Below are 144179 nucleotides of genomic sequence, written 5' to 3' on the forward strand. Positions count from 1 at the left end.
CACAAGTATTTCTGTGGAATATTCTAACAGAGAATGAATAACAGTAACATTAAGTATTGTATTATTATTCCGCAGGATGGCAGCACAGGATAGCTTATATCACCTTTCCCTAGTGTAGTAATATACTAGTTTCTTTAACATTCGACAGATGGCAGAACTATGAAATCCTAAATCCAAGTAATAGGCAATCGTCTATTTTTATAATAAAAACAAATCCATTTTCCTTGCCAATTGAATAATACATTGTATGGATCCTTCTTTGGCAATCCTCACAAGTACTAATTTAGGATATTCTAACAGAAAATGAATAACAGTAACATAAGTATTGTATTATTATTCCGCAAGATGGCAGCACAGGATAGCTTATATCACCTTTCCGTAGTGTAGTAATATACTAGTTCCTTTAACATTCGACAGATGGCAGAACTATGAAATCCTAAATCCAAGTAATAGGCAATCGTCTATTTTTATAATAAAAACAAATCCATTTTCCTTGCCAATTGAATAATACATTGTATGGATCCTTCTTGATCAATCCTCACAAGTATTTCTGTGGAATATTCTATCAGAGAATGAATAATAGTAACATTAAGTATTGTATTATTATTCCGCAAGATGGCAGCACAGGACAGCTTATATCACCTTTCCCTAGTGTAGTAATATACTAATTTCTTTAACATTCGACAGATGGCAGAACTATGAAATCCTAAATCCAAGTAATAGGCAATCGTCTATTTTTATAATAAAAACAAATCCATTTTCCTTGCCAATTGAATAATACATTGTATGGATCCTTTTTGATCAATCCTCACAAGTATTTCTGTGGAATATTCTAACAGAGAATGAATAACAGTGACATTAAGTATTGTATTATTCTTCCGCAAGATGGCAGCACAGGACAGCTTATATGACCTTTTCCTAGTGTAGTAATATACTAGTTCGTTTAAACTTCGAGAGATGGCGCAGCTATGAAATCTTAAATCCAAGTAAATTGTCAATCGTCTATTTTTATAATAAAAACAAATCCATTTTCCTTGCCAATTGAATAATACATTTTATGGATCCTTCTTCATCAATCCTCACAAGTATTTCTGTGGAATATTCTAACACAGAATGAATAATAGTAACAATAAGTATTGTATTATTATTCCGCAAGATGGCAGCACAGGATAGCTTAAATCACCTTTCCCTAGTGTAGTAATATACTAGTTCGTTTAAACTTCGACAGGTGGCAGAGCTTGAAATCCTAAATCCAAGTAAATTTTATAATAAGAACCAGTCCATTTTCTTTATTAATCGAGTATCTATCATTCTTTGTCATTCCTCACAAGTATTTATTTGAAATATGATAGCAGCTCTAATGAATGAAAGTACAATCATATTATATTCAAATATAATAATATACTAATATATTCATATTATATTTATTAATTTACAAGATGATACACAGAATAGCTTATATCATATTTACTATATGTAATAGAGGGTTCTTACTATAATCTATGTTCTTACTGTAAACTATGATCATCGCCTATTACTTGGATTTAGGATTTCATAGTTCTGCCATCTGTCGAATGTTAAAGGAACTAGTATATTACTACACTACGGAAAGGTGATATAAGCTCTCCTGTGCTGCCATCTTGCGGAATAATAATACAATACTTATTGTTACTATTATTCATTCTCTGTTAGAATATTCCACAGAAATACTTGTGCGGATTGATCAAGAAGGATCCATACAATGTATTATTCAATTGGCAAGGAAAATGGATTTGTTTTTATTATAAAAATAAACGATTGCCTATTACTTGGATTTAGGATTTCATAGTTCTGCCATCTGTCAAATGTTAAAGGAACTAGTATATTACTACACTAGGGAAAGGTGATATAAGCTGTCCTGTGCTGCCATCTTGCGCAATAATAATACAATACTTAATGTTACTGTTATTCATTCTCTGTTAGAATATTCTACATAAATACTTGTGAGGATTGATTAAGAAGGATCCATACAATGTATTATTCAATTGGTAAGGAAAATGGATTTGTTTATATTATAAAAATAGACGATTGACAATTTACTTGGATTCAAGATTTCATAGCTGCGCCATCTCTCGAAGTTTAAACGAACTAGTATATTACTACACTAGGAAAAGGTGATATAAGCTGTCCTGTGCTGCCCTCTTGCGGAATAATAATACAATACTTAATGTTACTGTTATTCATTCTCTGTTAGAATATTCTACATAAATACTCGTGAGGATTGCCAAAGAAGGATTGTTGCAATGTATTATTTAATTAATAAGGAAAACAGATTAGTTCTTAATACAAAATAAGACGTTTCTCTATTTTCTTCGATTTAGAATTTCATGACCGCTCTATCTTATGAATTTTAATCGAACTAGCACAGTACTACATAGGATAAACTTGATATTAGCTTCCCTGTATTGTCAACTTGGGAAATAATAATGTAATACTGATTCTACCTTTCTTCATTTTCAGTTATAATATTGTAAATAAATACTTTTAAGGATGTACAAAGAAGAATCGATACAATGTATTATTAAACTGATATGGATAATGGGTTGGTTCTTACTATAAAATATGTCGATCGACTATTTTCTTCCATTTTCTTAAACGTTGGCAGCCTTGTATATGACTTATAACGAACACGTTTGAATTTGTGTTTATGGTTTTATGTGTGTTTTTAATTTGAAAGAATATATCATTTTTCTTTGATATAATTTTACCACAACATTTTGCCTTTATTATATAAATTGGAGCATGGCAAGTGAATTAAATTTAAATAATAAGAATACAGCGTTTTTTTCCATATCATGCTTTTATTTCAGTGAATTCGCTTCATTGTTTTATAATGTTGACCTTTTTCGAGATTAAATAAATTTTTTAATACATAAAAACCATCTGTAAATACATACTCAAAGAAATATGTTTACGTAATTATAATATAGAAATAAAAACACGTGTAGTAGACAAAGTAATAAGAAAAATATGAGTGATTTTATTGAAGACTCTTTTTCACTTTCTGTTGATAAACAGAAATATAGAAAAGGTATGTAAAATGAAATTATATTATGTATTGTAAGTCATAGTGATTATTTTATATATCCCAGGTTATCAGATTTTACCTAAAGTATCTAATAGAATTGATAAAACTACTAAAGATATTTTAAAAGTGCCAATCATTGGATCCCAAGACTTTTCTTTAAAACTTTCTGATGATTCTGTCATAGAAGATACTCAAGATATTCTTCCTGATAATAGTGAAGTAAATACAAACAAAGATGATATTATTGTCATTAGCGATTCAAGCATTGATTGCAGTTTAGATTATTTTAATAAAAAAAAGATTACAACCCCTATAATACCAAAAAACACTTATAAAAGTGTGATAAGATCAAAAAATTATGCTTTAGAAATATCGGATGATTCAAGTGAAGACGAAAATTTTTATGAAAAATGGAAAAATGTATCAATGAGAAATAAACATTATGATAAATTTTCTAATTGTATTGATAAAGTTACTTCACAAGATAAGAATTCATTTTATACTTCAGATGATAGTTCTAAGAACAGTAATACATCAAGTTCTGAACACAATAAAAATACTGATGTATCTAAAAATAGATATATTAGTTCAACATTAATAAATGTACAACATAATAATGAAAAATCGAACAGACAAATACAAGATACATCGGAAAAGGAAGAAAATATACATACTCCTGTTTCGAATTTAAATTTATTAAATAAATTGACTAATTATAATATTAATAGTAGTAATAGTAATACTAATAATTCTAAAAAATCAAAAACATGTATACAATTGACAAAAGGTGATCTAAATAAAATCTTAACAAATATACAGTCGACAAAAGCTATTTATGAATCTCCAAAACTACAAAAAGTCAATAATGTTGTAATTGATGAAACTTTAGATGATGAAATACATCCAGCTTTATTAAGTAATGATAATTTAATAAAAAAAGTTGATAAGCCACCTGCTACGATCATAGATGAAATCCCTCCAAATTCTGATATTATTAAGAATCAATGTACTGAAATAAATATAGTAACTTCATCTAAAATATATGACCAGTCTGTTGACACACCTATAGATAATCAAATAAAAGGCCTATCTGAAAGAAAAAAAAAAGAAATTTCAGATTGGCTTATGTTGAGTTCACCACGATCTTGTAGTGATAGTTCATTCAGCAATGTACCTGCAAGCAGTAAAAATGATATAAGTTCTGGAAACAGTAGTTTAGAAAGATTGGAGATGGATTATGAAACTCCAAATAATAGAGGAAAAATGAGATTTAAAACCAATGAAAACAATGTTATTATATCAGACACAAAAAGAACTAATCCTACGGTATCAAAGCCAAAAACACCACATAAATTTTTACACAAACCTAATGACAATATTCCTAAATCTTCAAACATTCTACAAAAAAAGAAACCTACTGATCAATGTAAAAATGTAGATACAAAGCAATCTAATAATATGAATGTTATGGAATGTACAGATATATTAGATAAGTTATATGGTAATGTATGGAGAGATAAAGCAGGTGCATTGCTTTCAACTCCAATAGAAAAACAACAAATTCTTATGAAGAAAGATAGAGCTGTACAAACAGAAAGGTAAGTTTTTTAATAAAACAAGAAATAACTGATAATATTAAGAAACATCATTTTTATTGTTACAGAAAAGCTACAAGAAATGAACATTATTTAATAAAAGCAGAAGATAAACAGAATAAATTTAATACAGATAAGAAAGTAAGATTAATAAATAAAAAACAAACTAAATATACTACGCAAAAAGATAGTTTCATTAATGATACTTCCTCTGAGAATGAATCAGAAAGTTTGTATTATACTGCTCTAACAAATCCACATGCATCAAATATTGTATCTGATAAACTTAATACTGTATCATCTTCTATTCAAAGGTATAATATGTTTTTATATACTTTTTATGAATTTCATGCAACAATATGAAGTACAATTTCCAAATTTTTTTTATAGAGCTATTCAAATATGTGATTCTGATGAAGAAGATGAATATAATACTAATTGTCAACCTGCAGTACAGAAAGTATTAGATAGGAAAAGATTATCATTTAGCAATGAAGAAAATAGTTCTGATACAAGTGAATTTGATCCAGGTGATGATATTACTCAAAAACGTGTATATAAAAAAGGTATTAAAATGACATATTTGTAAACATGATATTGTAAAAGCATTTAACAAATTTTTCAATGGTTTTAAAGTCTCCTAATTTTTAATTAAACATAAAATAAATTTTCAGATAAATATAGAACAAAAAAGAATTCAAGAACAACAACAACAACAACAACAAATAGAAACCTTCTTTCATCCATAGAAAGCAAGAGAAAGGAAACATATAAAAGTTTCTTAGCTTCTTTATCTGATTCAATACCTCTAATTAGTGCTCATCCAAATGCAAAAAAATATAGGCTCTCATATAAAAATAATAAAGAAGAGCTTTGCAAATATTTATACAAATTATATAATGAAAATATTTTTGATAAAAAGTTACCAGAGGATATGACAATAGAATGGAATATTCGTATGAGAGGAACAGCTGGATATTGTTATAATAAAAAATCTGTGAAACCTCTTGGAGGCATTCTCAGATCTTCAAGAATAGTACTATCAACTAAAGTATGCTTTAAATATATTGTAACTTCACATGCATAAACATTTTTCATTAATTCTAGTAAGTAATTCATTCGAATTTTATACAGGTTTTAGATACACCTGATAGATTAAGAGATACCTTAATTCATGAAATGTGCCATGCTGCTGCTTGGCTAATAAATGACGTGTCAGATGGTCATGGACCTTTCTGGACAGCATGGTAAGCATTAGAATAAATTGTTTTCTATACATGTTATTTATTTTATTATAATTTATATAGGGCTAATAAGGCCTTGAGAGCATTTCCTGAACTTCCTCCCATTCGTCGTTGCCATGATTATAAAATTAAAACAAAATTCACATATAGATGTATCGAATGTGGATACAGGTAAAAATATTAATAATATTGTTGCATGATTTATTGTTTACCTCTTTTTCTATTAATTATTAATTAGTTATTAATAAGTAATCTGATTAATTATTATGCTATTACAATTAATTTTAGTATTGGACGACATTCAAAGTCTTTAGATATTGAAAAGAAACGATGTGGCCATTGTTATGGTAAATTTGAGTTACTTATCAACAGAACAACGAAATCTGGTAGAGTTCAAATGCAAACGCCAAAAAGAGAACCATCTGCATTTGCACTTTATGTAAAAGAAAATTATAATTCTGTGAAAAAGGACAAGAACTTAAAACATGCAGAGGTGATGAAACTTTTAGGGCAACAGTTTTCAGCAATTAAAATAGCAAAGAAAGATGATAATAATGTTGATAATAACAAAGATTCATCCGATTGAATGTATATTCTTTCTGTAGAAAATCTTATGTGAAATTATGTATATCATAATCACGTATCTAATCTTACTATTGCAGGCACGACAATGTGAGATATGTTAAGTTATATATACAAAAATGAACTAGATCATAGTACATAAAGACACATGTTTTTTACATAAGAATTAAAACGCAATCATTGTTTATAAACTTATAAGAAAATATCATAATAAAGAATACGTAAGATTGTTATATTATAAAAAGAAAATATATATTAAGGTCCTTTATTGCAAATTTTATTTATCTAAACATTTAAGATATATTTTATCACCAATGACGATATAAAGCAAATGTTTCATTTGAACCAATCAAAAATTTATAAAATCTTACGATTCATGCATATCCGCATTAAAATGCATTAAAGTACTTGCAAGCATAATGGACCAATTATTTTCGTTATCAAATCGTTGTCAAGTAAAATTATTTATAATTAATCTTTTATAATTAATTATTTTATTATATCGTTGATATATTACTTATTAAAAAAGTATAGGGAAAAAACGATATAAATAAAGCGAAAAAAAAGAATAAGGATATTTAAAATAAGTGGGGGTGGCGCCATGGTCGCATTAATATGGTAATGCGCGCGCATACGATAGTGGCGGCGACGGCGGCAATAATAGGAGCAGCGGCGTCAGCAGCGCACTCTAAAAACAGTCGTGCCGAAGATGGCGACGTGCGAGTGGCGGTGTCGGTGTAGTGTTTAAGAAGAGAAAGGGACCATGTTGTCGCCGCGGCCAACGCAGTGTTTCCCGTGATTCGCAATCGAGCTCGGTGCAAATGTAGGAATGTCAGAGGTTAAACGGGTACCCCTGCAAACCCTGGAGTTTCCGGAGTCCCTGGGCCACGCCGCGAAGAAGGAGAAAAAGGGTGAGAAGGGCAAACAGCTTGCGCCCTCCTTCCGTTTTACGCTCACTCTGCCAGAGTCGAACGAGAAGGCATGCCCCGAGTTCAACTACGCGCAGCTTCTCAAAGCAGCCGAGGTCAGTCCATCTTCCTTTTCTCTTTATCTTTTTTCGTAAAACGTCTAACGAGGAAAAACAGAGACCGAGATCCAAATAAGAGAAATGTTCTCGACCGCGTGCCTCGATAAGGGCACGACTTACCGGCCGCACTTCTCTGTCTCTTTCTCTGTCTCTCTTTACGACTTTGAGAAGAAAGTGCAAAAATACTAATGGTTTCGCGTCGTCGAGGGCGACGCACGACGATGCCAGATGCATATCGACATGCAACGCTCTCGAAACACGACTGTCACGCGTCCTTGTTGCCTCGTGAGATCTCTACCGTACACCGTTCTCTCTCTCTCGATTCCTCGTGACGTTTCCTCCTTTGGTCAGTATCCTGTCTCTCAACTACGAGAAAAGAGAGAACTGATCGATTCTCCTCCGACATTTCGTAGGAACTTTTCTAGATTTTACTGTGACCTATTCTAGCGATTGTTTATCGAAGAAAAAGAAAATAACGGTTAGATCTTAAACATCAACCGTACATTTAACATTATTTCTAACGCAAACAGAAATCAGAATATACGATTCTTCCTTAACTCGACATCACTACGAAATCATCCATTTTAGTTACTAACTTAGGAGGCAAGGCGAATACATCGTTTCGAGCCGACATTGCAATTCCTTTTTATAATACTTTCTATCGACACGACCATTAGAAAATATCGCGTACGCCACGTATTTATCTCTAATGTTACATACATGTAACATTTCTCGATAAACGCCATGCTTCTCGTTATCTACTATGAAAATCGCCTTTCTTTTTCGAATTATATCGCATAATACTCCTAGACAACCGTGTCCCCCTCCTCTTTGCCCATGTATTTCTCTCTCTCTCTCTCTCTCTCTCTCTCTCTCTCTCTCTCTCACATACACACAACATATATACACATGTCGAATCACAGACATATTCATACACACACACAACACTCTCTCTTTCTTTTTCTACTGCGCTGCGCTGGAAACTCGTGATCGTCGACACGTATCGAGAGCGCACGTATAGGAACATGGCTTGACCTCTCCAGACATATGTCATGCTTTCGTGCATAGCTTTTCGGCTTTCGCAACCCCTTCTCTAATCTTTCTATTCATTTTTTTCTATCGCCCTTCACCCCTTCACATCGAATTCTTCGTAGACGTATACGTGTACGCTGTCGCGGGTGGACGCGCGCGTGCTCACCCGTCCGCTCGCGCGCACACACACGCACACCAACCAACCAATTTCTCGTCTCGAAAAGACGACAAATTCTTTCTTCCTCGAAATATTGCCACGAATGAGTATTGTCGTTTCCGTTATGAATTTACACGAGAATGTGCGCACGAGATTGACGTATAAATACATATGTTTTACGATAATTTGTTTCTCTCTCCCTACCTCTCTTTTTCTCTCTCTCTCTCTCTCTCTCTCTCTCTCTCTCTCTCTCTCTCTCTCTCTTTTTTCTCTCTTCCTCTCTCTTTTCCCTTTCTTCTTTCTCTTTCTCTTTTCATACGTGTCGTCGTTGCACGAGACAATATATGTGGCAGCTCCTCCTGTCATGCATGTATATGTTTGATCGAACGATGCTCTCTGTGTTCTTCGCGACGTTTTCTTTTTTCTTTTTTCTTTTTTTTTTTTTTAAGAGTTTTTAAAAAGCTAATAAAGACTTCGTGTGTTCTCCATTATACGCCGAATAGGCAGGTTTATCTTCCTCTCTATATATATATGTGTGTGTGTATATATATATATATATATATCTTTCTCTCTTCCATCCTTTCATTTTATTTGCAACAACAATCAAATAAGCTTTAGTAACGGTATCTAATGATTCATGCATGTTACGGTCATAATTCCATAAGAAAATGAAGACCGTGAGTCTTACCAAGCTACTATCACGATATACCATAGATTTTTTCTTTCTTTCTTTTTTTTTTTTCAAATACAAGGCTAATCGCGATGGTGGGGATGAATTACATTCCCCGCTTTTACCTCTCTTTCCCGCCACGTCGGTCGATCATTCTTTCAACGTTGCATCTGTATACCATAGTGTATAAAAGTCCCACAGCGTATACTTATAATCGAGAGGAGAGGAGAGGAGAAAGAGAAAGAGAGAGAGTAGTCTTTTGTCGTTGATAGTTATCGATTCACCACCGCATAGTGGTTAGTATCCTTTCGCAAGCTGCCCTACGGATCTTGCTCGTCTTCTCTCTTTCTCTCTCTTTCTCTTTCTCCCTTTTCTCTTCTCTCCTCTATTTTTTGCTTTCGCGCCTTCTTCACCAAGCTCTTCACCACGCAACATGGATTTTTGAAATTCCTGATGTTCCTATAGGCCATTTACCCTATCTTTTCTTGAGCAACCAATAATATTGTATTTCGCGAAAGAAAAGTGAAATACTTTCCTTTTTTTTCTTTTTCTTTTTCTTTTTGTTCGTTGTTTTTTTCTTCCATACGCACTCTTCGTAATTCTTGGAAAATCTGCATAGAGAGAAAAGCATTGTATTATTTCGAAATACACGATGCGTTTTTAATACGGATTTTTAATACCAGCGATAAAGTGCAACAGAAGCAAAAAATCTAAAAAGGGAAAGGATAAAGTAGTATGCATTGTCTCTTCTCTTTTTTTTATTTTTTTTTTATTGTTACTCCATATATATTTTCCACCATGTTATTGTTAAATTTGTCTATTCTTTTCTTTTGTTACTGTCACGTTGGGTTTTTAACCTGTTGATAATAATATTATCGCTGAAACGGTCACTCGATGTAGCGTCCCCGTATTAGGAGAGCAGAATGAAAAAGGAGGTGGCACGTTTCGCATAGAGCAGAGAACCACTGTATCGTAGCTCGCGTTTCACCTGTAACGTGTTCTCCTGGTATTGCAGAACGTTTCTCGCATCGTTTCAAAGTTTTATCTTATCGTTTTCTTCCTTCCTTCCTTTCTTTCTTCCTTCCTTGACCGTGTGAAATATTTTTGAAGACGGTGTTGTCTAATGCGTATAACATAAGTTTCGTCCTTTTATCTTATCGCTTTTGCCGATAATAATCCTGCGATATGAATTATTGTTTTAATTATTATATTTTGTGTTAGGAATTAATATTGGATTAATATTTGAAGTACTACGGATATATATGTTTATACATGGATACATACATGAATATATGTATGTATGTATGTATGTATGATTTATGCATGTATATATGTGTATATATAGATGCTATCGTGTCCTACTTGCTCACAGTGCTGTGATAATTTTAATGAGAAATATTTAACGTGAAATATCGATCGATTTTTATTTATGTTCACACAGAAAAAGCGCAGAAAAGAACAAAAAAGAGGAGATGAGAATGCGACGAATGGGCTGGATCCCTTCGACGAGGATGACGAAGATAAACTTAAAGATATGGCGAGGAGATTCGAGGCTAAATATGTATGTATATAAAGAAGTTCGCTAGAGAGATTGTGTGAATGAAAAAAATTAACGATTAAAATATTGAATTATGTTAATATTTCATGTTGTTTTAGGGTACGGCTACTTTGGGGAAAAAAAGACATAAATATGATGATTATGTGGATTTGGGCGCGGGATACGATGAGAACGATTCCTTCATTGACAATACGGATGCTGTGAGTGATATATTTTGTATCATTTATTTTTCATTCGAAATTTGCTTATTTAATTTGTTTTTTTTTTATTTTATTTTTTTTTTGTTTTTGTCTTCCATTCTATTCATCGTTAATCGTTTTCCAGTACGATGAGATTGTGCCAGAAGAGATGACCACAGCTCATGGGGGTTTCTACATAAATTGTGGAGCCCTTGAATTTAAAGCTGCTGAAAGGCATTCCTTAGTTCACAATAACAACAATAATAAAAGTAACAATGATGAAGATGAAAGTAGCGATAGCAGCGAAGAAGAAACAGAAGACGTGGATAGTCCAAAGAGGGCAGATAAAAGAAATCTTAGTTCGTCGGAAGATGATGAAGTGGAAGACATGTCAGATCAACCGAGAAAAGTAATTTAAATATTTGATGTGCTGTATATTTCTTATTCATTGAATTTTTTTTATTACGATTATTTTCATCCATGAAGAAGCAGAAAGTCGATGAAAATGGAGATAAAAAATCCAACCACGAAAATGTAATTAAGAAGAAGAAAAAGAAGCCGCAAAATCATCAGTCTCAAGATCAACGTTCGAATTGTCAACAGGATGCGGAAAGGCGGAAAGAAAAAGGAGAAACGACAGATGCTGAGGGTGGTACAGGTATTAAATAGACGCGTGTTAAATACATATTTATTCTGTTTTATAACATATGTTAGAATTTAAATTTGAATCGCGTTTTCCCTTTCGTTAAAGCGTCGGAAGATCAAGAGGAAAAGAAAAAGCCTGAAAAAGACTTGCAAAAGAATAGAACTACGACTGAGAAAAAATTTGATATTAAAAAATTTGAAAAGAAATCATCCACCAGTAGTAATGGCTGTGATGCAAAGAAAATAGATTTAAAGAAACTTTCTGGTAAAGACAGTAATATCGACGATGCTATAGAAAGCGTTGTTAATGCAGCTAGAGTCGAAGACGAGTCGAGCCGAGACACTACAGATTCTGGAAAATCTCGAGGTGCTCTTGGTACAGAATCGGAATGCGATGATATCGATAAAGAAGAAGCACCATTACCGGATGGCCTTCCTGAAGATATCAAGGAAATTGTTAACAAATTGAAGGTACACGCAGAAAATAGTAAAGAGGGTAAAAGCAAATTTTTCAATCCATCGGTCAACGCTGCTTTATTTAGGTAACTTTCTTTTATAACGTGGATTTATGATATTATAAAATTTTAACGTTGTTTCGAGAAAAGGAAGAATATTTTATTATATTTCAATCTTTTATTTCATATAGTTTAGAGAAAAAATTAAGGACATTGAATTCTGCGAGTGCAAGACCTCAGACGTATGGACATCTCGCACGATTTCTACCTTGTAGTAAAATAACTCTTCTTAATAGAGCTAAGAAACTCTATTTACAAGACGCTGAATATAGGGTTAAGGAACCAATGCAAAGGTAAAATGTTTGTTTTATTATGATAGAAAAAATGAACAAGTAATATATATGTATATATATTTGATTTTGTATCGTTTATAAATTTGTAAACTTCAATTGCTGGCAAAGTTTGGTGGTGTTTCAGGTTAAAAGCTATCATTGATAATATAATGCCATCGGTTATGGATGCATACATCAAGGAAAGTCAGAAGGTTGCGGATGAAAAGTAAGTATCTTATCAAATTAAATCCTTGATTTTTTGTACAAAATTGTTTAAGTTTGTAGCTGTACAGAAGACACATTTCGAAAATAAAGTAGAGTTAATACTTTAGGTTGTATAGGATATTAAATTGGAACTCATTGTACTTTTCTATTTCTCAGTCCTCAATTATACTGGGAGATATATCGGTACTGTTGGTAAGGTGCCCCTCGTAAGAGGAAACCCTTTCTATTCTTGCCTGTCCAATTTCTCTTTCTCTTTGTCGTCCCCCTCATTTCTTCTGCCTTCATCTTTTTCCCTTAATCTTATCATGCTTATATACATCTGCTATCTCAATTACAATGAAAGCTTTCAAACCTGACATTCGATGTGTACATTTCCTATACATGTTCTATACAAAGATTACTTATTTTTGAGATAGCAGAAGACAATTCGGGGCTTTTTATCATCAGTATCAATATTTAGTTTTTCACTGGCATCATTTTTTATGTCAAATAACGCGTTTAACATTAAACAAATACGTTTCATTATTCTTTATCATCGCAATACCAAAATCCTTTTTCTCAGTCGTTTTCCTTAACTATAATTTGTGATTGGTTTCCAGGGGATTTGAAGGTTCGCCTGCTGCTGCTGAAAGTTCTGATGAAGAGGAGGGTTCATGTAAAAGCGCAGACAAATCTAAAATTCCGAAAAAACGGTTTCCTTGGACGGATGAGACGAAGTATGTAACTCCTGTTTTCATTATTGAATATTTTGGATATATGTAATATATCCAAATATACAATATATATATATATATATATATATATATATATATATTTCTTTTAATATAATTAAAAATACGTGTCGACTCTTTACAGGAAATTAGTATATGAAATTGCGAATGCGAGAAGACAATACTTTAAAATTTTAAGACCTAGAAAAGAAAGTATGGAATCCTTTGTAGCGACATTTATGGATACAAAAGTGTTACCATTATGGCCACCTGGATACGTACGCTTACAAACTTTGTTGAAGTATTCAAATCCTGTCGAACCTACGTAAGTATAATTACGTGATACATGCGACGTCATTTCCCTTACTCCTACTTTAATCTTATAAGGGATTTTATTTTCCACGCTTCGCTTTAAGCATGGGTTGATTCTGTTCAGCTTTTCTACTTTCTCCAAGGTGAAAGAAATATTTCTGCATGTCTCATAATCAAGATTATTGACTCTACGTCAAGATCAGTTTAACTCATTTTTTTGCAAATCGCGGTCAGCAGATCCACGCCTGAAACGCCAGTCTACATCTATCATCAGGTAGTTAGATGGTAGTTCTATTTTCTGGTCATTGTATGTTTTAGGGAGGTGATTATGTTGGATTAGAATTACGATTTCTACTTCTCGGATAAAACTCAATATTGGAGCTCTAGTAAAAATGAAAGCTTGACAATCACAAGTTTAATATTTCTAATACATTTGTAGACAAATAATTGTAGAATGATATAATAATGGGCCTTAATTTGTCATTTTCTGCTCATTTTTTTTTTGTACATATTGATTTGGAATGTTCGTTTTTCTTTTTGTATTCTTTGTGTGATTTTGCATTGTTTTACTATTTATCATTAAACTTCTCACTTTATTTATTTAATATTTTTATCTCAATTGAATCAAACCTACCTCCTTTCTGTTTTACCTACTATAACATCGATTTTTGCATAGTCTGTATATATTATAACTATTGTATGTACATTAATACTGCTATATATTTAAGGATCTCGGCAGATATATGTATAGATATATATATAACATCATTATTTTATATTTCTGATTTTAGAATTAAGAGGAAAGCGAAAAAGTTGAAAGATGTTGTCAGTGCAAATAATCTTTCTTCTTCCGCAAATACAATTTGCAATTCTACTGGGAGGCTTGATGCGACAAGCAGTAATAATGCTCCAACTCAAGAACGGGAGAAAACTCCTACGAGTGTCGCTAAGATTCTAAACGTTTCTGAAAATTCCATAAACGTCACAAATGTGGGGGCATTAAAGTCAAACGATAATAATGCTGAAAAGAAGCAACAAAGTTCTAAGCAAAAAGAAAAGAACAAAGACAATGGTAATGCAAGTCAGCAGTATGAAGCTTCATCGAATATCATTTCCAATTCTACCGTCGGAAAAATATCTGTTGTACCAACGGCACAATTAATGGCACAAAAACCGGTAAAAAGTCACATGGAAAAGTTTAATCTCATGGATTTAGCGAATAGTTCTCTTTCCATTACGCCTGTCAATGACTATCATAAAATACCTGGGAAGACGAACGAAGTTAAAAAGGATGTAGTCTCTATTACGGCCTATCCAGAACCTTCCAATATATTGTCTAATACCAACGAAGTCCCACAAAGTGGTCACGGATCTGCACACAGACAAGAGACTTCGTATCCAACTACACAACATTCAAACTATTCATTAACAACAAGTCAAACTTCGCCACACTCGAAACCCGTTTCTTTAAAGCATAGAATACTACAAGATAACACGGAGATTAAAAATGATAAAAGATTAGAAGATAAAGATCTAGAACTGACGAATAAAACAGAGAAGAGAGATAAGAGACGTGAAAGGTGTATGGAAAATAAGCACAAGTCACAAGACACGAAGAAACGGAGAAAAGATCAGAAAATAATGGAACCACAACAAATAGGACCTATACATTCGGAAATAGTCTCGCTTCCACAGCAAACTTCTCTTTCGAAGGAAGAACAGGAACAAAGACAAATCGAGGAGACCGTTGCCGCCACGAACTTCTTAAGTCAAATAATCAACGATGATGCTTCTACGAGGGCGATTACAGATAAAAGAAAAGATAGCGGACATGTTATAGATGAGTCCATAGGAAGTATGGTACCAACGGAGCAGGAAAAGGACGTTCAAATGGTAATGAGGTCGTTAAAAGAATTACAAGAATTGCAAGAAATGAATTGTTCGCCTAGCCATTCGCCGGTTAACGCGTGTGGCATTCAGAAACCCAACAAGTCAAGTGTACAGTATGTCACTTACCAAGAAGAGTATCAACGGTTGTACCTTAAAAAGGAAGATAAATTGCGACCGAAGGAAGAAGCACAGTGGTAAAGACAGACATTATTAACGCTGGTAGAGCGGTATTTTAGATGATGATTATAATGGATAGGGTGATAATAACCGGAAACAAAGAAGAATGGACTCGTGAAAGGGCATTTGTCGAGGAAAATGAAAATGGTCAAATGTGATTCTTCGAAACTTCTTCCATTATTGCTAGCGTCGTTTATCGTCGACGGTCGAAAAAGTAGAATGAGAGTTTTTACGGCTGATATCTCATTGTATTGCATCATATACAAATTTTTAAGCATTTGAGGAAAGCCGAAAAATTGTGTAAATACATTGATTCGTTAAGAATAACGTCAGACATACCTGTACAGAATAAGTATAAATTATGAATTTATTATAATCTATTAAGTATGTGTAAATAAGTTAGCGTCCAATCGTCGCCGTGAATGGGGTGGCTAAGAATACCATATTCCCTTTTAATAATATTTTATTTCGTCACTTCAATGTAGTATTGTATGATTCTCAAGTGAGTCCCTAAAAGTCGGTATTGGAAACCGCGATTTTATAATATACGTCATTTAATTGTCGTTGTGAAATGAAACGTGAGATTTTTGTTTTTATAACTGCCGTGTTGCGGGAGGGGTAGGGTATCAGAATTAGGACTATCAATGCTTTCTATAATAATACGAATCCTCTGGCCACCCTAAGTCACAAAGCGAAAAGAAAAGTTTCGAATGTTGTTCCTTTTTGCACACGAGCTGTCATCATTACCATCGCATCGCAATGCAGTGTGCTGAAAAAAAGGAATCGGTTAGATTTATATATTTTTTATATATACTCTCTGCCTAAATTCATGTTGCCTTCTGAATCATTTAAAATACAGATTACGAGAGTTCAAACGTCAGAGTGAGTAACGTGATCGTTATCGGCTTGTGAATAAAGTCTAATGCAAGAATTTGGAAACGCTTCCCTGATAGATAAACGGTGCAGCTTCGTGTGCAGTTAGATCGAATGATAGATTTAATAGCGAGCAATGTATGCGAGGAACCAATGTGTGAGTTTAGTATTTAGGACAGAGGAGGAGGATAAGAAAGAGAGAATGAGTATGAAAGAGCGAACGAGTTAGAGTATTTTTGGAACACGTAAAAATGATAATTAGTAAATGTATCTTACGTGATACATCCTCCCCTCCCCTCCCATTTTAACAATATGATACTTACAGTACGTTTAAGCGTCTTGTACAATTCTGCATTGAGAATTTTTACTAAGACGACTTCAAATATAAGTTTTGAATATTTTTTACAACATCTATATACGACTCTCTGCCCTCTCCTTTATCTATACGATTCGCATGAATTAACTTCTCTGCAGGCACTTTATTTATGCTACTTTTAGATAAAAAGAAGATAATGGTAAGGTATTTTAGAAAATTCGAAACGTCGAGACGTTTCATCGTCGATGACAAATTTTAATTCGGCGTAGATCCTCCGGATCGACTTAATTGATTCGTAACGAATTACGACGAAGAATTTTAGCGAATGCCAAAGGACAATTTAATCCATTGAATTTTTTCTAACATTCCTTGATCTATTTGCAGGATATATTTCGTTTCGTCGGTTGGCCAAGGTCGTCGATTCGCGTACAAAAGTCGATTCACGAAACGTACGAAAGTCAGTCTTAGCCAGTTAAACGATTAGAACTTTCAGAATTTAACAAATTCAATCGAAAAATGATATTCGTACGGAATGTTCTGTTGTTAATCTTCGTTCGGTATTGCGTTTGCTTTTATTATGAGCCAGGTGGTATAAGTGATTCATTATTATCCGGTTCTAGTTTAGAAAAGGGCAAATTGGAGCGCGTTAATTTTAATAAAGAACGATATGGTAATCAGGATAGATCTTTATACGATAAAGACTTGTCGACGAATCACCAACGAAAAGAGAACGCGGCTCGTTATGATGAGCAGGATAATGCACGAGAAGGATTCGACAAGGATCGACATTCTTCGGGTCATACTGAAATTTCGAACGAGTCCGACAATTCTTATCATAGACACGGTACTGGCTATTACAAAAAGGGCTATCATAATACTGGTTTCAGTAATAATTATCGTAAAGACGAGTCCGGTAATAAGACGAGTTTTTACGAGGATAGCGACGACGAGAAAGGACATAGGGCTTTTGACAAAAACGGTGGTTCCTATGGGAACAATTTGCAGGATAGTTTCAGGGATGGAGCACATGATGCTTCTTTTAGGGAAAGAAACAAAGCAGAACATGGGAATTATGATAATGGTCAGAGGTATGCTGCTTTTTTTTTGTTTTATTTTTTTTCTTTTTTCCCTTTTAAATTACTGAAATGTTAATATCGGAACAATTATTATAGAGGGATATACTTTTTCTTATAGATATGTTGATTCCCGCGCACGTTATGATCAGTTTCAAAATAATCAGCAATACGACGATGGACGGAAATATCTGCACGATGACGTAGGAAGACATTACGATAAAAATCGTGATCATTTTGGAGATTACGGTTATCACTATTATCCATACGTGTACGATGATGGATATGTGTCTTCACATTCTTATCAGAATTATCACGTTGATGCAAAGCCTAGGCACTACTCCGAGGATCCATATCTTATCGAATACTTAAGAAATCATCGGTAATTTTAATTCTTGGTTTTTATGCACGTTCGATGTTATTTCGACTTGTTCAAATATTTTCATTTTTCTTTCACTGCAGTTACATTCCAAATTATCGTAATCGAAGGACCTATTATCCAGATGATGTGTATTACGATAATGCCTATCGCAATCGTTATTACAATATTAATTACAAAAATAATAGATTTGGGAATAGATACTTGCCTTACGATGGTCGTTATTAAAATTAGAATATAGAATTCTAATTTTGTGATTGCAAATAGATTTAATGGTAGATGATTGCAAGTAGACTTAATAAAGAATAAGTTTATGAAAACCATGTATCCGTTTTTTAATCCATTAAAATAATTTTGCAAGAAATGATCCTTTACTGTACTACCATATAAATCAAAAAATCCAGTAAAGCTAATAAAACGGGATACGATAAAGCTTCTAAAAAGAAAATTATTTGTTTTTTTATTATACGCATTGAAATAAATCAATACTTCTTTCAACTATAATAAGTAAATAACTTACGTAAATGATCCACTTGCATATCTAATGCATTGTCGTAAATGATGATTTGATACATCGTTATATATACGTTGAGGGCATTTGAACAGGTTCGAAAAATCCAATTAAATTCCGGATCTACTTTAATTGGACTTGTAATTCCATCCATGAAGCATTAATTTATTTAAAGAACAAATTCTAAAATGGGAAAAGGTTGGATAAAAAGAGAATGCAAAAAAATTGAGAATTTATGGTTAGTTTTATTATACATAAAATTTGTTATACATACATTGAACTTTGATGCGTATAAGATTTTCTTCGATATAGGATGTCAACAATATGAGATTGATGTTACATATCTATATTTTAATTCCAGTAATTTAAAGTATCTAAATTTTTTACAATCAAGGTTATTTATGCATATAACGAATAGAGAAAGACACAAATGGTCAACAGTCAGGTTATTTATCTTGATATATGTAGTATATCATGTATGTAGTACTGAGTGTATAATAAATATAAGAAAAAATTAAAAGTGACATAGATTAAAAAAATAATATTAAAATAACATTAAAGAAATCGATATTCATAAAGTAATACATTATTTGTATGTTATTATACATTTCATGATAAACATATTGAATATCACGTGATCAACACGTAAGGTGAACGTAAGACAAACAACCAATCAGATCACAGTTAATAGAATACTCACCTCATTCGCGCGGTATCCAGCAACCATTACACTTGTGCTCTTCGATCAGTCCGTAATTTCTCAAATTTTCTTTTTTCAATCATTCAGTTTCTACGTTTCACATACGAATTTGGTGCAGAAACGTGTAAGTAATCTTATTTATTGAAATATTGTATTCTCTTGTACAAGAATTAAAGTAATTACGTCGGATTATCGTACTGACAAAAAAATACATAGTACTAATATTATTCGAAATAGTTCTAAAATTTGTACTACATTCTATATTACATTATGTTCATTTATCTTTAAATATTATATGTACATTGTAAAATTAATGAATTTTATAATACATAGTAGTTGTAATATAATTTATAAAGTCTATATCTGTTTTGATTGTAGGTTGTGCGGGGATCGCCGAGTGTCCTTGACATAACCAAACAATCGTTTCGAGACAAAGATTTTATCATTTCACTTTAAGACTTAGACGCATTAACATCTCCGATCTACACAATAATATTCGATCATTTAAATCATTACTTTTTATTTGAGAGAAATAAAGAGAGAGCGAAAGAGAGAGGAAGAGAGCGAAAAAGAGAGACGAAGAGCGAAAGAGAGAGAGACGAAGAAACAAAGAGACAAAGAGAGAAAGGGAGAGGGAGGGAGGGACATAGCTGTTATTAACATTATGATACATTAAATAGTTAAGTAATATCTAGTATTCTTATAATTTTTACAAATATATGTTACAAAATTATAAATTTAGTAATATATTGTTATAATATAGCTTTAAAATTATCTTGTTTTAGTTAATAGATATGTGTATATGTATATATGTATATAATGTTGTATTATGCTCTTTACAAGTTCGAGCGTGTGTAAACAAAACTAACTCGCATTTGGCCTTCAGCGGAGGTCAACACCGTCTCATTCAAGTTTAGTACACACACGAAAGTATATGTAAATAGTTGTCTAGGAATTCACGTTCAATTTTTTTTTGCGAAATGGCTATCATTCATAATTAAATAAAATATTCATTTAGATAAAGCAAAGCCGATCTTTTTAGCTCGTTAACTATTTACAATCGAATAGAATTATTTTTATACATTGGTCCGCATAACTCTATGTAACTTTTATAGGAAACATTTGTTCGAAATTCGTATTATAAATTTTTTTATAAATCCTGTATATTTTTATTAATTTATAATAGCAAGTTGCGATGCAATTATACATCATATGATGTAACGCGAGTACTATCAAGCTAATGGCTGTATTTTGGATTTTTCGTTAGATTCTAGAATTGCCTTTAATTGTCTTTAATTCTTCTATAAATTTTTAAAATATTAAATACTAAATTGTATATCAGTAATCATTCTAATGCCATAATTTAATTTTTAGCTATCTCAAGAGTCCCGAGAAAATATGATATCGATACTTCATCTGATGAAATCTAGATAATCAATATTACTTGCGTGCTTTAAATTAGGATCAAAAGGTATAATTAAAATATATTAAACGTTTTACTTTTATGTTTCAGACCGATCCTTTTACATTTGTGTTAATTCTTAAAGTTTCTACGTAAATAATGTGTACGAACATAATTTAAAAAAAAACAAAAGAAAGATACGTGACATTCTTAGTTCTACTTCGATACAATGTTAGCGCCACCATCTGCTTCTCACGTCGTTGATAATGTCGAGCACGAAGAAATTTTGCAATTACGGCGCGCGCGTCGCGTCAGTCGGTTTTCGTGACGTAATGCGCGATGTTCTCGAGCCAACATTGCGAGTTAGAAGCCTGGGGGGCTTGCGGTGACCTTGTAGTGTTTGTAAACAGACACACGTTGGTACACGTTGTCGTCGGACGAGACATTAAAAAAATAAACGACAAAGGTGATCGGTAGATTGTCGAGACGAATATCTCGTCGAGGAAAGTGCAATATCACGTTTGGGAAAAAGATCGAAAGTGAAGAGAAGAAAGAGAGTCGAGCGAGGAAGGGAGAGATATTCGTCCAAGGAACATGGAAGTGGAGCCGATGTGTATAGTCGAAAACGAAACGGTGAGTCGACGATAGATAAAGAACAATAATATATGACAGTATGTCACGGTGATGTAATCTGGTATAGGAAAAAGTAAGAGGACAAAAATGAATGTCCTTTGATAAGCGTCACGGAATATTACACCATGTTGTGCAAGGAGGGCGCGCGGGAAAGCGATAAAATGTTTCGGCGGGTTCGTGTCCTTGATCAGGACGAGGGGCGTTGTTTCGATCGTTCGTTTACGTCAGGATATCTAGGACCAGGCCTCTCAAAGGGGTTGTTAGATGAGGGGTAGGTGGAAGGAGAGGCGCCTGTTTATTCGCGCGATGTTTTCGTGGCGTTGGTATCGTTCTCTCGAGTCTTTCTCTGTGTGTCAGACGATGCTCACGTGTGTTACTTAGTTCTGCATTCTTCCCAGAAGATAGCGCCATTCTCGCATCATCTTCGTACTCTTACCAACAGTTGGCGTTCGTATACAACGTATTTATCTTTATCGATATATACGTCGTATCTTCGTATCCTGCGAACGTGTCTCGTATCTTTCAGTGAATAGTACGTCACATTTTCGTCAATAGGTGTCCCGTTTGGAGATTCTACGCAACGTATCATAGGAGTCGAATAGTACGTTCGAAGTTTAACTTCCAAGCTATTAGGTATGATTCGAAAACATGAAATTTTTACGACGAATTTATTTTAACGATAACGATATATATATATATACATATATAATTTTTTTTTTGCTTAAAAACTGTATACGTAGAACTTTGATTTTAACTTCGATATGTTCGACATTTATCGTTCATTATTCTTCTTGTTACGAGAATATCGGATCAGCGTTATTGTTTGGAAAGAATCCCTTTTAATATCTAGTCATAGAGATATTCACTCGTGCGATCAAATTCGATATTATCTTTCGTAGCAATAAATGCAAGGATGTGGAAACTAATTTTGCGTCGAGTTTAAACGTTGACGGTTAGAAAAGATTTACGTAGTCGCTTATGGCATTAATACGATGGTGTGTGTGTGAGTGAGTGTCGTGTGCTTTGATACGTCATTACGAAGTTTATTCTACTTCGTTGCACGAAGATAAGCGTTATTAATAGCGTTCAAAGTGTGTCGTGTTTCATCGTTTTTTTTTTTTCTTTTCGTCCTTTCTATATTTTTTTATTCTTTTCTTTTCTCTCTCACTTTTTTTTTTCGTTGGATGAAAACATCCATATTCATCGTTGCACCTTCGAGAGTCCGTTGTCGAAAACGTCGATGCGTCATTCGGTGGATCATCCGGTGAAAATTTCTCAGGGAGAAATACGAAGAGAAAATAAAATTCGAGATTGACGCGTCTCCTTGTCTCGTGTCGTCGTTCGTTAGGTTATGTTACGAAGGGAAAGCGATTCGCTCGATGGTCGGACGCGCGAATGTCGTGAGCTTCGATGAAAAATCCTGTAGGTGGTAGTACGATCGGATCGCCGGTCACGGGTGCCGGTACCGGCCTTAGACGTCCCTGAAAGGCAAGCTGCCTCTTAACCCGTGAACTGCGCAGTTGTCGGAGCTCGCGCGACGCGTAGCACCGGTAAGTTTTCTCTATTAATATATTTTTCTACTTGCATTATTATCGGCAAGCTTTACTCGGTTCGTCTCCTACGTAACGCCGGCACATGGCCGTCGATCTTTCGACTTTTCGTTTATTTGACACGATTTTTCTTCGTTTTGAATGATCACCTCTATTTGTGTTATATACATGTGCGCGCGTGGTGTATGTATATATGCATGCATATATATACGTGTGCGTGATGCGATGTGTGTATGTGTATGATATATATGCGTATATATCTGTATTTGGTATCCCTTTTTCGTTTCGATACTATTTCTTTTTTCGATAATTTTCTAATACTTATTTTTGGCTTTTCCATAACCTTTTTCTTTTCTCTTTTATTTATTTCCTTTGGAGAAAATACTATATCAATCGGTGGGACCACGTTATCCTTTTGTTCCGTTCCGTTTTTACAATTTCAGAACGCACTCGTTTCCGGTATGATGTCAATGCTCTACACGTATACTTCGCGTCGTGCCCCGCGAAACATTTACAATGCGCAATTCTGTTATGTCGTCGTATTCTATAGCCGGTGTTCTGATAATACAGAAAAAAGGGTGATTTCGTCCAATCACAGCAACTCGTTCGCTCGGAATCGAGTTTGTTCGACGAATTGCGTTTTAGAATACGGGTATCTTTTTTCTTTTTTTTTCCTTTTTTATTTTATTTCTCTCTCTCTCTTTTTCTCTATCTCTCTTTTACACACACATGTGTACAGACGCGCACAAAGGACGCGTATGCATCTTGTTCGAAACGCATCCGTGCGTTTCACCTCGACACGCTGTTTTATGGGTTTCGATACGCGCAGAAAAGAGGAAGCTGCTACGGGAATCGTCGTTAATGTTCCGCTTCTACACACTGTAAATCGATTTATTCGAAGGATAAAAAGAGGAGAAAAAAGGGAAAATCGTTATATGCACGTATACGCACGTACACGCATACATATATATATATACGATGAAAATACAGCTGGTGGAGATGAAAGGAATTTATCCAGTTGGATAGGGTTGGGTTAGGTACGATCTCTCCCGTATAACATTTACTTCCATGGTGGCCATCGAAGGAGAACGCAATATGTAACGGAACAATCGGAGGATTTCTTGTACTCGTTTCGTTTTATTCATCGTGTTAGTGTTTTCTTTTCTTTTTTTTTCCAACGATACGTCCGATGATATTTATCCAATGAATGTCGATCGAGTTCATGTTTTAATCCCCCTTCCTTTTTTCTTTCCTTGTTCTTTTTTATCTAGAAAAATGTCCTTACTTCTTTATCAGCGATTCTTTCTCACGTTTTTCTTTTCTTTTTTTTCCTTTTTTTTCTTTTTCTCATAACGCAATTCATTATGACGGTCGTACGATTTATTTTAAGATTATAAGCTTGCGATATCAATGTCGATATATGTCAGAATTACGTGCATATATAGATATGTAGGTATGTACTAAGCTAACTACGTCTAATCATAACCTTAAACGTAATTCTCCTTTGTACGCGATTACACGTTGAGAGTCCTTGGTACTCTCTCGGTGTATCGTTCCTGCAATGATTAATTAACTCCCTCGAAGGTTGTTACGTCGGTACACGATGCTTTAACGGGAAACATTTTTCTATAGAACGACCGATCGAAATATCTTCCATTTTTTTTCTTCTTTCGTTTTTTTCCTTTTATTACCCTTTCTTTTTCTCTTTTTCTTCTCTTTATCTTCTCCTTTTTCTTCCTTCTTTTCTTCTTCTTTCTATTTCCGTTTACTTTAGTCTTCCTTTCGCGACGATAACGAACGGCTTGCTTCAAGGTTGACTCTAGTCTCGATGTTCTTAAATAAATTATCGTTCGAAGGAAGGAATTTCTAGAACTTGACTCGCGAATGCAAAGAACAATCGATACTTTACGGTTTCCTCGATTCCAAAGAATAATGCTCGAGTTGCTGTGTAATGACTTTCGAGGGTTCATTTTATTTCTTTGTCCTATCTTCCTTGGTTCACATTTTTCATTGGCTTACATTCCTTTGAACTCGTGTATACTGGTTTCTGTAATCTTTCGTAATCTATCTTTCTTTTTATTTTCGCTAGACAATCGGTCATAATCTTTGTTCACAATTGTTAAAAACTTATTAAGCGATTCGTTCATAGGTAATTTTAGATTTTAATCGAATTTATTTTATCTTCAACTTTCTTTTGATCATCAAAAGAATTATTTCCTTATCTGATGCAAAAACTTCTTTCGAAATTATTAAAACTTTTCTGTAGTTGGCGAAGTAGCTTATCTTTATTCGTATTTACGATTTTTAAATCGCGATAATTAATTGAAATCACAATCTTTATTAATTAAATTTCAGATTCATTGGTGTAGAAGAAAAGGAAATCAAAAGATGAAATTAGAATACAATGGAGAATCCTTTGAACAGTATTTACAATTTTATTACTAAAGGAACTATTGTTATTTTATTAACGAAACGAATTCTATTCGATTGTTATTACAAATAATCATAAAAATAATCGTAAAATAGAAAGAAGAGAAGAACGTTTTATGGAGTTGCACGTCTATGCGATTCCTTTTGTAAAGTTCTTTTTCAAGTTCGGACGGTCGTATTTTAAGCGTTATCGTCGTCGTTATCGTTACCATTTCCTCTAGTGTAGCCCTCAGGTGCTGGTTTACCCATGAGTGGCCCCTTCTTTAACAGGAACGAAACGTAAGTTGACAAGCACCCTTGCTACCTACGTTGTCACCGACAACTCGTCATCTCCTTCGAGATCTGGGTCATCACGAGGGTTTTCGAAAAAAGTCTCTGTCATCTCGCTTAATAAGAGAAACATTTTTGAGAGATAAATAGAGAGAAACGATGAGTGAAAGAAAGAGATGGGAGAGACAAACAACCTAGTAAGATCGCAGATTTACGCTTTATCGATTTTATCGTTGTTGATTTTCGAAATTTCTTTTCAGTATTAGCCTCTTCGAGAAAAATTTCTCTCATGTTCCGTCGAAAGGGAAAAATTGTTGCGAGAAAAAGGAAAATGAGAAGGTCTCGTAGATTTACTCTTCATCCACTTGATCATTGTCGAATTTCGTCGGTCTTACTTCTCATTGTTAAGATTTTACAACACAAAAATTGTCATTGTCGTCAAGTTAACTAAGAATGTATTTTTTTTTCTTTTTATTTATTCATATATTGAATAATTGAAAAAGGAGAAAAAGATCGAAGATATACATTTTACCGTCGTATAGTTTATCGTCGATTCCGAAAATGTCGTATAATGATAAGAATTTTTCGGAAAACTTTTTGTCATTTCGCGTAAAGAAAAAAAAGGAGTATTAGCGAGATAACGAGGGAAACAGATCATTGGAGATTTACATATTATCGATTCCGTTTATATCGTCAGCATTCGAAACGTTAAGAGTAAAACGGGAAAAACGATTAGGGTTTTCCAATAAAAATTTTTCCATTCTAGCGCGGTAAACCGGTCGGTGTATAAATAATCCTCATATTCTCTCTTTCTCTCTTTCTCTCTCTCTTTATGTCTTTGTCTCTTTTTTTCTCTCTTTATATCCGTGGCTCGTCGCGTCTCGCGTTTCGTTTCCGCGAACGAGTCGGCGGCCAAGCCACGCGGTTTTCGTGCCGCGTACGATGATTTTGCTCGCTCGAGCCATTGTGTTCGCGAAGCCACCCTTTTTCATTGTTACGCGCCGCTGCCGAGAGAGTGACGAGACGGTGCTCGGAAAATTACGGTGCTACCCTTTTCCTATCTTTCTCTCTCTCCCTTTCTCTCTTTTTCTCTCCTTCTTTCCTTTTCTTTTTTCCTCTTCTCTTTCTCTCTTCCACAATTCTTCTGTTTCCTTCTCTTCTTTCGTTTCCTACGTCTTCGTTCCGCTTGCTTGCTCGTTCGCCTCATTCACCTTCCTCTTTCTTTCCGTTCGTATTCGCCAGGAACGAACAATAACGTGAAAAACCCGTAAGGAAGTTTTACCTCGCTTATACCTCCCCACGGTTATCTGCCGAAGCACGAGAAAAGTCGCACGAACGTGCTTCTACCGAGAGCCCTTGGATTTTTCCTTTCGTAAACTCTTTGAATCCCGTTAAGATTCATCGACGACGAGATAGACGCTTTTTGTCTTTCTTTTATTATTATTCTTTATTGTCTATTTATTTTATTTTTTTTAACTTAATTTTATTTTTATTTCTTTTTTTTTTAAATAAATATGTGAGCAAAACTTCGCCCTGTTCTTCTTTCTTCTTTTTCATTTTCTTTTTTCGTGTCATGGTTTTGTTCTTATTTAGATAAAGAAGTAACATTAACGTTTCACTCGTCCTTTGTCGACTTAGAATCGACAATAGATTCGTTTGAAAGAATGTTTTTTTTTTTTTTTAGAAAGAAGAAAGAAAAAGTAGAACCTAGTCGCGCAACTTTTTGAAAGAGACTCTTTTCCTTTCGTAGCTTTTTAAAACGTTGATGCGGATATCTTTCCTACAAAAAAAAAGGAAATCAAAATGAAAATTAACAGATCTCTCAAAGGACTTAACGAAGGCGTTCGAGTTTGAAGATATTTCAGTGAAAGAGAATTTTATATAAGGGAGTTTAAATTCGATCGCTGGTTTTCGTTTCGTGGTTACGTTTCCTACAAGCAAAAGCTCCTCAAGACGTAATCTCGTTAATATATTGTGTAGAAATTAATTGCAAAGATGAGTTTCTTTCCTTGAATTTCGAAAATGTCCCGCGGGCGATAGAGAGAAAAAGAGAAGGGAAAGGGAGGGGATGAGGGTGACAGCATGTAAGCTTCTCTGGAAACATTTCATAGCTACGTAATTAAAAGGTTTCAGCTTGAAAGATGATCGCCTAAAAGTCGTTTAGCGAAGTAGGGGATAGAAAGAGGAGAATTAGAATACATAGAACGCGTTTGTAGAGACGACGTCGTTTCATTTTCAGCGGTGGATGGTTCTTTTTCTTTTTCCATTTGTTCTTTTCTTATTTTAATTTTAATCTATGGAAATTGTATTCACGAGGAAAAGATTTTATAATAAATACGTCGTGTTGCCAAACATGATTAAAAAATAAATAAATAAAAGAAAAGAAAGGAAAAGAGGAAGGAAAAAATCAAGCTGCTTTCTCCGGATGCAGCTCCTTTGTAGGGATTTATTTGGCAATGCACGATGTATGCATAAAATAACGTACCATTGAAATATTCGGTGGTTTCAAAAGCGTGCTTTTGATAAAAATATACTTAAATAAAAGCTGCTTTTCTCTAGGAAAATCAGCCGAGTGATATATTTTTCGCAATTCCAGCTGTTTTCATCGTTATTTCGTCGTTGTCTCGTCTCTTCGCATAACTTTAATAAACTTTAAGAGCATTATCATCCGTTTTAATTGACGACGGCGTACCTTGGTTGTCGGTACTCCTATTTTCATGCTTTTATTAATGCGTTGGTTATCGAAGTTTTTATCAGTTCTCTCTTCCTCTCTCTCTCTCTTTTTTTTTTTTTTTAATGGAATTACATATTACAAAAGGTTAAGAAGAATCATCAGCTGTTATTTCGCGACAATGAGTATACGTATTATCATTTTTAAAAATTACAACGAACTTTAAAATCTCGAAGAAAATGACATCAAGAAATTGTTTCGCATCATAATAATCGCGATCATAATGTGCCCCTTTGAAGTAAACAATTATTTCGAAGATATTGATTCTCAAAAAAGTTACTTAGACACCTTGTATGTGAATCGTATTAGTATAGCTTTTGTACGTAACGCATAAATATTCAATACATGTGTGCATATGCATATGCGTATACATCAGAAATAACGGACATATGTTTGTCAGTAATTACGTAAGAATTCTAAGATAACAATAAAAACAAACTTAGCTTACCATTTTTTCTGTTACATCGATTTGCGTTATAGGATATCTAAAAAGGAAAAGTATATGACATTAGATCACTTTTTTAATTATTTTTTTATATATTTAAACAATCTCTTATTATATATACTTATCATTATATATACGTAACATCGTAATATTTTAATGTTCATGTTTAATGTTTCGGTTTATTTTACATTATAAGAAAAAGAAAAAAAAGTAATCGTGGAATGATTCGCATTAAGAAATAAGACATCGCGTAACGCAGTTACCCGGTGTGTCGTGTTAACGTTCTCAAAGTTAGTCGAGACGGTCGCGTGCTTCGTCACGATTCTGTTAAGGCATCACGTATTCTGTCGCATCGTAAAATACAAGCGTGTGAGAGCCGTGTAATACGTGTGTGAATGGCAAATGTGTGTACCTATATTACATGAACATATACAGAGTATCCAATTTAAATTTGACCACGTAAAATATCTTCGTTATTTTCGGTGATAAAGAAAAAATATTTGAAAATAAAAAAAAAACAATATAAGATAACGAAGAAGTGTGCGATATGATTTTATGAAATCATTCATAAAATGAATTCAAGTGAAATACTTTTAATGGAGTATCGTTTAATGATAACATTGTAATAATTTAATTCTCAAATAATTTAGATATTCTATTAATAGGAATATAGCGAAGTTTTGATTTAGAAATAAGTAGAGATCGATGACCTCGATATCTCGTGAAAGATTATCTGACATCATTATATTCATTTTTTTGATATCCTCGTCATTACGTTCCGTAAGATTTTTCTCCATTATGGAAAATATATATTCAAGGTTGTCAAGTTAAACGGAACACTCTGTATATGATATTACACACCTATGCAGTTACGTGTTTAGATTTTGTCGCATAGTCGTAGCACATAGTGTTCTATAATAGACACTACGATGCACTATATATCCGCTTTATGTGCGTGCAACGTTACATTTGTTTATAAAGTGTTGCACGTACGCATGCACGTTTGCGGAACTGCGAGTTAATGTCGGCAGATTAAATTGAGCTTCGCGAGGGCCCTTTCTAAGCGTCGCGTCGTGAAGAGAAGAGAAGAGAACGGTGTACGCGTATGCGCGTAAACGAACTCTCTTGAACGTGAGAAGCAACCATAAGATCGAAATCGTTCGAAGCTATTCGAGAAATTACGTAGCAAGTTTCCCATCACGGCATTGGTTGCTTCAATTTCTGTAAAACGCATTGATAAGAACGAATCATAATGTCAGTTAAGTTCTTTCTCTTTTTTTTTTCTTTTTTCTTTTTATTTTGTCGGAATATCGTCATTCGTTTTATGCTCACATGAAGTAAATCTCACATGAAACAAGATATACGTGCGATCAATCGTCGATAAAAAAAAGATGACAAAAATAAAATACAGTGTGTGTGTGTGTGTATTAAATCGATCGATCGAATCGAATGTTCAGTGTTCTACACCAATTATAAGATAATTTGTCTGCTTAATAATTCGATAGTCTTCTAAATGCTTTTATAGAGTAACTCGCACGTAAAATGTTCACGCAGGAACGATCAGCTCGTAATGAGCAAGTTTATTAATCGACTTGCGTATTCGTTATCTGCACGTTTGGATGGTTAACGAGAGGGATACTCATTCGTTTGGAAAAAAATGAAAAGAAAAAAATAAAGAAAAAGCAAGACAAATATGATTCTTTTATTCTCTTTTTCTGTTTCTTTCTCATTTTATTTTTCTTCTTCGTTTTGCGTCAAACTTGTAACCACTGCGGGAAGGATTGTGAAACTGTCAGAAACAGAGTAAGAGAGAGTCATCTTGGGCATCTGAGTGTATAAGAGAGAGATAGATAGATAGATCTGAGAGAGAGAGAGGAAGGGAAAAAGAGAAAAAGTCGAAGAGTATGTGTCGTGACAGACTCTTAGAGACGGAAACGTCAATGCCAGCGAACGTTTGACAGATCCACGTATTCCGTAGACGGAACTGTCTCGATCATCGGAACATCCCAATATCGTTCACCACGACTTCGTGAAAAACATGGATGCAATCCTCTCTCTCTCTCTCTTTCTCTTTCTTTTTCTTGTTTTTTTCCTTTCTGGGTTGAGAGAATCTTCTTTTTGTCGCAATAAACACCCGTTCGTTGATATTTTTTCTCGTATTGCTGCATAGTCCTGGGTATTATTTCGCAAAAGAAATAAATTTTATATTCTCTCTACTGTTATATGCATATATGTATTTTATAATATATGCGTGTATATATATTTATTACATACGTATATTACATTTATAATGAAGCACGTAACTTGATTAATTGAAAATTACTTGGATATATTCCTGTCGATAGATTCAGTGCAGTTTATTTTTCTTCTGCTTATATTTAGGTATACAGCATTGATTGTACTTTAATTAGGCGAATTTCTTTTTCTTCTATTTTTCTTTTTATAATATTTTTTATAATTTATAATATAATATAATATGATCATATAAATTCCATTATTATTAATGTATGAATATTCGTAAAGATGAAGGATATATAGAAGCGAAGATAAAAAAAAGTGGATATAAGCCTGTTGGTTAGAGAAGGGCGAGTATTAGGTAGCAAGGGTCGGGGATGGTTGCTCGTATGCGAGATTTAACAGCAAAGAAGGCGGAAGTGGTCGAGAGTGAGGAAGAAAGGAAGCTTCGAGGAGATTTAATATCAGATAAGATTGAGATGAGAAAGAGAGGGAGAGAGAGAGAGAAGGAGAAAGAGAAGGTCGGAAGTAAACAGAGGGTTTAAAAGAGAGAGGAATTTGTATTTTGTCACCCCTGAACGTATGCATAGCTAAAGCCGCCATGATGGTAGGTACGTATATCCAGTAACGCAACGACGACGACGAAGATGACGATGCCTTAGGGACGGCTAAATTTTAACAGGCCGCGTCGTTGCGTTCGTTCTCGTTGTGGTGTCCTTTGTGTTGTCGTTCTTCTTGGGATACCTAAGAGCAGATACGCACTTCCTTTCAAGTTACGTAACTTTACATTTTCTAGTTCCTATTTTTCTTCTTCTACCACTTGTTTTTCCTCTTTTTGTTCTTCTTGTTCGACTTCAATTTTTTTGTTTTTCATTTTTCTCGATTTCTTCTCAACCATAAAATCGCCTTAAATTCAACGTTAGGTTTCGTCTTATCGAAAGTAAACTCTGCATGTGTCATCGAAGGGCTAGTAGAGAATATCTACATAGTAGAAAAGCGAAGAGTTTATCTTTTGGATTTATTTTTCGCTTATCTTTCCTTACAGGAGGGATCTCGCGGTGATCGGAAAGAGGGGGGCAAGAGGGGACGCAAGCCCGGAAGGAAGGCGTCCGACAAGGTGGACATGAAAGCCAAGCTCGGTAAGATGAGTATAATACTTTCGTAGTAGATATATTTACATATAACTAACGACACATTTTCTTTGACAAATTTTCATACCTAAGCAGATAGATACCCATACATTGTCTTAAATATTTTAACTTCTTTCTTACGATCCAAATGCATTATTCGCCATGTTTTGATCTGTTAAGAGTCGTAACTTTGAACGAGAATTAATGTAAATGATCTTAGGATCGTGAATGAAAAAGGAAAGAAAAGAAAAAAGAAAAACAGAAAAAAAATGAAATGCTGAGAACGTCGTAGTTCGTAGTAGGAGTTTCAGCGATTCTTAAGACGCTCAAGGGAAACCGATTGCTGGTACGGGAAGGAATAGTTTTGTAGCCAGGAGACAGCTAGGAATATTTATCTCGTTTGGTAATGAATATTTATACCGGATCAGGGTCCACTGTTGCAGCAGGCTGAGGTAAAGTAGTAATGTCGTCATCCCTCGATGGCAGCAACACCGAGTGGTACTCTTTAGATTGGTGGTGGTATTGGTAAGCATGCTGCAGTTGCTGCTGCTGCTGCTGCTGCTGGTGTTACTCGTCTCTGAGTAAAAGGATGTATTTTGCAATTTCACCATTTTGCCAGGACGGTTAGGTCAGGATAAAGGCGTCTACGAAGAAGTAGAACGAAGGAAAAGACCAACGTTGTTCTGGTATTAGCGTCGTCGTTGTAGTGTGTCGTTCTTTGGTATTAGTATGTCTATGTGTGAGAGAGAGAAAGAGCAAGAAAGAGAGAGAAGGGAGTATCCCGTGGACCGTGGCACCGAGTAATTTCCCAAGATTATTTCTGCTACGCGTGCTTCTCTTATTTCCGGAGGAAACTTTATAATCACGCTCCACTCTCTTCTTTCGTTCTCTCTTCGTCCTCGTTTTCCTTTCCTCTATTAGCATTGCTCCTTTTTTCCGCGTTATCGCACTCTCTTTTTGCGGCTTCCTTCTCTCTCTTTCTTTCTCGCTTTTCCTATTATAGCCTTCTTGGTGGTTGATCTCTCGACAACGAACGTCCACGTATAGTAAAAGAAATTGCGTGTTTTTAATGTTTTTCTTATCGTAGATTTCATGTTTCCGTCACTTTTATAGAGCTCGTATTCGTTTTCTACTCTTTTTATTATATTTCTTATGTTAGTCTATTCTTATTTCTCTCTCTCTCTCTCTCTCTCTCTCTCTCGTTCCATCTTCCTTCCTCTTTAAGTTTCCTCATGAAGTTGGGCGGGAAAAGGACGCAAGAATTGGTTGCGAACTTTAAGCTCGGTTTACGACTTCTGTATTCGTGCCACGTAATCGTTTGCTTCGTTGTCTTCTTTTAGAAAATGTATAAAAAGTATTTAGATACGTATTCGAAAGGCTTTTTTCGCCTTTTTATACGACTTTACGAAAGACATTCGCAAGATTTCCGATATTTTCCTATAAGCTGGTGAAACTGTAATATTTTTTTGTCTTGTTTCAGAAACGTAGATAAGCACTGTATACCTTGAAAGTTGAGAAAGAGTGGAAAACTAATAACTACTTGTTGAAAAACTAAGGCATAGTTTACGTTATAAGAGTAATTACTTGATCGAAGATTTACTTAAAAATACACTGTACGTGTACCTGTTAATTTTTCATTCACTAGAAATAATAGAGATAAAATAGAGTTAGTAGTAGCGTGAAAAGAAAAACTCGAATATTCTTTCTTTTTTCTTTGTTTTAATTCGTTTAAATAATACAAATGTTCTTATATAAATCTTTTTAGAAGGAGAAAGAGAAAGAAAGTGTAGTACGGCGAATCAAACGTTTACAGTGTTATAAAAAGTTAGGCTGCGACGTTAATATCTGTTCGTTCTCGATCATAAAGCATTTTATTGTTATGGCACTGAGGTGAAAAAGGAATTTGCAATTTCCACTGAACGGCCGTAGCCGTACGTTCGTATCGTTGAATCTCTCTATTATCTTGAAAGAGAGCGAATGAGTTCTCGACTGGTGCCAAATGACATCGATGTCGTTATTTAGAAGATTTACAAAATTACAAAATTTTTTCTTTCCTTTTTTCTTTCTTTCTTTCTTTCTTTTTTCTTTCTTCCTCCTTATCTTCTTTCATTCTTTCTTTTTGTATACGTATATAACGCGAACCGTAATTTCAAACGGTATCGTACTTTCATTTTCGATAAAAAATTTTAGCAGATCGTGTGTTACCGGGAGAAAAGGGGAGCTAGGTCGAGTGCCAAGTAAACATCGTATTTAATGCACGATTATGCAACTCCGTGAACTATCCGATATTTTCTGCCGTTTTAAGGTTCCAAATGTTTCATCCATTTGTATTTTCTTTTAGTTTCTTTTTTAGTTACGACCGAAACACAAAAGTAATATATTTTCTAATATATTTACTCATGGTTGTTTTATATTTTCGCGTTAAAAAATTTGTACTCGATGCATTTCTAAATTTTTTCAATCGATTAGAAATAACGTTCTTTAAACTATTATTTCATCGAACATTTATTCTTTCGTTTATTCGTTAACGATAAAGTTTCAATCAATGACGATTCGTAAGAATATATTTATTTGTAATTTATATACGTACAATATCGTGTTTTATCCTTCCTTATCCTGTTCTAACTTTTGTTTGTTACTTTTTTTGTTTGTTTGCAGAGCGAAGTCGACAGAGTGCGAGGGAGTGCCGTGCTCGAAAAAAGTTGAGATATCAGTACCTGGAAGAGCTTGTGGCTGACAGAGAAAAGGCTGTGTTAGCTCTAAGAAAGGAGCTAGAGATGGTGCGTTTTTTCCTTTTTTTTTTTTCTTTTTACTTCCTCCTGTTTTTTTCTTACAATTCTTCCTTCCATCCTTAATGTTGTTTCTCACACAGGATGATTAAGATAATTCTTTGTCGTTCCGAGCATCGTACGAGTATCTCTTTCTCTCTCTTTCTCCTTACTTTTCTCTTAAAAAAAAAGGGGAAAAAATGTTAATTTATATTCATTATCGTTCAACTTGGTAGATGGGTTAAAATTTATTAAATCTCCCGAGAGAAGGATGCTTTTTAATTACACGGAAATTCGATCTATCTTTCGACCATATTTCTCTTATTTTCTTTTGTCAAAGAAGCCTCGAGATGAAGTAAAAGTCTAGCGTAAAGTCTTTGTATCGCGTCATAAATCTTTTCCTCCCTTGGTGAGATTTTTCGGGGGGGGATAAAAAAATAAATAAAAGAAAAAAAAAGAAAACAAAAACAAAAAAAGAAAAAGGGGGAAGGAAAAAGGACAGAAAAAAGTGAGGAGGGAAAAGAAAAAGAAGAAAAAAATTACACCCGAAACTTTCTCCGAGATTAGTTTTCGTTTATAGAATACGTTAGAGAGGAAGGCGAATTCTCCACGGAAATGCCATAACCTCATAACTTTCTTTCCCATCATCTTTCCCTTACCACCATCGCCACCATCGCTTCGTCCATCTTTTTCGAGTAAGAAAGTAAGTCGTAGGAGAAGTGCAAACTTTTTATACAATACCAGACCCCGTTCTCTGCCTGTTATGCTGCTCGGAAGTTATCGCTGCAAAATATTGCTTCTGCTCGCGATGTGATGCCGGAAGCATGAACGTTTTCGATGCTTTGACGATACATTCCAATTTCGTACATAAGTATTTCTATATACATATACGAAGTATATGCATACAGGTAGAGCATACATACAAGTGCACAGCTTGGAATGGTTTCGTTTGGAATATCATAAATATGATTTTCTCTCTCTCTCTCTCTCTCTCTCTCTCTCTCTCTCTCTCTCTCTCTCTCTCTTTCCCTGGTGAAATAACGTCAACGTTAATTCGATGTGTTTTAACAAGATAACGGTATTTCATTTTACGCTCAGACCCAACCAACTCGGGATCCCTTTGGAATTGAACCGACGCTAGAACGAGCCGTGTAACTGCGAATCGCTTTCCACTTTCTTGCGTGCCTGTTTAATTTTGACCACCGGTTATATTATATTTATTACAGTGTAAGTAGGGTTGATGTTAGAAATACGTGCTATAAATGAAATATATATGTATATATATATATATATATATATATATATATATATATATATATATAGAGAGAGAGAGAGAGAGAGAGAGAGAGAGACGGAGAGAGAAAGAGAGATAAACAGATGAGGAAAATACATAGAAAGAGAAAGGGAAGTAGATAGAGAACTACTATGAAGCTCGAGGAAACACCCAAGTCCAACGATAGTCCATTTCGAAGTCCAATCCAATCCCGATGAAGATCCTTTAGGTAAAATAGACACAAAGAGCCAGTGATGCACGTAACGAAGCAAACCTTCTAATCGTTTTGCCGTTGTTTACCTTTCAGTATCGTCAATGGGGACACGAATTGGATCGCGGACGTATTCCCGAAGGGCTACATACGGTTTTGGAGGAATTGGGAAGCCTGAAACGGGAGAAGAGCAACAGCTAAAGCAGGAAATAAGAAATTTGGAGGAATGTTCAGCGAACGTGTCGCGTTCCATCCACTTTTTTTCGCTCCACCGATTGTAGCAGCCGAGTTTCTTTCTTTTTTATACTTATTATTTTTCATTCGACGGATCTTCGAGGCCAAAGATGCAGCGTGATTTTAACTACCGTGCATTTGCATCTAAGTCTGTGTGCGTGTCTATCATCGGATTTTAAATTCGATTATTTGACGTTTAGACGATCACGCCCTCTTTTACATATTTTATTCACTCGATCTTTTTCTCTTTTTCTTTTTCGTTTTTAACGCGAACGATTCTTCTTCTTCTTTTTCCCTCTCCCTCGCTCTCTCTTTCCATCGAATCGTTCGAGAAGTACGACTCCAATTCTTTTCTATCTTCTTCTATTTTATTTCTTCTTTTGCTCGGTTACTCCGTTCGTAATCCCGCGAGAAAAAAACTTGTTCTTTTCTGCTCCCGTCCCCCTGATCGTTTCTTTTTTCTCGTTTTGTCGTATGAAGAAAGAGATGTCATGTTGGTTGCAGTACCAGCAAGCCCTCGTTGTTTCGTCGCTCGTGTTTCGTGCCGTGCACTCGAAATTTGTTGCGTTGTTTCTCATTCGTTAAAGTTTTCTATCGTTTTCTTTTCTCTTTTGATCTTTTGAAATTCTTTATAAATCATTGTTGAAGCGTAACGACGACAACGACCAAGATACAACGTTGTACGGTCGGTCACGTCGTCGATGGCCTGACGAAAAGATAAGGATAGCATAAAAAGAGATAAAGTATCTCTTTGATGATCGTTACATCGTAAATTATTAAATGGTTCTCTTTTTGTATATGTGTGTAGTCTGTTGAACGTCGCGGAAAAGAGAATGGACGTTGTCGTTGTGTAACATAGAAATTCTATCTATAGAAATTTTAATTCAGTATTTTGTCTTTTCGGGAAAAAGATACGACGCGTTATGGATAGATAAACTCGTTGAACCGTGTTGAAGATTATTTTCTTCCTTTTTTTCCTCTTTTTTCTATTTTTTAATTATTTACAAATATCTTATAGATATTGAATATTTCTAGTTCGTTTTTGAGAAAAGATTAGGCCGCGCCTTTGTACATGTATACAAAGTACCTGTCACAGTCTGTAAAACGGTATTTTTATAAAGTGAACACATATTATTTTGTACAAAATAAATATTATTGACAGAGAAGTTCGTTCGTATATTCGAAAGAGATTTAAAGTATAAATAAAGTGGATATTTTTCAAGAAAACTCGTTGTTATGAATCCAACTCTTTTTTCAATTCTTTTTTTCTTAATTTCCAGGATTAAAACACATTAAAAATATCATATCTCTCCTGAAAATGTTAATTTTCGTTGAGAGAAAAACGTGATTTTTATGTCACGTATCCATTTTAAAAGAGCATTTGCATATTGTCAAGTTATGTATGGCAAATCGTAGATTGGTCGCGTTTTACGCGATTTCAAATGCATTTCGTATAGGTGTCGTAACGATATAGCTACAGAGTACATTTATACCGCGTTTATTTTTTATTTCTTTTTACGAAAACCAGAGTAAAGTCAAAGAACGAAGTAAATCATTTCGTTCTGGTTAGATGTTGCTAAATTCAGTACGATCTTTTTTGTTTTTTTTTGTTTTTCTCAAAAAAGAAAAAAATGTTATACGAATGGAAAGGAAATGTTACATTATAGTACATATAACGATTAAACGATTCACGTTTGTTGAAGCTTATAAAATTTTTATATGGATCGACGATGATAATGAAATACATCAAATAAGTATGTCAGTGTATAAAAGAAACTCATTTAGAATTTATTCGTAGACTTATCGCGAATAAATATTACGGACTTTAGTTCTGTCTCATAAGTCCGAGGAGAAGAAGCTTCTGCTTCTAGTCTGTGAGGGTAGAAAGGGAAAAGATGGGGTAGGGGAAGAGTGAAGGGTATCAAGCTTGGACAGCTCGTAAGAGGCGTTACACCCTGTGCGGAAAGCATTAGCAACACTTGCCGAGAATCGTAAAAGACGGTCGCTTGTTCGCCATTCTCTCTAGGTTTTATCTATTTCTATATGTATACATGTCTATATATATGCACGCATCACATACGAGATAACGATACGCAATTCTGCGCACCATAAACCGCGAGCATTCAATTTCGTTCCTGCGGAAAAGTGCATTCCCGCCAGACGCGTTGCGGCCAGAGTTCATAAAGCGCTGTGCGAGAGTCCATTTAGAAAAAAAAAAAAAATAAAAAAATAAAAAAATAAAAAAGAGAAAAGAAGAGCTTGAGGTTGAGGGACTACAAGGGTGGGAGAAGGGGTTTGGTGGTGGCAGAGCAGAGAACCAAGCGAGAAAGACGAATTTTATACCCGGCCAAACGGAACGAGTTAATTCACGAAGATGGAGGAGAAAATAAGGGATCTTGTTACGCCTCTTTTCAAATATTTAAAACCGTGTTTGTTCGTCAGAAGCAATTCAATTTGCTTCTTCCCCTCCCACCGAAACCCCTCGTCGCCACCTCTTCAACATTTTTTTTAACGAAAACTCTAGTCAAATTATCGCGGAGGATTAAAATTTTTCCCGTACTGGCGAGATAAAACTTTTCCCCAATGAAATATCGGCGTGGGTATTTTCGAGGGATCATTTCATTTTTCTACTGTTATAGTTTGTTATTTAATTTTGTTTTGCTTGTTTTTTCTTTATCATTTTTTTTTCTCTTTTAATTTTGTTTTTAAGAGGAACATCTTTCCAGCGTTGTTTACCCTTCGGAGCTTGTAAAATTGTTTTAAGTCGACGAAAAGAAAAAGAAAGAAAAAAAGAAAAGATAAAAAGAAATAAAGAAAGTAGAGAATGGAAACCGAGTAAGAAGGAGAGGAAGTTGATTTTACAAACGAGGAGGAAGGAAAGGGTAGGAATAGCCGTGAAGGCGAACGTGAGTCGAAGCCACAATAACTTACGCCTTTCTTTTACGCTGACCCCTTTCGTTGTATACTTTCTCTATTCATATATATATATACAGACATATATATATATATATATGTATATATAAATAAGTATATATATTTTTGTAGGAAGGGAAGTAGAATGGCATTCACGAGAATGCTTGTACCTACTGAGAAATAAACAAATCGTTGTTCGCGGAGCGTAAAAATATTCATTCTTTTTTCTTTCCTTTTTTTTTTTAAATATTTTTTGATCAAAATTTACTAGGAAGGCAGAAAAAAGATTTTACGGTTGGAACATCAAGGAGAAGAGAAGTTTTCACTGGGATGCATGAAAAATGTAAGTGAACCAAGCGAGCATCGATATAAGGTCGGCGCATACTTTTTCCTAGCGTGTACATCGCGTACATGCCACGTCCGGAAAGGTTTTTGAGAAGTTCATTAATCTTTTACTAGGCGTGGTGTATATTACTATCGCGACAACAACTTCCACCTCGTTCCTTCGCGATATCCGTTACGTTTAAATAATTCAACGTGTGTGTGGATATCTCTGTGTGGAGGTATATATGTTCATATATTACCGTGCCAAAGCGAAAACGACGTACGGGTTATGGTAAATTTTTAATAACTTTTCGATAGGCTTAAAACGGGAAAAAGGCCGGAAAATTTCTCGTAGGAACACGGATGAGTTAGCAAGATCTAAAGTGATTTATACGTCCGCTCTGAGATTCAATGGTGCGACGGGTGGATGTTGTAATATTCACCTGGACGATTTCAGCTAAATGCTCGGTAGCTTTCTTGCGAGTCAGTTCAACATCGTGAATGTGCTGCTTTTTGTATGTGTGTTAGTACGAGCGTGTTTATGGGGTAGAAGGATGGTTCATCCTCGGCCTTCGCACGGTCCTGGGAATGCTGGTAGCTCTAGTAATCAGGGTTTACGATTGACCGAACCGTAAAGCCTTATCCCTCTACACCCTTCAACCCATACCAGAGTATGATAGCTCCAGAGACATTGACACCGGATCGTTGATCCTAGGAAGGCGTGCGTCAGTCACATACCCCCTTCTCTCGTTCACGCTTACGCTCTGCAGCAAATTTCGCACAAATGCACCACCGTTAATTAGCCGGTATCACCAGGGCGTTCGTCACTTCTAAAGCCTCTGCCTCTCTCTCTTCCTACCTTCCTCTCCTCTCTCTCTCTCTCTCTCTCTTTCTACCTGTCCATGTAGTACATATATGTACAACGTACATTTTGAGATCCTAAGCTTCGTTGCACGCATCAACGCCTTTGCCGCTTGTCGGATTCGAGATTCATAATAATGACATGCTCGATGATGCTCAATCAAACGTGTCATTAAATCTCGTGAATGATCAGATACGTTTTTTTTTCTTTTCCTTTTTCTTTCCTTTTTTTTCTTTAATCAAGAATTACAAAAGATTGTCGTAAATATGATGAGAACGAAAAAGACAAAATATTGATGATTTTAATAAATTTCGACGAAGTTTTTAGCAAAAAGACGAGATAGTCCAAGAGTTTTCGGAATCTATAGAAGAAATTTCACGCGAGTCACAAAGTAGTAGTAACGTTCTCCGAGCGCTTCTTTAGAACGCTTAACGGGATATAATTCGTGGAGTTTCACATTATGTGTTGCGGTTCGTATTAAGGGTAGAAATTTATAGGTCGAGTTTTCACCATAAACTTAGACGATATCTTCGCCGGAAGCGAAACAAAGAGATAGAGAAAGATAGAGAGATAGATAGAGATGGAGAGAGACAGAGAGAGAGAGAGAGAGAGAGAGAGAGAGAGAGGCAGAGAGGCAGAGAGAAAGAAAAAGAGAGATAGAGATAGATAGATAGATAGATAGATAGATAGATAGATAGATAGAGAGAAAAGCTACATTTGGAAGTACATAGTTTACTCTCGCCGGCTTATTCTTCTTCGAGGAGCTCTTGGTCGTTTCGATTCTTCCATGGAATATTTTCCTCTTCAATTTATCTGTCCTCTCTCTCTTTTTCTCTCGTTTCTTCCTTTTCTCTTATTCTTATTCCGACCCGTCTTTTCTATGACTCTTATAGTTTCTCTTCTTTGTCTTTGTTGCTGCATATTCGAAGTGTCAGGTCGGTCCGATAGAAAATAGAAAAAAATAGGAAAAGAAAAAAAGAAAAGGAAAGATTCTAAAAGCCCGGGAACGAAGGAAGGGTAGATCTCTGTCTTTTTCTCTCTTTATATTTCTCTTGCAGATACCGAGCGTAAGGGAGTCTTTTCTGAAAGAGAAGAAAGAAATCTTCTTGGCCATTTGTGGCCAAGGAAGAAACTAAGCCGTCCATTCACTCGTGCCCTCCCGTCTTCGTAGTAGTCGAGGCAAGAAGCTTAAATGCTTTTTCTACGTCGTTTCTCGCGAATCTGGTTCTCTAAACGTGCCGAAACTTTTTAACGAGCTCGTTAGGTACCAAAACGGGAATGGGAGAAAAATTAATTCTCATCGAAAGTACGTACTACCACGTTACAATACGAATACAGACGATATCTCTCCCTTTCTCCCTCCCTTCTTCTCTTTTTCCAACCCTCAGTCTTTTGTGATCTTAGTTTCGTTTCTTCTTATTTTCCTGACACAAGTTTTCCACAGAGAAACTAGCTTGCAGTTACTATCTACTGTTTAGAGAGCTTTTTGCGATCGTTAAACCATTCGTCTTTCCTCCGTCTTTAGTCTTTGATTTTTCCTTAAAGCTCTGTTGAAACTTTGTGACGAAGCGTCTTTTTTATTTTTTATTTTTTTTTTTTAAGTTAGTCTCCCGTGAAAAATCGTTCGTTGTAACTTACCACATACGTCCACTTTGTTCGAACTTTCCTTTTCTAAACGTATCGTGGACCGTGCTACGACTAATAATAAAAAGGGAAAGGAATTGAAAATGGAAAAGAACGAAGAAATGGTCGTGTAATATTGCAACGGCATAGCTTTGCTCACCGTTGATTTATTTCCGGTACCAGTAACTCTTTTGAAAGTTTAGGATATTAGACACGAGGCTCAGACTCCGTTGGTCGCCTTTGCTTTTTGTTCACCACCGGCGGAAATCGCCGTTAAGCTTCGCCAGTCCCCGAACATAATTCTTTCGACTTTAATAAAACGTCTTTGAACTCGCAGACTGTTAGGATTAACGAGCGCGTAATGTAACGTTAGTAAATGCGGAAGAAGAAGACTCGATAAACAGTACAATTATTGCTCACTATGAAGTCATTGATCACGTCCTTTTGAAATTCAATAAATGTTAAAGATTCGGGATATTCGAGCATTATTTTTTCTTTTCTTTTTTTTTCTTTTTTTTATTAGTTTCACGCACGCCAGATTTGTTTGCAATCACGTCGAATGAATTTACGTTCATTTTTAATAAATTCTCAAAATATAAGGCTGAATGCTCTAAATCAATGATATGCAAATTATACTTGCCAATCCTAAAATTTATTTAATCATATAAGTATAGTAGTAATAAAATGTTATTACTATTTTAAAAGTTAAAAAAGTATATATATATATCACTTTTAAAATTTGTTATTGTTGCGTGTAAAATTAATGAAAATTGAAGAACTTGCCAATAATTTCATCATTGATCGCGTACCATTGCTTTGAAATGATCGATTAAAATTAGGAAAATAGTAACTAATCGCAACGATCTGATCAATAATTATACCGTTTAATCTATTTTTATAGATATACATACCTATGCACATAGTATATGTACAACTTATATACACGTATAGGTGTATAGATATTTTTCGTCCGCGAACGAATGCTAATTTTCGAGATAGCACAAAACGACGTTGGTCTGCGTGTATATTATACGTACATACGTACGTACAACGCCTTCCTTTGCTCTCGCGTTTTCGAGCGAGTAGCGAGCACTCGTAAATTTGGAAAAGCACGCGTGCGCGTTCGTTCGTGTGATATGCGTTTGGCAAGGATCCCAGGATCACCGGAGTCTAGCCTCGTACGCGTGTTTGGCCGTTTACAAAGTTAGGCTATCAAGCCGGCCATCTTGATCTGCGACGATAGAGCGAGATAAATTATGAAGAGAGATGGTATTAAAACAGCGTGATCGTTTTGCAGTAAAAAAGATGTGCGGATCCCTATAAACCTAACGGCATCGCTCTCGCCTGTGTTATTTTGCCGATAGCATTCTGACATCCTTCTTTCTTTTTCTTTTGTTCTTATCTTTTCTACAATTATTTCTTTTCCTATTTTCTTTTTTTTTTCTTTTCTTTTTTTTTTTAATACCTTTTCATTAAGTTCCAAGGCAAGTAATCTTTATACTTGTTCGCTTCGAATCAACTTGGCCGATTTGACGCAACAATGATTTCGATTTCCTTTTTCTAACCACTCCATCCCCCAATACCCCCGGCCAACTTTTTTTTTTCAATTTTCAGGTACCGCATATGTACAAGTGTGTTCGTATGTGCGTGTAGTCCTTTCAGTATTACGCGTAACCTTGTTCGCTCCATTTTATGTAATGGAACAATGATACGTTTAAACAGTCACCCACTCGCTCCGTCTTCATCATCATCCTCATCGACTCATAGTTTATGTGTATATATGTATATATTTATATATGTATATGTGTATATATATATATATAATATGTATATATGTATGTATGATTATTGACTAGAATAGTTTTTTGGTTCCAGCTTCGACAAGGAAAAAATCGCTGAGTACAAATGAAACATCGATGTGTGTGTCTTCGTGTATATTCGACGACTAGATCGTTAAACATTTATACAAACGCGTTTTGGTCTTCGTATCACGGTGTTAGAAGTAACGTTAGCCGCGTTGAATAGTCCGTTCTTCTTCGGGAAAAAACGAGTTCTCTATGGTTCTCCCCTTTTTTTCTCGGAACACTCCTAGTGCATTTCTTTTTTAATAATCGGCTTTACTCTCGCTTATCTTGTACATAAATACAAGTTACAGTGTGACTTCTCGCGAAAGTCGCTGGCAGAATTGAACTTTTTTCTTTTTTTCTTTTTTCTATTTTTTGCGTGTTTGTCCGTTTCGTTTTTCTTTTTTTTTGTCACGTTTTCCTTTTCTTTTTTTTTTTAGTTTCTTTTCGCTTCGTTTTTCTTCTCTATCTACTTACGTTGTACAAAGATTGAGAAAGACGCAATTTTGGTGCGAATTTCGAATTTAAAAAATGAAAAAGAGTCCCGCTCGTATTTTATCATTTTCTCGTTATAAGCATCCTTCATCTTCTTTCTCCTCATTCTGGAAAAGGATGAAGTCGTCCGTGGATAATGTTTCGCTTATAGTTTAGGGTACTGCCAGTCTTCTGACGTTGTAGCGGCAATGATTACGGCCAAGAATGTCTTCGGATGGAATTTCCTCCTCAAGAGGCTCCATTCCAGCGGCAGCCATCCTGTCACGCACCTGAGAACAAACAGCCGTGAAACTTGTTTCGTTTGCTTGGACGTGTTTGGATAGATACATAGTCGATTCTAGTTTCATAAAGTAGCTAGGGCACGAGTTAGAAAGAGAGAAACTCTCTTTTCGTAGTCCGTCCTTTCAAAAGATAGATCTTTCTCTCTCTCTCTTTCTCGAATAATAAGTTGTAATTCGGTTCTGTACCTGTGAAGTACGAAAAGTCACTTCAGTCGTGACGATGCACGTGCTTTGATAAATTACGCGAGGGACTTTCTTTGAAAGAAAACTTAAAACTACATTCGTATATTTCCTTTTCAGATACATGCATATACATATGTATTCGTAATAATAATACATATAGAGATGTCATCCTCGTGAGGGAGAACTCGATCATCGTTCTTGTAACAGCCTCAATTTGGCACTTATGGACGCAGAACTCGTTTACATATCTATACATATGTATATTACCTAACAGTGTGCTACGAGTTTCGTAGTCGCGAATACTAACGAGAAAAATCGCGCCTGACGATTGCACGGTTTTAGCGAAGAGTAAAGGGATGAATAGAAGTGGGACAAAAAAGAGAGAGAACGAGAGAGAGAGAGAAAAACGGGATGTCGAAGGACACAAAACATAAAAGTTACGTATGTATCTATGTATAATGCTTATGTGTGTATGTATATATATATATATATATATATATATATATATATATATATATATATATGTATACAGGTATACGTATCTGAGAGAGAAAAAGAGAGAGAGAAAGAGAGACAGACAGACAGAAAAAGGTTGGTTGGTACTCCGCGTATTTCATAGGAGACTGCACAGAACCCATCAATTTTCTCTAAGTCCATTAACTTTCTACAGGCATTACCGTCTGCCGTAGACTTTCATCCATGGACGAATAATAACCGATATTCTCATATCGGAATTCTCTTTCCCCGTTTATTTTTATTCTTTTTCTTTTTAAAAAATTTTTTTCATTCCGTTTCGATAATTTTTCTTTCTTTCTCGATGTTCAATTCGTATCAAAGTTCTCGGACATAGTAGTTGCATGTTTGTTTTTATTATTGCTTCTCGTTCACAAGGAGGGATAGAATAAACTGCGGGATGCGTTCGCTCGATTTCCCTATTTTTCTTCATAGTTCTCGATGGGTGTACAGGACGAGGATAGTACGAAAGCGAGTTGTTTTCCGTGCAGGCACATCCTAATCAAATCTGCTTTTATTGTCGCTCTATTCTGTTCGTTTTTCAAACTACGATAAAAGATCTCTCGGCCGGTTTTGCATGTATTCTATGTATCGTAGATACTCTTTTTTTCATTTCGTGAATGCTCTCTCCCTCATTCCTTCCCTTACCTTTTTCCATTGGTTTGGAAATTAAAACTTCTTTGTTTTTTCCCTCTTTTTCCTTCTTTCTTTTTTTCTTTCCTTTTTGTTTTTTATTTTTTGTTTTTTTTTTTTGAAACATTTACGACGCTAGGAACCACGAGAAATTAGAAAAGAGGATTAAAGTGTCGGTGGATGAGCAAGTATTTTTTATCCCTGACAAATACAAGGTGACGATTTAACAGGGAGAAAAAGAGAGTATGTATCATTATTTCATTCAACTTTCTGTTTCTCTTTCTCTTTCTCTGTTTTTCTCTTTTTCTCGAAATTTCAATTTTTTATGAAACATTTTTTATTCTGCAATATCTCGCGATGCAAGAAATAATAATAGAAATTTCGTTAAGTTAACCGTGCAAAGGAATAGAGCAGTCTACGTAATAGGACGTTAGCATGATCATGCTTATAGTCGATTCATTTTCAAGACTGTAGCAGCGTACTTTAGCACTTGTTCGTGGAGAAATTTTCGAGAAAGGGAGGGAAAAGTGGTCTTACGAAACAGGCTCAAAGTGTCTTCAAATTTCACTTGCATTCTCTCTTGGGCCATGGTGAGACTTCTTAAGTATGGGAGAGGGAGTGGAGGAACTCTTCGCGTAGGGGCAATGCCGGAATTGAATTTCAGAGGTACCTAATCGCCAGCAGTTTGTTCAGGCAGCGATAGGCGTGACTATTATTTCAGCAATTACGAGGCTTCTCGCTTTGCCCTTAACGAACACCTTCTCTTAAGTCCTTCGTCTTTCTTCTTCTCCTTCTTCTTATTCGTCTTTTCATTATCTTCTTCACCTGTATGATGAAAGTGAAAAAGAAAAAGTAGTAACTGAAATTACTCAAAGACTTTATCTTTGAGTCTTTCTTTCTCTCTTTTTCTTCCCTTTTACTTTATTTCTTTCTCTCTTTCCTTTTGCTTTTTTTCTCTTTCTCTTGCTCTCTCTTTCTCTTTTTTCTGTCACTACGTATCGTTCTCACGTTTGGATGACAATGCATTACGAATTCAATGGACGATCATAATGAAGTCACTTCCACTTGTTCTCCTTTCTCAAAGAAATTTTTATAGAAAAAGGTAGATACATAGATACATAGATAAATAGACAGGCAGATAGATAGATAGATAAATAGATAGATAGAGAATGATCGTCAATTACAAGCGTCCAAATTTGCGAAATTAAATTATAATTCATTTTCATTCGTCCGTTCCAATTTCCAAGCTAGTGCGATGTACAGTGAATTCGTAAAAAAAAAGAAAATGTCCTTGCTTATGATGTTAACGAAAGAACTTCGAACTCTCCTTAAAAGTTTTTCCGTTCGTCGCGTCTTAACGTCCAACTCGTTGTTAAGAGAAAATTTGTTAGAAACGTGCCCGATTCACAGATCCCGTCCTCTTTCTTTTCCTCTAGCTTCTTCACCGTTAAAACGAAATGATTTCACCCTTCGGAGTTAATCGTCGGAAAATGTGAAATATGACAAACGATGTTAAGGTGGAATAGCACTCGTCTTCCGATTTAATAAACGGCCGTTGCTCCAGACAAATTACAACCGCAATTTCGTGGCTAGTAGCGTACACCACAATTAAATTATTGTTGTAATTTCCAGGACAGTCATCTGCAAGCGTGCTCGAGCGTCCGTAACGTCTGTGAACACCGTCGCAGCGATGTCTCAATTTAAATAGTTTCTCTCTCTCTCTCTTTTTCTCTCTGTCTTTCTCTTACCCTGATAAATTCTCAATCATGTGGCATATGTACATGTATACACGTATACGTAGTATTACAAGTTTCTCCAAAATTTCAATGGAAGGTTAGATGTTCGTTGAGCGAGTAGAAAGAACGGTATCACATAAGCAACGTGCATAAAGTAGGCTTGGAATTTCGTTAAAGCCATCCAGAGCGTGCTCCGGTCTCTCGAAATGGGCGTCGTTCTGGCGATTTCATATATAGGACAGTCGTGTATTACACACAACTTAGACGTAGTATATACTATATATACATATGTGTGTGTGTGTATATGTATATATAGATATAGATATATAGTATAGATATACATAGGTTGAGAGCATAGGAGGATGGAGAACGAGTGGTCGGAGGATCGAGCCAGCTGGTTCTAGGATTGGCAGTACTCCAAGAGAGCAAAAATCGTCGATGCCTGTACGTATTCCACCAACCCTTCGTTCCTCTTTCTGTAACCTCGTGGCACACTCATGCAACTCTGGATGCATGATTTGTGTGCTTTATTAAATCCGATATTGGTTGAGTCGGCTAACCAGTTTTTCTCTCTTTCTTTGTCTATATATATAGATATATATACACACACCTACACACGTATATATCTTTCTGTCTTTCTGGAAATCAGTTATTTTTAGAAAGAAAAAGAAAACGGAAGAGATAGCTTGTTAAAGGATATTGGTTTTAGTTGCGTTTTCTATGTTGATTCAAAGTGGATACATTATAAAGTCAAAGAATGTTCGATAAAGAAGGAAGAAAGGGAGGAAGGAAGGAAGGAAGGAAGGAAGAAAGGAAGGAAGGAAGGTAGGAAGGAAGGAAGGAAGGAAGGAAGGAAGGAAGGAAGGAAGGAAGGAAGGAAGGAAGGAAGATATGTCTCACCTGTTCGACCGCCTTGAAGACTCGGATGAGATTCAGTCCAGCGAGTTTCTGGATATCTCTCTCTGACCACCCGCGCACTAACAATTCCGCGAATAACTCTGGGTATTTGCTCACGTCTTCGAGACCTGCCGGTGTCCTGAAACAGACAGTTTGAAATTGGCTTAGATGAGATCGGCTAAAGTTGTTATATACTTTTAATGAAGCTCCATTCAAATGATATTTTGATGACTTTGGAGAATATGAGAATGTTTTTTTGGGAAAAAAATCGAAATAAAAGAAAAAGATAATTCGGACCATTTCTCTCTTTCTCTTTCTTTTCTCTTCTCTCATTTTTCGGACGTTGCACCGAATATTTCTCGCAATATTTTCATTCTGTAGTTTTTTCGCGTACCGAAATAAGCACACGCTCTTGTTTCAAAACGCATATTTTTTCCAACGAACGAACTAGAACAAGTACTATACATTTGTTTATGACGAACCGAGTCAGACTCGAGTTCTGATTTACTTCAAAAATGAAATATACATAGTATGTGAAAATATTAAACGATGAACTAAAGCAAAAGGAAAGAAGGGAAAAAATATTACATGTAACCGCGTGAAATACGAGAATTACACAACATTTTTAAATTACGTTCGTCTCGAAAAGAAAAATCGAATCGAAACGAATCGAATCAAATCATGGAATATCTTTTGATACCTATATACGTAGACACGTAGATACACACACACACACACACACACATGTATACATACATACATACATACATATATATAAAACGTAGAACGAGATGAGACTAGACGAAATTGGAAAAACTCGTGGAATCTTGTCTGACGGCGAGACGAGGGTCTCTTGGACGATGTGAGCTTCGATCCTCCTCATTACGCGTGTCACAGCCGCAAAGGGTTACGCTGTTAGAGTAGAGGGTGGCGACGAAAACGAGGGTTTGAGAGATCTGTTGAAAGCCAGCCGGCTGACAATGTCGGAACGGCAAGAGTGGTTAGGGACTTATTCATGGCGCGTCGTGTCGTGGCTGAAACTGGCAGTTATGCGGCTCTGCAGCGGTAGCAGCAGCACCACCCGTGTAAATCGACTGCTTCTGCCACATGATAGTCGACTTTTCCTATCCTTGAATTTCGAAATAGCGATTTAATGTCCTAACTTTTCGTCTATTCCTATTTTTCTCTCTCTTTCTCTTTCTTTCTCCCTCAGTCTGTTCGACCGTCGATTCCTTCATATTTTCTATTTTCTACGAGATTCTTCGTTTTTCTCGTGATCGTAAATTTTTCTTTTTACTAGTCCTGGACTCGTATAGTATTCGAGAGAAGAGCATAGGAAGAACGACCAGGAGAGCGTCGAAGCGAGTGTCGGGAGAATTATGCGCGTCATAGTTAAAGTGGGTCATTCGGTATATAACAAGCAAGGGACGCGTGCGTGAGGGAGATAGATAAAAAGGAAGAAAGGGAGAGAGGGAGAAGCAGAGAGAGAGAGAGAGAGAGAGAGAACGTTGTTCCAATTCCCGAATTTCCAATTCAACCCACCTTTTTGTCGATTTATTTCGTGGCATACCGAGTGCCGTACACGCGCCATGCAAATAGCTCTTTTGACAGTGATTTACGTTAGGAAAAAGTAAAGATTCGAACAGGATATCGGTGAGAAAAAGGAGTGAAAGAGAGGGTTGTGAGGTAGCTAGGGAGGTAGGAAGAGCTGTGAACAGGCTAGGATTGCATTCCAGTACCACACTTTCTCTCTCCCTCTTTCTCTTTGTCTTTTTATTTTTATCACTTCGATAGATTCGAGAACGATAGTCGAGTACGGAAAACATGTTTGAAACTGAAAGAACGCATTTTGTCGCTTATCAAAATGTCGATTTTCAGAGAACAAGCAGAGATTCGATTCTCGAATCCCAGATATTTGGATATATGAAGAAAGAAAAATATAAAAGATAGTATAACCTGTAGTAAAAACAATGAACTGGTATTCCTTTGCATTACTTATAAAATTCAAAAACAAGAGGCAATTGAATCGAATGAAATCAGAAAGCGAAATACGTGCTATATTCGCATAATTTAGTTAGCAAGTATAAGAGAGAAAGAGAGGAAATCGATTATCATGCTCGAAATAGAACAATTTTCTTGGCGCGTAACCACTGAGAAGCTTTGTTCGCGATAACGCGTGGAACGTGTCAGCCATGGAAAGGCCATCGAGTAAATGCGGGTTAACGACGCAATTAACGCTAATCATTGCAGTTACTCTGGCGAATCGGGGTTAGCATAGGGTCTACCGAGTACTCACGTTTTAAGCGTAAGCGAGCCGAATAGGATGCGGTTGAAGCCTTTCCCTCACTCTCTCTCTCTCCCTCTCCCTCTCTCTCTCTATCTTTCTCTTTCTCTTTCTCTTTCTTTCTACGTATAGTAATATGAATTTTAATCTCACGTAAAAGCTTATTGGCCAACCTAGCCAGCGTAAAACCACCTTTTTTTTCTTTTGGTCTTTTTCCTTTCGCCTCTTCTTTTTTCTTTTTTTTTCTTCATCTCCTTGCCTTCTTTTCTTTTTACCTGACGATCCAATTTCGTTGCTTGAAATAATTAAATGCAGCCTTTCAATGCTTCCCAAGCTTTCATCGTTTCAATAGTTATTTAAGTGATGAAATTTTCTTTCTTAAGAAGGTACTAAGTTGTATTCATTGCACTTGTTGCATTATCGAGTAATCGAAATACTGATCGATCGAGTAAATCTTTTCGTTTGTTTATATCGTATGTTATTAAAACCCATATGTTATGTGAATACACCTATATCTCTTGTCTAACTACGGAGTCTACATTATTCGTGTAATGTTTCTATCGCCAGGTGTTTCATTTTAACCGAGGAAAAACGTCAGAACCGATATTAAAGTTCCATTCCTTTCGCAAAATATGTAGAACGAGATGAGAAACGCCAGACTATGCATTGTTTTCGTCTCGTAGCCAAATCTCCATTGAGATTCCCATGGGACACATTCTCGGCACGAAATATCCTCTACCTCTTTTTCTTCTCTCTCTCTCTCTCTTTCTTCCCACTTTTTCTATCTCTTATCTGTCCTATATGATTGTTATCGTTTCGTCTTCTTTTCTCAAGATCGAGGACATTCGATATTCATGTCTCGGATTTTAAAAAGCTCGCACGTGTATGTGCGGTGAAGAAGGAAAGTACTATCGTTTTGCGTGTTAGAGAGAGAAAGAGAGAGAGGAAAGAATAAAAAAAGAAGAGTAGGATTAATGAAAACGTTCCTCGGTTTTGAAAGTTTCAGTCTCGCAAAAAAGTCCGTTTCGTCCTGCATGAAAATTATCGGTTCGAGCGCTCATATAGGTAAATCCGACGTTTTTCGACATTTTCCGCGGAAATGTGAGATAAAGCGACAAGTGCTTTACAAACTGAAACAAGTTTTTCGAACTTTTTACATATTTTGTACCTTTTCTTCTTCCTTTTTTTTCTTTCTTTTTTCTTTAATACCTTGTTTCGTTCGTAAATTGCATTTAATCGTTGATAACTCATAGGTTCGAAAGAAATTATTTTTATTACGTCGACGTTGTCAGCGTAGGTGGAAGAAAAAGACTGAGCTTTCTTCTTTAAAACGTTCTTTGTTTAGACTCTCTCTATGACTTTCGCTTGCGAGGATATTGCCTTTGAAATATTTTCATTCATATTTCGTATAGTAGTAGTACACCTGTTGGTAGTAGTAATGGGTGCTGTAGTAGAGACAAAAAATGGTTTTCGTCGCGTGACCGACATAAATTCCAAGAACTTATGTAGGTCGCTGCTCCTTCTGAATTTAGAAATTATATAGGTTAGTATATTAATGTAAATATTTTTTATTTACACGAGAGAATTTTTCTTAAAAAAAAAGAAAGAAAAATTATTTTAAAGGGCAAGAGTTTCTTGTAATTTTCTTTTTCCAATAAGGATTATTTAAAAATTCATTACAATACATTTTTATGAACACGTTCAGTTTTACGTTTTCCTATAAATTAAATAAAAAGAGATCATCTTTTTAACAACAATTTTTCGGTAATAACGTTCATTAATAATCACCGATGTACATACATAAATACTATTAATGCGAAAGCGATAATGAATAAACCGCAACGTTTCATACGTGCTTTAAAATCTTGTCGGATATTCAGTTTTATCTCTGACAGAAACATTTGTCCCATTGACCGTAAATAACGTGCAATAAAGTCGCTACCGAACCAATCGTGGTCGTCACCCTTTTTGAAGCATCCCTCCATTCACACAGTTCGTACCTTTTTTTTTATTTTTTTTATTTTTTTGTTTTATTCTTTTTTACTTTTTTTTTTATTATTACGAAAAGAAGGTATAGAAATTCGACGATGCAAAGTGAAATACGTCAAAGTGAAATCCATCTATACGCCTGTGGCCTGTGAGAGAATAATCGTTTAACATCGTATACATCCTTTGTGATAGTTCTATATAGCGTTTTCGAAAGCTCGTTCGTTCATTCGTTTAAAAAATGTATTAAAATCATGAATACCGATATAGCTATATCTAAACGAAAAACTATACGATCGGGTAACATAGGAGAACGTTTCCGTTTCTATTATTTTTTATTATTGTTAAAACAACGTTTCTTTCGTATTATTTTTCCGTCTCTTTCTTTTTCTCTTTCTTCTTTCCCTCTTTCCTTCCTTCCTTCCTTCCTTTCTTCCCGTCCTTCTTTTATTCTTTTTTTCTATTTCTTTCTTTTACATTTCTATCCTTTTTCCTGTTACTCTTGTGCCTCAATAGAAAACAACATCGACAAACTTTGTTGCTCTTCGAGCTTGTCATTCTCTATTTTTCCCGTCATTCAGCTTTTCCGAATTTTTCGTACCCTTTCAATCGAATATCCCGATACCTATCGCAACAACAAAAGGGTGAAAAGCGTTACCGCCCGGAGGACTCGACACATACCCTTCTATATAGTCGTTTTCGCGTTCGATTCCTCCGTTTTAAAACTGTTCCACGCTTTTAACTCGCTTCGGGGAAGAGTAAACAGAAATGTGCGAGCTTCTTGATTTGACAAACTACACGAGGAACGATAAGTCGTGGCACGATGGGGTAGAGGAAACGAAATAGTGTCACGTACGGCACATAACCAACCCACCCTCTTTTTCTTTTTTCTCTTTTCTTTTCTTTTCTGTTCTTTTCTCTTTCGTATATCCCTTTGTTTTACTCCTTCCCCCTCCATCTCTTTCTCTTTCTCTCTGTCGTGAATTTTTCCATGAGCTCTCTTGCTTTTCCTTTCCGATTCCCATTGAAATTCGTAGCGTGTCCGGCCCGGTAGCTCGACGAAATAAAACCGTGCGTAGAAATATTTGAAATTACGACGTTTTCACACAACGAAAAGCAATAATAGAGCACGTGGGCTTTACCTTCCACCTACTTCACGTTCTTTTTTTTTTCGTTATTTCCTCTCTCTTCTTTTTTTCTTTTTTTTTTTATAATATTTTTTTTCAGCAAAAAAGAGAGAGAGAGATTCTCATTTCGTATATCCATAATTTTTCTCTTTGTCTCTTTTTATTCTACGAACGTATCATATCCTGTTAACGCGATTATCAAGCTACGAGCGTACTTTTGAATTCATTCGTATTATAGTATTTTTGTTACGAGCGCTCGTTAATAAGTATGCAGAAGTATGCAGAAACAAATTGGGAACTATATTTTTCACGATGATCGGATCTTTTTTTGTCGGCCCTTTTAAATTCAAATGGCGAATTAAATTCATACGAAAAATTCATACTAAATTAAAATCGTAATAAATTATATAAACTTTATTATTTACTTACCAAAATGATAAAATGAAACTTATATTGAGAAAAGGAATTTAAAAAGGATTAAAATGGAAATTTTGGTTTCTCCATAATCTTGATAGGATACTTCTCTATCCAGAATTAACATTGAACTTTAAATTGTAGAATGTTAGAGCAAACGTCTTACTATTGTAAAGCATTCACACGTAACCAGTGTTACGTTTATATATATGTACGATACGATCAAAAGACGTGGTAAGTATGCGAACGTACGACAAACGTGTTCGACGCTTACAGAATCTCAAGCTATCGTTTGATCATCAAACTGTATATTTACGTATGTACATATATACATACGTATATACATACATACATACATACATACATACATATAAGAAGATCGTTTAGGTTGATTTTTGCAAGTGTTTGCAGCAGCAATCGTCTTACGAAGAAAGCTTTACACGTGCTTCGTAAGGATTTAGTGTCGTCGTGAAATGTTGATATTCTACCCGCAAAGATCAACGTGTCGTTTTTCTACGAGAAAAGAGGAAAACTATTATTTTCTTTTTTTTTTCATTTTCTTCACTTTCTCTCTATTTTCTTTTTATCTTCGTTAGATATTATTTGCTATTAAACGAAATTAATGAAATGAATCGTATGTTGATTATAAATAAACATATAATTTATATAGACATACATGCGGTCTATATCATCGGTATCTTAAAGAAAAATATCGGTTAAAATAACGACGAAAATATATTCAGTATGGTTCGTTAATTAGTTTGGCCACCGTATAATCAATCATTCTGGCATATTTGCTGGAATGCAATGCTTATCTTTTCTTACTCTCCACGCTAATTAATTCTTTAGACGTACGAACGATGAATAGAATAGATGAGAAAACACTTACAAATTAATGCCGTCGTAGCCGGCTCCGATTCCAATGTGATCCACACCGGCGACTTTACGAATGTGGTTAATGTGTGCTGAAACATTCCCAAATAAAGAAAGAAGTGGGTTAGAAATAGACGCAAATAGATATAAATTTTGTAACACGTAGTAAAGCGTATAACTTGATAACGTTTGGAAATAGCACGTCGATATTCGAAAATGTGATATTTTTAATTTATTCAAGAAACCCATGAATTGAAACTCTTCATAAATTCTCATTTTAATTCCGTATTTATCTAGAATTTCGAAACGAGTGAAGATGATCAAGTTATACGATTCTCTTCCTATAGAGATATCTATGACGAACATAAAACACATATAGAAAATACATTCGTGATTCAGAAATTCGATTCATCGTCCAATTATTTTACAACGCCCGTTGCTCGTCTTATCGTTACGATAACAACGATTCAAACTCAGTAATTAACGTTTTCCGCCAGTGTCGACGATATTGTATGCCGCTTGAAAGAGAAACAGACGGAAGATAATAATGCGGAAACGCGAGAATCAATTACGAAAGGTTTCGCGATGCTGATATAATTATAATGGAAATTTTAGGCGGGCATTCTTGAAATTATTACCTGCTCTAACATCGGGTATTATCGTAGCTTCGTGTTCCCTTTGGCAAACAATGCTTTTCTACACTTCGTTTTGCCCTTCTCGCGTTGTCCGTGTGAATCAAAAGATTTATGCAACCACTCGCGAGTGAATAATTAGAATAATGCGATATAAGTATCAAGGTATACGTGCGTGGCTATACGTATGTATATATGTAGATATGTATATACACAATGAATATATATATATATATATATATACACGTATGTATCCACTGGTCTGCGGGCTCGCGTTTATCTCTCCTGTCCGATTTTATTCTCTTTCGTTTCTTCGTTCGCTTCGAAAATAGGAGAAAGAGACGAAGAGAAGTTTCTTATCGGCCGTCGAGCTCGTTATTCAATCGCCTTTCTACTTTTTTCCACTTTTCTTTCTAATTCACCACTTTGCTCGTCTCACTTTCTCCGTCTCACGCTTTCCGAGAGATTGTACAGAGAGAAAGAGAGTTTCCTACGTTCGTACGTACGAGAAACGAATAGTGTGAGACAAATAGAGAAAGAAACAGGAAAAGAGAGAGAGAGAGAGAAAGAATGTATGTGCACGGAATATCGCGAAGAAAATTGGTAGCTCTCATGGGAGACAACTCCAGGTTTCGTTTCGCTCCTGTACCTCCGGACGACAGGATATTTGCTTTTCTATTGGGAATATCACGGATATTCCTTGCACGGCTACGTACGAGTTGATATTGTAAGGTTGCTTGAGTTCACTGGACGTGCAGAAATCAAAGAAGGACGAATTTAGTCTAGTAGAGCTTACCATTGATTTTTATCTTAAAAAAATTTTTTATATCGATATATAAATTTTTTTTTATTAATGACTATAAAGCTTACCAACGACATCTTCCAAAGTCGACGTCTCGCTGCAGCTTATAAAAGGGGGGTAGAAGGATACCATAACTATACCACCGGTCCGCGCCTGAAGAGATTAGAAAAGAAAAAGAAGATATTAAATCGAAGGATTATAAAAGGAAAAGATTAATAATTTAAGAGGAAGATTGAATTATCGATCTTACCAAATGTTTTAGCGCGTGATCAGGCACATTTCGCGAGGAATTGCAGAGAGCGTGAGCGCTGCTATGGCTGAAAATGACCGGCGCTTTCGAACTTGCCATTGCGTCCAGCATGGTGGGTACCGAAACGTGCGATAGATCCACCATCATCCCCAGTCGATTCATCTCGAGTACGATGCTCTGAAAATTAACGAGAAAAAAGTCCCTTCGAAGTCTCTTCTTTGTCGTTTATCGTGGATTAAAAGGGAAATCTCTTGAGTTCTTCGAGTTGGAGTCAGGAAAGTTCGGTGAATGCGAGTCGCTCTTGGATTTGAGAAAACTTTTGAGCTAGCTAGCTAGCTAACTGGCTAGCTAGCGAGCGAACGAAGAGGGATTTCGTTTTTACTTTAATAATTTGATTTTATTTTTACAAGACGATAGTGCTTTTCCGACGTTTTATTTCCTATCCGAAGGAGGAACTACTTCGGGACGAGAGAAAGCTTATCTTTCCTCGTATCTTTCCGTGATAAAGGTATACGTATATGGAACAAAGTTCACAATGGAGTTGCGAAGTGGTGGAATCCTTTGGATCGATTCATTTGACAGTAGAGACACGTTACGTCCGACTGACACTTATTGCGTTGCCTGTCTCGCCAGATTGAACGCAGAGGACGGATGGTTTGTAACGTTCGGCCACCTATACCGATTAGAATTCAAAGCACGTCGGCTTGCAGGAAGAACGGGAAGCTCGCAACATTACAGGGCATCCATCTTCGAGGATGATACCAAAGTCTCATTTAATTATCGCCTTTTCATTATTACTATTAATGTTATCAATATTATTAATTTCTTTTTATTTATCGCGTAGCATCGATGATAGTCTCTATGATCAATAAGACATGTCCCATCTTCGATATATTTCAAAATTGCATTTTATCGTTCTTTATGAAATAAAAGGAAGAAAAAACGTGAAAAATAAAGGAAAAGAAGATGCCGTTTGCTCAATGACGACGTGTCTCGTCGTCGTCAAAATCCGGGAAAAAGATCTTGTTATTGAATCACTAGGAAGAAACGTCGTCGTATGTCTCAATCTTTCTTTTCTCGCGACAGTAGGTGATCTTCCTTATTAGTGACTTCCCTTGTACAAGGAATTCCAAGGAATATTTGATCTCTCTCGGTCGTCGTTCAAAAACGTCTTAGCTTTCGTTTAAACGGAAAAAAAGTTTTGTTAAGCCATTGCGAGGATAAACCGAATAGAGTTTCCGCGATTTCTTATTCGTCTGTCTACCTGTCCGTCTTTCACTCTATCTCTGTCTCTTTCTCTTTGTCAAGCAAGTATACGATGGCGAGACATCGTTAACGTGACTCGTGCGAGACTCGTTTTCATCACATCGCTTTTCTTTTCGGAAACGAAGAAAAAGGAGAAAATAAAGGAAAATAGAGAGAAAGAAAGAAAGAGAGAGAGAGAGAGAGAGAGAGAGAGAGAGAGAGAAAGAGAGACTTAGACGAGAAGCTATTTCAGCTGGAAAGAAGGATAAAGAGGAAACGTGAAAAATCTCACCGCGTGAGAGAACGCGATGCTCTTGACGTTGACTCAAGAGGAGGAGGAGGAGGATGCACGATGAAAGAAAGGGATAGGAAAAATGTAAGTAGGTACATGTCTTCTCTTCTATGTTTGTGTGTATTTTAGTACGTGTATGTGAGAGTAAGTCAGTCGAGAAGGGAAACCAGTCCTCCCTTATTCGAACGATTTATTTCCTGCGAAGACTCTCTGTACGTCGTCCTTTATCTAAATTTTATTTTATTCCCTTTGCTCCCTCCCCGTTTCTTCGTGAACGACGACGATGGTTTATCTTTTATCCGGACGAATAATCACTGGCCTTCTCTTTTTCTTGCTCTGTCTCTCTCTCTCTTTCTTTCTTTTTTCTCTCTCTTTCTCCCTTTATCCTAGTCACTTATGAAAGAAAGGAATCGTTCTTCGAAGGGAGTAGCTACGGAATAAAAAATGAAGTGCTTCGTCTTTTCAATAGAAAACTTATCGTAAAAAACTCTTTTTATTTTTTTGCATATTCCAACTGGTGTAACATTTATTGTCGATTCATATCTCTCTATCTATCTCTTTCTGTCTTGTGCTCTCGAGAGCACGAGAGTCAGTGACAGTTAGATTTTTTCAGGTTATTGGAAAAATTCACCCTCAAGGCAGTGACTCGAGCAAGCGAGCGAAAAAGAACCTCGTATAGTTCGTTCCATCGTTCCATCGACTGAACGACGAATAACTCGCGTTTTCCCACGAGCCCTTTTTTGAATGCCACCTTCGACTGCTATCACAGGTACTGGTTTTATCGTTTAACAAAAAATTCTTCGTAGCTCTACGTCCGTTGAGAAATCTTTGAAAAAATGTGACTTTGCGAGAATGTTCTTTTTATTCTTTTCTCTTTTTTTGCTGTTTTATTTCTTTTGTCATTTTTATTTTTACTTTTGTTTTTTCAAGCACGATTGTTATAACTTTTGTTAGAAGTGCAATTTTTCTGTTCCCTTTATAATCCTTCACAAATCGTGATACTTTTTTTTTCCTACACTTACTTATCTATGCGCCTAAATTTTATTTGATTATAGCAAGAAATTGATCGAACTAAACCTAATCAAATTTTATGGAAAGTTCCTCTATCATAGCTGAAAGTATTGCTTACAGTTTCAAACAAATTGCTCGATTACTTTCAAAGTGACGTTCATTTATGGCGATCGTGCATAATGCATATTTACGAAACCCATAAAACAAGTGCCGTTATTATGTAATATTAATAAAATAGAAACCACGATAAAGCGGAATAATTATCGCGATGATGGAAGCAAGCCGAACTCGGAAAATTTGTGGTTTATTAATAACCGGGAAAATTTTTTGCGAAAATAATATGAAAAATTTGTGGTTATCAATAAGTGAAGTTCGATCTTTCGTTGGGATTTATAGTGTGCAGTGTCCATGAACGCCGAAGGCGATCGTGCTGATTTCTTTTTTCTCGTTGTTTAAATTTGTCTTTTTTGGCCCGTGGAAATATTTAATTGAACGTTTCTCATCGTGTCATGTACACTGGATTCATTTCTATTTCACTCTCTTTCTCTCTCTTTCTCTCTCTTTTTTGTTTTTTTATTGTCTATCTCTTATCGCTTTCATTTCATTTTGATCGGACATCGAAGTCGACAGTAGTTGCAAGTAACGATCGTTTAGTTCTTCCAAAATGAGATGAAACTTGTCCTTTCTCTGCCCATCGTTACTAGATACCTACCGGATGTTGCTATCACCGAGAAGCAACTTCAGTTAGGAAACTACCAACACTTTGGCACCTATTTAGAGACGAAAACTTTCGGGGAGCAAGCCAGCAGCTGGTCTCAAAAGGGGGTCTGGTCAGTTCTGCGAGAATGCTTTGGAAAACTTATCGGCCAGCTGTGGCCGCCATATTCCCAACTCAATCCTCATTCTGCTTGGTTTACCCAAAAGAAAATGTTTCACTTTAGACCGTTTCTTTAGTCTTCGCAAGAAAGAAAATTCGAAGATATATATGTCATTTCATTTTATCGTTTAGTTAATTAAGATACCATTGTTCTTTCTTCTTTTTTTCTTTCTTTCTTTTCCTTTTCTAAAATCGAATTTTATATCTTGATATCTGTGCTATTATTTCTCGTCGAAAAAGAAGATATATTGACGACTTTGTCACACTCGAGGAATAATTTATCGGTTGAGATTTAAAAAGAAAAAGAGAGAAATGGATAGAAAGGGAGAGAGAGAGAGGGAGGAAAAAGAAGTAAAAAGCACGTGAAAGTTAATAAAGAGGTCGAGATTTGAAAGTTTAATATCACTGAAGAGATATTCGGTAGACCAGTGAAATTAAAATTTCTAGAGGGAGACAGAAAAAGAGACAAAATGATATTACGATTTTGTAGCTAGGGGAGATTATTATAATATATACTTACATACATACATATATGGATATAGATTTTGGAATAAGTTTTCGATTATATATATATATATACGTACAAATCTTTATAAAATTGTTTGAAAATAAAAGATAAATCACTGGCAATGTCAATAGTAAGAAAGATCGACGATAAAAAATAAATTAGATATGTTTTTCTTCTCTCTCTTTTTCTCTCTTTTTCTCTCTTTTTCGTTTCTTTCTTCTGGTATCTTCTTTCTGTCACGTAGTCGACCTCAAAGATACCAAGTCACCGCCATATATACGGCGCGTTAAACAGATCCCGAGAATATAACTGGAAAGCAGTGCAACCCTTGTTGAGCAGATGGTACGTGGCAGATCATGGAAACACGTTTGTCCTTCTTTAGACGTCGTGGCCGACATTTCTTAATGAAAGCACGTTCACCGAATAACGCGCGGAAAATGACTTTCTCCTTCCTGCCAAAAGCACGATTGTTAGGCAGGATACCTTCTAATTAACTCGATCGTCTACCACGAATTTCCGATTAACTTTGCTTCCTATTTGCCATAACGAATACCTAACATAATATCATAATCATAATAATAATGATAATGATGATGATGATGATAATAATAATAATAACAATAATAATAGTAATGATAATAATAATAACAATCTATTTTATTCTCCGCTTATTGTATTTTGCAATTAAACATTTTCACGTATTGCCTATAAAATGAAGTTTTTAAGCGAATTAACGCGTTTTTATATTAGGTAATCGATCGATCAAATTTAATTCGATTTCGCGTATTTAATCTGTCATTTCCCAGACTGCAAGTAATTTTTATGATAGTCCTTCGTAGCCAACATAGCAAAATGGATGAAATGAAACATATACATTACAGACATTATCCCGTAATTTAACCCTTGGCTGACGTAGTAAAGTGTGAAAATTATTCTTTTTTATCTGGTATAAGAGAAAGAGAATTGATTTATTACGACCGGTTAACTCAGCGCTTCATCTTGCAATTTCCATCGAGTATATTGTATAGTGCTTTCTTTTGAATTTATTAACTTTCACTAAAGTACGAAGGTTTTTTTCTCGCTCCCTCCTACTCTTCCTCCTCTTTTTTTTCTTTATTTTTTTATTTTATTATTCGTTCCTTTCACCGACACTTCTTTTTTTTTATATATATTATCGAGCACAGCCCCTCTTTCAAAGGGACTACCAATCGATTCACGTTTACAACGAATTATTTTAACGAAAAGTGTTTGGCCCGTTAAAAGCATTGTTCGTTCTTTCGGTTTCGAGCATCGCTAGTTACAAAGCTGTAGAGCTTCGAATTTTGAGAGATGTCGCGTGTGTAAAAGCCTCGTAAAAATCCGCTTCAAAATCAACTCTGATAAAAGAAAACTTGTTTCTCTTACAGAAGAACTATTGGTCTCGATTTTTCTCTTTACTTTTACTTTTTCCTTCATTTTCGCTTACACTGTGTTTATTTTCTTTCTTTTATTGTCATCGTCACTAGAGTGTCGTTCCCTTTGGTGAGAACATCCTTGATAGTTTTGAACTTACTTGACAAAATCAAAAATAAAAAAGATAAAAAGAGAAAGAGAAAGAGAGAGAGAAAGATAGGAGCAATTGCCTCGAGTTGGATGGGTTTAAAGTTGAAACAAAAAAAAAAAAATAGCAAAATTGTTGGTCTCTTTTATTGTGTCGTAAAAGAGTTCTCTTTCAAGTATGTTTTGCAATCAGTTCGTCGTTGTTGGACCTATGAACTTTTTTTTAGCTTCTCTCTTTCTTTTTACACATAGATACATAGGTACAACTGTTTTCTACGGATAGAAAGACACTCGTAGAATCGAGGATAGGAGGAATAGCTTGAGAAAATCCAATACGTTAAATACGCTAGAATCTTGAATGTGTACGTGTGTAACATATAGCTTTATACATCGAAGATGGGAGGACGAGAGAAGTTGAATTTAGAAAGATATAAAGCCGCACATTTCGCGGTACGTTGGGGTAAAAGGATTTACTAAAAGAGGTAAGAGAGGGAGAGAGAGGAAGGGAGAAAGAGATGAACAAAAACGGCCTCTCTCTTTCTCTCTCTCTCTCTCTCCTTAAAGAAGAGCCGCTTTGGAATTTTTATCGGCCACTTTAGATGGCTGTTTATTGCCGCGATGTAAGTGATAAACGGTCGTAAGGTCTGAAGCGAGCAAGGTGTAAAAAGAGTCTAGAAGATCGGACATAAAATATCTCCTTTGGAAACGGTCGATGTGAAAACGAGTACTTTCTTTCTCGCTTAAGGAGATTGATCTATGAATTTGTAACTTTTACACTTTAGTTTCATTTCTTGGAAGAGGAAGGATAAGTTGGCAATATTGCATTAACTTGATTCGAAGCATTGTTTGTTAATAAAATATTTAAGAAGATATTAATCCGATCTAAATTACTAATACATATATAAGAAGATTTTATAATATAGTAATATAATAGTTTAATAAGAGATAAATTATTCGTTTAATGGAATACTTTAACGTAAAATATGAACTCGAGTTTTCCATACGAGATAGATATATATTTCTTAACAATAAGATTCAATTACGACGTGGAATCATCTGTCGTAACTCCCTTCGTGAATCCTTGGTGAAAGTTTACAAGATAACGTAACATCTCGTTTTTCCGTAGTTTTACTTGCTCGCTCGCTTGTACGCGTTACATGAAGATTTATAGCTTCTTTTGGTGAATGAAGGGAGATATTGGTGTGATGTCGGTGTTGCTGGATAGGTGGACCGATCCTTTTTCAAACCGGGAGAAGAATAGCTTCGCAAATGGTGTGGCGATGTTGAATAAAAAATAACTTTTAAAGAAAGAGAAAGAATCTGTATGTGTGTGTATATATATATATATATATATATATATATATATATTTATAGGAGAACGTGAAAGAAAAAAAGATGGAAAGGGAAACATCGTGAAAGTGAGGAAGAGAAACGAGAAGAAGGTTTACGGATGATAGCGAGAAACGCGATCGATTCTCATCACGGAGAATTAAAATGGACATCGTACGACCATTATTCTTCTTCGTAGCAACTGAAAGGAGTGGCCCGAGAAAAATCTTGGCTTCGTTGTATACTTTAGCGACGTTCGTTAACAATCTTCCGTGTTTCTCGTTCTCTTTCTCTTTCTTTCTCCTTTCTTTTCTTTTCTTCCCTTTTCTTTTCGTTTCTTTTCTTCGTATTTTCTTTCACGACGATATACCTCGTAAAGTTGAACGAATTTTTTTTTTCAAACATTTGCCCCATTTAAAAGTACTAAATTTCTTCGTAGCTACGTTGAATATTTCAGTGGTGTTCATTTATCAATGATAGGGAGAAAAAGTTTGGATTAGAAAAAATACTCTTATAAGAAATAAAGATAAGTTACTAACAGAATATTATTTTATAAAAAGTGATACTATATTTTTTCAAAGAGGGTGAAAAAGTTACGATCATCGAAACGATACGCGTACATTATTCGGCCTTTTTCTATTCGATTTTCGCCTCGTATTTATTCGTGACCACATCCCCAAAGTCATTTTTCATCCGCCTTCGACCATGAAAACCACCCTCGTCATTTCGACGTCATCGTTCTCTCCCCCTTAACTTCAAGCACATTTCTAGCGTGTTTCGAGGCCTATAGAACTCTCTTTCTCTTTTTTTTCTACGTCTTGCTATTATATTAATACGAACGAATGAAATACGTTGTCACGTTTGTCATTTTCGTACAATCGATCTCGAAGAAAAGAGAAAAAGAAAAAGACGTATGTATTTACGATAATATTTTGACGTCTAAAAAGAAAAAAGAAAGCATGTCGATCTTTCGTCAACCGTATACTCACGACCGACGCAAAACAATTTCGTTAAACTAAACTTTGATTGCGTTTGCGTTCGTTTCCTAGTTGCGATTAGATTTGGGTTAGATCTCTCTTCTAGTTAGGAAAGAGGTACTTTACCGCTGCTAAAAGGTTTAGTAGGATAGTTCGAGGGTGAACTCTCTAAGCCGTCCGGACCGATGCTTTCACTCTCTACGAGTTTGCTTCTGAATAATCAAAGAGAAAAATAGACCGACACATTCCGTGCATTAGCCTAAGCTACTTCCTTCGTAGTTTCACTTTAACGATTACCATACACATTGTCAAAATGTTTTACAACTATATTCTTCATTTTCTTTTAACTTTATAAAATATATTCCTAACATGTCGTTCACGCAATATATTTTACACAAAATGGATTAATTTCATTACCATTATACGTTCTATTAGTTATATGAGTCACATAGATCATACAATTTTCGTATCGTTAAATTTCCAAGGATGCAATTTTATCTTGAACCATATTCTTGTGTCATCATAAAATACTTAAAGTGGTCAAGTTAGATAGGACAGTATATCGTGTTATTGGAGTCATTTTTCTAATTATACGAACACAAATCACAATCTTTAGTTCATATTTTAGAAATCCGTGTTCGACGTTCGGAGGTCTATTTTATTTTAATCGATTATAAGTTGGACGAAATTAAAAGATCGTTTGAATATGACCGTTTCTAACGTAATGACGTTTTATTCTCTCGTGATTCTTTTCCTTTTTTTTTGGAAAATCAATTTTTCATCGCGCGTTAATAATATTAAAAAAAAGAAAAGAGAACGTATAATTGATTGCACAATAGGAGTTTTCATCAGCGAATATCATGGATAAGGAGAGACACATTCAGGTTCTTGGGACTATCGAGGACTCGAGTGGGATCGATGAATTTTTAATCCCACTCATTGGGCAATTCAATGGAATTTGATTTTCTACTCACCTTACCGAAGTTGGAGAGACCACCGACGTGAGGCACTTGACCGGGTTCATCCGCCGTGCTGCAGTCTGCCCTAACGAACCAACAGGTCAGTAACTCAATAGTTACAATCGTGCGCATTATTGCCATACAATGACTTCTAATCACGGCTCGGCCAATCCGCTATTCTATTGGCGTAGTACGATAACGATATTTACCTAACAGAGAAATGCGATCAGAGTCTAACGAATTGTTCTCGAATTTCTAACCGCGTTCTCCTCATTAACGCGATACCTTCATCACATATGCAACTACGTTAGCACGTCATCATAATACGGTGGTTTATGACGAGATCGATGACACGAGTGATTACATATTGTCGTATGGAGTTTTCTTAAACGTGAGAGTCTATATTAACGTAAATACTTTTCTTTTTACATGATAATTTAAGAATTTTTATTCGGATTTTTCGCGATATTGACTTTTGCGAAATAATGATTTCATGTTACGATTTATTATATTTTCATTAAATTTTTGTCCAGTCATAAATAGGTCGAATAGATTGAGCAATGATACGATATATCAGCGATATGTCCTAGCTACGATATCAAGGATTAATACCATGGTGACGATCACACGTATTAACGTTCTATCCTCTAAGCCGTCTGACAGAACATCAATGATACAGTATTAGATACTAGTTGTAATAATCGATTATTCAATGGGTGAGGCTCAATCGGGATCTTCCCGTTGGCGACGCACGTAGGAATTCTTGACGTTGGAGAACGACATAGCTTTATCGGATCTTACGTCGTGATAGGTTCGTTTTCGCAAGGAAGGTAGAGACGCGTTAATCGATCTGTCTGTTCTAATAAACGTCGATATTGTCGTCTAATATTAGTTATGTCATCGTATTAAGCTCGTCGATTGTAACGAGTGAAAGAGAGAGAGAGAGAGAACGAGAGAGGCGATATCAGGATCGTAAAATAAATCGAAACTTTATTCGCTAAGCAAAAGAAAAATAAGAGAAATAAGAAAATAGATAAAAGACGACTGGAGTTTCGAGAAATTCATCGCGTCCTCTACGAGAAGACTTTTATTGCTCTTCTCGGTCGCACCTGTCGCGACCACTCGTAAAACTAACACGAGAGCGAATTCGTCCGTTGTTTGTCGTAAAACAATATTTCACTAACTTTTTTTCTAACTCTCTTTCTCTCTCGTCTTGATTGTTTTTCTTTATCTCTTTTTCCTTGTGTAAAACGTCAGATATCGTCGACTGCGACTTTGAAATCCTGATAATTCGAATAATTAATGCTCGGACGTGTCGAATCGATTTTTCAAATGAAACGATCGACGAAAGATGGAAATTTTGTATGTAAAAGGATCGATAGACTTTTAAAATGTTTGACCTACCTCGTCGATGCATCTTTCACTCAACGTCTCGCGTTATCGCGTTTTAATTTATATCATATTTGTCAATATTATTTTATATTATCGGTTAGAAACTTTACGCGTGTTTCGAAATTTGCATTTTAATATTATTCGATTCGGATCTTGTATCTCGATTGGCAGACTCACCAAGGCGTATGGCACGTGTGAGTTAACGTTAGATATCTGGCACCGAGCTCGTAGAGCATCCTCAGGACCGCCAAACTCGTGCCGATGGCGTGTCCCCCTTCGACCCCTATAAGACTCGCTAATCTACCCTCCTTGTGTGCTCTCTCGATCCCTGAAATCATACATTAAATTCCACTTGAACATCTCTCACCGATTACTTCTCTCCTTCTCATCCTCGCTCATCGTTCATTACTACAACTCCATCCCACTTATATTACAGATCATCTTCGTTCTCTCACGAACGTTGAGAGAAACCGATACGAAGATCGAGATTAATCTTTCGTAAGTATCCAAGGATACGATATCCGGTAATGGAATATCGCTTCGACGAACATTTTGATTACCACGATTTCGCACGACGTTTAATTGCAACACATACTTTCGATAAAATTTAGCGTCGACTAAGTTCGCAAACGGCGTACTTCGAACATTAAATCATTTCATTTTCTGACGTGGCACGTCATTAGCGCCACAATGGTACTTTACCAAACCGCTATGTTTACCCGGATTAATTAAATCATCGGAATTGCCCATCAGGGTTTGATAGCCTTGGGTATCGTTGATTACAAAGCGTAACGTAAAAGATAATAAACATTGTACACGCGTCCTCGCTATCTAAACTTGCGCTTCCACAATCAGCATTTACTCGATATTCGTTCGCTATTCAACGAATTCGATGACCAACGTTTAATGGGACGAACGAGCCACTAGTGTAAGGGTAGACCGATGGCTTCGTAAAATCAAATTGGCGAGCTTGCGAGCGGTTCACAGTAGGGATTCGATTAAAATACCACGTGCAAACTGTGTTGCTAATACATACGCTACTTGTTGTTGTCAGCATCGACGCGCTCGTGTAAGTCGCTTTTTGAAACAACCGATAAGCCGATCGAACGACCTATATATTACACATTTTTTATTTATTCTCCTTCTTCGTTCGGCTAATAGATAGATACAGAAGTCGTAATCTATACATCGATAGAAAAGGATAAAACGCGAAGAAAAAAATAGAGACGATCGTACCGAATAAAAGCCGTAAGCTGCTGCACGATGGGACTAGATTTATTACGTCCACTGATTTATGCGTTGACACGCGCCTATGACCTATACATATACATACATCCGAATGGAATATATGTGTACGTGTAATACGTAAATGGTGAGAGTTCAAAGGGGAGAGTAGACAACCCGTGCAACGTGCCGGAGAGGTCCGATGATATCGTGCGAGCCCTGCTGCGACTATCACCAACGCACCGACACCAACACTCACACCACTATGTACCATTGCTAACGCCATCATCCTGACCCCCGAGCATTTTTCCATTTCTCTCGGAATTTCTCATTTTCCACGGCCCCGTTTGTTCTTTCCTTCCATCCGCTAGATTGGCTTCGTAAGGATAACCCCGTGAATTCTTTATTCCTACTTCTTCGAGAGAGCTTCGTGCGGAGCCTCGTTACTCTGTCAAAGCCCATTTTAAAGAAGAAGATTAGAGATCTTTCAAAGATTCAGATTCAATCGTCGCACGAAAATATTATTGTCCCATATCAATTATTATTATAATTGTAATTATACGTTTTGTTTTTCTTCGCTTTCTTTTTCTTTCTTTCTTTTTCCCCTTTTCCCTTCTTTTTTCGAAATTCTCCCAAAGTCCATATTTTACATGAATTTCCATATCCAGGAGGCTACACGAATATCGGTATTTCAGTTTATCGAAGCACCATACGCTGATGATATACATATATATACATATATTGTATATACTTTACCGAGAAAAGGGTTTTTCCATTTCACATGGAATTTGCCATATACAGAGTGCATCCTTGGCGACATATAGCGTGCGTTTCCATCTTTCCATCCTATTCGCATTACCTTCTAGTATGCCGTCGCGTGAAATACGCTTGCATTATAACAACAACAACAACAACGTACTCTAACGTTTCAGAAGATTTTTCACAGGCTGTGCACAAGCTCTGTTTCAGCTCTTTCTAATATACCTCTATATGTATTTAAATGTTACTATATTCTTTTTCGTTTTGCTTTATTTATTTCTATCTTTTAAATTTTGAAGCAATGTAATTCTGAAGATAAAGAAAAAGAGAAAGATAAAGATATTTCCTTTTTATTCTTTCTCTCTCTCTCTCTCTCTCTCTCTATTCATTCTTTCCTTTCTCTTCTTCTATAACCGGTTGTTCGTTTTCTCGTTTCCGATAACGTCCTCGGTTCATCACGACAACGACAACGACAACGACAACGGCGACGAAGACGAGAACGACGACGACGACGACGACGACGACGACGACAATTTCACACCATTTCTTCGCTTTCTCAATCTTCTCGCATCCTCCAAAGACAAAGGAAAGATTTCGAATTGGAAGTTGGAAACACTCGTTACCTCGATGGTACCCAATCGAGATGGAACCGGCGGTGAGTTCGTTTCTCTCGATTTTAATTTCTTTTATCATCGTGACTCGCGATCGTGCTTTCCGTTCGCCCTTTTCTTCGAATAAATTCAACCTTCTCCCTTTATTTGCATTAATATGAAAGTCCTTTCCTTTTCTTCTTTTATATAATACAACCATGAACCATTTAAATCGTTTAAAAGAACACCTGAATATTTTCTATTCTTTATTATAACTATTGTAATTTTTCTTTAAGAAATAATTGCTATAGATCAACATAATCAACGATTGTTGAAAGAAATCTAAATTCAATATTTTTCTTCCTTCAATTCTATCGCATTGTTATAAATGTAAATCGACGTAACACGATGTAAAATAATGGATAATTTTATTTCTTTTTCTTTTTTGTGTTTTCCTTGCTTTCAGCTTTTTTATTTGTCCAACATTTATAATTACTTGCATATATTATCGCGGAGATATTTTGTATAAAAATTTTTATTATAATTACCTTCGGCCGTCGTAACGAGGATCATACTTTCGGGATGTTTGTTGACCAACCGACGAATCACGTCAATCTGTTCCAAAGCGAGTTGAACGGAGTCGTGATATTGGGATGGACAGGGCGTGTACGCTGACCAAAACTGAAACAGATAAGCGAGAGAGTACGTAAAATTTAGTATGCCGAAAATAGTCGTCGGTAGTGACCCGTGAAAAATGGCACGATTATTCTCGCTCGATAATCTTAATGATGCTCGTATAGTACGTTTCTCAGCGAGTTCATCTTTAATTCAAAGGGTTTCCGATATTGTTGAAAACAATTAAGCATGGGTATAAAGAACGTTTATAAAGATGGTGAATAATATTTTGAATTTCAAATGTACCTACTTCTAAGCTGTCCGTCTTTCTCTCTCTCTCTCTCTCTCTCTCTCTCTCTATCTCTCTCTATATGTATATATATATATGTGTGTGTATATATATATTTTTTTCTTTCTCTCTCTTAAAGTCTTGCGTAAAACCAAGTAAAAATATATCGAGCGTATCGAATAATTCAAGAATCGCCCTACATATCTCCACGACATATTCCGTTATTTTTTCTCAGTGAAAACGACTGGAATTGATAGGATTGTGAGATCAACTTGATAAAAGAATTGAAAACATACGAAATTATTATTGCGCCCGTGCGTAGTCCCGTACTTGGAATATAATTACATTATTATACATTAAACAAGAAGAGAGAAAGAGGTAAGAATGAAAATATGGAAGGAACGAAACAGGTACATTACATTCCTATTTTATAGTTTAATCGCGTCAGAATAAAATTTGTTTGAAATTGTTCTTTTTTTCTTCCTTTCCTTTTTTTTTATTTCTTCAACGTGACAATTAATACTCGTAACGACTTTGTACGTAAGTCTCGTAAATCAGTGGACGGCACGACGACATTATTTCGAATCTCCTGTACTAACGCGAGTCGCATCGATCGTCGCACACACGAAATACATACGGATACACGTATACATTTTACATTTGTCCTTTGCGAAAATAGTCGGGATATCGGTTTCTCTTGTATTTTTATAGTCACAAGTATTTAACGAGAAAGCGGAAAGGAAACGTTCGTGTGTACATATATCTCTTATGTTCGTGGCTCGCAATTTCAACGCACTGACACGAACACACGGATACGAGCGTAAGAGGAGGCACAGTAGTTATGGCATAGCTTAGGTCGGACCTTGGTTAAGTCATGTGCGTTCATATACAAACACATCTTTCTTTCCTTTCGTTTACATTTGTGTGGGTGCTCGCGCAAAAACGAGTAGTAGTCGCAGCCGAGTTTTAGGTCAGACGTTCGTAAAAATACTGCTACGTGTATGAGAAAGAGAGAGAGAAAGAGAGACGTAGGAGTGGTGGTAGAAGCGCAGCTCAGCATTTGGGATTCTATTTAAAGGTGACCTGTGATTGTGCAAAACCGATCTACCGTTGAATAAATAGCAAGGAGGCATTCGGAGAAGTTCGTTCGAAGGGAGGAGATACGATCGTAAACGTTCCCCCAGTCCTTTCGGTTTCTTAAAAGGCCGGGATAAAATAGAGTATACAATATTCCCTAAATATTCACGTTGAAACATTTAGAACGCTCTTAGATAGACTTCTCTTCTTCTAAACTCTTTTCCCCCAAACTGTGGATGCTATCACCGATGTAAATTCTCTTTCTTTTTGGTCACACGTTTTCACAAATCGAAGAGCTTTTTCTTCTCTCTCTTTCTCTTCCTCTCTCTCTCTTTCTCTATCTATCTATCCATCCATCCATCCATCTATCTATCTATCTATCTATCTATCTATCTATCTATCTATCTATCTATCTATCTATCTATCTATCTATCTATCTATCTAGAAATCCACTTCCGGGATTTCACCTGCTTCGGAAGTGCTACATCTAACCGCTTCCGTGTAGAATTTCTAGAGGAGGTTGAGAGAGTATACTTGGGGGAGTCATACATGGATCTTCGACGTTCTCGTCGTATTACGTCTGCACATTTTGCTATAGATGCGTTGCGCGCACGTGTGTGTTACATACCACACTACCAATGGTGAAGTGAAAAAAGTATAATGGTAGGTCGTGTAGCAAAGCGATCCAAGTATTGGAGGATAGAAAGTTTCTTGCCACGGTAAGGACGATAAAAGTATCAGCGTATCTATATCGATACTGCTACATATCGAAATCAAGTCGACTTTTCTTTGCTCCCTTTACTTCTTCTTTTCTAATCTTCTTCTATTTTTAATAATATCTTTATCTATGATAGGATATAAAACGATGAGAAGCATCATCCTAATAGCAAATTAATCGCTTTTACTTACTATCTGTGTTTGTTCTATTGTAGTAGGAATCGGACTAGAGTAGATAAACGTATGTATAGTCAGATGGACAGTAAACAAAGTGGTTTATGGTCAGACATTCGGCCTCGATAAATACTTGTCGTATATAGTGAATATTTAATCATGCAAAATCGATTCAATGGACCAGATGTGATCGATTAATGCATATTAGAAAGCTTTAAAAAAGATTTTAAGATCGTTCGATTCTATAAGTCTACACGTAAATAAAATTCTAAAAGTATTAAATGAAATCGATCTTTGATTTAAAATTCGAGTGAATCATTTTTCTTTCTATTCGTAAGCTAATGGTTGACGAGGAATAGAAGAGGAGTCTAGTCATTTCCCTTCGATTTTCTATCGCAAAGAACTTTCTCTCTGATCGTAAATTGAGAAAGGTTTCAAGAGGTAGGGTGAGAAAGAGAGGGAGAGGGAGAGAGAGAGAGAGAGAGAGAGAGACAGAACGAGTAGCTTTAAGTCGCAACTGAATTCTCGTTGACTTCGTAATCAATGATTCGTAACCTTTTCACGGCGGATGCCTCCTTCGTGTTTGAATCAACCGGGACAGTGATGAATCGTAGTGGTAGGTTTGCTCACCGGTTACCGGCATGCATATGCGCGAGTAGACGGTGCATTCACGAGCGTAGTATACTTACATGATTTACCGTCTTGCCCCTTTATTACCAGTTAAGTCCTAACAGTTGGGTCTTTTAACATCGACGATAGTAAGATAATCTCATACTTTGAAAGGGTTCGAACGAGTCTTGGATGTTCTTAGTTTAATGATTTTTCGGAACTTTTCGACATTTCATTGGTTGTCCCATCAACTCCTCCGGTTTCTGATGGAGGGACTCCATTCCGAGATTACTTTGTTAACGAGCGAGTGCAGTTTGTGATATATATATATATATATATATACATATATATATATATATATATATATATATATATATATATATATTCAGACTCTTAGAAGAACTTTCCTTGGAAGTAGCCTTTTAGCAAAGCAGTTTTTACGAACTACCGGTAAAAGCACAGTCGGCGTTTCGTTATAGACAGAAAGAGAAAGACAGAAAGAAATAGAAAAAGTGATAGAAAGATATCGCGATTGCATTTGTGACGGTTAAGAAGTATGATCGCGTACACGTGGAAAACGTAGTTTGGCAGTTGTATACATTTTTATAGGATATTATGCATATATTTTAACATAAAGGACCTTCGGCAAGGCAATATCGGTTGGCGATATAAAGATGTAAGTTATTACGCGTATTTCATACTTGCGACAAGAATTATTGTCGGGGCATGTTGCAAGGGGAAAATGTCGCAGGAGTAAAGGGAGAGATCTGGTAAGCTCGTAAATTTATTGAATACCACAATTTTCCAGACCTTTGAGTGGTCCGTCACGTTGAATTTATATCATGCAACGTATTTCTCTCCTTCTCTCTCTCTACCTTCTTCCTTTTTCCGTTCTTGTTTTTTTCGGTTTTAATTATAACTCGAAAGAAATCGAATCGAAGTAAAGCTGATTAGAATTATCGGCGATATTTCATTGCATTTCCACGGGATTTAATAGTTTGATCGAACGACAGCTGTCGTTCGAGATTTTTCTCTGCTTATTTACTAGAAGCAAATATTTGCTTTTGAATAGAATACGAACTTGGTATAGGACCGTCTCTATACGTTCTATCAAATTCGCCGCGGGAGAAACGGTATAGAATAAGGAATACATTTTCGTTCGTTTAAATTTCGCGCGTACTCAGAAATACTCTATAGAGAGAATATTTACTCGCGTAACTGCGACAGTAAAAGCATTGCGTTTCTCGTTGTTTTGTTTTCCTCGTTCCTTTTGGAGTCCTTTGACAAGTGTGTTTATGAGTAGTGGTGGGGGAACTCGACGATCGACCTTCCTTTGAGGAGAGATCCAAAATAATACCTCACCTTCATTTCATCGGTAGACCTCGTCAAAGTAACACGTAGCGACCGTACGATTATTTATTACATTATAGGGAATATATATCGTTTTATTATTTATTATATTATACATACATTATACATTAATAATTTCCGAGTAAATCCACGCAACATCATATATAAATTAATATATTGTAATAATATACCGTATATATAATTTTCATTATAATTTTTTATCTCTTATTTTTAATACGTATCGTCTAATATCGTCTATCGAGTTATTGAATGAACACATATCATCCGATTTCATTTTTATTTCTATATGGTTTTGCGTAAAAAAGAAGCATCCACGTACACACACAAAAGTGAATTTTCTGCGATAGGTAAATAATATTATAGTAATTAGACGCAATAGAATATTACAAGAGGAAGGAGGAAGAAGAAGGAAGAAGAAGAAGAAAGAAGAAGAAGAAAGAAATACAACAAAGGGAGAGAGACTCAACTTTGTTTACATTAGGTCGTGTTTTTATAAAATAATATTAACAATGCTCCGGTACGAGACCAAAACTTTTGTACATCAATATGTGATGATTCATTGTCTCAGTTTTTCAATACTGCGACGTTGCTACGACAGACTTTGAAAACAAACGTTTGTATTTCGTATTCGTCTATTGTCCTTCATTAAGTCGAGGTAAGGTCACTGTTTTATTTCTTTCTTCTTCTTCTTCGAAATTTACTCTCGCGCATTGAATTGTCGTACAATCCTACTCTCCACTCTATTCACCTTGTCTTTTTTTTTACTTCCCTGGAAATCCCGAACCAAAGCAAAACATTGTAATTTTGTTAGCGAGCAAATATTCTCTCTTCATTCTTCGGCGTAACATCGTATAGGTATGTACCTACTATTATATTAATTTGTACATCGTAATAGCATAGTGATTTATTAATTGAAACAAATCGTATATCTTTGTTTCTTTTTTAAATTCTTCGTTCCAATGAAACTCATTTCAAGGTCGTTCATCAATCATTGTCGAAAATCGTGAAGATGGTCGGTGACGAAGTGAGTTCAATTAAATAGAACTAAGGTGAGGGAGAGAGTTAAAGAGAAAGAGAGAGAGAGAGAGAGAGAGAGAGAGAGACAGAGTAAGAGAAAGACAAATAGACATAGAAATAGACGTTAATCTCGATAATGGAATGTCTCAACGATTCCAAATATTTCGTCGGCTGGGATAGACATTTTACTATCACGGTCACGAGAATTTAGAATAGAATTATATTAGAGTTTCCAAATGATTTTCTCGTACGCAAATAAGGATTAATTAAACGTAAGCTTTACGCTCCTAAGAGGTCGCTACTCTTGCTTGCGCCTTCGCGTTTTCGCGCCGTTAATTCCATCTGCACCTTCGTTACAAATTTCAACTTGCTAATTTTATTTCTCCGCATTGGGATTTCCATCGTGGTTTGCTTCGTTGATTCCCCGACTAAAGGTTATGTTTCCTCCTTCTTTCTTTCTCCTTCTCTCTCTCTCTCTCTCTCTCTCTCCCTCTCCCTCTCCCTCTCCCTCTCCCTCTTCCACCCTCTCATACTCTCAGTTTTGATTAAAGCCAAACAAATTTCTTGTACGAGAAATTAATTGTAATCATTGATTACCGTCGAAATGAACTTTCTCGCCAGAAAGAGAAAGAGAGAAAGAGAAATAGGGTGAGTATTTCCGAGCAATTTAGTTCGAGCATGGTTCGAAGGATACACGCGATCCTCGCGTTTACACCAATTTAGTTTCGAAGCGAATCGAGGATCCTCCGTTTTTGCGACAAAGTTGAATATCGCGTGCTGAGCACTTCATCTCTATCTCGATTTTGTTCTATTTATTTACGTCTATATAATTCTCTCTCTCTTTCGTTTTATTTTTAAATCGCCAAAAGGATCGACGAAATTTTTTGAAAATGATAGTAGTAAATAGCAGCGTTAACTGGCAGATTAACATCGTTTTCTTTTTTTTTTCTTTTTTATAACAAGGAAAACTCACCTGAGCGGCGACCATCCCCTTTCTCAATCTCCTTAGATCTGTATGACTCCAGGCGTTGCCCGACCAAGGACGGATGTCACTGAGATCATCAAATCTGAATCCTCGTAGCTGATTCTTTAGGAACTTGCGTATATTCCAGGGTAAGTCGTTGTGCCTTCAATAAGAGAAAAGAGAAAACAATTGAAATATTTGAAATATATTGTTGAAGTTGAAGGAGAAAATATCGTAATTTTATACAGAATTCTTCGATCGAAACTTCAATAAATTTGTTGTTTCTATCGAGGATAGGAAAATTCGTTCTCTCTTTCTCTCTCGTAACGTTACCCTTTAGTCTAGTAAGTTTAAGTTGTTGCATTTTACGTTGAATTACTTTCGAGAAAAGTAGTTAGAACTATACTTAAGAAGATATCTTTTAAAATGCAAGAGACTATTACTATAAGTGCAATCGAAAGGAAACATTTAAAAAGTTGCCACAATTATTTCGATCTTATTACCATTTTACTGTTAACGAGAACAATCGTAGAGTATCATCATCGCCATCATCATCATCATCATCATCATAATCGTCGTATTATCATCGAAACTGATCCTTTCAATTGTGTTTAGAGGATTCGATTAGTTGCTCGTTAACGATTAAAGCTCTAATATCCGATTAAATTCATTTTTCATATGTAATTTTGCGAAATAGGTAAATAACTCATAGCGATATATATTATATATGCTATGAATATGCATTTCAATTATTTCCGAACACAAGTTAATTTTTAATTAAGTTAATAATAATATGTCTATGCATATGTAATTATATATGTATATGTATATTTATATTGTGGATAAAATATGCTATGCATGTAATACTATGTGACCATGATGGCCATACGAGTCTTGAAGTTTGCGCCATAGACACGGGGAATCCGTTATTCGCTTCGTGTAACCGCACGAAGCGCATTAGAGAAATTTCCTACGGAATACTTCGGGATTCCCGGGACGGATAATTTGAATAAACCTATGCGGAAGTAACATGCCGGAACTCCAAGTTCTCACCATGCGCTATTGGAGTAGGAAGATCTAATTGAGTGGAAGTATGCCGATGTGAAGTGGCATCAGCTCAGCGTCCTCAACCTCGTCGTTGTCGTTGTCGTAGTCGTTGCGTTGTCGACGTCATCGTCGTCGTCGACGTCGTCGTCAATGTATTCGTCGAGACGCAACACAATTATATGTACGCCTATAATTATTTCCTTAACGTTTTCTCGTAAGATACGTTGCGTAACTCAAACGCGATTAAGTCCTTTGTTAGCTTGGAAAGAACATTGTGCAGTATCTAGTTATACGTATAAGTTATTTTGTTTTATTTAGAAAACACTCGCTTTTATGTACGAGCAAGATTCTTTTATTTGTTACTTTTTTTTTTAATCTTCTTTATTGTCTATACATTTTTCAGATATTTTTTGAATTCTAGCGGCGAATGAAGCGAGAGATATAAATCGTTTACGTTTCACAAATTTGCACGTTGCTCTTTTCAAGGCTTCGACCGAGGTAGCCCACAAGCATCCTCTTTCATAACGAATGAATCTCGCGAAAACGCATTTCTCTCTCTCTCTCCCTCTCTCTCTTTCTCTTTCTCACTCTCTCTTTTTCTCTTTCTCCTGGTATGCGTATGCGAATCTATGTACGTGCCGTTAGCCAAACAAATCTGACCGAATTCGGAGATGGATCTCTCGGCCGTTTACCGCTTAACCATACTACTCGCCGGTAGAATGCACTTTGTATGCGGTACGAGCGGAGTTTAACTTCGAGCAGAATTAGGTAACCAAACGAGCGAACGTGCCTTCCCTATACAACCTCTTCCCCTCCCTTATCTTATCCTCCTTGTACAGTTTCCTCCTTTAGCTACTACCAAATATTATCCGTTTATCGAGCGTACTGTTCGATACATTTTCGGCTTCTGTTCTTCAAATGATTACTTTTAGAAAGTTTCGGATATAACAATTTATATTAATCCAACTTCAATTTAGAATGTATAGTAACAATTATATTAATATTAATTTCAATATTAACAATAACAACCTCTAGATTCGTCGTCACTTGTATTTTATATTATCGAAAATAGTTGCGTGAATTGTATTTAAAAAAAAATTGTAAACATGGATCGAGTGGTAAATATTATATTACATGGCGATGTTATTTTTTTTCTCTTGTTTTCTCTCTGTCTTTCTCATAGGTTACGAATTTAACTAACACTCCGGTCGATCAATTTTCATTCAAAATTGTTTCGGTCGGATTTTTTTTTATCGATCATCTCTCACCTTTCCATAGAATATTCTTCGTGACAAGGCTTAAATCGTTCATTAAACTATTTGTCACATTAAATTTCATTCTAGATTTTTCAACTTGTACGAGACATCTCTCTCTCTCTCTTTCTCTCTCTCTCTCTCTCTCTCTCATTCTCTCTCTCTCACTTTATCGTGGGCATGCATTCAATCTGAAATAGCTATTAGACTACTTGCTTGCTTGCGGGATCTTCTTATCGTTGCTCGTGGATTTCTGTTTGCTGATTTCTCACAAGTTCTGCGACGTGACTCTAAGTTGAGGGAGGGAGGGAGAGAGAGAGAGAGAGCATACTCGCACAACTGCTTCGAGGGTAAACGCGAAAGTTGATCGAGTTTATAGCCGATCGTTTCTCGTCATCGTAAATCATCGTTGTTCATTGAACGTTCGCGATTTCATTCGATACGTTTTATAATATTTTTCAACTCCTTCCTTTTATTTATGATCACTGAAATAAATCGGCTCGAAATTACGTACGAAGATATTTCCGGAATACATACTTCGTTGAAATTGTATCGCTTGCGAATAATTATAACACAAAATACGATGGAACTTTAGACGACTTTGTAATTTCGCTTGTCGTTCGAAAATGAAACAGGCGACTTTCGTTTAGCCATTGTTCGGAAGCGTTCTTTGTTAACGATTATCGCGAATAGCCGTCTATGTCACGGGTCTGATCGAAAATTCGTGTAATCGTAAGCGAGCTAGCGAAACGTATAAAACTCAACGATTCCTGATACAGATATATATGGAAGAAAAATGATCGTCGATATATGGAGTTAGTATATGATATGAGATATTTGAATAATTCTTAATCAACATAACGTTTACACGAATTTGACTGGGTGCTTTTATACATCATCGATGATGTGTATGCACAAGCATACATATGTATATAATCCCATCGAGTAGCATTTTATATCATGCGTAAACTAAATGTTTGTGCGACTAAAATCGATTAACAATTTTTTTTTGCTATTTTCTTTATTGTTTCTTATTTAGTTTTCCTTTCTTATTTTACTTTTATTATTTTTACCAAGATAATAAAAGCCTTCGGATAGCATCGGACCGTCGTCATTTTCGCGAGAGTCGTCATGCAACGATCGTTAACTATCGGCCGTTCGCATTTAGTAATGCATAAAAGTATTCACTGGCGTTTGGCCGACGGCCAGACTCGTGTTTGCAGCCATCGATAATACGAGACGTCATAAAAATTCTCTTGCTTATTGGTTATAGTCACGACAGTCGATTCTTCCTTCCTTTTTTCTTACTTACTTTTATTTCCTTTTTTCTTTTCCTTTCTTACTCCTTCCTATAATAACTACATAATTACTTACCCAGTCGGATTTCATTCAATATGAAAAAACCGTTTAAGAAAATTCCAATTTAAACACTCTCCCGTAATCCCTTTCATCCGATGTGAATTCCTTACATCCGAAAATTCCATGAATTTCTTGCAATGTTATTTCCCTCCGATACATTGACCGAAGATTCACGGATCCCCATCGTTCGTTGGAAATACCGACAAGCCGTTCGGTATTTTCATCGAACACATATTGGTCGATATTTCGAATTGCACGAATAAATATCGATTGACAATTTGAATATTATCGTATCACGGATTACGTCTGATAGATGAGCTTGGTAATCGAATCGTTGATTTGTAACTGTACGGACCATATTGCGCTATATAATAACGAAAGAGAGAGAGAGAGAGACAGAGAGAGACAGAGAGAGAGGGAGGGAGGGAGAAGTACTAAAATGTAATTCGAAAGACGGCCGGTCGAGCTAATCGGTGATACGTATGCAGAGAATGCAGCCTGTATCCAAGGAGTGAGATAACTTTAACGTCGATCTCGGTTAAAATGGTGGTGAATTTTCGTCGTTTGCCAAACGACCGGAGGGTGGGTAGGAAAAGGTTGATGAGAGAGAGAGAGAGAGAGGGGTGGGGGTTGAAAGAGGCTGGCTCGGAGTCGTGCGTTGAGAAGGGTGGTTAATTGGCAAAGCGCGATAAGGTGTCTGGCCCCGATATGCATATGAATGGTGAATATTCCGTTTGGTGGATGCGGTGACGTCACTCGAGATGCAAATGCGACTTCCGTGCGCTCTCTCGAGTTCTCTCTCTCTTTCTCTCTTGCCTCGAGCCTATCGACTTTCCTAGAAGTACAGGATAACATGGCAAATGACTCTGCGACTTTTCTCTAATTTAACTGGCTAATTCTTGATTGAACTTATCATTATGTTATTTCATTGTGTTCGTTAAGCAAAGCTATATACGACGGTAATTTCATGTAAAACAGTTGAAAAATTGTATAGAGTTAAAAAAAGTAATCAAGGGATTGAAAGGAACACAAACGTGTAATTTAGTTAATTGTTCATGGATTGAACGATCTATTAGTTAATTCATTTTTCTAAGCTTGATATTTGTGACGTTGTTTTTTTTCTTGTTTCTTTTTTCATTGGCGTTATTCAATTCGATCGATATGTTATCATTGGTTTTCTTAATCGATCGATCGAAAAGAATTATAAGAAAATTTTATAGAAAAGTTTGATTTAGTATGTTGTTGATCACGTAAGAAAAATAGTAGAATTTGTGTAAAAGAAGGCTTAATTGGTTACTAAGAGAAAGTAGCGTTGGATAGTTTTTAAGAAAACGGAAATAAAATCAACAGTCAAGAGAGGACTTTTACTTCGATTCGCGTAACACCCTTTTCATGTTTTAATTCGTTCGCTATGAACTTGAGACTTAACTGTTTTCGCGGTTATAGCACTTCTAGCCGATTCATAAAACGTAATCCGTGGCATTGCAGTTCTGGACTCGGTAAACTTTGTTAGTACCTTCTCAAAGTTACACTCGCTTTCGTAGTGAACGCAACGCTCGCAACCTTTTATCGTATTAATAATGAATATACGCCGTGAAGTATTACGTTCTATTATATAGCGTCATCGTTTCGGGATGACAATTGACGTTTCGTTTAAAATTTGAAAAGGGAATGATTTTAATACGTTTGAATGTATGAAAAAGAAACTAAAACGCTTCTTTATTATCTTTATTATTCGATTAATACATCGATATATATTTTTCGGTCGATCATTTTAAACATCAATGATTATATATTATTATCGAATGAATCGATTTATTTTTATTGTTTGTTTGTTTCCATGTTATTTCTTGAAATGTATCGATAACTTTGAAAGTCATCTCTGCGAGATATTCGACATCATCCATGGCAGTAGTAGTTTGCTTGATCGTTCGCTCTCTCGTTCGTTCGTTTGGAAACTTTGAACTTTTGAGTTACGTTCTATGTAAGAGCTAAGATCTGAGATCCGATTTCGTAGAACGAGGTCGGAATCCCGGGAGGTCGGGTTGGTCGCCTCGGCGCCTTCGAGGAACTTCAGCAAATCAAGTTACGCGTTGCTGCTGCATTAACCCCATCGGAAGTTGGTGTCTGTTCCTTCGTAACCCTACATACCAATGTTTCGCGGACATCCAGACTCGAGAAACGAGCTCTCTCAACATAGATTCCTGTTTACATCGGTGCACGTTGTCCGTCTTAGCCGTATTCAAGGACCAACAGCTTCCATCTTAGCCACTAAATGCATTCATGGCTTTTCTCTCTCTCTCTCTCTCTTCATTTGGTATATTAGTCGGTTCATTCCGTCCGCTGAATTTGCGTTATGAGACACGAAGAAAATTCGAATACCGAACAATTTTCGAATATAGAGATCAAATCGTACATATATAAGTACTTATATGTAAGATGTATATAAATATTTTTTAATAATTCTGTGTTATCATACTTTAATAGATTCAATTACAAAAGAAACGATAAATTCAATTTTTCCAAATCTTCGATTGAAACCATCTTTATAATTCTCGGCACGATTATTATAAGGAATTAGGGCCAATCCGATATTCTCTCTTCTTAATAGATCTGCCTTATGCGCAACGACTTGAAAGAAAAATCGGTCACTCGAGCCTCGTTTGCGAATATCTTTTATCTTATATTTTATCTTCCGTTTTCTTTTATTTCAATCTATTAACGAGATTCAGAGATGGACGATAGTGTCAACTAAAATAATGAATAGAAAGGTAAAAATATAAAAGTTATGAATCTTCCTATTCATTACGGGGCTATTAAATTTTAACGAGATACCGTGTGATCAAATACAGAAATTTGCGAATGGACAAAACGAATATATGCTTCAAATCAGTGTACTTTTGACAACTTATCACGGAACGAAGTGTCTAGATCTAATGAGGAAGGTAATTGGTGTAAAGTGCATTCGTATCAAAATGCAGTCGGATTAATGTTCGTTCACGTTAAATATTCGAGTTGATAAGTACGCCTCAGGGTAGTGGTGGTGATAGTGATAGTAGGGGAAACATAGTGGTATGGGTACTCACTCGGTAATGGCGAAAGTTAGTCGAAGTCGAAATTTACGTAGCGAAATTTCGGACGTTCTCGTTCCTCTACCAATTTCGAACGAGGTGCGAGAAATAGAGAGGAGAAAGGGGAAGGAGAAGGAAGAGAGAGAGAGAGAGAGAGAGAGAGAGAGAGAGAGAGAGAGAAGATAGTGAAAGAGAATTAAACGAAATATGTAGTTGCCGAAATCCGATTGAAACAACAAAACTAAACATTGTACTTAATTTATTTTCGTTATTATGTGAATTCTTTTCTTCGTTTATTATCGTAACTTTCTCGTGATATAATGTATATAATCCGAAAAGAAATAAATTAAGGAAAGTTTATCGGTGTTTTCTCAGCAAAATAAAATCACGAACTTGAAATAAACTCTGCGCACGCTCGACATCTCTGAATAGAATCACTTACTCTCTTTCCCTCTCTCTTTCTCACACAGAGAGACGAACTCTTTATATCATGTAATATTGGTTAATAGCGATTTTCATCGAGCGAATGCATTTGTCCAATGACAGGAGAGGGATACTGATCGATTTTTAATTACTTTTCGATATGTTGATAATTAAAAACTCTCCTTTCGTTTATGTTTTTAACATGGAACAGGACTCCCGATAAATCGATAGAGATTGTTTGAACCAGAATATTTAGGAGTTCTTTGTTTCGATGAGAAAAATCGTATTTCACTTGTACATATATACATTTGTACATACTTATCCTTTTTTTGAAAAAATGAATCAATTTCATAGTAATTCTGTCGTTTAAACATTCTGTATTTATACATAAGTATATGTATATATGTATGTATGTATGTATGTATGTATGTATGTATGTATGTATGTAGTTTGGAGAATCGTCTCTCAGGAAAACAATTCAAACTTGGATGCTAGGTCTTGTCCAAATAATGTACTACTTCGGCGAATCAACCAGCTCTAGGAGAATTTTCGTGAAACAGTTTCCAAAGAATTGGAAAAGAAGATAGTAAAGAGACAACGCTTGCGAAGACTTTCTTCGTCGAGATTATTCTGAATGAATGTCTTCCGAAAAGGGAGAATATTCATTTTACCCAAGCGAAAACGATATTACCCTGGTAAGGGTAGGGTAAGAGGTTGATATCTAGAAAATAACAAGTTATTTGCCGCATATTTTGAGTTATATGCTTCATGGACGTTCATCTTTATGTATCGGATTATGTAAATGAGAATCGCAGGATTTCGCGAGTTTTACCGTTTCTTTATATATCATCTCTTCACGAATATTTTCCGTTATGGACTCTATAGATGTATTTACATGATGTGTATATATATATATACACACACACATATATATATGTATATGTACGCATATATGTGTATGTACATCGTCTGATTTTCACGATGTTTTTCTCTTTTTATTAACACTCAAATGAGATTTCACCGATATCTCGTGATCGATCCAACTTCCTCTTTTCACTTTTCTTTTTTCATCTCTTACTCGTCTCCATGATATTTGTCCGCACTATGTGTAACATCAATTTGTAAATATGTAGGAGAGAAGATTTTCGTGAGTCGGGTACATCATGTCGGCTCGTTTTGTTAATGCAAAGGGTTATACGAGCGTGTGCACGTCTTATAACACGGAAAGATCATGTTTCTCTTATGCTCACTGTTTTATTCTCAAAAGGAACGAAGAAGACGATGTTACTTACTTGTTAGAGAAAGAGAAGTGCAAGGAACTTGCGACTAAGTGGAAGAAGCGCTCGGTGGACTTGTTGCTTTAAAAGGTTCATCTCGAAAACGACGACGACTACAACGTATAAGAAGAAGAAGAAGAAGAAGGAGAAGAAAAAGAAAAAGAAGAAGTGGTAGACGAGGAAACGTGCGATCTTGAAATCATGCCCTTTGGAAAGTCTCGCAATTTCCATAGGTTTGCTCTCTCAAATCCTTTAATTACGACTTTGAACCGTCACGAGGCCGAAGACGAACTCGAAAACATTTCGAAATTAAAACGTTTCTCGTGTTCCTACATCGATCATTTTCTAGCGAACGAAATCAGAAAATATTTCATTTCTTTCTGTCTTTCTATCTTTTTCTTTATCTCTCTCTCTCTCTTTCTCTCTTTCTCTCTTTCTCTTTCTCTCTCTCCCTATTTCTCACTTTCTTTCTGCTTGGAAATATTGCAAGCTGAATCCAGGAGATTCTTCAACGAATCTCGAAATTCTTTTCGAGAAGATGAGAAACGAGTTAGAGGATATCGAAGTTGTGATTCTCTACCTATCTCTTTCTCTCTTTTTCCCACGGATACTCTTCTCTCTTTCTCTCTCTCTCTCTCTGTCTGTTTGTCTGTCTCTCTTTTTCCTCTTGGAAATCTTTACGAGCAAGTCGCGAGAAACGAAAGAACTCTTTCGAGCCCACTTCCTTTCGTCATTCTACCTTTCCCTCGACGAAGTTCTCGTTTCAGTGACCTCGTCTCGTAACGTCGGACACGGTAATTAAATATTTCTGGTCGGGGATGAATATAACGAAACAGTGGCTTCTAATGTTAGTTAATTAGTCTTTTGGTTAAAACGTCATCAGCTTTGAAGGAAGGAGAAGAAAGAAAAAAAACGTAAGGAAGAGAGGAAAGAAGAAAAGAAAATCGATTTTGTAAGCGATCTCTCATCTTTTTTTCTTCTCCAAAAGTTTTTCAAAGTGTTCAGGGAGTAGTTATAAATTTTTCAGGAGTATTTCTTTTCTCCATAATTTTCATTGAACCTTTCAAGTTATATATATATATATATATATATATATATATATATATATATATATATATATATATATATATATACAAGCACGCGCGTATACACTCACACATACATATACATGTGTTTGAAATCCTTAGTTAAGGGAAACTAGAGCGGATTACGGATTTTCCGTGCAGACTATATACGATGGTAGAAACTAACTGAAGAAGAATGTATCGTAGTCTGGTAATCTTTGCATATAACGTTAGCGTCTCTACGGCGCCGGGATGAGACAGAAGAAAAGGGAGAAACTTCGAAGGTACGATTTAAGGAAGCAAACGTTGCTGTATGCCTTTATATAGTCTACAGTTTCAGTTTGGTGGATTTATACGAAGCACGCGATAAGTTTACTTTTTCGCGATATATCCAAGCAAGAATTGTGGATTAAAGCAGATGTACAGTGATAAAGACACATATATATGTAAATACGTAGGTATATATTCAGGATGTGTATACGATAGACATCAGATCGTCGTTTAAAGAGAGAGAGAGTGGTCGTTGCCGTCATGCGATCAGACTCGAATAGAAAAGAACAAAAATAGAAACTATTATTCTTGGGACAATAGGCCCATTGAGGTTTTTACTCGTTATCGGCTCTCGACGAGTTCTCGTACTCGATTACTAGTAGTAGTAGTAGTAGTAGTAATAGTAGTAGGTGAAATCATTCGTATTTCTTCACGACGAATGCTCTTTATCACACCTTTACGAAATCCTTTCGAAATTTCAACTTTTAAAGCCTGAGAAAGAAAAAAGCGAAGGTGCTGATACGTTTACATAAATCTACGTTTGTATGTCTGTCTCTCTCTTTCTCTCTCTTCCTCTTTGTGTGTGTGTGCGTATTTGTGTGCGTGTATATATAACATAGTGGTAGCGAGTGGAAGAGACGATCACGAAGAAAGAGTGCAATTTGCAACGACAAAGGGCGACTCTCGTCTGCTTCCTGATCCGATAACCTATTTGGCCGATACACACTGACGGTAGACACACACATATATACACACACAAAAACACACTCACGCACATCTATACGTAAAGAAAGCAGTCTCACAAACGTGATACGGAAGAAAGAAAGACACGCAAGGTTGTTCCAGACAGGAGAACCGGAAATTCGTATCTAACCCCTCTACACCCCCTTTTTCTTATATCTCTATCTTTCTCACTCGACTTCCTTCTTTCTTTTCCTTCTCCCCTTTACTCCTACTCCTTTTCGTTTCGGTTGCCCGAGAAACTGAGGGATCAAACAGCCACAGGCTACTCTCGAGTAAATTCTACTATCTTTTACAGCGCTTTTTCTCTAGCTTTTCTTCGTCTCTCTCTTCATCTTTCTATGTCTTTATTTCTTTTCTTTTTGATTTCTGCATTTCTTCGCCTTATTTTTTTCTCACTTCTCCATTAACGTCTTTTATCTTTCACCCTCGCGAAACTTTCTTATTATCTGTATGAGAATGCACGAGGCTTCAGAAGCGTCCAATTAAATTGCACTTTTTTATCTTTAAGAATAAAGAAATGGAACGGAGAGATATACAGAGAAAGAGAGAGAAAGTAGTGAACTCACCGATGTCTATCAATAAAACCACTCACATTATTGTTTTCTCTTTCTCTTTCTCTTTTTCTCTCTTTCTTTCTATCGTTTTTATTTCTTCTTTTACTTATTAAATTCTTTTTACGAAAAATTCTTTTTCGTATGGTCTTACGCTCTCTCAAATACGAAGATTATAACGATCGTTAAATTTAGATGATATAGATCTATGACATTGAACTTACCCGTCGATTAGCGGAACATCCCTGAGTATCCTTCGAGCGGCTGCAAGTCGGTCTCCAGCGTGAGCTGCGAGCAGGATCCTCGTCAGGAGCTGACCCAGAACCATCACGCCCACCACCATCCTCATCCTCCTCCTCGCTGGACCCACAGTCCGTCCTTACTAAAGTCCTCATGCCATCACCGTCGACTCACCAGCTCTCTCTCTCTTTCTCTCTTTCTTCTCTTCTACTTCTTTTTCTTCCAAGAAAATAATCTCTTTTATCCTTCTTTCCTTGCACTATTTCTTCTTTTTTATCCTTTCTTTCTTCCAAAAAACGAAACAAAAAATCACAAATTACGAAATCATCCTTCGAAAAAAACTAATATAAAAATGTACTTTTCTTCTTCACTCGTATTTTTAACACTTGCTTGATCCTTCTTCTACTTGTTGTTCTTTCTTTTCTTCTTCTTCTTCTTCTTCTCCTCTTCTTTACTTTTTTCTTATTAGTTCGAAGATAACAAGATTCAGAGATCAACGTTAGCCATTCTTCTCATGTCCTCTTTATCTCCGTGGCATTCGTCTTCGCACGTATCCAGAGCGTTGTCCTCGATTTCTCACTTCCAACACTCACAGGACCACTTTTTTTCTAGCGCCACGCTAGATTCGTCGATGTACTTTTCGTATCCTCTTTCTTTCTTTCTATCTCTTTTCCAGGAGGATTAACCTTAAAAAGTCATCCCTTTCGATTCGTTTCTTCTTTGTTGACACTGTTATCCTTTCTCTTTCTTTTTTCTTTCCTTCCTTCCTTCCTTCCTTCCTTTCTTTTTTCTCTTTCTATTCTTATATCTTCCTCTTTTGTCTCTCTTTCTCTCTCTCAGCTTTTGAAACTCTCCATCGAACTTTGCCTCGAGAGATTTATTTCGATACCGCGATCCAATATCTTCTTCTTCAATCCAAAGCACCGTTATCTCGCGGTCCACTTTCGAGGATTATTCTGTTCCCTCACACATCCTACTCCATCTCGTCTTTATCTTTCCCGTTTCTCTTTACCCTTTCGAATGCACAATTTCAAGATTCGGGGAGACTGAAAGGAATCTTTAATTTGCATCCTTTTATGGAGTTTCAAAGAAGATCGTCGTCGAAACGTATTGGATCTTATATTTTCCTTTCTCTCTCTCTCCTTCTTTCTCACTTTTTCTGTACATATGTGTACAATATATAGATGTATACATGCACATCCATATATGTATATATATATATATACCCAAGAAAACGCTATTATTAGGAAAATTAAGGGTAGCTTAAAGTAGAAGTAAATCGATCGATCAAGAACTGTCTCAGCCAAATCGTTATCCTCATTTTTCTTACTTTTTCTTTCTGTTTTCTTTTCTTTTCTTTTTCCTTTTTCTTTTTTTTCCTTTATCTTTCTCGATTTATCGGTACGAACTAGTAATGCCGAGTAAAGAACAGTCTCTTCTCATGCTTTGAAACTCCACGAGAAAAATGATATCCTCCTTATTATTCTTCTTCTCTCTCGGAACGTGCTCTTCTTCTCGTTCCTCGTTTCTCTTGACGTGCGATTTTCCGCATCATCTTTGGTAGTCGGTGATCGTTAACCCGCAGGGAGATCGATCGTACTGCCGTTGGTATAAATTCGGTACTCGATTAAATTTCGCGATTAATTACACATACGAAGGTGAACGACACCGTCGATCGGTGACTTTTTTCGGGACGTCATCAAGTAATGGATCGTTTTTGCCTGTTAACAAAATGGTTTTACCCATGAATTTTACATTTCAAGCATACTAACGTTCCTATCGTTAAATCGTAAAGTTTTAACATCGAAAAAGAAAAAAGAGGAAAGAGAGACAGGGAAGAAAAAAGAAAGTGACAAGGGAAAGTATATTTCTTTTCTTTTTGTTTCTTCCTTTTTTGTTTTCTTTGTCTACAAAAGAAATGGGGAAACACTCGTGACTATCTCGTAAAACGATAATGTGCCTTTCTTGGTGGCTAATTAATAATTAGGATTTTATGTTCTCGGCACTTCTTTTCTTTTGCTTTATAATAAAAGAAGAGAGAGAGAGAAGAGGAGAGAAAGAGAAAGAGAGAATGAGAGAAAGAGAAAAAGAGAGAATGAGAAAGAGAGAGAGAGAGAGAGAGAGAGAAAAAGAGAGAAAGAGAAAGAGAGTGAGGTGACAATGAATCGGCAGTTCGTAGCCCAGGCAAGAGTTTAATGTCACCCACGACTAATGAGTTAGCCTGTTCATAATTATCAATGGACGTGGGCCCGGTTCGGGCGTCTAGTTACCACCGTGATACACCGGTATTTATCTATGCGTCGATGATTAATTAGCGCTAACGACGTTAACGATCATTGGTGCCTCTCGATTCCCTCGAACGAACGGATAGCCTTCGCGGCGTCACCTCTATCTCTATCTCTATCTCTATCTATATGTCTCTTTCCCTATCGTCGTTCATCCGTCATTTCGTTCATCTCTATCTTCCTAATTCGACGTCTACCCCACTCCATGCCATTTTCGAGTTTGGTATTTTAAGCCAATGCTTGACAGCGGCCACTTTGCCGCGCGAAACGCGTCGGTCCTTCGAACTGTCTCTCTTCGTCACCATTGATGCTCGCTGGAAATTAATTTACCTTCGTTGCACGAAGCACGAAATTTCAACGAAATTTACAAATTCCAACAGTTTCGGCAAACGTTCGCTGATTGAATTCCTCGGGAGAAAAATCGTTGTGCTGTGTTTTCGAAACGAATACGGATTTTCTTTCTTTCTTTCTCTTTCTTTCTCTATCTATTTCTACATCTCTCTCTCTCTCTCTCTCTCTCTGTTTTTCTACGTTTTTCTTTCCCTAAAGTAGATTACATTTCACTCGTAATAGCTCCATGCACAAAAAAAGTTGTTGGTTAACGACGGTGTCGTCGGGATGGCGAGAAGGTTTGGTGTTTGGCGTGAAGGGGTGGTGAATAGATCGCGACCGTTTTAAATGCTTGGAAAAAGCTTTCCACGTAGTCGAAATACGAAGAAAATGTAAGAGAGTAGCCGGATAGATGTAAGAGTTTACCAAAGAACGGCGAACTTTCGGTCAGCGAAACTTTACGATTCGTGGAAAACTTCTCGTGGAACGTCTTTGCGCGAATGAAAGAACGAAGTCCAGTGTGCGAGTTAAAAAGGAAAAAGGGATAGCAGGAAATAAGAAACGAAAAAAAAGAAAACAAAATAAAAAATAAAAGTGAACAAATAAAGGAACAAAAAGAGAAAAAATAGAGAGAGACACGACGTTCCCTTTCCTCCCCTCTTTTACTTCCTTTTCTACGCCCCTTCACTTATGTATTTTTACTCTTGTATTTCTTTACTCTTTGTTATATATATATATATATATATATATATATATGTATGTATGTATATTCCTTTTTTATTTATTTTCTTTTCTCTTTTCTTTTCTTTTTCTCTGATTGTTTCTTTTTTTTTAACTTTCAACGAGGTTATTAAAATACTTGAAATATCTCGCACCTGTTTCACGTTTCTCTTTTTTCCCCGAATTTATTACGAACGGATATAAATTTATCGCCGATCTACTTGTTTCATCTCACGCAGCGCGTCGGTTGATTCGTTCTACGCGGTTCGGAGTTGAAGGCCCGACTGACGAAAACGTACGTAGAAACTCGGTACGAGCGAGGGCGCAGGCGCCTCCACTTCTCTCGCGACGATCTTCTTCTATTCCTCCTCCTCCCCCTGCTGTTCCTCCTCCTCCTTTTCTCTTCCGGTCTGAACACTCTTTTCCTTATCCCCTCTTTCTCTCTCTCTTTCTCTCTCTTTTTCTCTCGCTTATTGCATATCTCTTTGTCTCTTTCTCTTGCTCTCTACCACACAGCATCCTTCTTCCTTGAATCGTCCAACCAAGACTCCTTTCCTTAGACACTCTACGTGTCCACAGGGCACGCTGGCCCTTCGGCACGAAAGCAAGTCGAAAGCTAGGAGTACTGAGCTCTCCGTACTACTTTTTCTCGTTTTTCTTTTTTTTTTTTTTGAAGTTCCACGACTACTAGCATAATTCAAGAGGAAAGGAAGAAGACCGAGTGAAGTGACTACGAGCTCTTAGTATCACAACAAAGAGTAAGAATTTCGATTTTGTTTTCTTGGAGGAAGACACATGATTAGAACGATTTCTCTTTCGTTATATCGAATTTATTTTTTCTTTTTTATATTATATTGATCGACGTATCTTCGACGTGTGAAAATGTCTGAGAAGCTCTGACAAATCTGAAATTCGTCACGATATTGTAGAATATCCGAAAGGTATATCCCTTTCTTTTCTTTTCTTATTATCTTTTTCATATTCTTCCATTTTGGTTCAGCTTCTATACCATCCGCAAAGCCAGTCGGATGTTCGGTTCAAGCTCTCCGACAGCGGCGTGTAGGAGGAAACCGAAACTTTCCTGAAGGCGAGCAATCAGAAGTTTGGAATTACGAAGATGACAGATTGAAAATTCGTGAAACGAAGCGAACGAAGACGTTTGTGCAGGACGGATCTAATTTTGCGTGTAGCGCGACGATAAACCGATCTATCTTGGCTAAAGACAGATAGGGTTTTGGGACTTTTCTTCGTTTATTGAGTTATTCCTCCTTATCCCCGATTTTGACCATATTTTTGTATCTCCCTATTGCCTTTTTCCACTTTTACCTTTATTTATTTTATTTTAATCGAACAATCGATCGAGAAAACACAAAGTCGAATTCAAAGAGTCCCTCTAACGAGAATTCTCTATCTAATCTAATTGACGTGATTTCATTAACCGATTCCTTTAGCTTTTTCTTTCTTTTCCTTTTTTCTTTTTTTTAAATCCCAAGTGTCGTTTCTCGTATAAAACGCTTTGATTAGTTTCGATCGCTCAGTGGACTCTCTTCTATCTTCGTAGACGTACCTATCTAATGCAAATTTCACGAAAGAGGCTTCTGCTCGAACTATACAAATCACGTTAGCAGCTTCAGACACGCTCGCCGTTATCGTTTAGAAGCGTGCGTTACACACGAAGTCAGCCGCGTAGTAACACGTGCCAGTGTGATTTCGACGAAGCATCCTCGTTTCTCTCAAATCCCAGCCTCAGTCCGTGTCCCCCTCTCCTCATTCATCCATCCAACCAACCACCCACCCACTCATCCATCCACTCACACATACTCCTGCCTTCGTTCCCCCTCGCTTCTCTCCCCTTAGACAGCACTCAAACCGCTTTATATCGTGGCATCGACGCGTTCCATCCTACGTGCCTTTCGAATTTCATCCGCGGCGTGATTATAATAATAACGCAATCACCGAAAGTGCGGCTGGCCAACACCATAGCGCCATCGCGATTACTTCGTTACCTGTGTACTATTTTTCTCGCGTCAAGAACCTACGCGCGGAAGAGCGTTATTACGAGAGGCGAGAGAAATATATAACGTATATAGCCATGTAGGTAGATATGTATATGTATATATACGCGTATCGTAAAGGGTTCGTTCACTCCCTCTTGCTCTCTATGTTCTTGATTTATTTCGCTATCGTAATTTCATAGTGTTAAAAGAAATTCCATTACGTTGGAGAAATTTTGTATCTTTTTTAAAACTAATAATAATTGTCAATAAGTCCTAACATCTATTTTCTTACATCACTTTTCTTTCGATATTTCGAAAGTAATAAGTAGAAAGACGAAATATTAAAAAATATCTCTGAGGTTGGAAACAAACGTTGACAAGCTCAGAAATATCAGCTAATTTATTCCTATGATCGGTCGTAAAGATCCTTCTAATAGTTATATACGATTTTTAGAACGAACTTATGTATTACAGATCGTAGATAATTTCTAAAACGATCGAAGATCCGTTTACATCTCGCAGATGCTTTCTTTTTTCCGATTTAGTCGGTCAAACGAACTCGTGTCTCTCGGTATATTCCGTCTTTCGCCGTTTATAGCACCGCAATTGGCCCTGATCCAGAATAACTCTTTACTATAGTTCACGTGACACTCGATTATTGGAAGAAATAGCGTGAGAAGTATAAATAAAGCCGGTGGAAGCGACGGAAGTGGTATGTCGAGGCCAGAATTTCAGTTTTCCTGTGAATCTCCCTCTCTCTCTCTCTTTCTCTCTTTCCTCTCTCTATCTCACTCAGCATTTCGATCTGTATTACAAATCGTTTTGCTAGAGAATAAGTGCGCAATCCAAATTTCATTTAGACGAGCTTTTTCCCTGCCTTCCTCGATTTGGGCGCATCGCGATGTAGGACTTGATTGGAATCGATTATCCAGCAGACAAAATTATTTCAAAATTTCAATACGAATATGAACGTATATCAATATGTAATTCTTTCTGTATTACTAAAATACAAGCATTCCGACTTTCGTTGTATCGATCTTTCGTAGGGAATGTTGGGGGAGAATGGGGGAAACCGAATGACTGATGTATTTGTCATGCCAGCAAAAGATCAGATAGCCAAAAAAAACAACTTTGTACACAGTTAGAAATCTTAATTAGACCTTCAGAGATTCAGAAAATAGATTATATAAATAAGTCAATTCATCAGTTCAACACTGAAACTTTTCAACTCGACAGCTCTTATCTTAGCTTTTTCGACATTTCGATGAATTGTCTATATAGTAATCGAATTATGGTAAGAAAAATATTATCGAGAATGGCGTACATTCGTGTGTATTCATTAGATGGTATCAATGAAATATCATCGTTGAAAACGTCAGAATAATCCTAAGAAATTATTTATAGTTTATCTTAAAAAAAAAAAGGAAAAAAAGAATATCCAAGTTAGAAGTATCGTATAGATGTATCATATTACTCGATACAACGATTGTCGATTATCGAAGAGTTTGTATAGCAATATCGAGGGACGCTGGATTATCGGAAGAAATTGCGTGAAAAATATGAATAAATTCGACTCGACGTATTCAACGATCTATTGGGTGATTTCGTGCAGTCGCTTTTCGGCTGATAGCTATCACCATAGGGGGTACAGAATAGTTTGAGGGTGTTATCGTGGATCTTCCGAAGGATGTTCGATCATAATCAAAATTTATTGCAGAGAAAGAATGAGGTGAAAGGAAAGAATAAAGAAACGGGGAAAATCGATGAATAAAATACAGAAAAGACGTGATTTTCAGTATTAAATTGGACACTTTCTGGTTTTGAATCGTTTCGTATTATTTCGTGCCGTTCGGTTGTCCTACAATAAATCCATGGCAATCAAATTTGATGTATAGTCTATGTCCACGAGGTGGTTATTCGATGTCTCGGTTATATAGAAAAGAAAAAGAGTGGACGACGAACATGAAGGCTCGTTTGTCGATCAACGTAGATGATATACTCTTAACAAAATTCTATTTTCTCTTTTTCTCTCTTTTTATTTTCTTTTCTATCAATAGGATAAGTTACGCGTTTTACCTATAATAGAATCTAACTCGATCAAGAGCAACATTCGATAGCATGCCGATACTCGACGAAGCTTGTCTAATTGGCCCAAAACTCGAAGGTAGAAGCGGGAAATTCGATTCGAATAAAGTTTCTCGCCTATTCCTATCCATCTACTCGTCTACTTAACTTTAAGTATAAGTTTTTTCACTCGTTCTTCTTTTTCCTTATTACTGGTTTGACTTCTTCTTATCTATTTTCCCTTTTCTTTTCTTTTTCTTACTTATTATTATTTACAATTAATAATAATACTTGGACTTGTTCTTTCAACCATGCCTACATATACCCGATGAAATTTTCTACCAAGGCATTCTTGCGAAGGTAGTTCTAACGTTTTTATAAGGCGCATAATTTAAAAGGTGCGACCGATTTTAATCGTACTTTTTCACTCGCGGAAAAATTTCGTTCGCGTGACTGTGTCGAAACGAACGTTTTTTCTCATACGCGAAAAAACCATTGGTTTCGTGTTAACAGGATAGAGAGATCGAAAGACGATCAGAGAGAGAGAGAGAGAGAGTCAGCTGATTTCGGTCCTTTAAATTGCATCCACGCCCAAAGTGCCGATCTGCTAGGTAATAACGATATCAGCCACGTTACGCGATACCTACCATTAGCCTCGGCCACACGGCTTCGATATCGATTTGGTTGACCTTTCTACGGCTCTCAGAGCAAAGAGGGAGAGGAAGGGAGAGCGAGAGGGAGAGGGAGAGAGAGAGAGAGAGAGAGAGAATGAGAGAAGGATAGAGAATATTCGAGAGAAATTTCAAAACGCCGTCTATTAGTCGTCATCGTCAGAGGAATAACCGAACCGTTGAAAAATTTGTCGATTTTTCGTTGGTTCACACCTTCGACATTGAATTATTCATTAAACCCACTCGAGCTTGCTCTTCTCGAACGGCTAGCTTTGTCCTTTGGGCGCAATCAAAATGTTTCGAATGAAAATAGCACGACCGTGAATTCTCTTTCTGAATTCCTCTTTAAAGAGGAAACTTCACTTTTAACTGACAGTGTCGTAAAGTCAAAAAGTCCGAACGACGAAACGGAATCGGAATAAGTTTTGTGATGGAGTTTGTGATGAATCGTACGGAATAGAAAAGGATGACGAGGATTAACAATAAGGGAAAGTTTATAGCACAATTTGTTCGCTTTATATCGTTCCCTTTTACCTTTATTTTCTCTTCTTCGGGAATTTGCTTCGGGCTAATCTGAAATTGACTGATTTATAAGCTCCTGTCCTTTGGAAAACGAGGACAGACTTCCGATGGAGACAACGGTAGAATGACACTAGAATTTTGCAAAGATGGAGAAGCTCTAGGTGAGGTCATGTGTATCACAAGATAGATACGTCTGTGTATATTTGTGTTAGTGTATGTATGTGTATGTCATGGGATGGGTGTGTTTAGTTAGGAGAGACACGACAAGGAAGACGTGTCGGTCATGCTTCTTCTATTCGCGCGTTTCCATGTAAGTAGCTATGCGTGACCAGTGGATAGCATCGAGCGACAATGCTATAGATATGATGATGTGTCTCGTCCATGAGAAATTAGTTCGCAACACGCACGTCGTTATGATACTCTCACTGTGATTAATTTCATTGCGTATGTACGATTAAACTTATTTGTCAATAAAATGCATTTTTCTACTTCTTTAAAAAATAATTCACCGATATATGTATAACATATATGTATACGTTATTCACATGAATGAAAATGAAATTATTATACTCTACTAAAACCTTTAATAATTCTTACATTTTATTTTATATAAAATGATTATCATTTAATATAACGAATATTACGTATCATTATCGATCGTCAGTTTCGTTAACGTTAGATAAATTTCAGTTATATTTCATCGTCGAAAGTAAACGGTTTTGTTTCGTACGGATCGATTAAAACGGGGCACACCCTATATATAGGTGAAGATGCATACGCCACGGAAAAGCTGCTGAAAGGTTCGCGCACGCGTCGTGAAAATGGCCTTTAAGTGGTACCGCACGCTTCCGAATCCCAGGAAGATGAGGAGATAGAGATTGGAGAGCAGTAGGAGAGCAGTAGGAGAGAGAAAGAGGAAAGAAGGGAGAGAGAGAGAGTGAGAGAGAGAAGGAGGAAGGGATAAAGAGAAAGAGTGAGAGTGAGAGAGGGAGCTTTCGACCGTAAGGACCGATCGATCGTCGATAAATCGAGATTGGAATGCAAGCACAGTACTCTTGGTGCTGTTGCGCATTGGTTTCGAGAGTGCAACCAAAGCGCGAATTGTTGATACCTTTCTCTCTCTCTTTCTCTCTCTTTCTCTTTCTCTTCCGATTTCTCTATGCTGACAGGCCAACAACATCCAAGTCCTTTTCTAATAAATTAACACTGTGTGAAAGAGAGAGAAAGAGAGAGGGTATAGTGTGGTGGATAACGCGGAAAATATGGAAATCGTGGGAACAGGTCGCGTAACCTTTTGCGGGCGCACGTTTCGCGCTTTGAACGTCCATTTTGCTTCGTTTCCGGTTATCGTGCGCTCGATCCGACGAATAAATTCTCTTCTTCCGTTTCCGAAAATGCATCGTTCTCTTCGACGATCGACAACCTACGAAATTAATTTTCGTTATTCGATGCATTCAATTGTAATAATTTTTTTTTTCATTGTTTTATTTTATTTTATTTTTTTCACGGAAAATATGAAATTTTGGTCATAGCGTTTTTAGGTGAATATGTATTCGCGTATGTGTTTACGAATATACTTAAATAGATATTTACGTATACGCATATACGTATGTATGTATAATATGTATGTATTTACGTACAATATATTTCATATTTAGCTACGTTTTACGCGTATGTTTATTTTTTTTTTATGTACAGTATGTATATTTTAGAGTGAGATTGTATATCTTTTTTTCTTGTTTACCCTTTTTTCCACTTTTTTATCGGTATTCGATTTGTTTGATCAAAATAATATTTTATTGAATTTCTCTCAACCTTATTTACATTTTAGATGTATCTAAAATAATCTGCAAGTATCTAGATTATGTATATCTTTTCCAGATCGGTTCGAAAGATTTTCAAAGAAAGAAGATATAGAAAACGTGCTTCTACTTTTAACGATAAACCTTTCTCACCTCGTCGTACCGCCTATTGTTCTACCAAATTTGCACTTCCTCTTATTCGTCTATCTTTTATTCACTGAACTCTCATGGATTTAACAGAGAACCATCGCTCGAAGCGATAGAAACTCTGCCTTAATTGCTAAATATTCTCATCCTTTCCTTTAACGTGATTCCTCTCTTTAGGACGTTCAAGTTTGCATAGCTCGTACATTCGTGAAATAAAATCTATTCTTGATTTGATCGGTGATCTTTTTAAACGAGTTACTTTTATAATTACATACGTTTTCAAATCGATCGAATTAATTAATTCGATTGATTAATACAATTCTTCTCTAGTTTTACTTTCAAACGATATTGTATGTATATATGTGTGTGTGTGTGTATATATATATATACATATATACATATACGTGTCATCGAATATGTATGTGTTATCGGAGATTCTACTTGCTCTTTTTAGACGGTCATGCTAATCAGTATGACACTGGCACCGGATGGAAGTTGAAAACTGACGAGATATGTCGATCGTCCTCTCTTCCTCTCTCTCTCTCTCTCTCTCTCTCTCTCTCTCTCTCTCTTTCACGATGAGAACGTTAAAGTCAAGCAAAAAGAAGAGATAGAAGGTTGAAACTTGCAAATGCATGCGGAACATCGTAGGACAAACTGAGCTCGTCTTCTCTAACGATGCGTATGCCACGACTAGTACGGCGCAATTAAAGTATTTCAGATGTGAATTATTTATGAACGTAACAGAAAAGTGCTTGGGGTTTCCAAGTTAGATAGAGTGAAAGAGTGAGTGAAAGAAGGAGAGAGAAAAAGAGAGAAAGGGAGAGAGAGACAGAGAGAAACTTCGTCGTCGTCATCTTCTCTTCGTTGAGAAGAGATTATGTTCTCGTCGAGTAATATATCGAACAATACGTTTACTCTCTCCATCGTCCTCTGCTCTCTCCCTCCTCCATCTAACACGCCCATCATTCTATCCCCGTCATTCGTCCGGTTAAACGACACATTTTGTTAATGTACAGTTGTACCCTCCATGGTAGTACACTCCACCACGTAATGCTTTCCCGTACATAATACGATTTCTCGAGGATCTCATAAATTTAAATCATCGGCCGACAGGTTTTGTCGGGCCTGAACTTTGCCGCTACATTTACGAATGAATTTAATCCTACGGGAGGACCCACACTGACAACTTTTGCTGGATTCCCTTTTACGTAAAATATCCGATTTTACGAGTGTACAACCCCTTTTTTTCTCTCTCTTCCTCTTTTTTCTTTTCTATTCTTTTTCTTTCTTATATATTCACTTTGTCGGATTTCTACTCATTCGTGTCCTAAATTTTAGTATATATTTCTTTCTCTTTTGTCTATCTTTCTTCTTTTTCTTTTCTTTTCTTCTTTTTTCTCCATCTTACCATTCGTCTCTTGTATGTGACGTTTGTGGACTATAGTTTTATCTCTCTTTCTTTCTTTCGTTTTTTCTATCTCTCTTATCAGCTGCTAAAAATTCGCTGCTAATACAAAACGTCAAAGGTTGTCCGGCGAAATTAGATTGGATCATATCCATCATCCTTTTCATTTATTTTCTTTTATTTTATCTCTCGCTTTTCCTATCTCTCTTTCTCTTTTTCTCTCTCTCCCTCTCTTTCTTTGCTTTCTCCCTTGTCTTTTTTCTCCCTTTTATCGACAACTCGATCTACTCGATTGATGGTATATTTAATAGATAGGATGTTTCTGAAGCAGCAGAGAGAAAAATTTCTCAAGAATATTCTGTGTATTTATTAAAATTAAGAGAAAAAAAGAAAAGAAAAAGAAAGAAGGAAACTAACGAACGTAGCTTCGCAGAAAATCTGTAATTTTTTCTTACAAATATGTATTTGAAGAAATCGAAGAAAGAAAGAGAGAAATGTTCGTAGAAAATCGCCTTTTCTTGGGTCGACCAATGCATGCTGATAAACCCGCTCGGAGGAATTTAAATCTTAAGATGCCGTCGAGGGAACACTTTCTTTCTTTTCGGGCTTACTACCCTCCTCCCCACGCCACCCCTTCCCAATCCTTTTCCGTACCATTCCCAAGGATCTATTGCACTTTGACGATTTATTAACCCATCTAGAAATCATTCGGACATGCCGACTTTCACGAATTTCTTTCCTCTTTTGAAATTGTTTCTTCGTCGTCCGATGGAAACTATGAAAGGGGATTGTATTACAGCTAGGTTTGATCGATCGATTCGATTTCTTACTGAAATATGATATATACCTCTTTACGTTGATATCTCCTAGAAAATTCTTCTTTAACGATTTTTTAACAGCAATAGTAATAACAATTATTACAATGATAACAATAACAGTAATAATAATGATGATAATGATGATAATGATGATGATGATGATGATGATGATGATGATGATGATGATGATGATGATGATGATGGCAAAATAAGATCTCCTTATATTAGATTCGTTGTTACAAATGTTTCAAAAGATTGGACACCTTAAAGGTATAAAACAGAGAAAACATAAATAAATAAAAAGAGAAAAAAAATTAATAATAATAATCGTAAATTGTAGCGTACGTTTTGAAGAACGACAAAGGAAGAGTCTAATAAAATTTCGTTGAAAATTGTCTAAAAGGTAGAAAGGAAGGTTCGTTCGTACATTGGGACGAGAAGACTGCCTTCGAGAAAAGTCAGTCGAGACGGATGAGAACCAGAGAGTGGAAAAGAAATAAGCTTGAAAGTCAGTTCCCTAGCGTTACTCTCAGCTCGCGTTGAGAAAAGTTGCGAGCCAACATAACCAAGCCACGACTTTGAAATGTTCATTGCTGAGCAAAAAGATTTCTCTCTCTCTCTTTTTTATTCTGTAATGCGTGCGAGAGGAATACACCATGGAAAAATAATTTACAACGAGAAATTAGTTGGCAAACTGATACGGTTCGCTAAACTTACCTTTGCAATATCCATCAGATGATCACGTCGTCGAGAATAGTAGTCCTGGAGAAAAAGGAGGTCAATCTTATCAAGACGTTGTCGTTCCATATCATCTCCAATCTTCCAATCGGTCGATTCGATATATCGATGGATATATTTTCTTTACTTTTTTTTATTTTTCATCAGTTTCAACAATTTTTCAAGTTAATTCGAATCGTTTCATTCTTCGATTTAATGCGATCGTATTTATATTAAATTATTTTCATTCAATCTTATTTCAACGGATAATCATAAATATCCAGTATCGAGTTTCTACGTTTTATTTTAAACGTTTGGATTATATATTTATATCGTAATAAATGTCATTATTGTAAAAAAGAATATTTTAGATTAAAATAATTCGTTTGGAAATTATAAATTGTGTTAATTATAAATAAATATATTTAAAAATTTCTTTTAGAAGATCACGAAGGTTAATTTCGCACGTGAAAAATTACGAGAAATCGTACGTGTTCTCGAGAAAAGAAATGATTCTCGAGAGCTTTGAGTCGTCTTTCTTTCCTTTCTCTTTCTTTCTTCCTGTTTCTCTCTCTACATCTTTCTTCCTCTCTTTCTCTCTCTCTCTCTCTCTCTCTTTTTATACACGAAATTTACCGTGGAGTTTCCTTCAGAATAATTTTATTAGTTACTTACGCGTTGTATCGTTACCCCAACGTTGCATTATAGTAACTGCTTTACCGTTATGGAAAAGACGCTAGTCCGCCGTTGGCTAAACTTGTTCGGTCCGACATTCTTGAAACTATGGGTTTGCAAACGCAAATGCTATTTATTCTATCTTCTTTCCCTTTCTTTTTCATCTTTTTACCATTCAATTTTTTCTTTCTTTTTTCCCTTATTATCGTATATCCTTTCTGTTTTCTTTTTCTTTCTCTCCCCCCTCTCTTCCTCTTTCTTTCTTGCAATATAATGTTTCTATCGAATAAAAGTCAATTAGAAATAAAATTCATCGTAAAGATTTGAGATCGTGAACGATTATTTTATTGATCGCGATTCGAAAGGATACAAGAAATATTTGTGGTAATAATAAAGGTTATTGAACAATGTTAAAATAGTCGCTATGTCTGTCTAGTAAACGTTTCCGAGTAGTCATAAATAAAGTGTGAATATAAATAAGATAAATTGGTTAGCATCGTTAAATTAAACTTGCACAACAGTTACTTGTTCGGTTGATTCCTTCGTTGGGGATGGTTGTTGGGGTACTTTCAATACGTCGACGATTTGAGGCGTGACGACGATAGGTGCACTTTCCTCAGGAAACACGTATTCTTCATGATTTTGAGAGGCTCCAAAATAATGTCCAAAGCTCTTGTAATGTGTGTGATCGTGACCATCGAAGGAAGAGTGATGATGATCCTCGTGATGTTTCTGATGATGATCGTGGCCATGTTTGTGATGATGATCCTCATGATGTTTATGTCCTTCGTGATGTTTGTGATGTTCGTCATGATGATGTTCCTCGTGATGATCATGATGATGTTTGTGATCATGGCCATGCTTATGTTCTTCCTTATGTTCGTGTCCATGCTTATGTTCCTCGTGATGATGGTGTTTGTGTTCCTGATGATGGGAATGATGGTGATTCTCATGATGGCCGTGATGATGATCCTCCTTGTGCCCGTGCTTGTGTTCATGGCCATGTTTGTGGTGATGGTCCTCGTGATGATCGTGTTTGTGGTCTTCGTGATGACCGTGGTGATGCTCTTCCTTGTGTTCGTGCTTGTGGTCGTGTCCGTGCTTATGATGATGATCCTGATGGTGATGATGTTTGTGATCCTCGTGATGCTTATGCTTGTGATCGTGGCCGTGCTTGTGATGATGATCCTCGTGATGACCATGGTGATGATCCTCGTGATGACCGTGTTTATGCTCGTGGCCGTGCTTGTGGTGATGGTCCTCCTTATGTTCGTGCTTGTGATCCTCCTTATGCTCGTGACCGTGATGATGATGGTGATTCTCCGTTTCCTTGTGAGTATGATGGTGATGATGCTCGTTAACGTGGTGATGTTCGTGATGGTGGTGATGCTCGTTATGGTGATGATGCTTGTGATGATGATGATGCTCCGCGTGATGTTTGTGCTCCTCGTGATGCTCGTGTTTCGAATGGTGCTGATGACCATGGTGATGCTGATGCTCGCCGTGATGTTTGTGATCGTGTCCATGTTTGTGCTCGTGTTTATGTCCGTGTTCGTGCTTGTGTTCATGACCGTGATGATGCTTATGATCCTCATGATGCTTATGACCGTGATGGTGGTCGTGTCCATGATGATGATGATGATCTTGGTGATGTTTATGTTCTTCGTGATGCTTATGCTCCTCATGATGGTCGTGATGATGCTTATGATCGTGTCCATGATGATGCTTATGACCGTGATCGTGCTTATGCTTCGAGTGATGATCGTGATGCGAATGATGACCATGATGATGATCGTGATGATGACCGTGATGATGACCGTGACTGTGATGAAAGGAAGCCGAATGATGACTGTCGTGACTTTTTCGTTGAGGATTAGCGAATGCGGGTGTCACGAACGTAATGTGCGTTCCCGCTACATCGTTTCTTCGAGCTTGCATCAGAGGTTTCGAAGACGTCACCCCTGATAACGTCCCAGCTCCGATGCTCGAACTACCGTATCCATTGTGGAAAGAAGACAGTCCATTTGAATCCGTGAAAGGTTGGAAAGTGACTCCAGTGAGTCCACTAAGTTGTCTCTTTTTCAAGTTCTTCGTCGGTTTTTCAATGACATCTTGCGATTGAGCCGGCTCGATCGGATGAAGCTTTACCAATTGATCCTGATTTCGAGTTCTTGGGTCCTGGCTGTCCGCTACTGTCAACAGTAGTCCGACGACCGACAACCATGCCTAACATCAAAGTGAAAATTTTTTTATCAAACATTTCGAGAATCGTACAATGGCTTTTGATAATCAAATCGGATATTTAATTAATGAAAACTCACGAATTCGATAATCGATTTTTTTCATTTTCCTTTCAATTATCTTTCCCCGACATGTGATAATAATTATCGACAAGAAGAAAAAAGAATAAAAAAATTAGTGGAAAATGATCGAACTATGAATCGACGAAATGACAATGAATCTTGAATATCTCGTTTCAGTACTGACACGACACGGTCACCAATGCTAATTCTCTCGTTCCATGAATTTCGAACGTGGCTATAACTATCGGACATGAACAAAGGACGAGAGTTCTCTGATATATTCTTTTTGAAACGCAAACGTTGGTGCGTTTAATAACTCGAAATTTAATCACCAGTCTACCGAGCGATCTATGGGGCGGCTCGTTAATAATGAGGAAACGTTTAAAAAACTTTCTCATGGTTGAAATTTATTAGAAAGAAGTTACATTTATAAAAAATTTTTTTACAGTTTCTCTTTTTTCCTAAAATTAATTTCTTTTATTCGTAAACGATCGTATTTAAATACTCTTTGTATATTCGACTGATCTCCGGCAATTAAAATGTAAATTACATCACGCGTATTTATACAAACAAAAAGAAAAATCATTTATTCGTAATTCATGCGTATTTGCGCACAACAACACCGGAATCGATTTAATGCGAATCGAGAATTATAACGAGAAACGTTGATGTAAAATATTCAAACTGCTATTTAATCTTGTGAAATTGAATAATTCCTATGAGAAAAGTATGAAAAAGAGAGAGGGAGAGAGAGGAAATTGAACGAGCCGCCATATCGATTTAATAGTGCGAACAAATCCAACCAGCTACTCAAATCTTGAAAATATACAATTTCGAGAGAGGGACGACTTACCCAGTTGGCCATGCTGCTGTTATTTCCGGTCGCAGCGAATGCGTTACTGGATGCCAAAAGTTGCTCGGTACGTACTTTTATAGATGGAAGCGTACTCTCCGTACTTTCTTCCGTGCTAAGCACCAATGTCGTTTACGACGGACAGCCTAATGTTTTAATCGTCGTCATAATGCGCGCCCGAGCGCAACCGGCCCAGCAAACGATCGCAAATGATCGAGAACCTCTTGCATTTTATTCGTTGCGAATGATCCATAGGAACCTTACTTCCGGCGAATTAAAAAAGTCTTTCGCGAGTCTGAGCTCATCGAATGATAAAAAAAAAGAAGAAGAAGAAGAAGAAAAAGCAAAGAAATAATCCTTTCTCTCCTTCCTTTTAATTTAAAGCATTCCACCGTGAAGGATACTTTTCGTAAACTGGGAGAAAATGTTCGGCTAATGAGTGAAACGATTGATATTTTAGACATAAAGGAAGATAAAGATGAAGACAAAGATAGAGAGAAAAAGAAAGAGAGAGAGAGAAGGGGGAAAAGAAGAAAGAAGAAAATAAAAGGAACGAGCCAGGAGAAGGAACTCGACGAGTTGGTCCCGCGATCGATCGAATCACCATCGATAGACGTTTCCTTTCGTCGATTTCATTGGCAATAAATTTAAATGTTAGCCTTTTTCTACGAACGAAATCGAACGATTGATCGGAAAAGAGATATGTGTGTGTGTGTGTGTGTGTGTGTGTGTGTGTACAAGTATATATATATATATATATATATATATATATATATATATATATATAGTCATTGCGGGTAATCGATGTGCGTCGCTTTGATCGTAAAGAGGTCTACGAAAGAACGAAAGGAAAAAAGAAAGAAAAAGAAGAAGGAAATATATCAAACTTCTTCCTCTTCCTGTTACGTCGTTCGCTCCTCGTTAGACGATCTTTCTCCTTAAAGGGATTTTCGTTTTCTTTGCCTCTTTGGTTCGTTCAATTATCGCAAACCGTTTCGAGAACGATAAGAGAAAAAAATGATAGAATATTCGATTGACTAGTCGAACGAAAAATTAAGAAAATTCATAAAGTTAGTAGCTAATTTTCTTTTCATTTCGAGTCGATTTAATACTTGTTTTATTAAACAACTATTTCTATTTCATTCTTTTCTCTGAAAGAATTTCGTGTATCTATATAAGTACATACATACATATACAAACGTGTTTCATTTAAACCGAGCACACTTCCTCGCAATTCTCAATGGTACTCGCAAAATTGTGGAGGTGGTCGTATTATAAATGAGCGTTGACGTCTCACTCACTCGCCGTGGACTTTCCACGTAAACGCGAAGTTTCAACGGTGGAAAGTAATTTCGAGAAGAGGCTACGGAATTGCTGTCGCGTGCCACGAATTTTGAACCCTTTTAATCCGACCCCCAGCAATGCCACAAATTTTCGCTACTGAGCCAAATAAATGTTGTTGCATATTTTGTCAAGTTTCTCAGACGTTACAACGAAATCCTCTTATTACCTTACTTCTTTTTTCTCTTCCTTCTTTTTCCTTATTAAATCTTTATTTTTCCCAAAGGACTGATGACGATTTGAATTTTAATAGAGCGCCGAAAAATACGTGCGTTGTCTCGTTGATTTATGAATTCGGCAGAATGGATACCAAATTAAAGGAATGCACGAGAGTGGATGGTATAGAAAACACGAAATATTGTATTCATCTCGACGTCAAAGTTGATAAAGCACGTTCAATGAAATGACAGAAAAATTACGTTATAACGTTGCACGCATGTTGGCAGAGGACGATCAAATTTATCGTATCGTTCACGAAATAACGCAAGTGATTTTATTGTTTCTATTCATAGCAATGTAGCGAGTATCGTTGGATGTTTCTATCATGGAATCGAAAGAAAGAGAGAGAGAGAGAGAGAGAGAGAGAGAGAGAGAGAGAGAAGAAAAAACATGAATAGAGTTTAAAAAGAAGAAAAGAAAAAAAACGATCGTTCTTTCGAAACTATTTATTTTATTTTATTCGTTTATTCGTTCTCTCTTAAAAGATAACTCTAGAGCCGTAGTGAATAAGTTAAAAAAAAATAATCTGATGTTTGTAATGTCTATCTTTTCCTTCTCTTTCTCTCTCTCTCTTTCTCTCTCCCTTTCTCAAGAAAGAAAGAAAGATATTTCATTTTCTCCTTTTAGTCTTACTGATAACGATAGCAAGTAGAAAAAGATTTGGAAGAGATCATTCGGTGTTTAGTGAAATTCTAGAAAGCAGATCTTTTGTGGTTATCAACCAAATGTTTCTTTTTCTCTTTTTCCATTTTATCTCGATCTCTCTTTTTCTCTCTCTCTCTCTCTCTCTCTCTCTCTCTCTCTCTCTCTCTCTCTCTCTCTCCGAAGTAGACACATTAACGGTGCTCGGATAATTATTTCCGCACGATTTTCTCTGCGCGTTTCACCACGGTTAAGCAGAATTTATCGAACGAGTCGAAGGGGAAGTCCCCGCAGACTTTGAGACTCGTTTGAAACGTAAAACAGGATATAAAAGTGAATAAAAGATAGAACCGATGCTTTAAGTAAGATTGGAGATATAAGTCGATCAATCACCGACATATTATATTCAATTAACTGAACGTCGACTAACTCCTTCGATATGTATCACGTTATTAACGTTATTTTACGTGCTTTAAATGTTTATCGGACTCGTAATATTTCTCAACGATATATTAATTTGTTATTCACACGCGAACATTAAAGATTATGAATCACGAAGGGAATAAATAAAGCGAGAAAAAGATAAAAGCGAAAAGAAAAAGATCATTCCATCCACATCTTTCTTCGAACGTCGACGGGTCCTGCAAAAGCTACTAAACGCCTCTCTTCCACCTTCTCTCTCTCTCTCTCTCTCTCCCTCACACACACACATACACACATACATACACACACTTTCGATCTCTCGAAGCACGCAAAAAGAGAGAAAGAGGGAAAGAGTAGGATGAGGTTGAAGGAGGAAGGGAGTATCTACGTTATCGATTTAAACATTAGCGTCCTACTACGATAATAGAGCAGCCGTTTATGTACACACGGGCTATCTGCCCTCGTACCATAGCTATGTCGGCTATTAAACGAGCTTTTCCCCATTTTTTTTGTCGTCTACTCAACCTCTTCTCTCTCTCTTTCTCTCTTTCTCTCACTCGACCGCGTGCCGCTGACGCACAAACGTTTCCCTTCTGAATTAATCCGCGATAATTCGTCATCCCTTTTCAAAAGAGATATAAAGGGAAAGAGAGCGAACGAGATTTGTACAGACCGCGGAATTAACTCTGATCTCCTTCGGTTCTTTACCTGACGTAAAAGCTCGTTACTCGATCATCCGTAATCGGCTGTAATGTTTGCCCGATCGAGGATGGTAAGCTTTCGTTATATATTTTTATTTTCCCGTATGAATGAGAAGAAGGAAAGAAAAGAAAAGAAGAAGAAGAAAAAGTACATAGATACTGATATATTAAATTTATTCGGTTTATATTATTTCCAATTGGACGTTTATGAGCATCAATTTATTTAAGTAGGTATAGTTAAAGAGGGAAGATATGATAAGAAAAAAGAAGAACACTCGTTATTTTTATTGTTTCATTTTTCTTTTTGCTTGGCGATAAAATAGTGAGAGAAAGAGAAATGCCCAAAGCCCCCCTATTCGCATTATTTTAACATCCACGTGTAAATTAAGAAACACGTTAAGTCCGAGTCTTCCATCGTACCTTTATGGAGATGAAGAGATAGAGAAAGGGAGACAGAGAGAAGACTGAGTCGGTGAATTTACATTCGAAAGAGAAGGTCCGTTAAATGGCAACGAAGTTGGAACAATTTCTTCCTTTGTCTCGAGAGGTTCGCCGTCGCGAATTTGGTAGTGGATCGCGTGTCAAATTATACGAAGAAGAAACTTACTCTTGGGACGTCTCTCTCTTCGAGCGCGCTCGAAAGTACTCCGCCATTTTCTTTAATACCTTTTTCTTTATACAAACTAATCATACGGTAAGAATGAGGATTTTCGATTTTATACATTCTGCATACGTAGTGTAATTTATTCTGAAGGAGAAGAAAAAAAGGGAAGATAGAAAAAATAGAAAAAATAAAAAAGTTATATCGCTCGCGACGTGAGAATCATTTTTCGTGCAGCCTGTTGCACTAGAAACTTTTATTCGTTTTTCGATGTCGGCCCATTTTATACAAATATTTAAACAAAATTATCATACCTTTCGTTTCGAGCGATATTCTGTCTCTCGAAGGAACGTGTTGCATAATAAATCGAGATTGAGATTTTGCCTCTCTTTTTCTTTCTTTCTTTCTTTCTTTTCCTTTTCGTTCAGGACGATACATTCTGTTTCTCTCTTTCTCTTCTTAGCACGTTCTTTCTTTCTCTCTAACGAATCGACTTTACTTCACACCCTTAGCCGAGAGAAATCGAAGAAAACGAGAAGAGACGAACACGACTAGCGTTTACTTGGCGTTTCGTTAACCGAGAACACGTGCTGATTACAGGGAGTCTTAAAATCATTAGACAGTAAAGGGGAGGAAGAAGGGCAGGAAGGAAGGAATTTCCTGTCTACTTTCTCCTTTCTCTCTCTCTCTTAAAAGAGAGAAGAGAAAGTTCTCTTTCCTTTCTTGAGGAATGTAGGATTCCAGAACAGGACTTCGAATCCTTGCAAGCTTATTGGCAAAAGAGAAGCGACAGTCGGTATCTACAAAGGCACGTGATCGTTATCGTTATTTTTGTCTTCTTTCTTTAACCGCATCCTTTCTCTTTCTCTTTTTTTCTCAGTGCATCTTTCTTTAGAAAATTACTGCCAATTTCAATCGTCCTTTCTTGCTCGACGAATCTGTCCTCTTTGTCCTTCCTCTTTAACTCCTGTCTATTTTGTTCCATCTCTTTTTCTTCCTGTGTTTCGTAACTTCGATCGGTTATCGGTTATCGTTGCCCTCATTGTCTGACAACGATTTGACGAGATGGCCGATACAATTTTGAAGCGAAGTCTTACAAAGAGACGCGTAGAGAGAAATATCTTGTGATACCATTTCGAAGGGACTAGTAAGGAGAATCCATTAATCTCGTTGAAAATGCTGACTAGTGTTATAGAAGGAAAGGAGAGAACGTTGCTTTGGTTCAAGTAAACTGAGATTTCTATGAGATTAACTGTTTATTGTAAAAATACATTGAAATACATTTCTAGTATTAGTACAAACGGAAAGGGCAATCGAAATGAAAGAATAAGAGAGAACGATTAATCGATAAATGAATGAAAATCATATTCTAAGTCATTTTAAATATACAATATTTCTTAAAAAAACGATATTAAGGCTCGTTAAACAGGTAGTTTTAACGTACTAATTTTCTCCCCCACAAAAAAAGAAAAAAAAGGAAAAAAAATATCCTAAAACCCATATTCTTCTTCATCGTACCCCTACGCAGCAGTATCATCGATAACAGAATTTGTATAGCGGTTAAGGTAGTAAAGTAGATAATATTAGAAATAAAAGTCGGTGGAGCAGAGCGATAGCCCCAGGGGTAAAGGGTCCTCTAATGGCTCCATGATTTTCCTCTACCGGAGTTTGCTAGCAGAGTTTCCTTTAGAAGCAGTAGCAACGGGACTAGTCGGTAGAGAGACACCGCATGGGATTAGACCATACAGGCCATACGTTTTAAAGTCTACGTTAGGCTCAACCACGTGTATCCAAGAAACTCGTGCAATCCTATTTTCAATTCTATCTTTCTCTCTTCTACTCTTTCTCTTTCTCATATATAGATAGTTTCCGATCGAAAGTGTACGCACGACCACCACCTGCTTTCTTCTTCTTCTTCTTCTTCCTCTTCCTTTTCTTTTTTCTCTGGCCTCGCATCATCTCTCTTTCTCTCTTTGTGCCGCTTGATTTACGTCTTTGCCAAAGTTTTATCGCCCCGTCTATCAAGTCTGGCCTTTCTCGAATCCTCCGGAGGATCCTGCTTCCTCCGTTAGTACGATTTCACCGGTCGACACATCGAAGGATTCGGGTCGCACTTAATCCTATCCTGGGACAATTTATGTTTGGACCGCTTATAAATTACCTATATAGGTCTATATATATATATATATATATATATATATATATATACACACTCACACATATACATACGTATCGATACCTATACATATAGATCGTTGTTATATATATACGTCGAAACCTTCCCCAGTTTGTACATCATATTCCAGCCTATTTGTCTTTAGGTTTATTCCAAACGCTTGGCCCTCTCTCTTATCGGGGATACCCTCGTTCAGCCTAGTAAATTTGGAATATTTAAGGTCGATTTATCGAGCGTTATGTAAAAATATATCGTCCTAGTCCGAGGCTACTTCTCGAATCGAGAGAATATTTTATCGAGTCCATTTGTTCTTTTTTAGATCGAACCCTTTCCCCTCTCATTCTTCTCCTTAATCAATCACAACTCCGATCGATTTTTACCTAAAGTAGGTACGTAATATAATATGAAAGAGATTCGAGACTCGGTTTAAGTCCTTTTCCAGTTCAGTCTTTGTTATATCGCTTATCGCAATAGTCTACGTCTGCCAAGTAAGAAAGAAGCTTCAAGAAGATTCGCATTTCCAATCCCAGGAGTCGCACGGTCAATTAGGTTCGGCGTTCGTTTTCTTGAAAGTCGTCTCGTTTCATAGTCACGAGGAACTTTCCGAACGTTCTCTTTCTCCTTCTTTCTATCTTTCTCTTCTTTCTCATTTTCGCAGAACGTACTCGCGGGAACAAAGAATCAAAGTAGTTTTCCTTGGCTTCGAATTGACCGGCCCCACTCCTTCTCTTCACCACTCTCCCACCTTATAAATATTTAAATCTAATGAACTTTTCGAACCGTGTAAAACCTAGTCCCGAGTTTCTTCCTAATGGACAATGGCAACGATATCTTTGTATGTGTATATGTCGTTCGCCATACATGCGATCAGACGATCACTTTGATTTTTCACAGTTCAAGCTACGCTTTCAAATCGTATCCATTTTGTGACGAATAATTGGATAGGAAAAAGGTAAAACCATTTATTTATCTGACGACGATCGCTACCTCCGATTCGACAAATTCAAGAATCAAAGCTATCGATTGCCGACACACGCCAACATGTCTGTTACCTCACCGTTTCGAAATAGGTAATCCTTCTCACAATTTTGCACTACGATTTTCGACGCGGATTTTACGGATTTAATCTATACATTTGATCGCATTTACCTCGTGTATTTTTTTTCCATTTCTCTTTTTTCACTTTCTTTTTTCCTTTCTTCCTTTATTTATTTATTTATTTCGAATATCCCCTATGATTTCTCTATTGACTCGTTTCATCTCCTGTTTGTGTTAAATATTGTTATAAATTATAAACGGAGAATAGTTTTATGTTTATAAAAAAGAATAAAACGTAAGAAATAAAATCATGTTATTTTAATGATTGAAAGATGACAAATACAAATGTTATGATCAGTTAAATATGTACAAATAAAAGAGAGAACAAAAGTATATTATAACTGCAGATTTTCTACTAAAATCATAATTTAATATGATGTGTGTGTGTGTATATATATATATATATATATATATATATATATATAATGATATATAACATAATTGCGATACGTTGCAAGTCATATGGAAATAATGGGCAAATAGCGCCGATGACTCGAGGCTAAAATTAATTATCGCGACGAATAACGCCCGATACACATGTCGTATAAAGCATTTCAAATTGTTATTCCCGGAATAATTTTCAAAGGACTGTGCTGTTCAAAAGAATAACAAATTTTCTCGTGGACGTTGAAGTCATGGTAGAAGTTTAACATTATTATCATTAGATTTTGAATTACTGTTGCACGTGTTCCTGCTTATTAAAGTTTTTTTGTTTTTAAATAATGACCATGTCGTATTTTGGCTCGACCCAAATACCAAATTTGAAAATGTTTCTGATGGGCGACCAATATTTGGTACCGTGAACTCAGTATAACTTCTATTGCAATGAAAATTATGATATGCATTACCATTTTTTCGAGATCGTATACTCTGCAAAAATTTCGAATGAGGATTACATATGTACATTCGCGTGATCGCGATCGTAATAATTATAAATTTTGCTCAGTCTCTTTTTTATTTATTTGTTTTATGAAAAGTAATAATCGTGTCAGGTAAGAGATTATCGTTTTTCACATTTTTGATATTATCACTGTTCGATTTTACTCTAGAATAAATAAAATCGTTGCATGAAAAGTAATACCAATAAACAAGACGTATGAATATGAATTGAAATGATCGAGCAAAAAATTGTCTGACCAATGCAAGCGTGATTCTGAATATATTTCTTTTATTTTAATAATTGTACGTGACAACAACATCATAATGATCATTCATATATTTATCATAGAGCATAATATCATAAGATTTATTTGGGAAAAAAGATACTGGAATAAAATAGAACGGGTAGCTCCATTCAATCGGTATAATTGCTTCTCGTTTTAAATAGACAAATTGTATGTGTTCCACTTACGATCTCTATTATCTATAAAGTTCGATGTAATTTCGATCGAGTCGAACTCTCGTTAATTTTTTACATTTAGGTCTGTTAGTGGATAAACACAAGCTAAACGGCCTGGGCAAATGAGAGAATTAACGTGCGTTAAATGAGAAACTTTGACGTCATAGGTATTGTTTCGAAAATTGTTTTTGTCAATCGTAACTATTGTATCTCTCTTCTTGTTCTGTTTTCTTTTTGTTCCTTCTTTTTTTTCTTTATTTTTCTTCCGTTCATTCACGATCGATAATGTCGAAAACATTCGACCGAGAGAATCCATTCAAAACAAATTAGGAAGGGCAAAAGGCCACCGAGAAGGAAGGATACGTGTCTCGAGAAGGAGAAGGAGAAGGAGAAGGGAGGGGGGAAAGAGAAAGATCACGAGTCGATATTCTCCGAAGGATCATAACAAATTCGGGTGCGAGCCTAACCGACAGTGAGGAAGGAGCTCCGCTTTCAAACCGGAGCAACCAAGAGTTGCTTGCAATATTAAGCGAGCTTTCGCTAGGGCTCGTAATTAAAGCACTGAATTATTCGTCGACTTGTTAAAGCTGGTGCGAACGTCGTTAGTACTGACGACTGGCCTCCAACGTAAATACCGACTTAACGTTCCTGAATTATACGTCCTGCTGTTCTTCGTTGGAGGAAGATCGTTCGATTTTTATGATGTAAGTTTCATTCAATAGATTCATTCATTGTTTCCGAAAGAAACGCCTACAATTAAATTCTCACTTTTCTTTTCTTTCTTTCTTTTTTTCATTCTTATCGTATTTTCGTGATATTCTATAATATATAGTATTATAATGTGTAACAATAGTTTACTTTATATACGTATTATAAGATTTACATTATTGTAAGGTATTTGTAAAAGGAAATATGAATTGTAAACGTAATATTTCTAACAGTATGTATTTGTTCTACATAAGAATTCAATCTATTGTTACACTCTTATATAGCTTATGATATTTTATTTACTCATTTCGTAATAGCGTTCGTATACCTCGACTCAAATTAAATTAAATAAAAATTTATAAGTTACTATAGTTATAATTATAATACTATAGTTATAGATATAAGTTACTATAGGTAAAACATATAATATTATTTCTACGAACATTGTAGGTTATTACGACTTTATTTGTCTGTAAACGCATATACTATAAATGTAACCTATATTAAGAACAAGGTCAAATCAACAACGTATCTTGCTTCGATAACAATTTTTATTTACTTTCGACATCGACATGAAACGTGGCTCTCTGCGATTTTACAGGTCAAAGAATTTGTTATTTGTTTTTACAAAACAAACCAAAACAAAACAAAAAATAGAAGAAAAATATTCGTCCGTTCGAGTAATTCGTAGCAGTATCATCGAAAAGTAGCTTTTAATCGTTGGCGAGAACGATGCGACGTTTTATTTGATATTTTATCAGCATCCCACAGCAGGGATACTTTCCAAGAGGAGAGGAGGTAGTCTGTGGATTACGTTTTGCATTCGAACGAATCAAGCCGATAAACGAACGATACGTTCCGTCGATTAAACTCGATATTTTTTTCTTTTTTTTTTTTTTATTCACTCGGACCTACAAGAACCTCGTTCGAAAGGCAACGTTCCAAGTGAAAAGTTCGTGTAACCAATTCGCAGTAAGATAAACGTAAACGATTATTATTAAAATATTTCGTTTCGATATACGTATTAGATACATACGTCCTTGCTATATGTAGATACATCTACTTACCTACAATCATCAATTGCGATATATTATACGATTGATTTTAGAACGTATTATTCATATTTTTAATATTTTGTTGTAAAGAATTTTTCATAGTTTACGAGATTTATTATCAAGAGCTTAAAGTTAATTCGACATAGGAATGCGAAAGTTTAGGAGCGTCATTATTAGTTATATTTAATAAAGGAAAATATATATATAAATAATATATATTTGCATATACATTATACAAAATAAAAATATGTAAATTATATATATTTATATACGTATTTGTATTTTATACTTTGATATATTTATGAAGGGGAAATAATTAAACGCAGACGTCTTTAATTTAGATTAATAATTGGTGTGGCTTGTGGATGGACGCGATGAGATTAGAAGTTGGCTAATGTTCTAGAATCCTCAAGAGAGCTTTGAAAGTAAAGTGCCTCTCTCGACTAGGTGGATATTATACACGAGACACGTTGTATATAAGTACGAATATACGATACCTACCTAGTAGTACCTACGATATACATCGAGACCATATTGAATCTTTCATTCATTTCTCCGGACGCGTTTGTACGATTGGCCGAAAGCCAAGAACGTTAGAACGTTAACTTCTTCTCCACCTCGTTTATGGTCACGCCCAAATTATTCTTACGCCTTAAGAGGAAAAAGACTCGGCTCTCCGTTCGCGCCTTTGCCAAGATTTAAATTCTGATTTTTGAATCGTTACTTACGACGACATACATTGTACGTGTAGATATATGTATATATGTATGCGTCTATATACAGTTGGTCACAGGAATATCCATGAACTTTTTGAAATTCATTAACTTTTGAAAGAAAAATGTTCGGAATATTTGAATAGATATAGAGAGAAATTAATATATTATATAAAAGTAAGTCTGGAAAGAACTTAAAAATATTTATTATATCTGTATAACACACTAGAACTGTTTTCAGATTTCTTTTTTTTTTATTCGCTTTTTAGTATTTAGTATTAAAGTATTTTTATAAAAAATTATATATATATATCTTTTGTATTTAACGACAAATTTGTAATACTTTTCTTAGTCTAAAAACAGTTATTTGATTTTAAAAAGAGTGTTGAAATATCGCTACGACTGATTGTATGCAGATACTTACATACATACGTACGTTCTTACGAATACTGCCAAACTGCTAGGGTCACTCCTGATTTTTCATCATAACGATGTGGAAGAACCTGTATAAATATTCATGGCATATTCATTGCTGGAAAGTCATTTTGAAGTAAACGAAACCATCAAGAAGTTGGACTTTTCTAGTAGCAAGCTTCGCGTACTTAATAAGCGCGAAAATATAAATGTGACCATATTTTAACCGGTGAGGTAAGAGGTCGCATTTAAATATTCATTCGAAAAAGTGAAAGAGATAGAAAGACAAAAAAAAAGAGAGAGAAAGAAGAAGACAAGAGAAAGACCCGCATTAACTAATAAATTTTGCTTAAGTCACGACAATCATCGTCTTTTTAAACGATCGGATTGTGGTTAAAATCAAAAGAAGACAGAGAGAGATAGAGAGATAAGAAACAGAGGAAATAAAAATATTGAATTTTCCTCTTTCGCCTTCTATCAAGACGAATTTCCGCATTTATCGTGTTATCGAAAGGAAGCACGGCAGTATCCGCAACTGCTTTTAAGAGATTTTCAACGTGGTGACGCTTTCTACTTGAAACGTCTTCGCAAGTTATTTATCTTTTCCGCGTGTACCTTGGATGTTGCTTCCTGCAATATCTTGCAATATCGTTGCGAACGTTAGTTAAGCTAGAAATAGTTTGCCTAGACCGACCAGTCTTCTACGATTTCATATACGTTTTACTCCTTGCAAATGGAAACTCTCGAAATGACTGTTTCTAAACAAAAAAAAGATACTTATGTACATATACGTAAATATGGAAATAGGGAAGAAAATCGCAGATGTATCTTGACATCAAATAATATTTGAAAGTTTAATGTCTCAGCATAGAGCAAAAGATTCAGTCTCCATTCTTACTGGAAAGTGTTTTTCTGCGGATTTGAATGTAATTTTTGAATACGTCGTGTGATTCTTTTCATTTTGAAATAATGTCCGAATGGACATAACTTGATCCTATAACCTATTTCCCTGCTACAAATTCTGGAAGATCCAGATTTAACATGCAAAAGTATAGCTATTCAACTTGATGTGTATGATTCTCGGTCGAATGCGTGTGAGTGCTCGCGTGCGTACGTGCATATATGTCTGTGTAGAATTGCGTAAATTTTTATATGCGAAAAAATATAATATATGTTTTGTCATGCATAATATTTTTATATTATATGTCGGATGTAACAAATAGTAACAAATACTAAATGTCTACGATATGTTCATACATATCATATCAAATAATATCATATCATGTACTTAGGAAAAAAATTACTATATGCACATTTGCATATTTCTACTTGCATTGCTTATACATTACACATTATATAATCCTATATCTATACATGTTGAATATCAAATCCAAATATATACTGTCTAGCTGCTTAATTGCATATCATATGTATATCCTGTATCTATCAATACATTATATAAACTATAGTACCAATGAATATATATTAATCTTATACATACATAAACACACGCAAGTATGTATGCACGCATATTCGATCGAAAAGCCTGTACCTTTATATCTGAACCTTTCAGATCTTATCGCATGGAAACTATAGAAACACACGTATCCAAAAATTAGCCAAATTCGTGAAAAGACATTTTCCCATAAGAATTTTGCGAGATCCTTTGCATTACCGACGATAGTACTAGCTAACGTAACGATATTGGTTTACCATATTTCAAAGAGGTATATCGACTTCTATATAGGTATGTGTAACGTCGATATCGTTCGGTCTAATATTTCAAAGCGGTGAACCTATCTTTATACGGTCGTAATTTGGTTTGCATTACTTCGTTGTTCTCAGTATCCTTGAATCTCTTACCACGTCGTATTACCATCCCACAGAGATTTTTAAAGAATCAATAAAACCGTTCCATTCAAAGAACTATCTCGTCAATAATGAAACTCATATCTTTTTATTGATTCGCTTCGTTAATTTTATTATTGATTTTAATCATTGAAATCTAATATAGGTGTACGTTCCTCATAGATTTGTATACCTGTTATTTATACATCCATTTTACGATCTATTTGTACAATATGTTTAATTAGATATATGTACTTATAATTATAGATAGATTTATGTGATGTGCTACGAAATAGAGACGTTTAAATGAGAATATTTAAATTATTTTTTCTCGTTCATTTATACTATATAGATACACACACACACACACACACACACACATATATATATATATATATAAATTAAATATCTTATCAACGTTATTGTAAATACCATTGACTATGTAAACAAGAAAAAAAATTTGTTTTTTCTATAGATTATTATGTTATCATGATTGATCAGAATAACGTTAGAAGATCCGATAAAAGTGTAAGTTTGATCGTTTTCGTTCAGGCAACGGTCTTATCTCGTCTCGTTTAGTGAGACCCTTGTTGTTGAGATAGGAAAAGCCGATAAGAGAGAAGAAGGATAGGTCAGAATAAGGGAGGGGAGATTGGTGGCGAAAAAGAGATAGATAGATAGGATAGATCTCAATACGAAATTCAACTCACGTCGTGAGAGTCACGCGAGCCGTGGTCACGGATTTCAGAAGGAAGAAAATCCTTGGCTGGGCGCGAGAGGTTGCTGCAGCGTTTATAAAGAAGACGATTACGTATTCCATTGGGATGGGGTTCCGCTTTTACGAAGATTCTGCGGTCCCATGGTTCATCCTTTCCTCGATGTCCTGATCCTTCTCTTGGTTCCCTCCTTGAACATTCTATGTCATTCCCCTTCGAATCTTGAACATCGATTCTCTCTTTCTCTCTCTCCTAGTCACGTCTTTCACTTCGCAGAGTTTGACGCTTCGCCGACATCGTCTTCGGCATTTCGATTAGATCAACGAACCCTTCACGATATCTTCGTCAGCGCGTACTGTATTATTTAATGAGACTAATGGAATCGTACATTCCTAGAAACCTTGTGATTGTTAGGAACTACTATTAGAAGTTGTTAATCCTTTGCGATTTTAGTGATATAATCAGATATACGTACATAGGTATGTGTGTGTGTATATATGTACGAATGTATATATATATAATTAATACGAATGATAATTTTGAATATTTGGCAAATAACTTGTTGAATTAAATTTAATTGTAACTTTTGTTACCGTATAGGCAACTGTTACTATTATACATAATTCGATGATTAATTTTACGATATTAAATATGGACATAATTATTCCTAATGTTAAATTATTGATAAATAATCAAAATTGGGAAAGAACTTATTGGGAATAATTTGTATTGTAGATTATTAAATGATTTAATTTCACATAACAATAAATGTAGTTTTGCGGTGTTAATTGGATATTTAAATGAATTAGAAATGACTAATTTTCGTAATTCTTTGATCGATCGTAAAATGGAATGTACTCATAGTTCGAAACGAATGTATTCGTGGTCCAAGGAGTCATGAAGCAAAATGACGAACCGCTCGTCCTAGGAGATCCTTTCTGATCCTCGCGAGTGGTTATGGTGTAGCTTAACGTCACTACGCGGAATATCTAGTTACTCAATTACGATCGTTCAAGGTAAATGGTCCGTCCCTTGGAAACTCGCCCGAAATACTCGTACGAGCGGAGCGATCGACGGGACCGGGTGCATCAACGAGTAAGTCCGGTATCCAACGAAAACTCCCTAACAACGAAATTTAAGGAAACTTCAAGTCCCATGACGTGGCTACGTCGTTGAAATGATCCTCTCGCTTCGTTTTCGGATCGTTTAATGCATTACAATCCTCAGAATGAGACTTTCTCTTTACTTTACAATTTTAATCTTTGAAAAGTAACTATCACGACATAACAATGATGGTTAAATTTAATAAAATAATCATTTATCTAATGATAGAATCGAGAAAACTTGAAATTGACTATCAGAAAAGAATTTTTTTCAATTATAATAAAATACTTAATTATAATTTCATTATCTTATATAATATATAATGTAAATATATAAATATCATAAATATATTTTAATATTATTAATTTTGAGAGAACGTCGACTTCTTCTCTTTCACATATATTTTTCTATTTAATTAAACATAGTAATTTTATTTCGTAGAATATCTTTACCATGCTTTATACTTCACGGTTCGTAGCATAGAGGCTACTTTTATTCTCGGTTACATTCTTTGCATATTACATTCATCTCTCCATTTTTTTCTATTTCCTTTTTCATCTGGAAAGCTCGTTCGTACAGAAATTAGCTTTGGGGGAAGTTATTCCATTTCCTTCGTGCCCGGAAAGACGAATGATTCGACAAAAGGCTTCGAATTCGAAGGTATATACTCATTCTCTCTCTCTCTCTCTCTCTCTCTCTCTCTCTCTCTCTCTCTCTCTCTCTCTTTCTCTCTCTTATTCACCAGAACACTACCGGTTTTGCAACTTTACCGACAATGTTTTGCCAATTAACAGTGGTAGAGGGTGAGAAAGAGAGGCCTGTAGGAGAGGGAGAAACAAAATCAACGCTCTCGCTGATCCAATCGCTTTCCAACGGCATTTCCAACGTCGTGTTAGTTTCTAGAAGTGGATAATGCAACGTGGCAGTTCTATGGCCGCGCGTTAACTGTTCCTGGTGGTCTTCTTCTCCACCGAGAGAAACGTTTAATAAGGCGTCCGATGAAACAAGCTTGTACGTACGTACGTACATTCGTTCGAGTTTAATTGCTACGATTTCGAGGCTGAAAAGAGAGCAATTTTTTCGCCCTTTTCTCTCTCTCTCTCTCTTTCTCTCTCTTTCTTCCTCTTTCTCTCTCTTTCTTTCTCTCTTTCATTCCTTCTTTCCATCTCCATCTCTTTCTTTCGTTAAGACATACGAAGTCGATCGATCTCTCTTTCCCTCTCTTCCTTTCTTTCTCTCTTTTCTACGAGAGTTCTCTTTACAGCATCCCCGTCTTTTCTCGATGTGTTTCCTCTCGGCAGGCCACGTAGGAAAAGACCGATAGAAAAGCGATTATCTTGAGAATCGGCCTTCGTTCAAAGTCATTTTTCCACATCGTGTACCGTGAAACTCTCCTGCTCTTTATCTTTCTCTTTCTCTTTCTCTCTCTTCCTACTTCTTTCTCTTTCTCTCTCTCCTCGTTCAGTCTTCGATCGAAGTCGCACTGTCAGCTACCCACTGAACTATTTCTATTGGATTTATGATCGAATAAGATTTATGATTGCACGCTGTCGTGGCGTGGCGTGCTTCTGAGAAAGACACACGCTCAGTTGGCACAGTGAAACTTTGCGAACTTTACAAATTGTTATATGAAGGTTTTAAACGAATGGTTGGATAGCAAAGAGAAAGAGAGAGAGAGAGAGAATCGAAATCTTCAAAAGAAATATTAGTTTCGATTTGGAAAATATGAAGCCATTATTATCATTGAGAATTAAGTATCGTCCTAGGATTAATAGACGTCTAGTGATTACATAGTTATTGCAAACGTCTAGTTGGAACTTCGATGAGCGTTTGTAACAGACCGTTTCCGTGGATACAGAAACTCAATATTGGAACGTCTCGATATCAGAATCAATCAGCTGTTTCCGTCAAACTCAAGCTAATCGAATGGCAAAGTCGAATGGGAGAGTGGAGAGTAACATGTGTATCGATTCTCACGAGACATCTGTTGCGACGTCGAGTATTCGGTGGAGTTGTCCACGCGAGGATTAATTTCCCTCAAGATTCGACGATGTAAATTTGTATCGACCGTCTCTATCATTGTGCTCGTTTCATTTTTCTTTTTTCCAATTGTTAGTTTAATGAAGCACTGAAAGAATTAATTAGAGAAGAATGGGCTCATAGATTTTTTTACACGTCTCAGTTATTCTTTGTTCATTTTTTGTCGATCAATTTATACTATTAAAAAGATTGGTGTAGATCTGTAGATCAATAATTAATTAGATAATTTAAGACTAATTTATTTTAAACGTTTCCTTGTTAACAGTTTATTCTTACTATCGTTTACAATTCTTTTCTCGCTTCGAATTGATTTTATTCTTCTCTTTCTCTCTCTCTCTCTCTCTCTCTCTCTCTCTCTCTCTCTTTCTTTCTTTCTCGTAGTAAGAACGTCCATATATATATTAGAAATCAATTTAATCTTAAATATGTCTTCCGTATTACGACGGTATTCGCTTTTTCGATAAACGTCGACACTTTTGACCATTTAGATTTGTTTTCGTTATATCCTCGAAAGGAAACACAAAGCTTTCGAGAATTCCAATTTAAAAGAATGGCGAGATCGCTTGGGATAGGCCTGTTATCGATTTGCGTTTGAATCGTTTGCTTGCACGCCGATTGGAATCCGTATTCGACAATTGTCTTTTAGAACGATTCGTAAGGTATCATCTCTATCTCTTTCTTTCTTGCAAGATGGTTTTTATCCAAGAAAATAACACGGTAGTATAACGGAGTAGCGTTTTCTTTATTACTATCTCTACGTGCTGCGCAATGCGATTACAACATTACAGAGAAATGCTTTTTGTCTTGTTTCTTTTTTCTTCCTTTTTCAAACAAGCCGCTCTATGCAAAAGTTTATTTAAAAAGGTAAAAAATGAATCAAAATTTTTTCCACAGCGATGTGAAAATATGCAATTGCATTATGTATTTAAAATAATGTATTTATTTTATAGTGGTTATTTTTTTTTGTAATGAATATTTTCTCTTTTTTTCCTTCTCATTTTTTGCTTATATTTTGTTTATACATTTCGCTGAAATCACACACACTTCGAAGGTAGTGAACTTAAGTTCGTTCGTTAAATGCGCTCCTATGGAAGTCTCGTTAATGACACAGCCGTGTAAATTTTACAAGTACGACTTGGATAACGACGGGATGCGGGAAAGATGCGGAAATTTTTTCTTCGAAGGCACACATTGTATCGTATGTACGAGTACGTATGTACAAATATGAGACTCTCACAATTTTGCGAAACATTCGTTTACGGGCATGTGATTTTTATGAAAAAGATGTGAAACGAAGTGTACGAAGTGTGCTAGTAAGAATATACATATATAAATGATTTACTAAAATTTAACGAGTATCAAATTATTTCGTTTTTTTGAAAATTATTTTTAAAAAGATAATTATTTTTAAAAAAAGAAAGAGAGAGACGAAAAAGACCATGTAATTATTTTGCTTATATATGTGATATTTATGCTTTATACAAAAAATTATATTTCTTTTTTCAACTTGAACATCCTCGATTTTATAAATAAAATTATAGATTATTAAATAAATTATTAAGATCTGTCCTTGACATAATATATAATAGGTCAGACATCGACTTACGTTTTGTCTTAAAAATCTTTGGCACATTGACCTACGTCGTTTCCGAGAAGTACAGCTGACGGTACTCTAAATAGTTAAAAAAAAAAGAAGAAAGTAAATGTTTTCATAAACGGATATCGCTCATTTACATAAATTCTAGGAACATGTAGAGGAAGATATATATATATATATATATATATATATATATATATATATAAATAGCCTACGGCCTATATAATTTCTAGGAAGAAACTCGAAATATCGAGCAAGAGATGGAAAAAGTTTTTCAAATAAAGAGAGACTGTATAATAACATCGTGAAGAAGTTAAGATCCTTCATACGCCCAATTCGATCAGAAACAAAAATGAGATCGAAGTAGATAAAGTAATCGAATCTCTAATATAATTAAGAATTTATTATATTTCTCATAGATCATAAGTTCTCTATTAAACGAATTTAAAATGTTATTATACATACATACACCTACGTAAGTATAAAATTGAAAGTATATTATTAATTCGCACGAACATTGTACTCAAGTTGTATTATCGATCTCACGTAACGGAGTGCGATATTTTAGGACATCGATAGATAAAGAAAAAAGAAGGAACTAAAGAAAGGAAAGAAAGAAAGAAAAAGAAATAAAGGGAACAGGGATAAAAGAGGTGAGTGTTTCTTCTCGCGGTGAGAGACATAGAAAAGAAGCTCTTTAGATCTCAATCAGTAGAATGTGAAAGAAAGGCAAGGAAAGGAGAAAAGGGTATCCCGTAATCGGGATGGAGAAGCTGGTTAGCCGTACGGCGAGACTCCGTAAAAGTGAAATAGTAGCACGACGCCGGGTAATCTCGACTGGCCGGTGACAATTTTTTATCTTTACGAGCGACGGCGCACCCGTTGTTCCTATTGCATAAGTGGAAACAAGAAGAATTATGCAGTTACGTAAATTATGACAGCGCCACGGAAATGGCCTCCTCGAAGCACTCGAGTGCCGTGGCAAGACACAAAAAGAGCAAAAATAAAGAGAAAAAGAGAGAGAGAGAGAGAGAGAGAGAGAGGAGGAACTGAAAAAAAGGAGAACTTAAAGTTGGCTAGATAAAAGAGAGAGAAAGAGAAAGAGAGAATTCATGAAAGAATCCAAAGCATTTGGAGAATACTTCGACCCTTCTTTGAAGGATCCTCGCTCTGCAGGTGGCACGACACCTTGAGAAAGTTCTTTGTCATCCCTCTTAGCCCTTTGGCTACTACTTTCTTCTTGATACTTTCTTTCTTTCTCTATCTATCTCACTTTACCAACTATCCCGAGTAGATACCTGAGTAAGACCAAGGGAAAAAGATAGAGATATCTTGATCCCCATAGATTTGTTACGGGTTCAAGCTATTGACTTTGATTTTAATATTTCTTTGAAACGGCTGCCATACGATCTGTCTTTATCCTTTACTTTCACTCTCGTTATCTCTCGAATAGCATCGCGTTTTCTTTTTTTTATGTCAAATCAAATAGTCGAAATGCATCTGTTACGTCGAGCTTTGAATTTGTTTACGTCACGATAGCTGAATTGGATATTTCACTAATTTTATATCATTCGTCTGCTTGAAGGTAGATCAATAATCTTCCTCTCTCTCTCTCTCTCTCTCTCTCTCTCTCTCTCTCTCTCTCTCTCTCTCTCTCTCTCTCTCTCTCTTTCTTTCTCTTTAGTCACGAAAGAGAAATGATTTTAAATATTTGCAAGCAACGAGAATAGAATGGAGTCGAGTCGTTTCGAAAATATAATAATTTATTAAGTGATAACGTCAAAGGAAATTCGTCCTTTCTAATCCATTTACAATGCGGTCTTCTATTATATTTCATTGTAATTTGAATTACAAATCTTTTTATAGTCCTCGTATCGTTCATTCTATTTCTCCCTCTTTCTCTCTCTCTCTCTCTCTCTCTCTCTTTCTCTCTCTTTCTCTCTCTATCTATCTATTCATCTTTCTATCTTCCTCTTTTGCCGCACAGAAAACTCTTTGGAAAGTCGATAACTGGCCGCAGGCTGAGGAGAAAGTTGCTTATGAAATTTCGAGGAGCCAGAGCGACCAAGGTATCTTGCGAGGACATGGAAGATCCTTTAGGAGGATAATGGCTTAGCGAAGGGCGCTTTTGGATGGGATGGTTGGTGCCTGGTGGGTAAGGCTTGAGTTGAGTTGCTTCAAGAAGGATAGTTAAAGTTGCCGTGCTCGTTCGTGGGGCCCGGTCTACATAAATAGCACTTGTGTCCAGAGTAAAAAGAGAGAAAGAGGAAAAAAAGAGTTCAAAATTGCTCGGCCGATCACAATCGATACTTTTTCTTTCTTTTTCTCTTTCCAGTTATTTAGTGATTAAAATGAAGGATTACGTACTTAACCTACATACGTACGTGAGCTCGATTGCTTTTCGTTGCAACTTTTCGACAAAAACGATTGTATTTATTTGAAATAAAAATTAATAGCCCGTTCATTCCGATTAGAAATGGGACAATGTTATTTCTTTCTTTGTTGATTTCAGTTAATAATCGAACGGTATTATTTCTCGTGGCTCTTTCAATATCGATCGAGTTTCCTTCGATTTCATAGGAATCGACGGTGTCTAAGAAAAAAGATGGCAGATATACTTTTCAATGGTATTGCATCGTTGGCTCCTTGCATATTACAAGTATTCAAGCATCGTTACATTCCAGAACGAAGGCCAAGGAAACTCGCATATTCGTCGATATAGCTATCGTGTGGTATCTCAAAGGTATCTCTCTCTCACTCTCTTCCTCTCTCTCTCTCTCTCTTTCTCTCTCTTCCTCTTTCCCTTGCTAGATGACATTCACATATTTCTAGTTGGTATCTCCAAAAACGAAATATTGTATATACTGTATGGAACTACGATTGGCATTTTGTATGAAAACCTAAGATTTTGTTAAAACTTTCTTCTTTTCTATTTATCCTTATCTTTTTTTCTTTTAAATAAACCATAATTTTTTCTCGATTTAATAATCTCAGTGAAACGTTATAATAATTATTTTAATAACTACTCTTTGTTATAATATTGATATCTTAAAAAAATTGACTATACATTTCGTGTATGATTAATTAAATAAAATGTTTTCAGCTTCAATTGGATGTTTTCAGTTTCAGCCATCGACGATTTTTTTATGATTTATTGTTACAACGTGCTAGAATTATAAAACCTCGTATTAATTCATCCGTTGGCGGTCCTTCGATGCGTAAATATTATTGTAGATAGACAGCGAAGTGTTACGATTGACATAGGTTCACATCGTATGACAAAAAATAAATGAAAAAGAATAAAAATCGGTGAAAATATATGGGCTCGTAAAATCGGCACTGACCTGAAGATTTTCTATGCATTTTTAGGCACGACCGACGAAAGTGTCTAATGCAATCAACATCACGAAAAGCGTTCGCTCCACCTAACTTTTCATAGAAATGGAATTGAAAAATTCCATTTAAAATTCTCTACAAAACGTAACAAATTTTAAATTTGCTAAATATATGCGTATGCTTTATAGTTAACTTTTAACAACTTAATTATAACAACAAATGCAATAAGGCATTTTTTTTTCTTTCAGATAACTTTTCGTCTTTCATATATTTTAACTCGTAAAGCAGAAAACGTAAAGAGCATTTTTAAAAATTATGACGAGTTTTCGCTGCAGTTATCAACGTTAAATGTACAAAATAGAAAGAGAAAGAGAAAAAGAGAGAGAACGTAGGACTCGTGCTACTGTACGCTACATTACGTACATAGGTGTACATACACGTATATGCTACACATAGAACAATAATTCATAAAATCGAATATCCCTTTAAAATTGTAATCCCCTCTCTCTCTCTCTCTCTTTCCTTCTCTCTCCATCTCTATCTCTGTCTTTCTTTCTCTTTCACGAAATGAAATCCTATTTTCTTCCCCGGTTAATCCGGATGACATTAATTAGTCTCTCAACAATTTCTTCGAAGGCGCGAGTGTAGTGGGAGGGGAGGGAGAAGGGGAGCAGGGTCTGCGCGCGCGTATTCACAGTTCCATCTTCCGAGTCGTACGTTACAGTTGGATTCGTGTCTCGTCGGAGATAAGCCGAGTGCAGTGGGTACTAGGGAAGAGAAGGAAGAGAGGGGAGGAGTATGAGAAGGAGAGGAGGAGAAGGAGGAGTGCGACGACGACGAGGACGAGTTGGTAGATTGTTAGAACCGGCGAATGGTGGAAAGGAGAGGATACAAGAAAGACAGACAGAGAGAGAGAGAGAGAAAGAGAGAAAGAGAGAGAGAGGGAGAGAGTGGATTGTACGATGCAGCTCTCACGACTGTACACTCAGATAAGAATAATACGGAGTAACGTAATAATACGGCTCCTAAAAGCCCACCGAACCTTTTAGAGGCAGTCCCTTTTCTCTTTCGCGAGAAAATTCTCTCTCTCACTCTCTCTCTTTCTCTCTCTTTTTCACTCTATCTTTCTTTTCTTCTTTTTTACCTTTATTCTCTCTCTCTCTCTCTGTCTTTCTCTCCTTCACCTTCTCTCCCGTTCTGTCTATCTACTTATCTATCTTCTTTTTCTCTCTTCTCCCTCTCTGTCTTTCACTTTCTCTTCCTCTCTCTCTCTCTCTCTCTCTCTCTCTCTCTCTGACTTTTTCTCAATTCGTAAGGTATATATCTTTACCTTAAGCCACCGTATGCTCTTAGTCGCTCGAAAAGGCGTCACTCATGCATGCTACGAAAGAAACGGCCTCGACGCGCAACTCCCAGAAATCTTCTACGTAGTTTTGTTACTACGGAGTCCGTAATTTCGCTTGTCGCCATTCTTGCGAAAAGCGTTTTACAATTTTTCCCTCTCCGCCTTCCGTCCCTTTCTTCGTCGTCATTCACTTCGCTGCCGTCGTCGTCGTCGTTGTCGTCGTTCTCCTCCTCCTCTTCGTCGTTCACGATCGTGCTCACTTCCCAATCGCGGCACGAAGGCAAACGGTGTAAATGGATTTACTCGTCGATTCGTGGCTCGATCACACGACAGTTCTACGTTGATCGTGCAAATACAGGGTGGCAATACTAACATCGTCACGAACGATGATAAACGAGGGCTTATCTATCGTGAAAAATCAAATCGAAATTGTCGAACAATGAATTTCGTTTATCTAATCAAACGTTTATCTATTTATTGATTTTCCGTGTGTATCCTATATATTATTTATAATCGTATTTGTATTTTAAAATGTCAACAACGATTATTTCACCTTATTGATAGCTTTTGTATAATTGTCACGATGTCACAAAGAAAAATATGCATTCGAGCGTACTCGAATGGTATGTGTTACGAATGACAGAAAATTATTTATCACGAGAAAAAAGCGTCTTGATGTAAAGAATAAATATCAAATATTTATTTTAAATTCATAAGATACACCCAATCATATGTGGTTAAATGTTTGATGGTGTAAGAGATCGGCTTATTCGACGCATTGTTTCGACAAAAACTAAAAACTCTATTCGTCATATTATGAAGATACATTATTGTGAATCATCTCACTTGACGTCTAAAGGCAAAAATGATTTAATCCTCTATTATAATAAGAACAAATCTATTTCGATTTCTACGATATCGAATTATTTATTCTCTTCGTTATGAATTCATTATGAATTGTATGTACTTATCAACATTTTTCCTTCGATCTGAAATATTTCCTTGAAAAAGTAGATAAAAAAAAGATCAGATTTTCTTTGCGTTTAACCTTACGATTTTGGAACGTACGCGATTGATTTTCAAGAAGGTAAGCGATAGGAGGAAAGTCTTCTTATTGTGTTACTAGAAAACTGCTCGAGGCAGGGCCCGAGGAAGGATTATATTTTCTCTCCACGCTCGTTGTGGCAAATCGAAGAAGTAAGAGGAGGAGTAAAAGGAGGAAGAGAAGAAGCAGAGTCCTGAATTTTTCGCGAGCTTGAAGTAGCCGGTATTTCGTGAAGTTTCGTATGATTTAGCTTCGCTCGAGCGAACTTCTTTCGTCGGTTGGGGCGTATTCAATACGGGAGACTCCTGGCATTGTCGCGAACTCCGTTTTGTCGTCAGAATTTCTCGTAACACGAATCCACGTCTTATATTCGTCTTCGTGTAATAAAGAAACTTTCGTAATGTTGTATATATGCTTTAACACGTTCAAGAATAAATCGTCAAAGTATTTTTCTTATTATTGTTCAAAATTTTTCATGGCTACTCGGTATTAGAAGTAAAATATGTCAGATATATGAGATTTCCTGCATTTATTTAATGCTCCGTGCTATGTATTTTGATCGTTATGCAAGATATACATGTATACCAGGTGTCTCATTTGAAAAGATATAGTCAAATATCTCCCATTCTATATAACTCGATGAAATATCAATGAAAAGAGTACACTGTAAGTGTTCATTCGATTCTAACTAATTATTATGATTCTAAATAATTATTATGATCTCCTGATTCAAATGATATTTTGAAAATACTATTCTTTATAAAATAGCTGCAGTAATTTTCTTTCTCAATACGTGACAATTTCTATTTAATATATTTGTTTATATAACCAAGAGGATCGGAGATATTTGGTAATATTATTTAAAATGGAACACCCGGTATATATAGTATATAGGTGTATTTTACATATATATATGTATATATATATATATATATATATATATATATATATATATAGATACATTTACTCATACATATATATACACATATATATATAGAATAGGGCAATAACTTTAATCATCTTGAGTATCAACGTTTTTTTAGATATATAAAGGTCGACAGAGTTTATTTAAATAGAATCATATGTTTTTGATTGCATTGCTCAAAGTAGCTTGATCTACTTTATAAAAAAGTATTAACCCATATATGTCGTAAAATTGTTGGTTTAGGAGATATTTCACAGTTATGTCCTCATTAAGAAAGATAAGTTTCCTGAATTTTTTAATTTCGTATATTAACAATTATTAATAGATTTTTTATTCTTTATTTTAAATAAACAAAATAAAATTTATGTAATTATAATAAGAATTTAATTGATTCCGTTATAGTCTTGTTTTTATCACGAAAGAAAAGAAAAAATTCAACTTTAAAAATTATTAACAAAATCGATTTTATTATAACAATATTATTGCAATATTTAAATAAATAAAGCAAAAATTAACATTAAAAATAGCGTTGGTTTCAAATCTCTACGACTTTCCGTTCCGAAGATATAGGCTTCGAAAGATTTTCATTCATAATTCATATACAGCTGTTCGTAGTAACACGTAGTAATTCATAAACAGCTGTTCGTAGTAACACGTAGTATCGTAGTAAGCGTAGAGTAAATTCTTGGAATTTATATAGGTCAGTCAGTGATGGGCCAGTATGAATGAAATTATATAGGTCAGTAGGGCAAAGTAAACGTCTATCATTTATACGGGAATATCTCAGGAACTAAAAGTCGTAGAAACTTGAAACAAATACCATTTTAAAGGGCAGAATTTTTTCTATTTTTTAATCTATTGTTAATAAATAATTAAGAATTTGTTATAAACAATTTTTATAAACAAAATCTTAAAAATTACATTTTCCTTATTTTTCCAAAAACAAACTTCAGATTGTGATTGATATTTAAAATTCTGTAAATTTATCAATAATTAATAAACAAATTACTTTTTTTTATCAAAGAAACATTTTTTTTTAACATTATTAGTAATCACATCTTCCATTTAGATGAGGATATTTCCGGAACTAAAAATCGTAGAGACTTGAATCGAATATCATTTTAAAGGGTTAAATTTTTTCTATTTTTTTTGTATATTGTTATTAATTAATTAACAAATTGTTATAAATAATTTTTATAAATAAAATCTTATGTACTAAATATGTTGAACTTATGTAAATTCATCTTAATTTGTCAAAAATATTCAGATTGTGATTGATTTATGAAATTACATAAATTAGTAAAAAATAAATAAACAAATGATTTTTTCATTGAAAAAATAATTTTCTTCTACATTATTAATTGTCGTGTTTCCATTTACATAGGAATATTTTCAGAATTAAAAGTCGTAGAAATCTGAAATAAATATATAAAGTAAATATTGAATATGCGTATCAGCACTCTCTTTCAACTATTATTTACTTACTACTATTTTTATTAAATTTTAATCCTATCAGCATGGTTTCTTAGCAATATTTAAATTAAAATATTTGCTTAAAAAAACTAATAATTTTTTTCGATATTTATGGTTTAATACTTTTTTATAAAGAATATCAAACTGCGTCATAAAAGGCAATCAAAAACATAATCCTGTTTAAAGAAACATTTATGTCTTCTACGCTTCCATCTACAAAAAATTTATTGCTGTTATATTACGACTGTCCTTGTATCGTGTACGATACTTTATAAACAAAGTTTTCCCCATGTTTCAAAACAGAACGGACATATTTTAGGTAATCAAAGTTATTGTCATATTCTGGGTGTATATATATATATATATATATATATATATATATATATATATATATACGTGCGTATAGACATATACATTTTCACTTCCATCACAAATTTATTGTCCGTAGAAGCGTCACTCGTAAAAGGACCAAGTGGATTCTTCATAAACGTAGAAAAGAGGTTAGAAGGAGAAAAAGAGCAAGAGTTCTTTTAAGTTCCTTTCCATTTTGAAATCTTTCCATTTCTATCACTCGTGCATGTAGCTTACGTCAAAGGGCGAAAGCCTGAAATTTTTAAAAAACGTTTGAACGAATTCGTACATTGAGACCGATCGAAAAAGAAAAAAAAAAAAGAATTGGAAAATACGATAGGAGAAAGGAGAAAAGTCCTCTAGAAAGGGTCAGCAGAAGGAGTTTGTTCTTCTCTCTTCGTTCATAGATGGAACGAGATGTCGGCATACCGGACGAAAGTTTTGATCGAATCGATCAAAGCCGAAAGTTTGATCAGCTAGCGATCGAGAGTGCGGGTCAGCGAAACGCTTTCTCGTAGTTTGGGTTCTTGACTTTACAGTGATTCTGGGTATCGCATTATCGGCATTCGATGATTTAAAGGATCCATTTATTACATCGGCGAATGTCTCAGAAATTGAAACGTCGAGCCATGGAAGCTGCTCGATCTTTCCGTTTTATTAAAACGATAGGAAACAGACGTAAGTAGGGTAACCCGAAAACGTCATGACAGGAACGATAGAGCGATTTCAAATACATTCTTTACTTGGTTGCCGACGATGCAAGCGATTCTCGCCTTTCATAAAATTTCTATATATCGATGTAAATTCTATGTTTGATATCGGTATATATATATATATATATATATATATATATATATATATATATGTACCATATAGATTTCACTTTGAAATAATGAATTTGTATTCTTATCCGTGCTCGTAATAATTCAAGACTCTTTCGATTTACCCAGTCTGATCGAAGGATTCAACAAAATTTCAAATAGAGAGGAAACGGAAACGTTCTCTCATTGTTGTTCTGAGAACGTCATTGTTCTATATCAGTTGAATCCATCGTATCGATAAAAAAAAAAACAACAACAAAAAGAAATGCAAGAGTTCTCGTCTGGGCTTATTTGCACAGTCCTACGAAATCTTCTCCCGTTTGGAAAATGTAACGTTCGACATCCCATGGGGAAAAGATGAACGTACCAAATTTTCTTTACCCTTTCTCGAGATTCTCTTTTTATTGGCAACGCTGATAAGCGCTTGCAAAGCATGGACGGGACAGCAAATCGAAATTCTTACGCTCGTTTGTCCGAGTTTACAGATGGCGGTGCATAGTAGAAACGACTATGTTTACACGAACAGCCTTAGTACGCACAAGTCACACGGAGTCCCACTTACATGGAACGTAGCCAGAAAGATTTGCACCACGTAAGGTAAGCGATAAGTGCACCGTAGCTATCCCCTCTACCCTTGTTCCCACTTACGATAGCATCTCAAATAACTCGATTTCCGTGAGAAAACATTGGAGGACGACGACGACGACGACGACAACGAAGGCGACGACGACGAAGACGACGACAACGACGACAACTTTCCCTTCTTTCACGCCTTTCCTCCGTCATACCGTTAGAAAAGTGTAGAGGAAACGGAAAACGAGAAAGCAAAAGGAAAGAAAAATCAACGTTGAAATCCAACTTGACGGCTTCTCTTCGAGAATAATTATTTTCTTGTGTTTTCTATGTAAAATCCTTTTATCGTTATTATCGTATAACAACACGAATTCGCTGTTTCTAGTTTTGTCTCACGTTTTTTCTTAATCAATCTTTTAATTATTTTTAGTCTTCTTTACGTGGCATGCACGCAGACGTTTATTGTTGTTTACGTTAATATGTTCAGAAGAATTTAACAGCAAGCCTTAAATACATATCGTTTATTAATTCATTATCACTCACACATTTTTTATTTCTTTTCTTTTATTCGTCACACTAATTGCACTTGGTGATCATTAATTTGGAAGATTATTAACAACATCAAAAAATGTCGGTAGATCTTTTGCTCGATCCGATTTCCAATAGTTTCAATTATTATTATTCTCCTTGGAAATAAGCGAACGGAATACAAAGCTTGTTATCATTTGGGATATTTTGATCTGATCTTTCGACAAATGGAAGTTATATCATCGAGAACAAGATTGTCTCTCGTTTGTCAGATCCTAATCACATTTAGCTCGGTGAACTCTAATCTCGTTATCTTCCTAGGATCTTTCCACGAAATAAGAACGATACGAAAATCGACTACGTCGGTTCTTTTACGAGGAGGAGTGTGTATTCGTTCACGCATCGATATCGTGAACGTTTTCTTGTGTGTGTTTTTTGTGTATCGTCGAGAAGATCGGGTCGATCATTAACTGCCGAGAGCCAATCACCTACGGCGATTCGTTTAGGCCTCGAAGATCATAGAATCGGAACACGATCACTCGATTTTCCTTCAAGATATTCAAGAAGGACAGAAATAAGTACGAAGGAAGAAAGTAAGGCTAGGGAAGTAAACAAGAAGGGGGTTTACGAGAGGGCGTTTCTGAATTGCCAGAGGCATTTTTGGTGTGTTGTACACGCCGGTGCTTCGGGAGGTAAAGAATGAGGGTACTTTTAGTTGGGTTTATAGGGATGAGAGGGAGAAGTAGAGAGAGAGAGAGAGAAAGAAAGAAAAGTGGAAAGGTAATAAATGCCAGGATACCTTTTTTAGTTCTCTTATGACATAGTTTTTTGTCTCACAACTTGAAAGAAAAATTCATCCAATCTTTTGCGTTGTCATCGTCGATGATTTCCCAACGAGCCGTAGATTTTAACGTCGTCTAGAAATTCGTGCATATTTCCAGATAAAATTTTCTCTCTCTCTCTCTCTCTTTCTCTCTCATTCTGTACAATAAGAACGAAAGATAAAGAGAAAAATCAGGCAACGACGTACGAAATCGAGAACCTCGCTAGCTATATTCTTCTGATGCATTTCCTCGACAAACGAAAGAAAAATGCTCGAAGCTAAAGTAAAACTTCTTTTACCGATAAAATATTTACCATGGTCACGAGACGAGCCATGCGCCTCGTAAAAGGATGACTCGAGATTTAGGAAATTGGTATACACACTTCGCTTGATTTCTTTGATCCCTCACGACTTGACCGTTTCGTAAATCTGTGAGTTGTGTGTTTGCCACTTCCCTTCGGCAAAGCTGTCTCTTTGAGGATTAAGACGAGCCTTCCTTTTGCTTCCTTTAAGGGTAAATATATTTCGACGCTGGTACAAGGGTGGAACGTCCCTTTCATTTCAGTAATACCCATGGTGCTTAGGACACAATGAATATTCATTTATTATACGTAACAATGTCTATAGAATTTCGGATACATTGATAATTCCCTAGCTCCGTGCAGAGAAGACTCTTGTTACACGTTATTCCTTTACCCTCTCTCCTTCTCTCTCTCTCTCTCTCTCTCTCTCTCTCTGTCTCTCTTTCTCTCACTCTCTCTTTCGTGTACGTACACTCGATAACCAAACTAGTTTCATCTCTCGGAAAGATTTATGCATACAAAAGCTAGCACGGCAAATCTGGCAAAAGCCTATCCTCGCGCATGAAAGAGAAGACGTATTACGAGACGGTAATATCTTAATTAAACGCTGCATTAAAGATATCACGAAATCATATTACCGGAGATTAAAATTAAGAATTCTACGTCTTCTGGCATCAACTTTTCCTCTTTTCTTTCTCCTCCTCTTTTTCCATTTAGGTTCTACTCGAATCTTCGCAATCCGTTCGTCTTCCACGTCTAGCAAATACACTGCCTGTTTTCGAAGGCTTAGACATCTCCGGAAGAGAAACTTTTCACAATGTTTTGACCAGTTTCGCCGGACTTCTTTATAGACGTTTTTACGCCGACCCTCGTTTCTTCCCCACTCTTACTCTCTCTCTCTCTCTCTCTCTCTCTCTCTTTTCTCTCTTTTCTCTCCTCTTTCTCTTTCTATCTCTTTTTTCCTTTCTTTCTAGTCCCGTGCTAACAATGTTTCTTTTCGACCTACTTTTCTTACTCTTTTCACAGACGACGTTTGAAATTCATCGAACGTTTCGTTCTTAAAGCCTTTTGCGTGCTTGATTCTTCTTCCTTTTCTTCGTTTCTTTTTAAACTCATGCCATAATCGAAACGAGTTGTCCAAAGTCGATTTTGTAAAACATTTTCGAAATTATTTCGACAAATTTCTTCTTGTTCGATTTAAACTTCAATTTATATCTTTAGGTGCGATTAAGATTTAATATTGTAATATCAGTATATTATATCTTATTCTGAAATGATTAAGAACATTGCAAATGAATGAGAATGGATATTCTAATTTTCGTTATTCGAACTCTAAATGAATTTGAAAGATAAATTGAAATTACCATATAATTAAACACTTGGACCGTAATTTAGTATGGAACAGAAAGCAAACAAACATTTACTACTCTGGAAATTAACGAGGGATGCATTGTTATTAACCTGTTAAATGGTGAAAATTTTCGATCGGCGAACGTGAATGTATGGAATTTATTTTGATTAAAAATAAACTGATTAGGGGATAGAGAGAGGAAGTTTTGGATGAATTAAAGAATAATACAGATAGTTAAAACTTTTAGAGCATATAACATAAGTTTAATATTATATACTCAATTATTATACGAATTTATAATATAATTGAATGTAATATAACTAATTTATTTTAATACAAATTTATTGTATCATGTAAGTTGTATAAATGATATTTTTGAGAGTAGAATGAAGTTATATTAAAAAAGAAATTTTTTTTCATTTCATACACTTCACTCACTATCTTCAAATGAAATCCATAGATATCTTCAATTCATTACAACATTTCCAAGTTGATTAAGAATTTAAGATTTTCTTAAAAATAAATTATTGCATTAGGAGAACATGACGTAGAAAGAGGTAGAATGATTTCGTATGCCACTTCCTCATATATTATATTCTTCTACTAAAACATTCAATTTCTTGGATTTACCGATAATTATTTTCGAAAACTGTGCCCAATATCCGGATCACATGACATATTAAAGAATAGCACGAAAAATCAAGAAATTATACCTCATGTTCTGTTAAAAATTTTGAATTCTAAATAAATCAAAAACTTTTACTGCAAATTGATTCTTGTATCAGAATCACATGATGCATGAAGAAATATAATTTTTCGAGATTGATTTAATATTATAAGAATTTGTTTGAACAAGATTTTTGTAGATAAAGAATTCGCGAAAACATTGATTTAAACTATATAAATTATTTTTATTTATTACAATGTGAATACAACAATACATAAAGTTATATCCATATTATATTTAATTATAAGATCACGAAAAGATTATTCCATTTTTTTCCGTAATTCTTCTAATCTGTATTCATTTTCTGCAAGAGAAACTTGCCATTTTTTTTCCTTCATCAATTTGCTCGGTAAATGCTGATGCCGAGAGTGGATTACCAATCTTGAACAACACTTTATGTATCGTTAATTAATTAAGCTTTCCCTCTCTCTCTCTTTCTCTCTCTCTCTCTCTCTCTCTCTCTCTCTCTCTCTCTGTCTCTCTCTCTCTCTCTCTCTTTCTCTTTCTTGATCTCGAAGAGCGAAGAGTAATACAAGTTAGTGAGGGTATTGTTACAAGCGGACATAGGAAGCTCTCTACGCAAAGCCTCCGCGAGCTGGAACACGAGTAATTGTTTAGTAACGTGTTCACCACAACAAGGATTATTCCTGCTCCGCTTCTTACTCCTTTCGTGCTTAATTTCTTACTTTGTACCGTGGAAGCATTATAGACGCCCCATTATAAATGACGCTTACTTCTCTCACATTGTTTTACATCATTTTATATCATTTTACATCGTTTTCGAGTTATCGACTCGAACCTTTTTATTATCCGATAAAAACTGGCCGAAAATGATTCGAGAAAGCTCTAAATATAACGTCGACGTACAGCATTAAATTTTATTAACGAAGCTTGCTTCTTGATACAATAAAAAGGATACAATGCTGGAGGCAGAATGATTTAATGTGCTCGTTCGAAAAAGAAAAGAGACAGGAATACGTGGACATCGACTGCTTTCTGATATATAACTTGAGATTTATCCAGGCTCGTTGTTTATTTCACCGTGGCTGACCGTAATTTTTCTTCTGCAATAGTCTACTGACTCCACCCACGCTCACGTTACCCTTTCTGTCTGTCTTTCTTTCTCTCTCTCTCTCTCCCCTTCACTTACTCGTATATCTACTTCGTCCTCTATCTTTGATTCGTGGTATACCCGTAAAGTGTACTTCTAAGACCCTTCCTCTGTTCTTCCCTTCGGGTATCCTTTCGGCTTGGATATCATCCGATGTCGATACATCTTTGCAGCATCCAAGGTGACCCATTTCCTTGGGAAGCGACCGATCGTCGCCATTTCCTTCTTGAAGGACCGAGAAACGCTTTAATCGCGTTATCTGCCCACCCTTCTTCGTCCCTTCTTGTGAACTAGCAGCCATTTCATGTGCACTTCGCTTTTCCTCTCGCTTCGCGTTACTTCAAACAACATTATTTCTCCACCAACACTCTCTCTCTTTCTATCTCGATATTCTCGTAAAAAGATACGCTATGCGAAGAATTAATTAACTTGTTGGATCTTATATTAATTATAACAAATCTTCATATTTTGCTATAGCGGAAAATTAGTCAGCAATGGCGATAACTCGTTTTCCAAAGTTAGTTAGAAATATCGAAACGGCTCTGGTGTGCATCGACAGAGAATTCCTCTCTGACGAAAATCCCGTCGGTTTCATTACGTATCTACTATTGTGCGAGTTTCATATTATTTCGTAGTAGTTCCGACCAGGATCCTTTTGTTCTTTCCCATTAATTCTCATGTAACAAATAATATGCTAACCGTTACGAATATTCTCTCGATTTATAATTAACGTTAAAAATGGGAAAAATAAGTGAATTAAAGAAACAAAAAGAATATTATGCCAATAATGAAAAAGAGGAAGCGTTTTGATGTATCTATTATATACGTATGCGTGCAGTAGCTGCAGCTATCAACGTAGATGTTACTTTCTCAATGTCGAGATTGAATTCGTGCCGAGGTAAGGTACAAGCGGGTTCGCGACGGAAGTATTTAGAAGCGAAACGATAAGGACGATAATGGGTGTAGGATGTAACGCCGGTAAGTGCCTAGCTTCCTTACATGTCGAATAAAGCCGTAGCAAGTCTGGTCTCTTTAATTAGTAACGGCACGATAGATCGTGGCAAAAGGGTAACTTGACCAAGTGCCGTGCTAGTTAGGCAATTTCACGCTAACGATAATTACCTGGCAGAGTATATAATCAGATCTATACGAAGTAAGTGACGTTGTACATATCTACGTAACTACCTTCCTATACTAAGATAGCAAAGCAACGACTTCCTCGTATCTTCCATGTTTGAAAGGAGAAACGTGAAATTGCTCAATACACCGAAGTTCGATCTCAAAAGGCACGAATTAATTGATCCTTTTGTGAGGATTTCACGGTAAATCAAAAGAAGGGAAGCACGAACGAAATACAGAAAAATTGAGAAAGAGAGAGAGAGAGAGAGAGATCATCCTGATAGAAACGTCGAAGTTATAGAAAATATAGCGAAAAGATTGGAACAGTTTCCCGACGGTATTCGCTCCCAGGGAAACTCTCGCAATGCCGTCATTCTGTTAAACTTTTGAAATTGCCAGCCGATGCCACCTCTCGCTCTCTTTCTCTCTCTCTCTTTCTCTCTTTTCTCTCTGACTATAACTTCTTCAAAAGTCCAGTCAAGCTGTATTGAGGTCGGTACTCTAATCTCACTCTGATTCAACACTTCTATCCCCTTTTTTGTCTAACGATCTTTTAATCTCCAGCGTTCACATGAATTTCCATCGTTCGTTTCTATTCCACGAGTTATCAAATAAAATGTCTTTTTGTCTATAGTAAGTCACATCCTATTTGTGACGATGGACGATTTCCCAAATACATTCGTAAGCAAATTCGATGCGAATAGGCGTATTTTCACGGGTGGTCGTACATGATAGATAAATAAATGTACCTATGTATGTAATGTTAATATCTATGTATGTGTGTATATATATATATATATATATATATATATATATATATATATCTGTGTATATGTCTGTACATCGAGAATTTACCTGACAAGCACAAAATTATGTGCTATTATATAACAGTATCATTTAGGCATTTACCGTAGCATTTATGCTGCGATTCATTAGAGATACGGATCTCATCAGAACGCAATTACGACTCGGTTCTCTAATGCACGATCTCTCCCTCTCTCTCTTTCAGTCTCTCACTCTCTCACTCTCTCTATCTGTCGCAAACATTATGCATTCGTATCTGTGTTCCTATGTATATATCTCTCCATGTGTGTATATGTATCCGTATCGTATATACATACATACATACATACACACGAGTAGAAAGACATGGAGATAAAAAAGGGAAAGAGAGAGGTAGAGAGAGAGAGAGAGAGAGAGAGAGAGAGAGAGAGTGACAAAATGAACGTTATGAAGAAATAATAGTTCGTTTTTCTTAACACCATAAAATAATGTATTTTTGTCGAGCTTATAATTTCTCCTCCTTTTTATATTTTGATCTTATTATATTTTGATATTATTTGCAATGGAATACGTACATAAGATATAATGTAGAAAAGATAATATCAAGAACAGGCTAATGGCGACTCTACTCTTATATATAATAGAATATAGAATAATAAAAAAATAAGAATTTTCTTGTGAGTTTATCCAAAAAATTATTTTAAAATTCTATTATATATCTAATCTGTTTATCTATCAAAGTATAATTAACAATGTAAGTACTTACGAGATATCACTATAGAAAACTTCTTTTTCACAAAAATTTTGTTGATTAATTCTGATGTACGAGATTTCATTTTAAAGATAAATCTTTAAGTCAGGACTTGAGTTTTACGAATTTTTGGAAAGGCTTCATTTTTATACGTAAACTATTTGCAAAAGATATCATATTTCGAAACGATCTTTTTCCAAGAAAATAATACTATTTAAAAAATTCGAAATAATCGTGTATTCATTTAAATCTTCATGTTTAAAATGAGATCTTGTTCATCAAAATTGATCAAGAAGTACTCATTACCTTTGCACTTATTGTTGGCATAAATTATTATAAAACTTAGGCGTGATGAACAGCCTTAACGTGATTGGATATATTTTGTAGAATATGAGAAGTAAAACTCGAAGAGAGGGGGAAGATAAATAAAGTGGAAAAATAGCATCAATTCCTATAGAAAAATATTATTTCGTTCTGTACTTCTTTCATAGGAGAAATTTCTAGTACCACTCTATCATTACTACTACTATTTCATTTTGCCATTTAGTTGTCGAAGAATCTCGTGTACGTACATTCCCTTGTATGAGATGGCGAAATGGGCTCCAATGTAACGCGAACATCTAGAGATTTATAATTGCTAGCAGGTAGGCGAAAATGCAGCCAATCGAGAGAACACACGCGGTAGAATGGACTGTTCGCTACAAAATCCTAGCCAATGTTAATGGCCAACCTTCGCACTTTCGTAAAAAACGACGACTTCCGAACGAAATAATTTTTATTCTCCATGGATCGGTATCGGAATAAAATATTGTGTGAAACAAAAGTAGTTAATATTGTTAGTCACTTATTTCCATAACGAACGAATATGTTCGTACTATACATTTTTTTAATTTATATTCTGTTCACGATATACCTAAGTTTAATCATAAATAATGAAAAACTATATACACACATATATATATATATATATATATATATATATATGCATTTATTATATGTATGTTTGTTAAACGTAAATCGAAATTTATTCAAAGTGAATTTATATAGTATAAATGTACAATATATGTACCTACAAATAATAGGTATTATCTATATGTATATAGGATATATATATATATATATATGTATATAGGTACGTGTTTTTATTCTACTTAGATTTGCTGAATTCACTATCCAATTTCATGGAATTCGACGTCAAGTAGAAATTTTAGATAAAGATCAATAAAAGAATCGAGAATTTTAAATTCGAATGTCGTTTATTGAATTCTATTCTATTTTGGAAAAACGTGGTTTTTGAGGCTTGAGATTTTTATCTTTCTCTCTCTCTTTCTTCTTTCTCTCCAAGAGAGAAATGTGTGTATATATATACGCGTGTGTGTGTGTGTGTGTGTGTGTGTGTGTGTGTGTGTAGTGTAACGAGTACAAAGCGTTTACAAGTTAATACTATTAGACGATGGAGCTTACTGTCTTTATCGAATGGTTCCATTGCAACATTCGAAACATTCGTTTCGTCTTACTAGCGACACCTTGGAACCCTTGCCACCAGTAACAATGGATTAACATCGAATCACAAGACCTTTTCTGTATAGTCGAGAAACCAAGCGTATCTAGATTCTCACTAGTGACTTTGGAGGTTGTCTGAAGTCGAGGGTGCCTCTGTTAACCATCTTGTGCCAAAACTTATCCTTTTACCTCTCTCTCTCTCTCTCTCTCTCTCTCTTTCTCTCTTTCATACGAATATTTCTCTCTCTCTCTCTCTCTCTCTCTCTCTCTCTCTCTCCTCTCTCTCTCTCTCTCTCTCTCTCTCTCTCTCTCTCTCACCTCTCTCTCTCTCTCTCTCTCTCTCTCTCTCTCTCTCTCTCTCTCTCTCTCTCTTCTCTTTCTGTCTTTCATACGAATCTCTCATTCAATCGATCTACGAAAGGAGGATGAAGATGCGTGTACTTACGTTAAAGGGCTAGACCGAGAAGTACGATATGTTCTTTGAATGCAAAAATGGAAGGAGGTTAATAGCTTTCCTATTGTATTCTCTGTAAACATGTATGTACTTATATATGTGTGTGTGTGTGTGTGTGTGTGTGTGTGTGTGTGTGTCTGTGTATAGTATATACGTATAAAGTGTTTTGTTTAGAAAGCACTCGTAGCACAGACAAAGAGAGGGAAGGAGTAAATAGGAAAGGGAATGCGATATGTCGAGGATGATAGAGGTGGAACGAGCGAAACTCGTTTGTATGCATGCTT

General features: G+C 35.8%; 6 protein-coding genes and 2 long non-coding RNA genes across 14 annotated transcripts; 5 read left to right on the plus strand and 3 right to left on the minus strand.

Moving 5' to 3' along the window:
• Window positions 1-2058: 2058 nt before the first annotated feature.
• LOC127063850 (germ cell nuclear acidic protein) lies at window positions 2059-6929 on the plus strand. Of its 2 annotated transcripts, XM_050994118.1 has the most exons (9): window positions 2059-2581; window positions 2850-3070; window positions 3132-4665; window positions 4731-4976; window positions 5053-5228; window positions 5337-5713; window positions 5797-5909; window positions 5970-6077; window positions 6195-6929. In XM_050994118.1, exons 2-9 carry the CDS (start codon window positions 3010-3012, stop codon window positions 6490-6492), a joined length of 2913 nt encoding a protein of 970 aa, XP_050850075.1. In that variant the 5' UTR covers window positions 2059-2581; window positions 2850-3009; the 3' UTR covers window positions 6493-6929. The 2 variants fall into 2 exon arrangements, with proteins under 2 accessions (XP_050850075.1, XP_050850074.1); XM_050994117.1 differs by having other exon boundaries at window positions 2059-3070.
• Window positions 6930-7170: 241 nt separating this feature from the next.
• Window positions 7171-17138, plus strand: LOC127063849 (ubinuclein-1). 2 transcript variants are annotated; one of them, XM_050994115.1, is made up of 12 exons: window positions 7171-7512; window positions 10816-10935; window positions 11031-11132; window positions 11257-11520; window positions 11598-11769; window positions 11863-12298; window positions 12403-12564; window positions 12689-12769; window positions 12925-12960; window positions 13368-13484; window positions 13624-13803; window positions 14582-17138. In XM_050994115.1, exons 1-12 carry the CDS (start codon window positions 7318-7320, stop codon window positions 15876-15878), a joined length of 3162 nt encoding a protein of 1053 aa, XP_050850072.1. In that variant the 5' UTR covers window positions 7171-7317; the 3' UTR covers window positions 15879-17138. The 2 variants fall into 2 exon arrangements, with proteins under 2 accessions (XP_050850072.1, XP_050850073.1); XM_050994116.1 differs by lacking the exon at window positions 12925-12960 and having other exon boundaries at window positions 7172-7512.
• A 133-nt stretch (window positions 17139-17271) lies between these two features.
• On the plus strand, window positions 17272-18726 carry LOC127063855 (homeobox protein 2-like). The gene is made up of 3 exons (XM_050994124.1): window positions 17272-18134; window positions 18241-18501; window positions 18582-18726. Exons 1-3 carry the CDS (start codon window positions 17563-17565, stop codon window positions 18724-18726), a joined length of 978 nt encoding a protein of 325 aa, XP_050850081.1. The 5' UTR covers window positions 17272-17562.
• A 60-nt stretch (window positions 18727-18786) lies between these two features.
• Window positions 18787-19848, minus strand: LOC127063858 (uncharacterized). The gene is made up of 3 exons (XR_007781504.1): window positions 19284-19848; window positions 19019-19192; window positions 18787-18934 (listed from the first exon to the last, which is right to left on the minus strand). It is a non-coding gene; the product is annotated as an uncharacterized LOC127063858 (long non-coding RNA).
• Window positions 19849-21254: 1406 nt separating this feature from the next.
• LOC127063857 (REPTOR-binding partner) lies at window positions 21255-38248 on the plus strand. 4 transcript variants are annotated; one of them, XR_007781502.1, is made up of 6 exons: window positions 21404-21744; window positions 32451-32544; window positions 35194-35315; window positions 36402-36530; window positions 36643-36805; window positions 36884-38248. XR_007781502.1 is itself a non-coding variant. In XM_050994126.1 (4 exons), exons 1-4 carry the CDS (start codon window positions 21706-21708, stop codon window positions 36986-36988), a joined length of 360 nt encoding a protein of 119 aa, XP_050850083.1. In that variant the 5' UTR covers window positions 21460-21705; the 3' UTR covers window positions 36989-38248. The 4 variants fall into 4 exon arrangements, 2 of the variants coding, with proteins under 2 accessions (XP_050850084.1, XP_050850083.1); XR_007781503.1 differs by having other exon boundaries at window positions 36647-36805; XM_050994126.1 differs by lacking the exons at window positions 36402-36530; window positions 36643-36805 and having other exon boundaries at window positions 21460-21744.
• Window positions 38249-42874: 4626 nt separating this feature from the next.
• LOC127063854 (dipeptidase 1) lies at window positions 42875-92165 on the minus strand. 2 transcript variants are annotated; one of them, XM_050994123.1, is made up of 11 exons: window positions 92018-92165; window positions 88512-90248; window positions 77238-77391; window positions 70944-71076; window positions 68000-68150; window positions 66446-66515; window positions 57694-57870; window positions 57512-57596; window positions 56026-56101; window positions 49329-49464; window positions 42875-45351 (listed from the first exon to the last, which is right to left on the minus strand). In XM_050994123.1, the coding sequence occupies exons 2-11, from the start codon at window positions 88634-88636 to the stop codon at window positions 45235-45237; spliced, it is 1224 nt and encodes a 407-aa protein (XP_050850080.1). In that variant the 5' UTR covers window positions 88637-90248; window positions 92018-92165; the 3' UTR covers window positions 42875-45234. The 2 variants fall into 2 exon arrangements, 1 of the variants encoding a protein (XP_050850080.1); XR_007781501.1 differs by lacking the exon at window positions 42875-45351 and adding an exon at window positions 51622-55649 and having other exon boundaries at window positions 49331-49464.
• LOC127063861 (uncharacterized) lies at window positions 46026-49621 on the plus strand. The gene is made up of 2 exons (XR_007781506.1): window positions 46026-48872; window positions 49023-49621. It is a non-coding gene; the product is annotated as an uncharacterized LOC127063861 (long non-coding RNA).
• Window positions 92166-103187: 11022 nt separating the features above from the next.
• On the minus strand, window positions 103188-105851 carry LOC127063872 (histidine-rich glycoprotein-like). Its single transcript, XM_050994140.1, has 2 exons — window positions 105840-105851; window positions 103188-104909 (listed from the first exon to the last, which is right to left on the minus strand). The coding sequence occupies exons 1-2, from the start codon at window positions 105849-105851 to the stop codon at window positions 103188-103190; spliced, it is 1734 nt and encodes a 577-aa protein (XP_050850097.1).
• Window positions 105852-144179: the final 38328 nt, after the last annotated feature.

Source organism: Vespula vulgaris, chromosome 5 (assembly GCF_905475345.1).
Source record: "Vespula vulgaris chromosome 5, iyVesVulg1.1, whole genome shotgun sequence".
NCBI lineage: Eukaryota > Metazoa > Arthropoda > Insecta > Hymenoptera > Vespidae > Vespula > Vespula vulgaris.

Excerpts from the sequence above, each read along its gene's own strand:
- LOC127063850 (XM_050994117.1), top strand. The coding sequence starts at position 3,010 with ATGAGTGATTTTATTGAAGACTCTTTTTCACTTTCTGTTGATAAACAG. Across the intron at positions 5,229-5,336 it reads AAAACGTGTATATAAAAAAG|ATAAATATAGAACAAAAAAG; the intron begins GTATTAAAATGA and ends ATAAATTTTCAG. Across the intron at positions 5,714-5,796 it reads GAATAGTACTATCAACTAAA|GTTTTAGATACACCTGATAG; the intron begins GTATGCTTTAAA and ends AATTTTATACAG.
- LOC127063849 (XM_050994115.1), top strand. The coding sequence starts at position 7,318 with ATGTCAGAGGTTAAACGGGTACCCCTGCAAACCCTGGAGTTTCCGGAG. Across the intron at positions 7,513-10,815 it reads AGCTTCTCAAAGCAGCCGAG|AAAAAGCGCAGAAAAGAACA; the intron begins GTCAGTCCATCT and ends ATGTTCACACAG. Across the intron at positions 13,485-13,623 it reads CCTTGGACGGATGAGACGAA|GAAATTAGTATATGAAATTG; the intron begins GTATGTAACTCC and ends GACTCTTTACAG.
- LOC127063855 (XM_050994124.1), top strand. The coding sequence starts at position 17,563 with ATGATATTCGTACGGAATGTTCTGTTGTTAATCTTCGTTCGGTATTGC. Across the intron at positions 18,135-18,240 it reads AATTATGATAATGGTCAGAG|ATATGTTGATTCCCGCGCAC; the intron begins GTATGCTGCTTT and ends TTTTTCTTATAG. Across the intron at positions 18,502-18,581 it reads GAATACTTAAGAAATCATCG|TTACATTCCAAATTATCGTA; the intron begins GTAATTTTAATT and ends CTTTCACTGCAG.
- LOC127063857 (XM_050994126.1), top strand. The coding sequence starts at position 21,706 with ATGGAAGTGGAGCCGATGTGTATAGTCGAAAACGAAACG. Across the intron at positions 32,545-35,193 it reads GGACATGAAAGCCAAGCTCG|AGCGAAGTCGACAGAGTGCG; the intron begins GTAAGATGAGTA and ends GTTTGTTTGCAG. Across the intron at positions 35,316-36,883 it reads TAAGAAAGGAGCTAGAGATG|TATCGTCAATGGGGACACGA; the intron begins GTGCGTTTTTTC and ends TTTACCTTTCAG.
- LOC127063854 (XM_050994123.1), bottom strand. The coding sequence starts at position 88,636 with ATGAGGATGGTGGTGGGCGTGATGGTTCTGGGTCAGCTCCTGACGAGG. Across the intron at positions 57,597-57,693 it reads ATCACGCGCTAAAACATTTG|GCGCGGACCGGTGGTATAGT; the intron begins GTAAGATCGATA and ends TAATCTCTTCAG. Across the intron at positions 49,465-56,025 it reads GGCTACGACGGCATTAATTT|GACACCGGCAGGTCTCGAAG; the intron begins GTAAGTGTTTTC and ends TGTCTGTTTCAG.